Here is a 122,506-nt window from a genome sequence, read left to right as displayed (position 1 = left end):
GAAAGCTAAACGATCGTGTATGAGGTTGTAGACACCTATATCTATGGTATGAGATGATTTAAAATCGAACGGAACCAAACTGCATATGCAGTTGAGTTTTGATACGGTTTGACACATATGAGCGGTTCGGTTCATATGAAGTTTTTTTTTTTTTTTTTTTTTGCATTTTGCGGTACAGTGCAGTTTCAGCTTCAAATCGAACCGTGAACACTCCTAATTTAAACACAAAAAACGGAGTTGTTTGGTGACTCATGATAGGATAGGAATATAATATAACTAAATATCTCCATTTGACCGTGTAGAGACCTTCGAGGCGGTTGATTCTCACGGAATGGGGATGGAGTGAGGTATAGTTTTCTATTGACAATTTAGGACAAAAAAAAACATGAGGAGAGAATATTTTCTCGTGGGGAACCAATCCCTGCAAAACCCCCACCCCATTCATTGTGAGTAAATTTGTGAGTATGAGGAATGAGATAGGGGTGAGCCCCAACCTTGCCATGTCCCATGAACGTGTAACGAATATTTAAATCGAACATTTTGAATTTGATTATATAAAATTTACTCATGTTCCAATTTCTGTTTAACAAATTTACAGCCAACTTCTGTTTTTATGCTTAAAACTAATAATCCTATTTAAATTTTACCTCTTCAAACATCCTTAGAAGCACGCAGAATCTGTAAATAAATACTCTAGTTTCGTTATACTTCTATATATGATTTATTGACAATATATTAGTGATAAAATCTATTGTTGACAAAATCTCTATTAATAATATATGATCCATTATTAATTGGCTACGAGGAATAGTCTAAATTTTATAAAATTTTTCGTGTTTTTGTTAAATTTGTCGATACATAAAATATCTCATCATTATAAATATATTTCCTTAAAAATAAAAAAATTGTCAAAATATTTACTAAAATTTTGTTGTCGTTATTTTTTCTATATTTTAGAAAACATCTTTTAAAAATGGTTTTAAATTAGTGTCTAACTTTTAATACGCTCATTGCGGCTGGGTTCGATTGATGGGCTCGGTTTAATGAGAACTTTTTGGTGAGCATACTATGGCAATGGTGATACTTAATCAATGGCAGTGCAAAAGGAGCTGGCGGATGGCATGGCAGTAAAGTGTAGAAAAATAAAATAGTATAGAAATGGAGGCGCTGCCATTGCTAGGGCTTGCTACATCTCTTATCATTCAACGACGAAGAAGATAACAATGTCGTCGAAGCATTTTTCGGATTTGGATTCTTCAGCTTTGCCCAATCCGATCCCCACGGATGTTACTCCGGCTCCTTTCGATCATCTACCCTCCACCACCACCTCCTCCACCCTCTCTGAATCTGAAGAAATTCCCTGCACATCATCTTCACCGTCCTCCACTCCACCTCCGATTCACTTACCTCTCTCTTGGCCTCCCGATGCCACCCTTTCCCTCCAGTGGATACATCATCTCATCGCCGCCTTCGACTGGTCTTCCAAAAATTTACCTCCATCCCACTTTCCTTCCGTCCTTCCCGTCTCTGTTTTCGACACTCTAATCCTCACCGCTTCTAAAATCCTCCACAAAGAACCCAATTGCCTCAAAATCCTCCAAGATTCACCCCCCAGCAGCGACTCCACTGTAGTCGTCGTCGGAGACATCCATGGTCAATTTCACGATCTCCTCTTTCTTCTGCAGGATGCTGGTTTTCCTTCTGAAAACCGTTTCTTTGTCTTCAATGGGGATTACGTCGACAGAGGGGCCTGGGGTCTTGAAACTTTTTTGCTCTTATTGGCTTGGAAGGTATTTGCGAATATCAGTTTTACTTTTATTCATTCATGTAACCATGTTCCCTGCATCTTCGGGATCTTTTGTTATGCGTACAGTAGCATGTGGCCTGCTGCTCAATCTTCTCTATCTAGTCTCTGTTCAATCTCTATCATCTCAGTCTAGTAGTAATTGCCCTTCTATAAAAGAAATCATGACATCACTTTTATTCTTGCTACTTTCTAGTCTTTCTTTGCCTTGATCAGGGGTTTTTCATTTGATTAAATTCTGCTCCATAATGTCTAAAGGTGTTTATGCCACATCGTGTATTTCTTCTTCGTGGAAACCACGAGTCCAAGTACTGCACATCCGTTTATGGTTTTGAGAAGGAGGTGCTAACTAAGTATGGAGACAGAGGTAAGCATGTCTATCGGAAGTGTTTGGGGTGTTTCGAAGGGCTGCCTTTAGCCTCCATTATTGCTGGATGTGTATATACGGCTCATGGAGGACTTTTCCGCAGTGTATCAGTTCCTTCGTCTAAAAGATCGAAAGGAAAGAAAAATCGTAGGATAATCTTAAATCCGGAAGCCAAGGGGTTATCTCTTGGTTCTTTGGAGGAGCTATCCAAAGCCAGAAGATCGGTTCTTGATCCCCCATGGGAAGGCTTGAATTTAATTCCGGGTGATGTGTTGTGGTCTGATCCTTCTATGAATCCTGGTCTCTCCCCAAATAGAGAGAGGGGCATTGGCCTCTTGTGGGGTCCTGATTGCACTGAAGAATTCTTGAAAAAATTCGATCTGAAGGTAACTTTAACAAACACTTCGTTAGTTTATTTTAGATGTTAAAACGTGCGTGTGTGTTTGAACTACGATATCCATATTGTTTTTTTGAAAGATATATTTTAAGACAACCCTCCCTTGGTTTGGGGCTCGAGTTTCTACCTCCTTTTTGGTAATTTCTTGTCATCTATAAGAGTGTTTCTTATCAGAGGTATATTTTTCATGCAATTCTTAGCTAATGAAGTAAGTTTTACTGGTGGCAGTTGGTGGGTCAAAAACTCGTTTGAAATATTAAATAAAAATATAGAATCAATCAACTAACTAATTTTTGTTACTTGGACTCGCTCAGGTTTATTTTAGCGACCTTTATTTGCATAAAAGCATGAATTTTGTCTGATCCAAGCTGATTATATGTGACATCAACTACTAAACCATCTGTATTAGTATGGATTATGAGCTACTTTGTGGGCCTTCGGGGAAAGAGAAACATCAAAATCTTTAAAGGACATGGGTTCTTATTTTGATGTTCGAACCCTTATTAGATTCTTTGTTTTTCACCCTTGTTTCTAGACGGTTTTATAACAGTTCTCTTGTTCTTATTTCCATCAATCTTTCCTAGTTACATTGGGAAGAAACACATACCCAATTTCTTCCTCTGTTCCTCCTCCCTCAAGCAAAAGACACTCCGAGATGGACCAAGATTGAACCTTCATCTTCTTTATTGGAACCTTTAGGCATGTTAAGACTTCTGCGGCGAATAATTCAAGTAAAACATTTCGCCTTTTCTGGTTGCCTTTCCGTATTACATTTACTATTTTCCTTTTGGGGTTCAAAATTAATCTTGTGTTTGTTAATCCAAAGAAGTATCTCATGAGAATGTGCATGAGCTTGTTAGATGGAATATCGAATACCGACTAACTTCTACCTTCTCTTCCATGGAGATTGGAATTAGTCCAGCTCATTATTGGTAAGATTTGTTCTTTTAATAATATTCCATCTGGCATTCCATCCCTCCTATATTTCAATTGTTGGAACCTCCTTGACTTGTGATATCCTAAACCATTTGGGAAATGCTGCCTTCCGGAAGAGGAGATTGATAAGTGAGCCAACCTATTGAGCATCCTTCTCCCTCCCCAAAGACAAACTCTGGAGACCGTTGGCAATGGACCCTTGATACAAAGGCTCCTCCATGATAGTGTAGGGAGGCATTTGAAGAGCTTTCCTTCATCTGCCCTTCCGTGATAAAGGGTTTGCTTTGTGGCAGTTAGGTGAAACAATAGAATATTTAACGGGCTCAATAGTTCTTTTGATGATGTTTGGTCTCTTGTTAGATTCTATGTTTATCTTTGGCCCTTTGTTTCTAGGCTTTTTTGTAATTATTCACTTGGACTTATTTCTCTTGCTTAGAGCCCTTCTTGTATAGGCCCGATAGTTTTTTAATGCTCGTGTATTCTTTTATTGTTTCTTAACAAAAAAGTCAAGTTCTCCCCCCATTTCTATACATCTTTTAAGATAAGAATTATGTTTTTCTTTCTTCTCCTTTTAACTGTTCTTATAGATATAGAAGCTTAACGTATAGATCAAGCCTCATGATATGGTTCTTCTAGTCTTCTAGGTGGTTGCTGGCTGGTTTCCTTCTCCATCGTTCCAAAAGTAGCCTCTCCATTTCCAAAATCTGTCTGTATTTTGTCTTCTTAATCTCTTCCGCAGCTGACTTTACTCTATCCTCGTAGATTGCCCTTTCATGTTCCGTCTCTTTGACATGGTGATGTTGATGCTTTAATTCTAAATTCCACAGAAATAGAGAAAAAAAAGGAATGATACAGGTCATGTTGTACACGGTACACCCGAACTTACTAACTAACAAGTAAAAAACTGCCCAACTTCCTAACTCCATCTGTCAACTAACGTAGCATATACTGTTGGATGCTCCAACATTATTCTAGACGTATTATATAACATAAAGAAAACTGTCTAGAACAATCAGTTTGTAATCTTTTCCTTTTGGTTGTCTAGCTAATTATCAGATCCCATGAAGGTCCTGATGCTAGAGAAAAGAGACCCGGTCTTGCAGGAATGGATCAGGGTTACACGATAGATCATGTTGTAGATTCAGGGAAACTGATTACTTTGTTTAGTGCTCCAGACTATCCGCAATTTCAGGTATTGACTGAATCTTTATCTCTTTATAGAGCGGATGGCATTGATTGTTTTTAATTTTTGTATTTCTTTTGAGTTCTTTCCTTTTGTCTATTTAAACTCAGCTTGAAGGGATAAGTTTTCTATCCATCGGCTTGGCAGTAAAACATCAGTGTCAGCCTTGGTGTTTTGCCTCTAGAAATCTGGGTTACGACTTGCTTTCAAAAGCCCAGTCAACCACTTATTCTGACTTCCCCCTTACCTACCTGTGCTTCTGCCTGTCCTTCACCTGCATAATCTAACCTCGTCAACTCTGAATTATTCAGTTACTTACTTTTTCTTGTTTTAAAGCTCTTCTCCTTCAGTTAAAGGAATAAAACTTCTCCTTCGGAGTCCTTTTCCTCTAAGAAAAAGCCTGCCTCCTACGCCTTGGGAACTCTTTCATTTTTGTCCTTTTGTTGGGAGTGCTAATTGGCTTATTTTCCTTGTAAATTAAACAACCACTTGCTGAATTTTGTTAATGTCTTTCTTCTCCGTGTTTGTGCTTCATAGCCACCTAGAGCCATCTCTCTTGGTGTACTCAATGTGGAGAGAAATCTACTTGCATTTCATATTAGAGATATGTATGTATGTATTACAAAAAGAGAGAGACATATAGGCACACGAGAGATCTCTGTTGTATTCAATATTGAGAGAAATCTCATTTCATTTCATATTAGGGAGAATCAGAGATATATAGGTACACAAGAGAGCCCTAAGTAAAAAAACGTGCAATTACAATAGAGGGAAAGTATAAAAGAAAATAGATTATAACACTCTGTCCCAAGCAGGAGAAAATATATCAATCATGACCAACTCGTTGCAACAATAATTTATTATTGCTTTGGTAATGACATCTTCCAATTTTTCTCCTGCTCCACATATCTTGTGGAGACCAACCTTTGATGTATTTTCTTTTGTATGAAATGACTCTTTCAATTAGTTCACTCACGAAATGCTAGATTAGATGTTGTGTGAAGTGCAACTAGATTGTCATTGTCACACCACCATTAGCTTGGCATTGTAATGTGTCCACACTATTTTACATATGCACTGGCATAGCTTTATTGAGTTTGAAGGTAGGTTGTAGTATTTTAGAAAACTGGATATCTTTGTGTCCATTTGTAAAACCTTTGTCAAAAAACACCACCAAAATTCATTTTTTGATTCCTTCACTAGTCATTGTTCTCGGTCACTTGGATATCTTTCTTTTCCTTCATTTTATGTAGACTATTTCATCGATGAAATTTACAAAAAGTTAAAAGATAAACTCCAAGGACATTACAAAAGGGCTTCCAAATTTGTTAGTAAGGAGTAACTATAGTAATTAAAGACGGGAGACAATTTACACCAAGATATTGCATAGTAAATGACATGATGAAAAAACATCTCATAGTGCGTTTCTTATAAGAAAAAGAAAAATCTTTGATTTCTTTCCATCCAAAGCACCCAAAAGAATGCCTCAAAGTTTGAATCCACATCAACTCTTTCTCATGTAGGAACCATAATAGGTTGGTGTAGTGGTAAAGAATGGGATATAGCCTCAACAAATGACTTAGAGATCATGAGTTTAGTCCATGGTAAGCACGTACTTAGGCATTAATTTCCTACAAATTTCCTTGACACTCAAATGTTATAGAGTTAGTGGGTGATCTTGTGAGATTAGTTGAGGTGTGCGTAAGTTGACCTGGATACTCACGGATATTAAAAAAAGACATTTTTAAGTAGGAGACAATTTATGCTAAAATGTTGCAGCACCAAGGCATTTTATTTTCTTGATAAATGAGTAAACTTGATATTACCTTTTATTTCACTTGAAATTAGAACTAGTTTTCTTTCTGTTTTTCCCTTGTAGGCCACTGAGGAAAGATACAAAAACAAAGGTGCATATATTGTTCTAGAACCTCCAAATTTTGATGTTCCAATCATTCATAGTTTTGAAGCCATTACTCCACGACCGAAGGTAGCTAGCTATTGCCTTGTTTGGAAAACTATTCTCAAGTTGGTAGATATTTCCTACTTTGATATAAAACTATATGTTAATTATTTCCTTTTTCGTACTATATTTTGTTGTATTAGTTGTATTATATTTGCCAATTTTTCCCTTCTTTGTAGATGGGTTGTTCTTCTATTTAAGAAAACCCTTCTCTCTTTGTGAAATATACAAAAAATTACATTCTTTGGCATGGTATCAGAGTAGATTTTTGAAACCCTAAAACTCTTATAGCCATCTTCCTGTGCCAGTGCCAGCCACGTGTTCCACCCCCTTGAGGTTTGTCGTTGCCAATAGTTCTACTCTGAATTATCGCCTCGCTGACCAAAACTTGTTGGACGTTGCCGGCACCTGCATTTTCTTGCGATTTTTGGTTGTTAGTTGGTGGGTTTTTTTTGTCTTTGTTGTTGTTTGTAGTGTCCTCGCCAGTCTCCCCTTTTGGAGTCATCCGCTGCCAATGACGAGATTGGTTTGTGTTTTCAGATCCGTTCTCTCCGTTTTTTGACCTTTGTTGCTTCAACCATGTCAAATACTAAGTTACCCATGGATAAAGTCGACAATTGTATCCATTACAATAGCCCCACTATTCAAATCACCACAATCCGACTTAATGGAGACAACTTTCTTCATTGGTCACAAGGTGTTATAGATTGTATATTCATGGACAAGGGAAAACCGGCTACATTATCAGAGAGAAAACAGCCCAAAACCAGACGACCCTTTTGCGGCATGGGATGTCGAAAACTCCGTGGTTATGACTTGGCTTGTAAACTCCATGGTTGAAAACATCAGCTGTAATTACATGTGCTACTCTATGACCAAGGAATTGTGGGATAGTGTGACACAAATGTACTCTTATTTAGGCAATCAATCATAGGTTTTTGAGTTGAATCTCAAATTAGGAGATATACACTAAAGAAGCAACTCAGTGACACAATACTTTCGCTCCCTCAAAAAGATTTGGTAAGGTCTAGATCTCTTTGATTCATACGAGTAGAAATCTTAAATTAGGAGATATACACCAAAGTAGCGTCTGTTCTCCTTGCGTTAAAAACTATAATGCCCTGGTGTCATAGATTAGGACATCCTAATTTCTTTTACTTAAAGTATTTGTTTCCAAATTTATTTAAAGATCTTGGATTGTTTATTTTTTCAATATGAAAGTGGCATTTTTGCCAAACATCATCGATCCACTTATTTGCCTAAACCTTACAAGGTAGGCTTCTTCACCTTTTTCCTTAACTCACATTGATGTTTGGGGTCTGTCTAAAGTTTTAACTCATTGGTAAGTGTTGGTTCATTACCTTTATAGATGATCATATTGGTAAGCGTTGGTTTGTTACTTTTGTTACCTTTAACAAGTTGAAGGTAAAAGGCGTTTTTGTTAGATTTTACAATATGTCTGAGACTCGGTTCCAAACTAATATCTGCATCCTTCGCATTAAAATGGCACTAAATGTTTCAAGGAACAATTAATTTCTTACACGAAAAGGGTATTTTTCATCAAGCTACATGTCGTTATACTCCTCAGCAAAATGGAATTGTTGAGCGAAAGAATAGAAATTTACTTCAAGTTGCTCGGGCTCTTATGTTCTCTATGAATGTCCCAAAATATTTGTGGGGCGATGTAGTCCTTACAACTACATACATGAGCAATTGAATGACAACTAATGTTTTGAATTTTAAAACTTATCTGAATCACTTAAAAAATTCTTCTCTTACTGTTTGGTTGTTCTCTTACCAATTAAAGTATTTGGTTGCACTACTTATGTTTATCATCCAAACCTTACTTGCATTAAACTTGACCCTCGAGCTACTGTATGCATTTTTGTAGGCTACACCTCCTATAAGAAGGCTTACAAATGCTTTACCTCCGACCAAAAAGTACTTTTAGAGTATGGATGTTTCTTTTTTGGAAAATTACAATTTTTGGCCAAATCATTTTAGGGAGAGACGCCTAAGGTTGAAGAATTTTTCTGTAACACTTCACATATTCTGAACATCATCGATTATGAAATTATGAGTTCTAATTCTTTGAGCCAAGTGTAGAGAGTTCTTCTTGAGGGAGAGAAATACTACAGATTGACTTGACAAGTCAAAAACTTGTACTATGGGTTTACACTAAAAGAAATTTGACTCAAAGGAATTGAGAACAGATAGTTGATTTGTCACAAAATCAATAGATAGTTGATCTATCACAAAATCAATCTAATACCTTGATAAATGATTCTAAAGATCCAAGTAACATACATTCTCTCAGTTCTTCTAATAATTCCTTTCTTGATGGCCCTGATCTTGATATTCCCAATTGCCCATAGGAAAGGTACCCGTAATTGTGTCCAATATCCCATTGCAACTATCTTTCTTATCATAGATTGTATGGCAGTCATAAAGCCTTCACATCCAAAATAATCAACCTATTTGTTCCTAGGAATATACATGAGGCCCTAAATGATTTGAATTGGAAATTAGCAGTGATGGAGAGATGAATGCTCTGAAACAACATTGCACATGGGACATGGTTGGACTACAAAAAATTAAGAAAACAGTTGGATGCAAGTGGGTGTTCATGGCGAAATGTAAAGCTGTTGGTAGTGTTGAAAGGTGCAAGGCTAGATTGGTTGCTAAGGTGTTTACTTAGACCTAGGGAGTTGATTATCAAGAAACATTCGCTTCGGTTGCTAAAGTTAATTCTATTAAAATTTTGTTGTTCGTTGTAGTTAACTTTGACTGACTTCTTTATCAATTGGAGGTAAAAATGCCTTTTTCAATTGGGAACTTGAAGAAGAGGTATGTATGGATTTTCCACTTGGGTTTGAGATAGGTCTCAGAATTAACAAAGTGTGCAAGTTAGAGATCATTATACGGTCTCGAACCATCTCTTAGAGCCTAGTTTGAACGCTTTGAAAAAGCAAGCACCAGCTATGGATTCAGTCAAAGTCAAATTGATCCTATGATGTTCTATAAACATACAAGAAATTGATAAGATTATGGTTTTGATAGTTTATGTTGATGAGATCATTCTACCGTCAATGATGAGACAAGACTGCCTTGCATGAAGAAGAAGTTAGATCAAAAGACCTAGGAACTTTAAGGTACTTCTTAGGCATGGAGTTTGTTAGGTCCAAAAGTGGCATTCTTGTCCACCAAAGGAAATATTCTTGATTAGCTAGAAGAGATAGGTTTACTTGATTTTAAGGTGGTATAAACTACGATCGAGCACAATTTGAAATTGGAAGCTGCAACAAAAAATGAGATAAAAGAAAGAGAAAAGTACCAGACTTGTGGGGAGACTCGTCTATCTTACACACGTCCTGACATCGCTTTTGCGGTATGGTAAGTCAGTTCGTGCATGCTCCTGACCAACGAATCCTAAGATGTTTGAAAGGTACTCTAGAAAAAGGAATGGCCATCTCAATGGTGAAGTTTACATCAATGCTGATTAGGCAGGTAGCACGATGGATAGAAGATCCACTTCTGGTTACTGCTTCGTTGTTGGAGGAAATTTTGTTACTTGGCGAAGTGAAAAACATAGTGTGTTCCAGTGTTTTGAAAGGCGCACTGAGGCGCGCGCCTAGGCGCAAGGCGCACCCCCAGCGCTTCTCTGTGGGTAGGCGAGGCGCCGATGGAAAGGCGCGCTGAGGCGCGCGCCTTCCTCAAGGCGCCGTAGGCGCAAAAAGCCCACAGGCGCGGGCTTTATAACGTGGGCTGGGCTTAATTAAAAAAAAACAAATATTTACCTATTTTAAACCTATTTAACTTTTACTTAATATATTTACTTAAAAGAACCAACCTTCTATTCTAGAGCTAGGGCCTCAGGAGCGACTAATGTTTCATGTTCATCCTCGTCTACCACACAACCCACACCCAAACAAATAAATTTGGATGACTCTGATCAGGAAGAAGAAGATACCAATGGCTATAAGTCCAACGAAGGAGTGAATGAAGATGAGGATCAATTTAGTGATGATGAGTTTGATCTTTAGGAATGAACTTCTATTGTGTTTTGTTTTTTGGGTAGAAAACTAATATTATAATATTTTATACATTAGAGTTAAATCTCATTTCTATATTGGTTATTTACTTATATTTTATACATTGTTGTTCCTTTCAATTTTGTATGTATATATATATATATATATATATATATATATATATATATATATATATTCTTTTTTTTTTTTATATAGTGCGCCTCATGAAAAAAGCCCGCGCCTTTTTGTGCGCCTTGCGCCTAGGCCCCAGAGGACCATTGCGCCTTAGTGCGCCTTGAGCCTTTAAAAACACTGGTGTGTTCGCAAGAAGTAGTGCGGAAGCAAAATTTAGAGCTTTAGCCCATGGTATTTGTGAGGCTATATGGATAAGAAGACTGTTGGAAGAATTGAGATTCACTTAGACAATGCCCATGCACATTTACTATGATAACAAGTGAGCAATTTCCATTGCCCACACTCCAATCCTTCACGACAAGGAAAAACATATTGAAGTTGATAGACTCTTTATAGAAAAGATTGATGCAAGAGTAATATGCATACTCTACCTTTCGACGACATAATAAATTGCAGATGTGTTAACAAAAGGCATCTCAAGCTGGCAATTCAATAAATTGATTGATAAGCTGGCAATGACTAATATCTTCAAATTAGCTTGAGAGGGACTGTTGATTATTTCTTTTTTTATTTTATATTATATTGTATTCGTTGTATTATATTTGTGTTTTTTCCCCTTTGTAATAGTTTGTTTTTTTATTCAAGGAAACCCTCCTCTCTTTGCGAAATATACAAAAGATTGCATTCTTTGACACCATATTTTAAAGCCATTCAGATGCTTGCATCATATCCTATGACTTGTGGCCCCACAGAATTGTCGAATAGCTTAAAATTGTATCAGAAAATAAACTTTTCAACGTTTCTATAATAATTGTAATAGGCTAAATTATAACCTAGACTTTACACTAAAAAAAATGCCCTTGAAATTTAAAAAGTTTAAAAAATACTCTTAAACTTTCAAAATGAGTTAAAAAATACCCTTACCATTAGTTTCGGATGGAAAACGTTAGTGTTTTGGATAAAAATATCCTTGAACTTATAAAGAAACAAACTTAAGAAATACCCTTACTTTTTTTTTTATTGACTAGTGTTTGTATGAGTAATGGCAAGGAGATTGAGGAGGAGATTTTGAGATCTTTTTCCGGCGTCTATATCCCAGAAATTAAGGAGAAATCGTTTGATTGGAGTCCTATTTCGATTAGGGAGAATGAGGAACTTGCAATCCTGTTCTCTTTGGAGGAGATTAGAAAGGTTGTCTTTAGTTGTGATAGGAATAAATCTCTTGGCTCTGATGGTTTTTCTATGACCTTTCAGAATAATTAGAATCTCATTAAAAGCAAGTTTGGAGGGTTTTCTTAAAGAGTTCTATGACAGGCATTTTGAATGACTCTTGGGTGGAAACCCTTGTGTCTAATCCCTAACAAGGAAAACGCCAGTAGGGTGAAAGATTTTCGTCCTATTAACCTCATCACCAGTGTTTATAGAAACCTTGCTAAGGTTCTTGCTAATTGGTTAAGGAAGGTAATTGTCCACCATTTCTGAGGTGCAAGGAGCTTTTTTGGTTGGAAGGCAGATTTTGGACCAAGCCCTAATTGCCAATGAAGCCTTAGTGGATTACCGGTTGAAGAAGAAGGAGGGGGTTGTGCTAAAGTTCGATTTTGAGAAGGCTTATGATCATGTTGATTGGGGTTTTCTGGATAAGATGTTGATGAAAAAAGGCTTTGCTATAAGGGGAGGATGTGGATGTGGGGTTGTGTTAGGAATAAGAAATATTCTATTCTTGTAATGGCTACCCTAAATGGTTGATTCAAGCTTCTAGAGGCTTAAGACAAGGGACCCTTCAATTTAAGTACACCCAATTATTGAAGAACCTACGTGGATCTTGTAGGTTCTTTCATAAAATCAAGCATGAGTGACTTGATGTTGGAATTCTTCTTTGGAATCACTTGACGTTGAAATTCTTCCTTGATTATAAATAGTCCCTTCTTGCAAAATTTTGAAAAGAAAATCTTCAATTTCTTCTTTCTTTTCTAGAACTTAAAGGGTTTTCCCAAATTAGCCGTGTGTTGTTCAATAATGAGCATGACTCATGAAGCTCTCTCCTACTATCGTTGTTGCCAATAGTTTCTCGGTCTTCCACTGATGGTGTTGACCTAGGCGGTTGCTTTGATTTAAAATTGATGGAACCTAAAAGATAAATGTAGAAATTTCTCCTAGAGTTGAATCAAATTCTTTTTTGTCAATTAATAAGTGATGAACACAATCAACAATCTTTTGGTTCATAGAGAATTAGAAAGAAACTAGTTCTAACCGTCCTTTCGGTTTATTTGGAAGGAAAGAAACGACAAAATCTTCATCTTTACATCTAAATCAATCAACAACCTTTTGGATCATATTCAGATTTTGAGGGTGTCCTTTTGGATTTGTTGGTGTAGATTTTGTTCTCCTTTGAACCAAGTGTAAAGCTATTTGGACTGAATCGATTCTGAAAGATCAACGGCTGTGTTGGAAGTTAAGCTAAAATGACTGAAAGAGTGCTACCTTGTTTCAAAACTCTTTCATAGAATGTTTGCCGACACTTATAGTGCTTAAAATATAAAAGAAATATTGAAACACCAACTGGCCTGAAAACTTTTTTTGGGAAAAAGAAAAGGTAATGTGAATAGGTAGGTAGACCATGACATCTCAACTAGAATGCGACATTCATAGATATATTCAACCATATGCAAGGGATATTAGACACGTAAAAGCATTTAGATTGAGACATTAGAAGTCCTAAAAAACTTAAATGATTAATATAGATATATTAATTTGATCCCGCAATGTACAAGATTAAAATAGTTACTGTGGGAGTACTAGAAATTATCTCACTCGAGTTTTCTTTGGTGGTCAATTTGCTGCAGAGAGAAATGACACAACCAACTTTGCAACATTTATGAGTATCAGCCAAATGGTTGGTATCCAAAGGGGAATCCTTAAATGTAGCTGTGAATCCTCCACCAAATAAGATAAGAATAATCAAACAAATTGCAACTGATTTCATTTCTTTTCACAATTTCATTGTTTTTTCAAAATTATATATTTTTTAAAATGGAGACAAACTTCTTTATTAATAATAAGAACTCAATGTACAAGAGAATTATACAAAGAGCGAAATAAAGAAGTCTAAACAATCGAAAGAAGAACTAGGAGATCAGAAGGAGCACCCGAACATCTCAACTAGGTTGACACCCCCTTAACACCAAAACATCATATCCCAAATAAGACTAGCCTATTACAACAATGAGAACAATATCCAACCTAGTACGATGAGAGTGGAATCCAACCTGTTATAGCAAATCTAAAAACTCCCCGAAAACTAGAAAAGAAAATAGGGCAGAAACAGAATGTAAGACAGGACAGTGGCTGAGCCTTCTTAGTTCAAAATTATATATAGTTAAACACTTTTTTTTATAGAAAATAAGATTGAAACGACTCTAAATATATATAAAAAAATAAGCACTTTTAATTCAAACCACTGCCCTGCAGATTGGATTCAGGTTGAAATGGTATTCATGATGATACTACTAGAAAACGAACGATTTACAACGACACACGGTTACGCTTACCTTCCCTTACGTTTTTGGACAAACTTAATTTCCTCTTGTGGCTTAAAACACCTTTCACATTAAAACCCTACGAATGTGGAAGATCCATTTGTAGTTTACAAAATTACCATTACACAAATTTACTAACATATCCTTAAATCATCCTTTCCCCCCTTTTGTTATTTTGTTCATCCAACAGTTGTTTTTTTGGACGATGAAATAAATGGATGCCTTTCCAATTATTATACTATAAATGGAAGACTTAGAGGTAATTTTAAGGGCAACTAGACAAGGAGATCCCCTCCCTCCTTTTAACTAAATATTAGTCATCACCTTTCTCCACAAAGCAGAAAATTCATGACTAAACCTCCATTCCCATTCTGCTTTTAGTACCAAGCTTCTTTTTCAAGCCTCCGATAGCAAGCCAGCCAGCTTCAAGCGATTGAGAAACCAAGTCAGAACAAGCCAAATGGCTTAATTTGCCATCTGCATTACCATCCATAAAGAATTTGCTCTGAGCTTTTGGGTGGAAATAGCCTTTTAACCTAGCACTTCAAAGCTAGAAGGTGAGGTGGATATGAATGGTATTGTATAGTATAAAATGTTTGGAATGAATGAAAGTTACCTTCGAGTCCCAAGCCCTCCAAAGATCTCTATAGAAAATTATATTTGGAGTCCAACTAGAGATTTCTGGGCAAGTATTGTTTGTAATTTGACGTATCAATGATGCACTCAACAAAAAGAGAGTGAAAACGGATTGCCTCAGAATGCCTCAGTTGGAGGTAAAGGTGATTTATTATCACATTTCACGTCGCAATTGTAGCCCTTTCTCTTATCTTATAATGATAGAGTAGATGTATCATACTGTTATATTGTACTGGTATGCTTATCGAGGTCTTGTAAATGGAGATGTATCATACAATATTGTACTGTTATGCTTATCGAGGTCTTGTAAATGGAGCTAACCCTTCTTACTTCACATGCAGGTCAAAGCATATTATGATTTTGAGGATGTAATTGATTCTGACGAAGAATTAGACTTGGCTTCAATGGCAACTGAACCATGAATGTGTAAATTGTAATTTTTTAAATGATTAAATTATGAGATTATGAATATTGTTACATCACGTTGCAAGAGTAATATCCTTTTCTGGTTGATTTCTTTTAAAGTGTCGTAAATTCTTTACATTTCTATTTTCAATTTATACATGAACTACAAACCTTAGTTTGATTGAAAATGAAAATTTCACGTCCATGCCTTAATATTGACGCTGATCAATCTGCTGTTTTCAACTTTACCCATTTCATGTTGTCAATCGACAAGTTTTTATCGGTATACTCCCCTTTTCCTAGGGCCAAATTGATGCAATCGTCGACCAATATTTATCAAGAATAAATGAACAGTAGTAACCTTGATACTGTAAATAAGCCGCAAAGGGATTAGCAATTAGTAAGAAGATTTGTAAAACTAGCTATACCTTAGATTAAGTTCATATAAGATACATTAACAGCTTTTCAACGCTAGCTAACCACTATCAAAGATCTTACAAAACAAAATCATGCTTCCTGCCTATCTAAATGGTTTTTTGCCACTGTCAAACCGTATTAACATTATAAAACAGACTAACATGTCAAACTACAAGATTGGTTTGAACATAGAGCTTCAAGTGAGCACGCATTCATTCCAACTGTTCAAATGGAACACGAACAAACAACTGTCCATGTAAGGTGACAACGGCAGAAGTCTGATGTGGATCAATCCTTGACGGTAGGCTGACCACCTGCCACCAAAAATACGCATTGAATATTTTTTTCTAAATTCACAAAATTTTAAGAGATAAGAGAAAACGTAGGAAGTCCTGTAAGTATCAACGATGATGTATATTGTTGAAGGTAATTCTGGTTACTAAAATAAACTGCTTCTTAATCAAGTTAAGGTGGGAAAGGACCTTTTTGAAGGGTGTGACACCCCATGGATTATCAGGATGTTCAGGTTCACCACTAATGACCAAGCGTCCTGCCGGATCAGACTGAACACGCACCTGCAGAAACAGAGGAATTCGAAAAATGTTTACACGCTGCTTGGACAACTATGAAATATATGTACTAATTCAGACCTAAACCAAAAATTTAAAAAAAAAAAGTTCAAAGTAAAGATGCCTTGAGCTCATAGCGCAAGGCCTGCTAGCACAGCAAACAGATAGAAAATGCTCATCTCTCTTAACCATTGCAAGAAAAAAAAAAATCCAAAGCAAATGCGCTGTCAATTGAACTTCTTAAAAGTTTTAATTGATTAAATAAAATATAAAAAAAATGAAAAAAAAAAATGAAAGCCAGTTTCTCCATGACAACAGTACACATTGCAAATTTGCAAATGATGAAATGGAATAAAACAGAAATGAGGTACCTCCTCGCGAAGTAGTCCGGGAACTAATGCATAGACCTCGTAACAATCTTTCTGCCACAAGAATGGAACTATGAAAGTTGGCCCTATGATCGTTATTACAGGTATTTTTCATTAAAGCTTACTTCCGCAACTTACAGTTTTCTGCACATTGACCTTGACCCAGTCGGCTGGTTGTCCAATATCAACTACTGCTACGTCCAACCTAGCCACAGACAGAAAATTTTTTAAATGCTAAATCCCCTTACCAACATTCCATCCAATGTTTCTTACATGCACAACACAAATTGGCCAATTGTGCACAAATAAAAAACCATATAAAGAGAGGTTACTAACTGTGGTTTCGGTGATTTTGTACGTGTTGATTTCATGGCGTGCTCCATGTAAGATGGTTTCTTACGTTTAAGAAGACCTACATCAACCAAAAATTATTAATAATAGTTGTAACCACATGAAGGAAGAATTACAACTACGCAGCCATCCATACTGTGAAGAACACAAAAGAAGCTTACCAATGCTTTTTAGTTGTTTTTCCCTTTTCTGCATTGAGAGTGAGTTCTTGTCCTACAGAGATTATTAAAAATGGCACTCCATTGGAAAAGGATAGTAATGGAATAAATTGAGGATGCACAAGAGGAAACAATCCATGAAACACAGCATTCACCAGACCTTAATAATAGGGTCACTAACTTCACCATTTCCCAGAAGACGTTGTGAGTGCCAACCCTGCATAGCGCGTGCAGCAGCATCTCTTCGTGCTCTACCTGATCCTGGTCCCTGATTAAAGTTGTGTGTGCGAGAGAGAACATAAGCATTTACAAAATTACTGAAGAAATTTGACTGTACACTAATTTATTTGATCATGTACTAGTTTGTCTCATTGGTATTTCCTTGAGGCAAACAATCATTAGCAGGATGGCATTTTCCCAGGGCAATATAATACAAACATGAGCAGGATCAATAACACCAACATTATTAACAAATAACACATTTACTTCCTAAAACTAGCACACACATATGCAACATTTAAGATGGCCTCAGATTGGATGTCTTTCTTATTCCAGATCTTTGGTTAGCTCCTCAAACCCCTCCCCATGATTCAACTTCTTTTTGTTCTTACCTAAGCTATGGCGGTTGAAAAACACACTTTTTGGTTAGCTAGTGGCTATTGGCAGGACTAATACCAATGATTTCATTGAACAATATTTGTCTACTGGAAATATTCTTTGATGGAATATTATACTTTTACGGAATAAGCTTCTAGAGATATCAATCATCTAACAGAGCCTGACACAATTTCCCACCAAAATTTGGGAGAATCTATGACCAATGTCTTAGAAGACTAAAGGATGCCTTTTCCTCATGGAGAGGTAAGGCACAAGCCTCAAGGAAGAATGGGGAGCAAGCCTCTGATAGTGAATTAAAAAACTTTTACAAATCCAAATTAGGTATAACCAAGTATTGCTAAACACATGTCATATAAAAGCGAAAAAAACTAAATAATAGTTGAAACCAGTCACTAGCCCTGAATCTATGAAATGAAATGCTTTATATGTAACTTTCAACTCTCTCTTACCTCATTTTGTGAGCAAAAAACACAATAATAGCTCTTTTATTTATAAAATAAGACAATTAAATTTGCCCAAAAATATTACCTATATGCTGATGTAATACATCTCGGGACAAGCTTGGGGCAATGATTGACATCTCGGGACAAGCTTGGGGTAGTGATGTAATACTTCTTGGGACAAGCTTGGGGTGGGCTGGAGGATGGACTGTTTTACTACTGTTTTACTATTTCTGTTAGGGTATGTTTGGGGTGGGGTTTTAGAGGGAAAAGGATTAGAAAATTGGGCTAAACCGTGTTTGGCCCAAGGATTATGATAAAGGGGGATTAGGGTTATCCTAATCCTTAAATAACTCTATCTTATCCTATTTTTACTTTCTTACAACCCTACATTACCCTACCCAAATAATCCAATCAAAAATTTATTATTGTTTTTTAAATTACTACAATCATAACTCTTCCCCCAAACACATATTATCATAACACTATCTTTTATATTTTTTCTCCCAAACACATATTACCATAACACTACCAATAATAATCTTTTCTCTAAACACATATTATCATAATACTAGGATTATCATAATCCTAGGATTATTGTAATCTTTTTCCTCCATAACTCTTTCCTTCCCTCAAACACACCCTTAAACTTTACTGTTGTTATTACAACCACTTAGTTAACGACTACTTGTATACATTTTCGCCTATAAACATCTCCTTTCATTTGGAGAAGAAGATTTTCATTCAATCAAAAAAATAGTCTTTGGTATTACACCAATCGGTATTAGAGCACCATAAGCTCTTGGGACCAAACCAACTGGCGGTGGCTGAGCAACCTGCTCAAAACCAAGTGGCGGATGAAACACTCGTCCTATCTCCAAGAACCACCTCGAGATGCTTGCTGTCCTTGGAGGCTTCAATGCAGGGATTACAAACACAATGCAAGAAGTTCTGCAAAGGCTAGAAACATTAGCTCATCCTCAAATACATCAAGAATGACAAAAATTCGTCCGAGATTGGGGGCAGCGAGGCATTTGTTGGGCTGGAATAAATAGAGGTGGGCAAATTCATTAAGAAAGGAGGTTTGAAGCTCAAGAACATAGGAGACATAATCAAAAGTAACCAGAAGTTTCCCCAAGATTTTAAGATTTCTTTCAAAATTTTGTAAGAATGGATTACTATCAATCAAAGAAGATGTCTAAGAAAAAAAGCAGTAGACAAGAAAATCAATTTTACTTTCAAAAGAAATGCTGGAGTTCTGATTCAAGTGATACAGAAGAAGAATTTCAACATTCTAATTTTGGCCATGCTCGATTTTCTCAAAGAACCTATCGTTATCAAAATTGGAAATTTGATTCTATTATTTCTAGTGACTCCAATGATGTTTCTAGGGCAGTTTGGGATGGAATAAGAAGGCGACAATATCAAAAAATAGCCCAACGATCCAATCAAACCCATTTTCCAAGAAACCAACGTTCATTGGGGAAAATGACTCCACGTGTAGATCAACTATCAATTCATTTGCAAGAGTACAAGAATGAATTGGTTCCATATACAAAAGAAAAAACAAAAGAATCATGGATGGAAAATGAAAATTATGAAGATAAAATTGAAGAACAAAAATTTGAAAATGTTGATCTGGAAATGGTCACAAGTGCAAGAAAAATCCAACTAAGAAGATGAAAAAGAAGCATCAAACGACAAGCAAAAATCAAACATGAACGACACATTGGTCGCAGAGAAATGAATCTTCAAACCATCAAAGAACTTGAAGCAAATGATAAAGAAAATGTGATTCTTCAACAGCCGATGAAGAGGTTCATCTTTTAGTGGCCATATTTGATTTTTTGTCTTGATTTTATCCCTTCGATTACAATATTTTTGTCCAAAACGTAGCTTCGATCACAAGGTTGGTTTGGTCATACTTTGTTGCTCTTGATAGATTCCAATGTACATAACAGACTCAACTCGGGATGAGTTCGATGCTCGCGGGGGGGGGGGGGGGGGGGTGGAATGATGTAATACATCTCGGGACAAGCTCGGGGTGGGCTGGACAATCTTGGGATGGACTGTTTTACTACTGTTTCGCTATTTCTGTTAGACTTTACTGTTGTTATTAAAACTACTTAGATAGTTAACGACTACTTGTATACATTTTCACCTATAAATAAACATCTCTCATATTGAGAAGAAGATTCTCATTCGATCAAAATAATAGTCTTTGGTATTACACTAGATGCTATTCGTCATGAAGAAATAAAATAATACAAGTTCAGAGATTGAAATTCTGTAATACCTGGTTTTCAATACTCATAGGTTCTGAGTTGGAAGCAATAGGTACACTAAGTTCGCCACCATTGGTTTTATGCCTCTCATAATCAAGGAGAGCCTAAAAAAACCAAGAAGTTACAACCAAAAGTGTTGTGTTAAATAACTTATGCAACTGTATATGTTTCTCTTTCCATGATCTTCTAAGCATAGATAGAGATTGGAGACGCTTGAGTCTTGATACAAAGCTAAGGTTAAAAAAAGTGCAACAAAACTCAGATAATAAATTGAAATAATACTTGCTATAGTAAGAAAGAATACATGGAGATTTAAAACTTCATCCATTTGAAATAAGTGGAATGGATTATATTTATAAGCTTCATCACAAAACTTCGAATAACCCACAAGTAGAGTTAATAATCCCATAACCTTTTGTTTATAAGAAACCTGTGACTATGAAATCCCATAGGACGCGCATACAAAATATAGATATAAATACATCAATGGAAATACACAAATATTCAGAGAAAATATCTTTTCGTCATCACCTTCTCATAAAATCCTCGAAATGTCCATGAAACTGTAGTGCATGTCCTGCAGAACCAAAAAAAAAAAAAAAAGCTTATCGTATATAGGCTGAAAGATGAGGCAATATAAAAGAAAAAAAAAATTCCTCTAAAATGGAGATGTTACAACTCAAATACCATGAAACCATCTATTCTTCAAACTACCTGAAGAATTCGTCGACAATGATTTAGTATAAATGTAAACCAGAATTAGGTTAGGCATTAAACTAGGCTTTTCAATGATTTCAGGCATTAAAACTAATTTTACTCTTAATAAACAATAAGAAAGACAGGTGAAAGAACCTAAACTAAATTAACAATTCGAAAAATTATTGGGAAAAGCAGCAACTTGTCTCCCACAGTGTCACACGTAGGAAGATTTTGATATTAGACTACCAATTGTGTCCTTACTTTGGAGGCTTGAAAGACTCTCCTACTTGACGCCACAACTTGCATGAAGTCACCTGTCCGAAAAGGATGCCAGTGATGGATGCGTCAAAAATAAGGTTTCAGAGCCAAAAAAAAAAAAACAATTGAATCAAATGATACAAGAAATATCATGAGAAGAAAGCATAATAAAAAAATAAATCGTACACCCGGAATTTTCTCCACCAACTACCTATGCCCTGAGGTTGATTAAGGGGAGCAATTAAAACACTTTGCACAAAGTTATAAAAACCACGTTCATTTTCTCGACCATTAAATTTAGGCATTGTACCTATCAAATACATTTTATAGCCTCATTGTGTACGAGGCTGCTTAAGCCCTAAACAAAAAATCACATGGGAACTAGAACCATCTTTGAAATATTTACATTAGATTTTGCATGATCCAAACATGTCTGTCATTGATGCAAGAAGCATTGTGGTCATTAAAAAAAGAGCAACAAAAAATACCTTGTCATAGCCTCCCAATCTAGTCACGGCCCTCCACAACCTTATAATAAAAAGTTCAAAATGTGAGCTGAGAACTCCATTACCTATTGGATGATATAAATCATGCTACAGTAAAGAAGAATAAAATTTTACTTGAGGCAATTCAGACCCTCGCCATAGAACTTAGGAGGTTTGAATTCCAAGCTTCTTTCTCTGAAGAAGTTCTCAAGCTCCTTCATGAAAGCAGATTGCTCTTCTTCTGTTCCTGATTCACTACCTTCAGCAATATGGTTTTCATCCAAAATAAACGAGTGATTCATGTTTGAATCCCCATTATGAGGTGTAGTAACAATGTCTTCATTGACCTTCAATTCTATGGCATTTTCTGTTTCAGCTTTTACACAAGATGACACTGGATGGGGAGTTACAGGTTCATCGTGACTTGCTGCTGAAGCATCATCGAGAGAACAGTTTTTAATTTCAGGCATCTCAAAGGTCTCAGATTTCGCATCCATGGAGGACTGAACAGTTTCTAGGGGAGAGCTGGAAACAGCAGCATCTAGATCCCTTGGGGGTAACTCAATAGGGCCAGACTTGACATCAGAAGCAGGTTCTGCAACAGGCTTATCCAACTCTTGGTCATAATTCATGGGAAGTGAATGCCCAGAAATTTGAGGTACAATTTCCTGTACACGAGTTTCAGGTGAATCAATCTCTTTTTCACAAGAGTTTGGAGTTGCCTCAGCTGGCACAGAGAGAGAATCATGTAGCTCATCTTCTTTTGCATTAACATGGTTTCCTTCACTTAAAACAGCTGATACATCTTGTACAAATTCCTGTTTCTCCTTCGCGTCACTCATCTTCAGTTCCAACGGAAGAATCAGAATCTACAACTAAATACTAATGGAAGTTAGTTTCCAGAAGAAAGTTAAAGAAATGAAGGAAATAATGCAACTCGTGAAATTTTGGTTTTCAGAAGACAGATAAGGGGAAAAAATGCTGCACTTAATAAAAGAAAAACCCAACTCAGAAATCCAGAAAAAGGAGTTGGGCGTCTATGAGAAATAAGACATGGAAGTAGCAATAGTCGGTAGGTGAGAGCAACTTCCTATACAAAACGCTCAACCCATGATCCTCATCTTAACTTTTATGGAAAAACCTAACCCTAAGATTCGCTTCTCATGCCCTCCCCCCATCAATCGAATCAAATAAACGAAATAGCATACACATTTGCCTAAAATGCGTAAGACATCAAGGCTTCAAAGACGAAAAAGAGAGAAAAGGTAGTTTGTACGATATGCATTTTGAGGGGGAGCAGACGGGGAAACAGTATGAGATACAGATGCTCATGGGTTAATCTGGAAAAGAGAAGGAGCGGCATGCTTGTGGATTCAAACCTGAAATTGCTGATTTGATGTTTGGTGGTAATTTTACGAACATGCAACCCAGAAAGAAACCCTAAGAATCACGCCTATATGATACCGTTTCCAATCCGATTGTCCGTTTCAATAACGTGATTCTTCAGAAATTAGAATTGGACGTTATCTATTTCTAGTTTCTCTCGCGCGGGAGGTGCACGCCTTGAAGGAGAACGATCGCCATCAGAACTTGGACCTCCACAAGTGGTTGCGAAACATCGATGGCCTCAATATTACGGCATACCATTCTTCTGTTAAAATGCAATGGTTCTATTATTAAATCCGAGTTAGATGGTTTTCTAAAACCCCATAAATTCATTAAAAAAAAGAAAAAGTAAATAATGTCAATCTAGATTCTACATCTATGCCAATGTATCAAACTTTTTATTTGTAAATAAGTTAGGCTATTTCACTATTAAAAAAGAAAAAAGATATCCCTAAATAAAATCTCACGTAAAAATGGTTTTGAATTATTATGTTTGCTTTGAGTACTTCGAAATTATTAAATATGTGTTTGAGTGTGATTTTAAGTGGGTGAATATTGAAAACACTTTTCCTTCGGATAATGGTTTTTGACGCAAAACTAATTTTAAATTTTTTTTAAATCATTCTAAATTGATTTTAGAAAAATTGGACAATAACTTTTCTGGATGATTTTGTTCCAAATTTATTATTTAATTTTATTTTTATGTAAAATATTACTAGTTAGCTATTTATAATTTTTTTAAAAAAAATTCAAACAACACAAAAGATGACCTACAGGTAATAAAACAAACAATTATGTATATTTCGAATTTTATTTGAATATCTATCTATCTATATATATATATATATATATAAACATATAGCAACCATTATATAAGAATTCTAAATTAAAATAAATAAGAATACATCTTTACTATAATTATTTAATTAAATAACTGTTTCTCAAATAAAAAAATACAATTGCTAATTAGACAACACAATGCTTAAAAAATTATTTCTAAATATATGAAAATCAATTTAAAAAGTTTGTTGTTTAAAATTCAATTGAAGCTAAATCTAGAAATAACTCTTAAACAATCGAATTTATATTCAATAACAAATTCTTAAAATTTATTTTTAATTTGATGCCAAAAGTGATCTTAAAACAATCATACTAAGAGATACTTTATATTTAGAAGTTTATTTCCTTAAAAAAAATTATAATGAATATCCAATTTTATTGATTAATTTATTTTAGTGTTAGATTAGTACATGCAGGTTGATATGTGATGTAAAAATGCACATATCGAAAATAAAAGAAAATTCAAACATATGTTTCACCCAGTCTAGAAATGTTTGTACCATTACAAAATACTTAAACCATAGATATTATCTATTTAAACACGATCTGTATAACAGAATATTAAATAAAAGGAAAATGTGATGATATGTGAAATAATCAAGGCATCATAAAATGGATTAGAGAGTGAAAAAGATTTTATAAAATAAGGAGATGACTCTCAAGTAATCACATTTCCAGAAACAATGTTTCTAAAATCACTTCTATTAAGCTGTACAAAAAAATGACTTGAAGATTCATTTTTCTACCATACTCCTCAAGGGAGGTTCTAATTTGATGGACTAAACTATGTTTTCTTTTAAATAAAATTTAACCTCCGGAGAGCACCCATGCTTTCTTCCGTCCTTCATTGACCCATTTTAAAGAGCTTTCTTTTTGGATAAGTTTTTCGAGCATTGTTCGAGAGTTAAACCCATTCTAGCATCCAAATCCCTATGAACTTTACCTTTGTCCTGAAGAAATTTCCAAAATGAGTTAAAAATTTAAAAATAACCATCATTAGCTTTGAAGAGCTCAAATACCCCTGAATTTTCAAATTGTTTCTAAAAATACTCATAAAATGTCGATAAAGTTGTCATAAAGTGTACTGTAAAACAACAAAAAAAAAAAAAAAATTGTAATCCTTTTAACAAGAGTCCAAGATTTGATTTTCTAATTTGAAAGATCAGATTAGTATTAATTTGAATCACAAATCGTGGATTGGTTCGGGAAATCACAATACGATCTAACCATGTCTATGATCATTTTTAATTCGACAAGGGTTGGTTTATCCTATATTTCATAACTGAATTCCATTAGGTGTATTTTCCTCAAAGATTTAAAACCCTGGTTTTCCATTCTGCTGGACCCCACATCATTTGCCAAAAGATCCCAAATGCGAGTAAATAGTAATGGGCACTCCGATCATTGCTACAGATATTCTCGAATACAAGAGATGAGTACAGGATTGAAGTTGGACCAAATAAATCCCTCAACCTTTAATCAAAGGACATTTAATTGCAGATTATCATAGCCAAGCTGTCCTTTGTACCTTTCAAATATATTTTCGAGTGCTTCAACAAACCGACCATGTAAATCAAGCACCTGAAAAACAACCATGTTATTGATATGGGACTTACCATGATAGTTGTAAGAATAATGAGATACAGGACTTGGTAAATGATCCCTCCAAGCAGATAATTCTAAGGAACTTACTCAAACAATCGGTTTGAATCCTACTTATAATTGTAAAAAGTAAGGCAACTAGTTTTGACCCCTCAGCTCCCCCACCACCTCTCTTTCTCAGCACTCATCTTGCCAAACAAAGTTCGGCGGCTAGAGTTCCATAGAGGACCAAAAAGAGAGATTCTTTGACGTCAATATTAAGTATGCTTTAACATTAGTAAAGAATTGCAATCATTCTAGCATAGATGTTAAATTGTTAATCGTATGAAATGGACCTTTGAGACACGTACCTCATCACTCGTGGGATTTGGATTTTTCTTCACCTCAATGGGTCTTCCCACCACCACATGCATCTGCCGCCTATAAGGGAGAGGCGATCTGAAAACACAACAATAGTCAATGATAGCCAGGCGATGATAGATTAACTTACAAACATAACCAAAGATCATCGACAACACACTTGATCCCAATGTTATAACATACTATTGAACTTTTTCATGGATCATCTTGTTCCTCCTCTTGAGGCAAATTTCTCAAAATAAACTGCATGTATACAACATTTTTACCAAACTAAAGCCTAAGGATGGTGCGAAGTTAGTTTTGCCTGGTCCAAGTTCACAAAAAATAACTAAATATATAATTCGATATTGACTGTGCAATGTCAACACTGACATCCTGAACAGTTTAGCAATTACAAGGTCGTTAATGACACCTGTTAATTTTATATTTATCGAATATAATAATTCAAAGTACACAATGACCTTTTAGGTAGAAAAATATATAGATCTCAAAGAAACCTAAAAGGAAAATACATAAAAGGAAAATAATAAAAATAATCATAAATCCTAAACACTTGAGCAATTACATGGTCGTTAATGACACCCAAACTCAGCTTGCCTCAAGTTGCAGTCTATGCAACTCCTCGTAGGTTCAACAAAAGCCTACAATAGGCATCCCTAATTGCAGGAGAGTATCCCTAAGAAGTGAAGGGCAAGAATGCGCAAGAATTACAAGGACATGAGACACTGGCCGCGATTATACCAAACGACATGGACATGTTAGGTATTCACTTTATTGTTATTAGTATTTTTAAGTATATATATAAATATAACATACAATGCTAAATGCACTCTACTAAAAAATATGCTTAGAAGATGATACAATATTAAATTTGTCTTCACGAATCAACTTAAGTTTTTGAGTAAATCAGTAATCTAAGAATGTATTAGAGTATGTGGTCTAGAAGGTCTTGTCTTCAATCCAATGTTGTTTCCTTCCAATCAATATTGATTTCCACTTGTCTTCTACAAATTTCAAATCCACAAGTGAGAGAGAGTGCTAGATGACATAATATTAAATTTGTCTTCCCTCATCAGCTTAAACTTTTGGGTCAATGGATGATGTAAGAATGAAGTTAATTAACAATTATAAGAGATGAAACATTGAAACCTAAGGTTTCTAACTTCAGTATATGTTAGTGCTTTTTTAAGAAAATTTGGTTTTAAGAAGGGGCTTCCCCTTCCCCATATTTTCGACATATAATTGATTTGGGCTTTAAATTTGAGTGCACCATGAAATGTTGGGCTATTTTGTATTTATTCTTCAAAAGAATTGTTTCGACGTGTCCAGGAAGTGTCCCAAACGTGACCCACATGTTCAAAATTGAGAACGACAAATAAGAATAGGACACGTAAATTTGCAAGTCAGACACGTGTTTGTCTGTGTCCGATACTAGACACTCTAACTAAAACGGAGTGTTCATGTTTCATAGAGCACATAATAGAGCTTCGACTTCCAAGCTAAAAGTTCAGTGCACAATTGATGATATGACTAAAAATACATATATTAAAGCAAAAATGTTTCTCTTAAAAGCAATAATCTAGATACAATCATACAACAATGCTACCAGGCAACCATTTAACAAGAAGTGCCTTTCTTTTTTAGAAAGATGGGCAAGAACAGCATGGTAAGATAAGAGAAGAGCAGGATATTTGTAAAGACTCGCGGGAAATATACACATACCCAAAAACTCCCCAGAAGAAAATTGGTGTGAACTTGATTGCTCTTGAAAATTGGAGGAAAAACTTACCACCAGGTTTCCACCATTGATAGACACTCGACTACATGAATTTGGAGGAAACTGATCAAAATCAAATTCTAAAATACAAATTAAAAATCAGGATGATGATATAGCACAAGAAATATAACACTACGTAAACATTGGAAAAATACCTGACCAAAGCAGAAAACTGGGACCAGTGGTGTACCCATCTCCATCGCTATACGAACAAATCCTCGTCTTGTCTTCAGGAAGACAGTCTACAAAGTGAATTTCAGAAATGTCAATCCTGCCAAGCTTCTCAAGGAATGAGAATGATTATTGCAACCCAACATTGCAGAAAAGCAAGAAGTTCTACTAATTATGTTTCCTTTTCCTCTCCCTGAATGTTAACCATAAGCCTTGAGCAAGAGGGCTTTGAGGTGCCTCAAGGTGCCTCAACCAAACAAAAGGAGGCTTACGGCTCTGATGGAAGGTGTAAGCCTCGTGACTGTTGTTGTTGTTATTTTATTTTATATTATTATTACTATTATTTTCCTACGTTGGGGTGTTTGTGTGTGGGTGGGGGGGTGGTTTGCCCGTTGTAAACCTCTATAAATGGGATTAGGGTACAAAAAGACAAAAGGCATTGCTTAGGACATTTAAACGATCTGACAAATTATTCTGAAGCTAAAACCTCAGAATTTGACAAGTTTACGATTAAAAAGCAAGAAGTGACACACTAGAACAAACTTAATTTTATCATCAATTGGACAAGAGAATAACTGACCTGACTGGTAGCTGCAGGCTTTCTCCTCTTTTGTTTCCTAATTTTGTGGTGGTAAGAGAAATTCGGACCTCAACATTTTTTGTTTCCTCTTACTTTCTCTTTTCTTTTGTTTTCCTTCTTTTTTGAAGAAAAAGATCATTTCTATTTTAGTGTTGCGACCACCTCAACATTTTTTCTCGTAACAGTATGTCAATAGATATTGTTCTTATAATGAAAAGATTTTTTTAAAAGGAAACAAACACTTTCATAAAAGCATTCCAATTAAGACAAATATCCCAAATAGAGTAGTTTGCAAAGCTTTTAGAGAGAGAACACCATAGGAGGCTTTCAGACAAGCTGAACCAAAACGGTTATTCTAAGGAAGAGACTTGAACTCTCTAGTTGCACTATGTCACCCATTAGACCACATTAGACCACAAAAGTTTGGACACTGACGCCACCTCTGAGACAACTAATAAAGGAAGGATATTGCAATGCGGGAAGAGTTTCCACCAACATTGCCTTCAATAAATACAATCAAAAAATAAATGTTGCAAGGTGTCCCTATCCTTCATGCAAAGAGAGCAAATAAAAGGTGATAGGCAATGCAAAGGAAGATTTCTTTGAAGAAAGCTCAAAAAAATTCTGTGATCCATAACTCATTACCCAAATAAGAATGTTGATTCTTTCGAGAGTCCAGACTCCCAAATTATCGATCACTTTTTTACCTGTAAACATCCGAGAGACAAGAATCTCATCTTTGAGTATCTTTGAAAGATAATGTTCCATGAACGGAAATAACCATCTCAATTATCATAAACCAAACCACGGAGAGAGAATCTATGTTGAATAGAAAAGGAAAATCAAATTTTAGAGAAGAATCAACAATCCAAGTGTCTAACCAAAAATGTATTCGTTTGCCACCATACTTTATAATTATTAATCTTCAAACTTCTGATTCCAGACGTGCTAATGGTTTAGGGCCATTTTCATGAATGTCGTGAAGCACCTAGCACCAAAAGGAGTTAGAATTAGACATATTTGGTTTTTATTTATGGACCACCAATGCCGACTTGCAGTAGTGGCTCAAAATCTTGAATTTCAACTTCTTTCAACAGTCTTCTGAAGAAAACTACTCATGATAAAGTTTCACCATCCCAATGGTCAAATACATACCCATCGGGCAATAATGCTATCCTGAAAAGACGAGGAAGTCATGAACATAAGACTAATTGTCAATCCTAGGATTTTTATGAAAGGATATTCTTTTGCTGTAGCATTGTTGCCTCACCATCAATGGCCTTGGTCGCCTCACCTCTCGCCTTAGGAGTGCACCTTTGGTTGCCTCGAAAACACTGACTCTTACTACTACTATGGCTTTATTGATAAAAAATGTTTACAAGTCCATCCTATTAATAATAGTAGTGATGTAGATTTTTTGTTTAGTATGGGAATTTATGATATTTTCTTCGTTTTTAATTTTTATATAACTATTATGTTTAACAATACTTGTCCATACCAATTGAGGATTTGTAAAATGTTATTAATTTAATTTGAGGCTTATACGCTCCCTCGTAGGCACCATTATTTTTTTGAAAAGGAAAGAGTCTCTTTCATTAATATATTAATAAGGAGACAAAAGCTCAAAGTACAAGAGGAATATACAATGAGCAAAGGAACCAAGGATTAGGAGATGTACCCAGACATCTCAACTAGATTAACACCCCCAAAAAATTACAAAAACAAACTCATCTGGCACTAATCACAAAGGAAAAGTAACTACAGAATACTTCAAGTAGCAAAATCCACCAGTTATGTCTACCTTTTGATACTAGAAAATAGGAGAATGAAGAAAAAAGAGAGAATCGAGCATTGCTCTGGCTAAGTTCAAAATAGACAAACAAGAAGGGACAAGAGTTTTATCTATCTTGGCTTCAGTATTCAAGTGCATAAGCCTTAACCTTCTAATAAGGTGGAGGAAAGTGTAAATAAATCAAATAAAGATAGAAGAATCAATGTCAAAATTTACAGGTAAAGAAAAGATGGATAGAGACCTCCGAATTATGCTCCATATGAAATGTCTCTTGTACTCCACCAGGCACAATGATGCAACTATAGCCAGCTGCCAAGAGGGAGATAAAATTTTTCCTTGTTGCTGGCGTTAGGCCCATCCATGTCCATATGTGCCTCAAAAACGGAGTATAAAACACCTGGTAGAATACCCCGCACATGATGAAACGATTACAAGTTACAAAGAAAGCTAGTAAATGCCTATAATAAAAAGAAAGAAGTCTTACAGCAGAACTAGCAAGGACTTTCAATTTTTTGAGAGGCATGAAACCAGTAAGGTCGGCCAACGCAACAACACCAATAGGTAAAACTGAATGTGGCTCATAACCAAAAACTACAACATTGGAAAATAAAATCGCTCAAAAAAATGTATTTTCTAAATATGAAATCTGAAAATAAAGAATTTCTTAAATAGAAGAAATACCCATTAAAATAGAAGGAAAAAAAATAAAGAAATGCACAATCCCCCAAGGAAGAAAGTGAAGGATTTCTCCTTTGGATTCAGTTGATTCCTCCATCAAACAAGGACAATGATAGGAGACTACTGTATTGTCGTTTCCTACTATTGTAATTTATTACCAACTTATTTGTTTTTTTTTTTTTAAATTTTATTTGGGAAACAAAACTTTAGTTGATACAAAATAAAGAAAGAACAAAGGCTTTTGATCACCTAAACCAAAATGGAAGCAGAAAACATAAAGGAGACCACCAAACGCAACTACACAATGATTATCCATGTTTTGAAAGGCTTCAAGACAGCCTTGAGGCATAAGCCCCAGAGACGTTATGAGGAGTACACTTCTTTTTCTGCTTTTAGAAACAATTGCTTTCCTTGACAAATAATGAAAGAACACGGTAACACTTGAAAAAAAAGGGGGAGTAAGTAAGATGTTGTATAAAATCCAAAGCACTTGCTCAAGCCCTTCCACAACTTAGAAACGACTCAAAGGAGTGTTGGTTCATGCTCAACCCCAATAATCCGACCGACACAACTATTTGGCAAGTGTAGCCTCATTCAGTAATCTTAGAGGCAGTAAAAACCAAAATGCACCCAATAGGATATCATGTATGTTTGCTCATTATAACCTTGTGCCATAAACAAGGTATTAAGACAAGATAGGAGGAGCCGAGTTTCCTATAACCAAACATCTCGTTCCTCATATTCTTCTATGGTTTTTTTTTAAATAAATAAATAATTTCTTCTACGATGGTGAGAGAGAGAGACCGAACAATTGTAGAAGGGGATGAAAAAAATAAAGAAATAAATAAAAACAGAGGTCACTAACCATAAGCACGATTGGTATCAAAGGCATGTATATCCTCAACATGTAGAGTAACAGGAAAATAACTGCAAGCATTTTGACATATATATCTGAAAGCAAACAGCAGATTATAAGCAGGGGGGGGGGGGGGGGGGGGCGGGGAACAGCAGATTGATGAAAGAAGAAGAAGGAGAGGAGGGCAAAGGAAAAAGGGTGCAAATCATACCTAGCCAATACGCGCCCATATTTGCTTTTATCGTCGACAGGAATGAACACTAATATCAAAAGTAAAGCGAAAACCCTTGAGAGAAAGAGAGAGAGATTAGAAAGAGACGCACCAAAAGAAAAAGGTCAAAAAGGGATGAGAGAATAGGAGAAAAACAAAACTCACAAGAGGGCTTTGGACAGGGAGAGGTAGAAGAGGGAGATGAGGCCTAGAGCAAAATTGAGATGAATACCGCCAAGCCAAATTCCCAGGGCTACTATTATGTGCATCATCCGCCATTTGGTCGCCGACCCACCGCCTCCCTTGAAAACTGTGACGGAAGGTTCTGAGATTTTATCCATCTCATCCCTCGCCATCCCCATCCCCATCCCCATCCTGCTACTCCGTTTCCTCCAGAAATGGAGAAGTTATAGCAATTCGCAATATATCCAGAAAGAACCGAGCACAACAGCCGTGTCCAGGACTTTCTAGTTCCCAGACCTTTTTACTAATTTGCCGAAGCCGTGGAAGCTTGAGTGAAAGTCACGTCGTACATGTTACTTCCAATTTTCACTACCATTTCAGTGACGTTTTGTTTTTACGCCCATGCTTTATTTTTTTTCTTCTTTTTCTTCAAATTGTAAGGTATGGTGGGAGTTGTAATGGGCACTTACTTTCTTCATAGATCTCAACCTTTTTTTAGGTCCGATGTTAAATGTACTCAAATAAGGGAGATAATGATCACTAGGGAAGTATTTTCTTTTCATTGAATAAATGATCTAGACTAGTCTATGGAGGAGAGGATAAACCTAACCTTGTAATAACAATGCACAAATCCCCATCGACGAAAAATCCTAAAATCATAGATAATATTGGTTTGGGATCTTTTAAAAAATATAAAAAAAATAAAGTAAATACTGAATAAAATAATTCCAAAAATGAAAAAAACCAAAGTTTAATTGGGTTATCGTTTAGATTTGGCTACACGATCGTGCCAAATCTAAACCATTTTTTTTCAAAATTTGGTATACGATCATTTAGATTTGTCTAGAAGGTTTGTCTACAAAATTTGCTATAAGATCGATTTGGCTACAGATAGTTTAGATTTGGAACCGATTTTTTTCCTTTCAAAATTTGGTATAAAACGATTTTTGAATATTCTTTATACACAATCTTCTTTTAGTTTAACCAATTTTTTTAAAGATTCTTATACTATACCATCAGATTTGGTTACCTGATCTAAACCTAAAAAAGATGATACAATGTGCAGTAAATGAAAAAAAGGAAGAAGAAAAAAATAAGAAAAAGATGGAAGAGCAAATCTAGAATATTTAAAAAATGACTAATATTAATGGCTTTGTGTAAATATTTGTTTTTTATATTTTTCATACAAAAATTGAAAATATTGTGAAAATATCAAATGAACATCGTGGATATTTTGGCTATTTTCAACGGATATATCTAAAATATCTATTTTATCCACTTTTTTAAATACAACATTTTTCACCTCAAATTTCTAATTAAAATTGTGACAGATATTAAACGAGCAGGGCAGAAGAAAGACCGAAAGAGTACTCTAATTGCAATTAATTTACAATAAACCCTAAATCGAAAAATATATTAAATAAAGGGTTTTTAAGAAAAACTTACATTCAAAGCTCCGATCGATGCTTGAACCACCACTAATGTTGACCTACTATCCTCCGGACTCAAAACCGGGCTGTGGGACCCGTTGGATGAAAGAAACCGGGAGAGAGAAAAAAGATGGAAAAAATAATAATGGAAAAGTGTTGGGTTTTCCTTTTTTTTTTATTTAGAAAATATAGCAGCACAATTTTGCTCTTGAAAAAATTGCCAAGCCCTTTTCTTGAAGCCCTAAGAGCCCAATTTATAGAGAATTTACATGCAAGGTTGCATGTGCCTGCAAACACATGAGCCAACAACACATAACCCACTAACCATTAGTAGGCTTAATGTCTTTATAGTTTGTTAACACCTAGCCAAATATAGTTATTGGGTTTATCCAACAAAATGTTGGATTTTTTCACTAACATTGGTCAAAGGATAAAATTGTCATTTGGTCAAAGTCAAACCTTGACTTTTCAACCAAAAAGTCAATATTTTGACTTTTTACAATTTTGTCCATCTTGACATATTTTGACCTTCCGAGCATGAATCCGCATTTATTTTCTCAAGATTCAAATCACATTTGAATATAGTGAAAGTTTGATTTTTCAAAAGTCAAAAAGTCAACATTTTGACTTTTTACAACTTTGACTCTTTCCATCTTTTTCGAGCTTCCGAGTATGAATCCGCATTCATATCTTTAATATTTAAATCTCATTTAAGTATAAAGCTCTATTAGTAATCTAAAATCGACGGTTATATCACACATACCTATCAGTTTCTCTCTCCTCTACTGTTCAAATAATTCTACTCATTCCATCATACTGTTCTAAGTTTATTCCATATGAGCTAGTAGGGGAATCTAATGAACCTATAGATCATGGACTCCAATGATCCGAGATTAACTGGCTAAACTGTTTTATATCGAGCTAATCAACATTTGTTAACTAACAGGTCATTCAACTAAAGTTTTGTAGTTGCACTCCCCTCACTATAGATATATTTGTGTCCATTTGATATAACCATGATCAGTAAGTTAATCCTTCACAAGTTGTTCGTAAGTTTGACTGAGTCGAAAAGTACCGTTTTACCCCCAAGACTACATCTTTCTCCTTAAGTCACATTAATCCACTATTAAACAATTGGTTTTAAGGTACAACCTATAAACCGAATCCCTCTCGGGCCAATGAGAGGGTAGGGTCCCTTTGTTCAAAACTTGGATTCAGTCCTTAAGGGAACAACCTATCTACTAACCATAAAGCGGGTATGAGTGAATTCTGTCTTACACCCTATATTCCCAACTATCCACCCGATCTTACCCCTGAAATGGGAGGTTTATTGGGTCAACGCTAATGAGTTTCCCTCACCTATGCAGATCTAAGGTTAATCTCGTGTGAACAGGAGTTCACAATTAGCTCAAGATTAAGATTAAGTTACCTAGATCATCAATAATCAAGATAGTTAAGTTTTGGACATTAAACGGCTTTATAACTTAAAAGTGACTATTTCATGATTCTGTTTTATGTAAACCCTTTACATAGGATGCCCCCATTTTCATGTCTCTACATTAACGATTTAGGGTTACCTCGTTTGGACTAACTATAAAGCGGGTCGCATCCATAGTATCTCTGAATAAGGTGTCCAACCTTTATCCATATACTATAGACTATTTGGGCTATTTACTCAAACTTAATCCATGTTTATGTCCCTACATAAAGTTCAAGTTTACTCAAAATAGCCTTGGGATCTTAATTTATTGGATTTAAGATTATAGTTGAATTTCTCAATAACGACTTTATTGAATAGAATATGTTTACAAACTACGAGTTTTAGAACATAAATTCCAACAAATTATAGATCAAAATTTTAAAAAAATCAACATTTTCCGATGAGGGTGGCCAAGCTTCCGACAATATGGGAAGAGATCAACAAAATGAAGAACTTATCCCCTTCACTTAAGAATCTCAATTCACACATGCAACACACAACTCTAAACATGACCATAAAGCTGGTGAACCAGGAATTAGAACAATAGGAAAGTAATGCAAACTCACTAGTTTCTAGTATACATGGAGGAGATGAGTTTGGATAGTCATTGGGAGGAGGAAAAGGAGAAGTAAGTTGGAACACCAAATCCCAAAGGAGGAAGGGGAGGAGGAGAGAAAGAAATAATCTAATCCACTTTCAAATGACAATACTGTTTCAGTATACTCAAAGTTTCCAACATAGTTGAAAGTATGTCATCCATGAGTTTCAATATCAACCTCAATGCTATCAATAGGACGATATCTTGGATCAAACCATATTCCAACCCAACGAGAATGCTTTGAAGAATTTAGATAACATAGAGACTTTGAGTATGAATCTTCATCACTTTCAAGAGGAAGTTGTGGTCTCCTTATGTAAATTGATATGTTACAACCGTCAATATAACCATAGGAATCACAATCACTTGAATGACTATAACTACTATGTAAATAACCATAATTGCTATTGTTATAGATATGTTATCCATGTCCGTAGTGACTATCTAAACTCATCCCCTCCATATATACTAGAACTAGTGAGTTTGCATCAATCTGAGGATTGTCAGAACAAGCATTTCTAGGATTTAATGATTCATAAAAGTGGAGTCATCCCAAAAACCATATTTTGATTGAGCCTCAACTATATCAACGGTACTTTACAACGTTTTCCTATTACTTTAATTCCTCGTCCACCAGCTATGTGGTCATGTTCAGAGTCATCTTGCATGCATGAATTGAGATTCTTTAGTGGAGAGGTTAAGTTCTTCATTTTGTTGCTAGTACAGAGAATGTTAATTATAATGACAATGATAGACAATGGATGGCAAAATGATAAGTGATAGTAATTTTTGGTAGCTTTGTTGCTAGTTCCAAAATAGTGATTAAACGATAATCATAGACAACATAAGGCCAATTGATAGACCAAGTGATAGAACACTATCACTATCTATCGTAGATATACATTGATAATTGGCTATTATTGTTATCTGTGATACTATCATCGTCTATCAGTGATAAATAGTGATAGACTAGTATCAATGGTCTATGAATAGATAATGATTTGTTCCTTATTTTATTGACATTGACTATACGCTAGGCATTGTTATTAAATTGAAATTTTTGTTACTTTTACATAGTTGTAATAGACGTTGCTATCAGTATCTATCAATGATAGACAATGGTATGTCTATCATTAGTCTATTACTGTCTATTAGTAATAGACTACTATCAATTGTCTATCAATAGATAATCACTTGGTTGTTGCTAGTTGTTGATAATTTTTTATTCCTTAATTTAGATAGTTCATGATACATAAACTAAACATCGTTATTGAAAATTTTGTCGCTTTTAGAAAGTTATGATAAAACATATTTTTTTTCAATGTTTACCCAAGATAAACGCTGATAGAAGTCGTGATAGAAACTTATATAAATCTATCATTGGTTGAGATTGATACAAGTCTATCACAAATAAAGATTGATGAAGTCTATCGGTGATAGAAACTAATACAAGTATACCACTAATTATATCACTAATAAGAGTCTATCATGGATAGATGTTTGAAAATTGGCCAATGTTATAACCTACAAAAGATAACCCAATTTGGGCCAATTTCAAAATGTGCTTAAAATTTACATCCAACTAGTAATTGGTATTGAATCCTTTTTTTTAAGAAAAAAATATATCAGTCAAACCCCCAAACTCAATTTTTATTTTGGAGTCCAAACTAGTCTTTCTACGGGTTCTTTTATTTGTTTTGGTCATGCATTTCTTTAGTTTAGGAATTCTAGGCTGACAAGTGTGAGATCGGATAGTTGATATTTTTAATGGCACAAAAATTAGAGCTATGGGTCGCGATTTGTGCTATTTTGTGGGTTGACTAAGGTGACACTCGAAATGTAGGAAAATTGACCATTGTAACCTACAAAAAATGACCCATTTTTGGCCTGTATAAAAAAGGCTCAATATTCCCATCCAATTTTTTTTGGTTATGCAACTCTTTAGTTTAGGGATTCTAGGCTTGTAAGTTTGGGATTGTATCTTTGGCATATTCTATGTGGTAGGAAAATGAGTTGGGGGTCGAGAATAGTGCTCCTTATTAGTGGACTAAGTGGGCACCCAAAATGTTTGAAAAATGGACAATGTTATAACCTACGAAAAACGACCTAACTTTTGTTAGTTTCGAGCAATGCTATAAAAATTCATGTCTAATAGGTAATTGGTCTTGATTAGAAGAATGTTGAAGTTTTTTACCCAAAAAATGATCGATGATGCCCTATGTTTAATTTTCATTTTGGAGTCCAAACTAGTCTTTCAACAGTATCTTTTATTTGTTTTGATCGATGTCTAGAGATGAAAACTAATACAAGTTTATCATTGATAGAGAGGAGACTAATAAAAGTCTATTAGTAATAGAACTTGATATAAATCGATACATGTTATATATATATATATATATATATATATAGCAGTAGATGGAAGATTGTCTAGTAGAATTAAAAATTTTACTTAAATATCCACTACTACCAATCGCAATGGCAATGCAATTTTTTCAAATACATAAGACAATTTGTTCATGATGATATATGGATTGAAAATTTATTGCAAGGGCGTGTTAACTGGATGAAATTGAAAGTTCATTTAAACAAAAACAAAAGTACCCGGAGGGCTGAAGTATTCATTAATTACAGAAGTAGCGTATAGATAAGATAACAACAAATTTGTCCATATATACAATACAAAACTACTCAAACTATACAATGCAAGACATCCTAAAAAGCTAAGCTAGTTACAGTCCAAATTCCCAATGGCAATATAAGAATCAGACATAAGAATGGTAACAAATGGCATTTGGTCGATTCACTTCTCATCGTCCAACCCTACCTACCAAGTTATATACTTGATAATTGCAACGTACTAAAGGTTCTACATGGAATATCTAACGTCTCCTTTTTCTTTAGTATGTCGTTCGTTTTGAATTTCTTCCAACTCCTCATCCTCTCCCCTCCTACCTGCTTGTTCTTTCCAATAAGCAACCATTTTTTTCAGTCGAGCAACCTCCTTAGATGATACATTTTTGCTTGGATCATTAACAATTGATCGAACTCTTGATGCATACCTGAAATACAAAACAAATTCATAAAAAGAAGCTTCAATGTAAAGATACAATTTTTCTACAAGTCTGCATTTTCCATCCATATTTGATGGTAACGAACTTCTTTCCATTCGTTTAAAATTAACATAGATAAGAGGCAAGAAATACTTTTAAATATAGTATGCTCATCGTTTTTCTTGCAGGCTAAAATGATAGATAACATAAGAATATGAAACATAACCCAAAAGTTTGAGCCTGAAAAGCTAAAATGAGTACGTAAATAAAGTTTATATTTAATGAATAGTTGATGAGTCTAGAAATACTCACGGCCACATTTACCAACTTCTAGATAAATTTGCAAGTCAAAAACATACTTCATGACAATCTCAAATATACATAAATCATAGAAGATATTTTAACAAAACCTCCCAAATGGTTTAGAAAATAATATATAATTTAGTAAATTCTTTAAAGTGAATATGGTAAAGAAAAGGATACCATACATGAGTGAATTGTACGTCTCATCCAGGTTGGATTCGGCTGGAGAGACATTGACAAACATAAGCGTTTTGGCATTGCCACCGAGTGAATCACTCATCAGCATAGTGAGCTTATGATTTCTGTAAGGTATGTGTTGACCCCCTGAAGACAAAGCACTGATGACATCTCCAAGAGCCGAAAGTGATTTATTTATGCTTTGAGCTTCCTTAAGTTGGCTACCAGAAGAGCCTGATTTCTTCACTCTCTCTGATCCCGCAAGGTCAACAAAACTAAGCTGCATGAAAGATAATCAAGTTGTTACATGCTAAGAGACAACATTCATTTGTTTTTATTCCATGAAAAGCTCACTAAATTTTTAACTCATATCTACCATTTGTAAAGTAATTGTTTCTTATGAATGAAGAAAATGCATACATACCAGAAGTAATAGTGTATTTTCATATTTAAATTATACGGCCTCTCAGACATCCTTCACTATAAATAAAAATATTGAAACTACTACTGCCATACCTTCCCTTTAGAAACAGATTGTGTCTGAAGGTTGGTACTTTCAATAATAATTGAAAGTATCAAATGTGATCTTGAACTTTCTTCATTCATTTGAGTCTCCGAAGTATGCCGTTGCTCCAATCCTCTATAAATAATATTTTTCAATTCTTCAAATGTTGAGATAGAAGCTATTGTAACGTTTTCAATGGATACCATTCCCTAACCTCAGCAAATACACTAAAGTTAGAAACATAATAACTCAAATAAATTGAAATCCAGGTAAATTGCAAAAATCACAAACGATCGAACGTTAAAATATTCACCTTTGCATCCTTTTTTATCTCTAATCTCAATCGTTTTGCATTCCTTGGCAGAAGAAGATCTACCAACGTATCTTGATATAATTCTACCATGTAAGCCTAATCAAAGTAGAGTACGAGTGAGAAAGACAGAATCCATTTATGCATTTTAACAATCTTCAAATAAGCATTGTAATCAAATTTATACACACGTAGAGAAAACTAGAGCCAACGAGGCATTTTGTATGAAAGCCAATGTATAAAACATTGTATGCGTTATGACCATTGAACTTTAGAGAGTACCGAGCCATCTATTTCAGTGAAATATAATTTATACACAGTATACAGTGATCTACAAACTCAAGAAAGGTACTGAGTAAAACATAACTTAATATTGGAGAATGTAAATCATTACCTTCAAAGAAAATGAGAACTTGTTACTATCCCTCTTCAAAATCCTAAAAAGTTCTCCAATTGCACGAGGTGTTAATCCAGGGTGGTCCTCAGATCCATATATTGTAAATGTCTTCCCAGAACCAGTTTGACCATAAGCAAAGATGCATACATTATAACCATCTACAGCAGACTGGACAAGATACTGCATTACGATTGTACAAAAGAGTATCAATTAATGTTTTCTATTTTCAGTGACAGCTAAAAGAACAACAAAGTTCTATTTATCAAAATAAATAAATAAAGTTCTTGGGTTCTATTGAACTTGCCCGTGTATCTTCAAAAACATCTTCCTGGGAGGCAGTGCCATCAAATACATGATCGTACATATGTTGCTTCAGCTTATCATCCTTCCATAGATGTTCAACTGTGAACTCATCTAGACTAGTAAGCACATTTTTCTCTTTTTCCATAATTTCTTTATCATTAAGAGGTCGAAGTCGACAATAAACTCTAATCTTTCCTTTCATATCTGCAATGAAATCGAATGCAAATTTAATAGAACATTTCATAACTTTTTTTAAAAGAATCAATTTGTAGTCATTATATAATATGTGTATTATTTTATTCTTTTTAATGTACACTTATGAAATTTCATTGATTTGATGAAAATTAGAAAAGAAAGCAGAATAGAACCCTACTCAAGTCGAAGCATACAACTCCAAGAAATATAAGTCACACTAAACAACTAATTTAAAAAGGTTTAGTTAGAGAATACAACATAGAAACGAAGCATGTTGTCACCCATAACTCCTCCCTTTCTTTTTTATTTAATAAATAACTCGACAACCCTATTCAAGATGGTACCTCTTTTGGGTTCATCATATTGGAGACCAAATACCCGTTTGGGCTTTATGGACTCTGATATAATGTTGAATAGTATAAGGTTCCATCTTAAAAATAATAATTTTTCTCTTCCTTTCCTTCCTTTTCCACAATAGTTCTATAATTTCGCTCAAACCGTCGAACCACAACTCACGTAGACCATACAGTTTTCTGCCTCAACTCAAGTCTATTAATAAAAATGATATCAGTACATATATTCACCTTCCGAGTTTAGTTTGCTAATTTGGTTGCAACAATTTTAGTTTTTTTTTCTTTGAAAAGGAAACAATTTTTTTCATTGATGAAATAAAAAGAGGTTACTGCTCGAAATTCAATGAGACATAAAAAGTAAAAGAAACAAAAGGAACTTTCATGTTTTGGAACATCTCACTAGTATAATAATTAAATAACATAATTTCATAAATTCAATGCACAAGGTTTCTACTCTCTTTCTCTCTCTCTCTTGAAAGAAACTAGAACCACTACCAACCAACTCCTCAAAATTCATAGAGGAGACCCACAAGGAGTTTCAACATTCACAGGCCCATTAACTACTTCAGAGATAGAAGAAGGAATTTATTAGATAACGAAACCAATCAAAAATGAAAGACGTAATCCATCTATTTTATAAAGAACACGAGGTCCATTGATTTTCCCTATGTGAGATCCTCGACATGCTGTTAAATACTTAGAGTAGTATAGGGTTAGGGGTATAAAGGTAATTAGATAAGATAGGAAGTTACTAATAGTTATTGTGTAAGTGTGGGACTAGGGTGGTTACAACTTGTTATAAATAGAGGGAGGGTAAGTGAGAGGAGGGCGATCAGTTATTCTGTGAGTGGTTTCTGCAAGTTTCCTTGAGAGAGAGGAAAGGCAGAAAAGGTAGTTTTTACTTTTGGTTCATAGTTTTCTGTACTTTTCAATTCAGAATTGATAATTTATCAATTTTCTTTTTGTAATCTTTGAAGTTCTTTTTTTCTTTTTCTTTTTTGAGACTGAAGGCCCATTTAGGCTCCATGGACTTTGATACCATCTTGAGTCGAATAAAATAAGATATTTATATCCAATAATTTTAATGTAAGATACATGAAGAAATACATGATACATAAAAGGAAATAATCATAAAATAAAACCATTAATGGTTTTATAGCAAATTAACATATTTACAACCAACAGAATCCTAATAAAAAGAACCAACAAAACAACCATGTTTCACACAAGGCTTTTAATTCAATTATTTTTTTAAAAAATAAAAACCATGATGACATATTTATGTAATAAATATACTAGTAATTAAATTAAGAAAATAGGCATCTTTAGATAAGGTTAGAGAGGCACTAAGGATTATTTTATTTTATTTTATTACATATCATGAGTGTTTGAGCCAGTTTACATGATCTAGCGTGCTTCTTGAGTAGTTTTATATTTCTTGATATTTCCTAAGTTGTACCCATCCTTGGTTGTTCTTTAATGTTAGATAAATGTTGTTTTTACCTAGGTAAGTTTCAGGTTTTTTTTACCTTGGGCTTATTGTTTCAGCCAATCAATCAATCTTCTCCTCTTTGGAGGCTGCTGCCCCGCCTACACATACTTGTATCTACGAGCTGTTAGGGCTAATTTGACGGTTTGAATAAAAGTTCTTCTAGATTTACATTATTACGTAAACCTCAAATTTTGGTTATCAAAAAACTCATGAAAATAAAAAAATAAAAAAAATCCTATGTGGATGGCCAGCATTGGATTTAAAGTACGTTATTTGAAGAGGATCTTGTTGCTTTTCCAATTTTCAGTAGAACAAGGTAAGTATTCTCTCTCTCCTCTCGACTCTCTACTCACTCCTTCTACCGCCGTCTTCTCCATTGATCCTCTGCACCTTCTCCAGTGATTTCTCCGGCATACTCGCTTTCTACTTTAAGTCTCCGACATCACCTTCAGACTTTTCCGGTGATTTCTTCGGCTTATTCCTAGTGCAATGGAAGTAACAAGTAGTGAGGAAGTGAAGCATATTGATAAGTCAGCCGAGCTTTAGAGGCAGAGACATTTTGAGCCATTAGAGACAGATCTTAATACCCTGTTTCAATGCGAGGAAGAACCAAAAGTTGAAAAACTGCCCTCTGCTACTCACTCTCATCCCCAGTCTTGCAAAATCCCAGATCATCTAAAGTCAATAGCCGTCGATTGTTGATTTATTCTAGTTTGATTCGTCAGCCACTGAATGCAGTTTCCCCAGCTGTTGGAACAACTTTTGTCTTTCTATGGTCTTTCTTCACATGGCTGAGCGAGTAAAGCCTCAATGATTGTTGTTGCTAGCTTAATAATGGTTTTTATGTTGGTCCTCGATTTCTTGCTTGCCAATGGAGAACAACTGCTGGGGATACCTTTTTGGGAACAGGCAATTAATTTTAGCTGTTATTGGGTCCTATTTCTTCACTGAACCATTGATGCCAAAGCATCATTGCGAATCTGTGGGTTGGAAGATATCTTCAAGTTCTTCTGGGCATTGGAAAGATAGTTTTGAAGCAGCTGGTTGCATCTTCTTGGTTTTCTTTTTCTTTTTTCATCTTGAAGACTTGCGTGTGGAAAAAATTAGATTTGAGTGGCCTCTTTTTGAGAAGCGTTTAAGTTTTACTTAGTATTGTCTTTTAGTTGCTTTGATTAGCTCATGTTTTTCTGTTTGCATTCGTTTTTAGGTTGACGTCGTATTTATGTTTCCGAAGTATAGACTTTGTTTCAATTTTAGACTGTATTTTTTCTTAGTTCTTTTTGTTCTTAGTATAATACCCTTGTACTTTGAGCTCTAGTCTCATCTATAACCATTAATAAAGAAGTTCATTTCCATTTAAGAAAAAGTAATGAACTCGTAGGACATTAATTCCTAAGTAGGTGGCCATCATAGATTGAACTCGTAACCTCTTAGTTAGTTATCGAGACTATATCTCCTTTTTACCACATAATGGTTGAGGTTTGTTTCCATTATTAAAAAAAAAAAAAGGAAGAAGAAGAAGAAGACAGATTTAATTTGTAAGTTGGTATTAATGAACCATACATAAAAGTGAGCTTCCATGTAAAGTTGGTATCACCAATTTTGTTCTCCTTCAATTAGAACTTTATTTATCTATTGGATTTCACTCTCATTTTCCAATGTTCATTTTCTCTTTGTTTAATAAACATAAACATTTCTATTATTGCTTCCACAACGTAAATTTTTTTTTATCAAATTCATTTTCTCCACAGTTATTCCCCCAAAAGTCTTTTAATTTTTTCTTTTACCTCACATGTCGTATCAATCACTAAGCCAACCCGTGGTATTTTAACATTAAGAGAAATTCACAGAAGTTTCTATATGGATACAAAAGAACTCATTCTATATGAACGTGTTATGGTAAACAAACCTTCTATCATGTTGAAATAGCGTTTCCTCAGAACTTGCTCTTCCTTGTAAAGCGCTTCCATCTCAGCTAGCTGAGCCCCTTGCATCTTCAAAATGTTGGCTGTTTGCTCATTCTTTCGGTCAATATCCTAAAAAAAAAAAAAAAAAAGAATGATCACAAAAAGCGCAAAAGAAAAGTAAAAAATAAAGAACGAAAGAATACACCAGGTGTTAAATAGATGTAAGAGATACTGTAGCTCGATCAGTTTCTGCAAAACGAAACAGAAGAAATCAGACTAGAACCTCTTTCATCTCTCTTAGTTCCTCTAGTTCCTTCAAATTATTTTGCAGGGCAGCCAAATCAGAGTTCCTGGTCGTGAGAGTTGACTCCATGACAGCTAGTTCTTGAGTTATTTCTTCAAGCTTTTTTTCAAGTTCTGCCACTTTCAGCTTCAAGACTTTGCGTTCATGTTCAAAGCTTATCTGGAGATGTTCCATCTGCAAGTAAAAAACTTCATACATATTACTCTGTTAAGAATTATCAAAGATGATACCATATTAAGAACCTATATAATGTACCTCATTGCTAGTCTTCTTCTCAAGTCCAAAAATTCTTTGTTCCAAGAACAGCTTTTCATTTACCAGTTTCTTTCTAATTTCTTCAGACGCTTGCAACTCATCATTTCGAAGCCTCAACTCATCTTGAAGTTTTTGTAGAAGCTATAAAGAAGAACATTCAACTTAATGTAATTTGCAATATATTTTATATTAAATAGTTATATCAATCATAATGTTTAATTACAAAAAGTATTACCAAAAATTGTTTTTGGAAAGTTGGGATTTTGCTTTGAAGAGTAGTTTTCTGCTTATTGGAACAAAAATCCAGTAAAAGTTAATATGCTTCAATTATCTTTTCAAAGTTTCCCTCTTTTTTTTTCAAGTTTGCTTTCTCAGACAGCTTGAAATTAGCTTTTCCTTTGAAATTAATGGACTTGTTTAAGACAGGTTTTGGAAATAGAACAAGTTGTTTGAATCATTATTGAACATTTGGAAGCAATTCAGACAATAAAAAACTCCGGCTCATCGACTTCACAAAACAGAAGCAGATGGGAAGAACAAAACAGAAAAAATGTAGGGTGATAGCTAAAGACGCTCTTAAATTACCAATTCAACCCAAAAGCTTAAGCTTGTGAGTAAAGGTAAATTTAATATAATATCTAACACCTCCCCACTTGTGGGCTTGAATTATGAAAAAGACCCAACAAGTGGAAATTAATATTAAATGGGGTCGACAAGGGCTTAAACACAAGACCTCCTTGGACCACCTGCTCTGATACCATCTTAAATTATCAATTCAACCAAAAAGTTTAAGCTTGTGGGTGAGTAAATTTAATATAATATCTAACCGAAGCTCTAGTAGCCATATTCATGGTTGACAAGTTCAGAAGAGAACTCAAGACCTATTTCTTCATCACCTTCTCATAAACCCCTTTCCGAACCTCAAAACCCTCTCCATTTTCAAGACCTCAAAACCCGCTTTTCGCCGTCCGTCTCCGTCTCCGTCCCGTCTTCGCCAGCCACTGTCGAACAGCAGTCGACAAGTCGCTCGTCGTAGTCCGTCGCGCCAGCCGTCTTTCGCGAACGGTTCCAATCGTCTCGACCCGTGCCTCTCTCCGCAAAACTGAACCCGACCCGCGCCTCCAGCCGTCCGTGCGCTCGCGTGACGCCGAGCCACCGCTGCCAGCCGCACGCGCGTCCCTGCAAGCTGCACACGAGGAAGCCGAGTCGCCCCCTAGCCGAGCATGTGCTCGAGCCGTGCGTGTTCCCCCGAGTCGTGCGCGTCTGCCCAAGCCGAATTCTCTACTCCCAACCGAGCCGCCAAGCCTATTTTTGGTTCTTTCCCACCTATTCTTGGTAAGTTGATTGGGTTTTTGGCATTCCCAGCAAAGACGTAATTTTTGAACCTAAATAATTTAATTTGGATTAAATTAAATTATTTCCCTTAAGGAACATCTTGGACTAATTGATTTTAGGAGCGTGGTATTTCTTCAATTAAGGGCTCAAGCGTTGCAACCTCGACCTAGGGTAAGTTATTTCAACTGAATTTTTGGGTCTTTAGTCCTTAGGTGATTAAGTTATGAAAATTGGTGTTTTTTAAACATTTAGGACCTCGCTGCTTGGACAGCGTGACTTTGCGGTTAGAACTCGTTGAGCTAATCTCCAGGTAAGAGATTCTACTACTAGACCTACGAGTAGAATTAAGAGATCGCATACATTCTTAGTTATGCACATTGATGACTAGACTGCATAACAGCATGGCAATTAATGAGGGTATGATATGACATGATGATATGATTTGACATGAGGATATGATGTGACATGATGACGTGATGATGCTAAGTTACGTGTATGCTATGGTTAGGGTGCATGTTAGCTTATCCTATTAGAGTTGTATCTGCATGGGTGTCCTTCAGGATCACCACCTATTTAGGACTGCGTGGACTGTGTAGTCCGACGGGACCGCCAGTCTGACATTGATATAAACATGATTCAAGTGATTCGACGGGATCGCTCACAACCCGATCGTCTTAGTGTTTCCTCCGGGTACGCTACAGACCAGTTTGTCCTAGGTGTTCCTTAGGGTCACCGAAGACCAGATTTTGTTCCTACGGGATCACATGTTGCACGTGTTCGGGAACGTGCCAGTTCTTGGGTACTATTTTCAGGACTCTAATAGGAAGTTAACAGGCACCTAGCGGGACTAGTAGTGGGTCCCTTACTGAGTATTTTATACTCACTCTTTCCATTTCATTTTTCAGGCAGGGGCAGAGGTAAGGGCAAGGACAAGCTGGCGAGAGACTAGAAGTGATCGTGGCGAGCCATAAGGATCTCTTGCTTCCGCTTTATATCCGAGTTCAGACCTTAAATGTTTGCATTTTAGTTTATTCCTTATTTCCTATTTTATTTCTTTAAAATTAGATAGGACTCGAGTTAGGATTTTATTTTTATACATATCTCAAATTACTTTTGATTAGGCTTTTAAATAAAAATTTTGAGGTTTTGTTTCATTTTATCCAAACTTTACAAATTTTATTTGTCTTTTAAAATTAGTAATGGCTTCGACTTAGTATAAGGAGTTGGGTCGTTACAAGTTTGCTTTTTTGGGTCTTATTGCTCACCCCTACTTCAAAATATGACCCCCTCACCCCAAAAAAATAATAAATAATTAATAAATAAAAATGACGCCCTCAAGTACCCCAACTTTTTTCCCCTCATCATTCATCTCCTCATTCCTTCATCGAACTTGTAAATTGTAGTCCCAAGTCAATTCCCCTTTCCATACCCATTTCTATCTCTTTTATCTTTTCAAGTTATAAATCACAGTTTTAAAATTTGGAGCTATAGTTCTTAAAATAATTTCCAAACAAAAACACAAAGTCGTTTTCCATTAAACAAATAGCTTGAAGTCATACCTGTTCATCAATTCCAACCGTATCTTTTTTCCCGTTATTTTCCAACATCATAGTGCTCAATTTTGCAATTTTTGCTTCCAAACCCCTTCTTTCGATTAACATGATCTGAAAATAGAATAGACCAAATAAATAGAAATAAAGGCTCAAAATAAGTTTGATGCAAAGATATAGCTGTACTGACCTGATGTTCATTGTCTTTTTCATCATACTGCGATCTCAACCTCTCAAGACTCTGTGTTGCCTCAGCTAAGTTTTGCTTTTCAAATTTCAAGGATTCTTTTAGAGTTTCCAATTCTTCTTGCATTACCACTTCTTGCTTATTCTTTTCATGCAATTCCTTTAGCAACTACATTAAGAACGGTTTCCATTATCGAAATGAAAATGCTTTAAATACGATAGATGTGGTGAAATATATGAAAATCCTATAAAAAGCAATTGCAAAAAAAACACTTCCACTAGTAATGCCAGTAAACAAGCTAAAATTAATGGGTGTCGTGAAGTAGCACATATTCATCTGTGTTTTCACATTAAACATTTCAAGGCAAAGAATAATCCCTTTCTTTTTTCTTTTTCCTTCTTTTTTTTTCTTTTGTGGGATCAGAATCATAACTTCTATTTCACAAAGAGCGATACAAAAGGAAGAATAAGCTCTTTCAAGGTTTACTTGTTCAGCATTTCTCTTAGACTCTTCAATGCCCTTACTCAAATCTTGAACTCGTTTCTCATATGCTTCCACACTTTGAGTCTTTAAGTTGCAGGAGGAGTCTCCAAGCATGGAGCCAACAGCAGCAGATCGAGCTTTAGAGTAACGACGCAACATGACGTCATTTATGTGTGTCTGGAGAGCAATGCAAATTTCTTCTCCCTAAAAAGTTAGAATACCTAGTCAAAAAACCACCGTGACAGAGAACATGAAGGATTGAAATACACAAATCAATTATGGATGTACGGAGAAGAAAAGCAACGATGGTAACCTGCTTGGTCTCAAACTGGAAAATGTGCAGGACACCAGCAACTCTCATCTTAAAAAAGACTGCAGTGTTACTGCTACCGAATTGCATTATATCTCTTAATTCAGCAGAATGTAAATACTCCTTTGGAACTGGACGGAAGAAATGAACCTATAGAAAGTTGAGCAATTAAACCAACTGCAACCAGCCAGAATGCCCATCTAGAAAAATTTAAATCACCAGATAGGTATCTCATTATATTTGACACATGAATGCCAATATGCAAGCATTTGAATATGAAACCATAATAAGTAGTTGGGTAGATGAGGAAGTGAGTGATTCTTTGAATTCTAACTTTTGAAGGAAGAATGGCTTTGAAACATATGAAAGCTGGCAAAATTTCTGTGTTTTGTGTATATTAATATTTGAATTGGAAATCTCTTTATCTCCAAAAAAAAAAAAAAGAAAAAAGAAAAATAAAGTAGCTGTGCACGTTAGAAACCTATATTACCCCTCTCTTGTTGATACCCAAAATGATTCGTCCAGGTAGAAGTCCAATGGGATCATCAATCTTCCGGACGCCAAAGAAAACTGAATTCCCATAAGGAAGTGTTCTCAATATTCGAAGAAACTGTTGTCTTGCATCATCCTTTGTTAGATGTTCCTGGGAAATTAGTAAGAAAAAAGTCAGCAAACTGTTTGTTCTTGGTCAAGATTGACTTGGTGACTTTTCTTTGGGGGATAAGAAATGGTGATGTATATTTCACAAAAAGGCAGGAAAGAGCAACCTAGGGGCCATGGAGAAGACAGAGGCATATATGCCTACGAAAAAATGGCCTGGAAAACTGAGCATAAACTTTGATAATATTTTTCACTAATTCGTAAGAACTAGGTACATCAATCAAAAAAAAAGCCCAACTCAAACAAAAAGAGACGCTCAAGATTTCAATGTGTGCTCCAAGGAATATATATACAACCACTCACATATACATCATGTTGAATACCATATCTCTAGAAACAACAATGCTTATCAGTGCTATGAAAATATTCATAAAATTGAGAGTAAAATTGCCTCAATAATCAATTGAAAAGAACATTTCCTAATCTAAATAGACTCTTCAAGATAGTAATTGTCTGCAACAGAATGCTCCAAATACCAAATCTTACCATTGAACGAAAACGCGAGAGAATATCCAACTCCCACTCTCGCTTTGGTCTTGTTATGGCAATTTGTCTTGGTACAAATCTTTCTAGAAGCGAATTCCAATCACTAGTACCCATCAAGCAGTTAAAGTACAATTAAAATGGAGTATACAAAACTATACTAAAAAAGGTAACATTTTTTCCTACATAATTGAGGATGAAGAAGATACTTGTTGTAGAAAATAAAGGAAATGAAAGTTTAACATACTATTTTAAAATGTGAAAACAAAGCAAAATGATAAATTACTGCAAATTTGCAAGAGAGCAATAAAAACACCTACGTGCAAGATTCTGGACTGGTAATAAATCCAATTTCAACAAGGATTTGTAATGCTGAAAGCTGTGCAGCATCGTCCCTTCCAACAGGATAATTTCCCAACAGATAGTCATGTTGCAGCTGTAAATATAGACCGGCTCTCACATAAATGTTCAATATAAAAGTTAAAGCCCCGTTGGTAACCATTTCATATTTTGTTGTGGGTTTGGTTGAAGTAATATTTGCAAGTTTAACTTTTATAAACAGAATGGTTATCAAATTAGGCCGAAATTATAATTTAAAACAATCAGTAGGTTTGAACTTCAAAAAGTATCTAATGGATTCATAATCTTTCAATGTTATATCCATTCAATCCCTGACCTACTAGATATATATTAAAGTCCACTAACTTATTAGATACAAAATTGATAGTTCGAAGATTGGGGTGGGAACCTACTCGACACAAAATGACAAAAGTAAAAATTAGGAGCACTCTTCAAAGTTCATAAATCTATTAGACACAACATTTGAAGTTCTAAAATCCAACATGTAATGTAACCAAGATAAAACACTCCTACCTGAACATATGATAGTTGTATAAACATTGGGTCCACTACAGCTTCATCAGACTCCCGAAACAGCTTCTTTTTAAAAGTCAACTTGAAGTGCAGAATTTCTCCTTTGCTTCGATCTTTTGTTGCCTTGAATTCTGCTAGCAGATCTCCAATATATTTATTATCATCAAGCCCAACATACTCCTCTGTTGAGAAGAATTCCGTGTAAGATTAAGATGTACATTCGTTCGTTCAAATTAAAACCAAAATATAATAAGTTAAACTGTACCATTCCCTAGATCAAGTGCTTTAGCTCCACTAACGAACTTACGGCATTCAAAAAGACTGAAGCTAGAGTGTGCTGACAGTTTTATAACACCTGAAAGTTCCTGAACAAAAATATGAAATGTTCCGAGGGTATGATGAGTTTTGACATTAAATCTCCACTAATTAATCACATTAATGAGTGTGGTGGCCACGGGGAAACATTCACTTGAGTAGACTAAAATTCATGCATTTATAACAAAAACAAAACTATGTATTCTCTTTCTTTCCTTGATAATAAACACATATGTATGTCAAAAAGAAGCAAAAAGGAAAAACTGAGGGCAAGGGATTGAGGATACCCCGCAACAAAATTAGCGAAGAAAAGTATACCAACTGTTAATAATCATCAGGAGGTCGTAATTATAAAATTCCTTTGTATGATTTGCACACCACCATCAAGAAACATCGTGTCGCACCAAAAGCCAAAAGGACACAAAAGAAGAGGCCTTATCTTCAAACATACGGTTGTTCTTTTCCTTCCAAAGGCCCAAAACGAGAAAGTGAACAATGCCAAAGGACACTCTTCCGCTACCACCAATGAAACTACTATATCTTCTCCAACTCTAATAAAACATTAAATGAATTTTTATCATGTAATCCAGCTCCTTGTTTATTTCAAATTCCAACTATCAAAACCAAGATACTTCAGTTTTTACAACTTTTTTTTTTGTTTGAGAGGCTTCGGGAGTTCAAGCCTCTTCAACTTCTGTACACATCGTCGTTTTGAAGGTTTTGGTTGCTGTTAGACCTCCAATAATATTTCAGTACAGCAGGAGAAATAAAAAGAAGTCACACGTGTGAAGTGACACGTGTATGTGGGTTATATTGTAATAGACTATATTTGTTAGTTAGTGGTTAAAGTTTGAGTAGTACAGTAGGTTGGTGGGGTCTGTATAAATAGGGAATGGGAATTGATAGGCAGGAAAGGGAGTTATGTTTTGGGAAGAATTTAGTTGGCTTGTTAAGAAGAGAGAGAAGAACAAGAGTGCCCTGGCCACTGAATTGAGTTTTACTCAATTCAATTACATTGTACTTATTCTATATTCATCAATAAAATGTGAATTCATATTCTACAAGTTCGGGATCTATCAGTTGCCATCTTTGAAATTGTAGTGTTGTGTTGCTTACTGTTTGTCATTGCCATTTTGTCCAATCCTAGTTTATTTGTTTCTCCCTTTGGGGACAGAGGCTCATAAACACCTACAACCCACCCCACCTTCAAGCCTTCCTCGAGATAAAATGTATATTGTTTAAAAGGTACAACCATATATAGATTTAAGTGTTGAGGATCCTACATCGAAAAATAAAGAACCTTGCACTCTTCATAGATAGATGACTATACATAACAGTATATAAATACATATTATAACACTCCCCTCAAGTTGGAGCAAATATGTCAATCATGTCCAACTTGTTGCACAAATAGCTTATTCTTGCTCTGTTTACAATTTTGGTAAGGAGATCTCTCGATTGTTCTCCGGTCTTCACATTTCTTGTCAATATCAACCCTTGAATTTTCTCGCAAATAAAATGACAACCCTCTACAATATGTTTAGTTCGTTCATGAAATACTAGGATGGATGCAATGTGAAGAGCAGCTTGATCACACGCCATAGTTTAGTTAGCACATAAACACAAAAGCCCGTATTAAATAAAAGTTGGTGTATCCACACTCTTTCACACACAAATTGTATAATAGCTCTATATTATGACTCAGCACTTGACGTAAAAATAAATTTTGTTTCTTACTTTTCCACGAAATTAAGTTTCCTACAAAAACACAATATCCAAAGCTCGATCTCCTATCTTCTCGAGATCCAGTCCAATCAACATCTGAAAAACATTCAACTCTTGTATGACCATGATCTTTATATCAGATCCTACATCCAAGCACAACCTTTAGATAACATAGGATTTGTTGTATTGCAGCCCAATGATCCACAGTAGGGGAAGACATAAACTGACTCACAGAATGAACAATGTCAGGTCGTGTCACTAATAAATAGTTCAATTTTCGAAATAATCTTCTATATCTCCAGCATGTTGCAAATTTGTTACCATTAGGGTAATACAGGGTTTGGCTCCTAGTTGACCTTTGTTTCAGATAACAAATCAAGTACATATTTCTATTGTGACAAATAAATACCTTTCTTGTTTCTCATTACTTCAAGACCCAAGAAATACTGCAATTGCCCCAAATCTTGGGTATGAATTGACCATAAGAGAAAGTCTTGAAAGAAGATATACCTAATACATCATGTCCAGTAATAACGATATCTTCAACATATACAACAAACAAAGTAATACCATCGTCATATCGTAATACAGAATGGTCAGATGTACTTTTCTTCATACCAAATATTCTAGTGCTTGACTAAACTAATCAAACCATGCACAAGGAATCTATTACAATCCATACAAAGATTTTCGAAAGCGACACACCTTATCACCCTTCCCCAGAGCAACAAACCCAGGTGCTTGCTCCATATAGACTTCCTCCTAAAGATCACCACGAAGAAAAGCATTCTTAATGTTGAGTTTAATTGTGAGTACCAACCATGGAAAGAAATAAGTGGATCGAAGTTAATTTGGCAATAAAAGAAAATGTCTTAGAATAATTAGTCTCATAGGTTTAGGCATAACCTTTGGCAACAAGATGAGCTTTCAACCAAGCAATTGTTCCATCAAAAAGGCCTCTATAGCAAACACATTAACACCCAATAGTCTCTTTTTTGCTGTTCCATATCTTAAGTACCATTATCATCCAAAGCAATCATCATCTCAATCATTGCACTACACCACCCAGGATGAGATAAAGCTTCGTGAATAGAGTTAGGAATAGAAGAGGAATCAAGAGATGCAATAAAGGCTTATGTGGGTGAAAACAATCAAATATACGAAAAAAACGAAGAAATAGGATAAGTACAAGTTCATTTACCTTTTCAAAGGGCAATGGAAAGATTGTTGCTTGGTCTCGGATCAAATATCGAACAAGTTAGTGGTGGAGATTATGGGTTAGAAGGTTGCTGTGGAGGATGCCTAGAGTAGACTAAAGTAACAAATAGGGCAAAAGGAAGAGGCATAAAAGAAGGAGTAGGAGTAGGAGACGATGAAGGAGAGGTAGAAAAGAAGATGACATCTTCTGTTAGGAACCAAGGTAGTATGAGATGTCTTTGTCCCACACTGGTTAGAATAAAATGATCAATGTAGTACTTAAGTGACTTGGCTCTTCCACCCCAATAGCTGGCTTTTAGGATGTGGTTCACCAAGGTTCTTAAGCACCTAACAATGGTATTAGAGTCGATTATAGACGTTTTGAAGTGGAACTAGTAGAGGGTTCTAATTAGGTGTAGCAAAGTGAAGTGCCGTTGGAGTAGCCGTTGGAGTAGTCGTTGGGACGTCGACTTCTCGGAGATGAGGTATTGTAGATGAGGTATTGTTAGAAACCAAGGTAGTATGAGATGTCTTTGTTCCACGTTGGTTAGAATGGGATGACCAATGTGGTACTTAAGTGGCTTGGCTCTCCCACCCCAATAGTTGGCTTTTGGGGTGTGGTTCTCCAAAATGCTTAAGTACTTAACATGTCACACCCCCTCCCAGAACACCTCCTCTCTCGATCTGAGAGACGACGTGAGACCAATAAATACCATTCTCCATTCAACAATACCTGTTGATCCTAGCCTCTAATACCTTTACTTGAATAACTCGCGGAAACAAAACACAACTCTAACGAAGTATTGGAACAACTAAATGTGCAACCCGTATTATAACAAACATTAAGATAGTCTTACACAGACCATAGTTTTTCTAGTTACAAAAAGCCAACTCTCTCTACTCACAACTTAAAGCTAACTACATTCTAGACATATTCACAAGACTATATATACACATGAGTACAAAATGACTGAACAACATACTGAAGAAAAGTCAAGACCCTCTAGCAGAATGACAACAAAGTATCAAACTCCAGGAACACTATCTCTACCTGGATAATGGAAAAACAATTTATAAATAGGGAGCTAAAAAGCCCAGTGAGTGACTAAATTTTAAAACGAGCGTTTTATAAAACGTTTTAAGCCATAAACTCAACAAATATCTTAATAATTCAATTCAACAAATATTTAATTAAAAAAAACAGTTCCTCAAGCATTAGTTTTTCTCCATCTATAACTCAAGAATCAAATCCTCAAGAGATGGCAGAGCTAAATCAATACCAAATCCAAACCTCAACCATGATAACAGAGTAAGATGAATACTATCGAACTAACCTTAGAGATGGCCATTCCCAACTCAATCTCAAAGACAGGCATCCTCACCTCAAATCTTCACAAATAGGCGTTCCTACCTCAAAATTCCTCTGCGCATAATGTCCTACCCTATAAGGCTATAGAGATAACTTGGTATAGATTAAAACATGCTTAAAATCTCAAACTTTTATTAAGAAATCCGTTGAACTTAGCAAATCTCAAAACCATAAATCATGTTTATCAAATACATTAATAAACTCAAATGCTCATAAATCAATGTTATTTCCTCTTGCTAGCCAAACATACATCTCAGCAAATTGAAGCTTATCAAATACATTTAAAATACCTCAAATGCTTTAGAAATAACTCGTAAATCAGATTAATCTCAAAGCATGTTAAAACTTAAGGCTAGCAAATAAATATAGATATCTTTATTTGAAATTCATTTTATCACTCACAGATATGTGCCAAGTCCTTGGCCTATAAATTCCCCTAATTCCCTCTTAACCTAAAATAATGATAATTACATCCAAATTAATCCCTTACCTTCAGAAAATATCCAAACGTTGCTTAAAAATGTCAAAAATGCCCCAAAAATGGCATTTTGGCACGGCGGTGCATAGGCATGGGCAGCAAGCTTGGCACGCCCGTGCAGAGCCCAGGGGCCTAGCCAAGTGCTAACCTTGTGCGTCCCTTGGCCGCTTGCATACCGCATCGCGTGCCTTGAGGGCTCATGGCTGGCTACATGCCTCTAGCCTATTCTCACTGAACGCCCAACTAACCTCTTTACTTTTTTTTTGCGTGCAATACTGCCCCTTGCGTCCTAATGCTTGGCTCACACTCAAACTTGCCAGATGGCCTGCTTCCCGTCCAAAACCTAACCCCAACTTTGGAGGTTAATAACTAAAAATCCATAACTCCAATGAGAAAACTTCCTTCAACAAAGTTGTTTATAAATGTCTTAACTAGCTTACATCAAAATTTCAGCCAAAAAGTCCATGTATTGTGTTTTGTAGCTTCAAAACACTCAACATGTCCAAATTTCCTTTGGAAATGACCTTTTACTCTTTCCTCAATCGGTTGGATATCTTTCTTGCAACTCCTTAAACCGTCAGCCCTACCAACTCAAAATGGAAACTTTTGGGACTAGTTTAAGAGAAAACGCACAAGTAAAATGGAAGCTATGTCCATTAAAAAACGACCTATTTATAGGAACCTTTGCATGGCTTTGAAATGCCACCTCCAGCTTGCATGGTTGCCTCTCCACACCACCTGCTTGCTAAAATTTAAGTGTTTCCATGTCATGACACCTAGAAACCACTCAACCCACAACGCTCTAAACGTCTAAGACACTCCTTCGTCCACCTAACCTCCAAACCATCTTGCATAGCCCATACCTAGCTAGCATGGGTTACTAGGTCACATGCCTCAATGCATAGAGGTTCTCTGGACACCTCTTGCCGCCTAACTTATGCTCAAAACACCTAATATGACTCTCCTCGCCTAGCCAAGTTTGCCAACCCTTGGTCGCGTGCTTGGCTGCGTAGCCTTATCTTAGAGGTTCTTGGCATGGTTGGCCACCTAGCAAAGCTTTCCTCACTTAGAGTGTGTCTTTGTCGCCCAACCTCTTGTCCTTAGAGGTTTTCTTGACATGGTTGGCCGTCTAACCATGCTCAATGCTAACACTAGTGACCACCTACTTCATGTCCTTGGAGGTTATTTTGACAACTTTGGCCACCTATGCTAACCTCAAAACGCCTAACATCATGCAAAACTTCTCACCCTTGCTTTGGCCGTCTACTTGACACTTTAGCCAATTTTTCCAAACTTTCCTTCTTCCAACAACCATGACACTCTTATAATGGCACACCAATAATGACACACCAACTATGACACTTAGGCCACTACCACAACTTAGTAAACTTCTTCTTAACCCTTCTTTGAACTACTTATTCAACTTAATCCTAGTTTTCAACTAATCTCAAATCCAACTTATCCACTTGCTTCATTGGAAGGCTTAGAAATGCTATAGTTTAGGGTCCACATAACAAATCCCTCCCCTGAAAATCACTAGATGGTGAGGGACTAAAAGGTATATCATCAAAGAAAGTAACATCGGGAGATACAAGATACTTGTTCAAAGTAGAACAATAACAACGATACCCCTTTTGAAAAAGCGAATGGCCTATTAGTCATCCCTGAAGCAACACGAGAGTTATTAATGTTGCTTATAAGAGCGATGCTAGCTTGAGAGATAGGTAAACTAGATTGAGAACTCTCAATATGAAGAACACAAGTGAAGGCCTCCTCTAATGATGAAATTTCATAATCAGAAAGAATGTGAGCCATTCCAAATTTAGGTAAAAGCTCATTAAAAAACATAGCCATCTTTCTGCGTCGAGCTTGTTGAACTTTGACACTGGGGCTAAAAGGTAAGTAAAGCAAGTTCAGCAACTATCTTCTTAGTCTCATAAAACAGCTTGTAATAGATTATGCCTTCTGTTCGGTTCGAAAGAATGGAATACAGACATCAAACATTTGATGGACGTGTTCTTTTCCATAGAAATTCTAAGAACCCTAAGAGTTCCTTCACAGAATCACAGTCATCTATCCAACCAACAATCTCATTTTCAGTGGAATTCTTAATCTATAAATAGAGTCAAGCATCTTCGCGAAGCCAAGCCTTTTCCTTATCATCTTTTGGTGGCTCCTTAATCACATGACCATCGATATCAGTACTAAGAAAATAAAATTGAATCTTGCGACGCCAATCATAATAATTAGATCCATTTAACTTGTTCAATTGTCTTCGATGCTAGGGGAATTATATTAGATAGTACCATATGCTTAACCTCATCCATTATGAGCTAACACAATTCTTAGATCTCACAAGCGAAAAGAGATCAAATTATAATCGAAATCAAAGGTGAACCAAAGAGCAAAGCAGCCCCAAATTATAACAAATAATCACAAACCTTAAGAACAAAAGGGTATTTTCCAAATAACCTCACACCCGAGTAGATTTTGACGAAATCAACATACAAATGAATTGGAAATCAAGATCTGAGACGAACCCAACTAATGACAGTTCAAACGAACATTCCACGTGTTCCCACGCGTCAGCGCGTGGCGACGAAGACAGTACCATCCATCGGCATGTGAACCTCATGTATGGCATTTTCCGGTGACAAAGAAGACAGACCTAGGCGGAATACGATGGTGCTCCTCCTAGGTTGGGCGGCGTCAACAAGCGGTCACTCAAATTCGATGACCCAAATGCAAAACCTAAAGTTTGTGAGAAGTGCAAACCCTAATGTAACCATCAAACAAATATTCTAAACCCTAGACGACTCTAATATCATGTACTCGATACTTTTGGGAAATAATCTCTTATTATTTAATCAGTCTAAAAATACATATTTATATAGGCGACCAAGAAACCCTAATCTAGGGAATATAAAACTACAATAGAGGAAGAGTATACAAAACAATATATAAATACATATTATAACAATTACTTGAAGAATTACAACTTTTTTATAAGATACCTAAATATGTTTACTGCCAGAACTATGCGACATTCCTGTAGCCCATAGACAGGCCAGCATGATAGGTCAAAGTATATTGAAGTCAACATATACATATCATAAAGGAAAAGTTCTACACTGGTTCAGTTTCTATTGTTTATCTCCCAACAACAGAATATGTCACTGACGTGTTAATTAAAGGACTATCAAAAGTACAAATTTTGTTTCGGGAAACAAAATTTTCAATGAAATAAAGTTGGTAGCATGATTTGACAAATCGGCAAGTAAATACTAACTAAAATATCTAAATTAGTTAATAGCTTAAATTTAATTCTGATTCCGATTCCACATTTCTATCTTATATGATCCTTTCTCCTATATATGAGGGATATAACTTTTACCCTTTAAATCATTGAAATACAAAAATATATTATTCCATCAAAATTATCATTACCTCAACAGAATCAGCCACCGTTGTTGTCATATCATATGTAATTTCTTCAAAAGTTTCATCCAAAAAGAAGACAATAGTTGTAAGTTTTCGGCCTGTCAAAAGAGCTTCGATTTCCTCACGACCAGGTATTATATGCCTGGGACCAGCCTTCATGCAACGCTTTAAAGCATTCAGTGTATTTAATGCAAGAACTCGAACCTCCGGATCAGTACTTACACCTTGAGCAACATTGTGAACATACTCTGATAAATATCCACCAATATCTTTGCTAGGAGGCATAGCAGATGCACATAAATACATCAGCTCCCATGCTTTGATTAAATACTGCCTGTAATATTCATATTCATATGCATAGAGAGATCAGTCCAGAAAATATGGTATTGCATTATGTTAAAATATCAGCAATTCATACTAGAATTTAATCACCAATGTCAGATCAACAAGGTAAATAATAGTTTAGAGCATACCTATCAGGAGAATTTCTGGTTTGCTTAGAGATTTGGATAAAAAGTTCATCTCGTAGCTCTGAACGTTTCAAAGTGTGCTTGTACAGTTTTCCAACAAGTTCAATTCGTTCATCTAAGCTTGTTGCATTGACTCTATCAGAAGAGTCAACACCCATGTACTTCAAGATTATTTGGAATAGTTTTGTGGCTCGGCTCACCAGGTCAGAGTTAATTTTAAGCAACGAAGTTGGTATAGGATCCTGTACAAATTTACAACTTACACTTGTAAGAGTTTGGCGAGTACTTAAATTTCATGACAAACAAGATGTTTTCACCTTTTGGAAACATAACATATCTTCAAATGTGAATTTTTCTCGAACTTGAGGACCTACAGATCTTTTGGAAAAGAATCCACGCTTTCCAGAAGAATGGATTTGTTTGTGCATCATCCTTAAGAATCCTTCAACCTTGGAAAATAATACCATTACTTCTCAGGGATTATAATGAAAATTAAGATTGTCATACATCAGAAACAACACACAATCCCTTTCACACTTGCAGGCATCCCAAATATTATCCCACCTGGAATCTATCAATCAAAGGTATGACACCAGCAAGTTCTGCAGGAATTGCTGTGGATATGGTTGTAGGAGTACTACAGAAACAACGAAGGAGAAAGTCAATTTTGAGGGCCAGAAAATTTTACTCAAGAAAACATCAAACTATAATATGAGCTCAGGAGCCACTGGAAGAGCATATAAGAAGTCAGCGAGTTTGCACATGTTAGTATTATCACTTTTACACCCAAAAAGAAAAACAGGCAAAAAAAAAAGGAACAAGAAGGAATTGTAAGTACTATTATTATTGGTTATTTTTCTGGATGAGAAACCAAGCTTTCAAGCTTGAGAAAAATGCTAGGATAAAATCGCCAATAATTAATTTTTTATTGATAGAAGTAAGACTAACGATTTTTTTAATGCACATTCGGATTGAAGTCCTCGAAGAAGGAGTTCATAAGGCCCAGTAAAACAACTACAAGTGAATTCCTTTTCATGACACTAGTTGTAATCCGTTAGTTGCATGCATACAATAGTTCCTCTTCTTACAATGCTTTCTGATCTTCGTTGCTTCACTAAATATCTGAATATTAGACCAATTAGACTAATAATTTGACGCTAGCTTCTCAATTTATAAACTATGTTTAATCACGGGAATGGTGTAGCTGGCAAGCCTGACAATGACCTAATGACTTCAGTATAATCTTTTTTCTGAAGACTGAAACCAATAACGTACAATATTACAATTACATTGCTTCAAGGGAGAAAGGAAACATGCATTCATGAAATTCAATATGTAGTAAATAAAGTTTTAGAGAAAATATGCATTCATGAAATTCAACATGTAAATCAAGTTAAGAGCTTAGTTGCTACAGGTATCCGGTTTACACTCACGGGGGTGCAAAATTGGAGCCATCACTGTCATAATCATCCCCATTTGGAGCAGCAGCAAAGCTTTGAAGGAGAGTATCATCATTGCCACTGCTGGAGTTAAAGGAAGATCCGATTGTCCTAGCACTCTGAGCCATGTCAAAGGTCATTTGACAGTGGCAGAAATGGATTTAACTTCTGGGGATCCCTGTAATTAAAAACTGCAAAAAGGGTGTGTGATTGAAAAGGTTAATTTCTATACTATACGATTAGCATCCAAGCAAACGTAAAATTAATTATAAATACTACTAGATACTGATAATAATAAATAGACTGATAAGTGCAAGGGAGACAAAAAAATAAGTAATGAAATTTTGAGCTAGTCCAGAATGGAATATGTTCTCGAACAATAAAACCATTATCAATGGCCACCGCTAGATAGTGAGACATTGAAACGCGCTAGCAATTACTTAAAAGTGTAAAAGATATATGTATAAAACCCATATGAGCTACAAGAAAGAAAATAGATCCACGGAAATTAGAAAGCAATGTAAGAAAGCCAGCCCTTCACTTCATAACAGAAAGGGGCAAAAAAAAAAAAAAAAAAAAAAAGTTGAATGCATAGAAGCAGAATTGGCCGAGCTTGAAGAATGAATGGATTAATTGGAGGTTGAAGCAAAATGAGTGGGGATGTTGTAAAGGAGTTACCTTTCGGAAGCAAAAGAGAGGAGGCGGAGAGATCTGAGGTTGAAGCAAAGTCAGCCAGGCATTGAGTCGCTGGTTGGTAGAGATTATAGAAAGAGAGGAGCAAGGAGAGAGAGAGAGAGAGAGAGAGAGAGAGAGAGAGAGAGAGAGAGCGGAGCAGCAGTGGTGGGAGTCACGAGAGTGTTTTAAATGGCAAGCAAGCAAAAGACCAAGCCAACAAAAAAAAAAAGAAAAATTGGTAGCTAGTCGACTTGAGTTGCCGGCCTGACAATATCTTCGACAATCTGGCATTTACATTATCATTGCTGCAAATCTACTACTCCTTCAAACCGAGGAGGGGGAAATTTACAAAATCCCGCGACTTTAAATTTCATCCTCATATTTTCCCATACCATTTTCCAATAAAACCTACAACTTTATAAGGTTGGCCGAAACAGACCTTATACTATTATATTCTATTTGGTGTAGAATATTTTTTTAAATCTACATCTCTATACTCTTGTCTATTTATGTTTTCATAAACCAATCATTATGTTCACATCATCTAATAACACGTTGCTAACAATCTCTTCTTCTTTTCTCTCTTTTTTTTTGTTCACATCATCTAATAAAACGTTGCTGACAATTTTTTTTTTTTCAATCGGAGTGCCATAACGCTTGGCAAAAACCTCTCATTTCTACCCAAAAATATAGGCAGAAAAACAATTGAGAAAGTAGGAAAATTAATAATAAAAAAAATTACTGAAATTTACATAAAAAACTCTCTAACTTGAAAAAAGAAAAAACCAAAACAAGAAAGAAATCCATCGGTTAAAAGTTTGATACAATCACAAATAACACTTCTATCTCTTTCTACTCAAATTACAAAAACACTTTTTCAAAACTTTTGGTCGTTCACACTTCTTTCTCCTCATCTAACTAAATAATATAAAATAAGTATTTAATAAGAGTTAGCATACTAAACTTAAAAGTTTTTCTAACCGAAACAATTAAAAACAAAAGTTAGGTTTTTTTTATAGCTATGACTTTTCTAAACTTTTTTTAATATAAAAAAACTCGCGTCTTTCTTACCCTCTTAGTTAAATGAACTCTTGATTTTTCAAAAAAACCGAACAATATATAACAAGTCACGTATCAAATAGAGATATTAACGGTAAGATCATTTCTTCTTAAATTTGACGGTATAGTGAATATTTCTTTACGTGTTTGCTCCAATATTTTTTTATGTCGTTTTCTTCAAATATCCAAATTTTTTCAATGTGCTACCATTTCAATTTCTAATTTTTTTCAATTTTCAATCCAACACATTCCTTTAGGCACGGACAACATATCATAATTAAATGGATTATTAATTAGTAAATATCTATAACAATTAGTAAATAGAGATATTAATGGTAAATATTTATTTCCTTTCTCCTTTTTTAAAATTAGGCTCGTAAACACTAATTTTATCTCTAAAATTTGTTATTTGAAATCTATTGTAGATTGTGTATGAAATGACCGTGTTTCTTTATGACTTTCCAAGGGCCCTTTGCTGTTCCAAGCAAAGATGCTGCCAGGTTTACTGTTGAAATGGGTAGTTTCATATTTTGCATCAATAACCTTCATCCATAACTTGTTGGTTTTCAGTTCTGTCTTACATTCTTAACCTTAAAAACAGTATACCTTGAAAATAATGTTATCCATAAGGAAATATTCGAATTTCTTAAAGAGAAAGAAATTAGTTATTAAACTTAAAGTACAAATTAAGTTATGAAATGAATAAAAATTTCATTTGATAAGAATTAGTATTTAATCTAAGAAATACAGTGAACTTATTGTAAATAATGAACAGGCAAATATAAATCTTCAGCTTCTCTTCTGTAACGACAGTGCACGTAGTTTCTCCATAACACCTCGAATTTGATCTGAGATATGACCGTACAAGAATCTCTGTGCAGGCTCATCCAGCCTAGTTGGTTCTCCAGTAGCAGGCCATCCTAGTAGAGGAGAGGCCCAATTACGCGACATGGAAATTGCCATCTGCTTCATGCTAGGTAGGTCAAACTCAATCGGCTCACCCACAATAACCTCAATCTTCTTACAGCACAAGGGAACCAGAGGCCTCCTACCAAAGAGAGAGTTTTCAGGCATTATCTGAGAATCCACATAGGTAATCATCGTAAAGTGAGACGGGTGAAAAGATAAATATTGGGTTTCTATTACAAGAAACAAACAAGTACTCGTAGATTCAAGCCCAAGGTGAAATTTTTAAGAGAACTATTTACATCTGGAAGAGGAGACAAGAAAATCTTAAAAATAACTGGTCATTAAATGATGATACTAAACCTTGTGGAGAAAATTAAAACAACAAACAAAAATTCATCAAGCAAATCACATGACATGACTTCGACAGATGCATCAAATATTCGAAGGACACTTGATCCACCATTAAGTAATGCCTTTGGGCTTTGTTGTATCATATCTCTTAAAATATACAGACATTAACAGACGAGTGCTTAAACAGTGCCCTTCTGTTTAAGTTAGAAACTCGTAATTTTTTTTATTGTATTTTGCACATTTAGACCCTTTAGATTATGTCAATGAAAGGACTTGTTTACTTTTCAAAAAAAGATTTAAATAATAATAATGACGACAATAATAATCACATTCCACAAGTGGTCGATGGCAATGGAAACTGATTCGCATTGAGGGGAAAATGGAAATAATGGGAAGGGGGTGTCGAGGAACCCAACACATCGTCAAATACATACCTAGCTATAAAAACCGGAGAACCTAGATGTCAATTCCATGGCCGAGATGAACTCTATCCAAACAAATGCCCCAGAAGAAGCTAAATTTTACCCTCTATCAAGGACATGCAATTTTATTTTCAGTCCTGAAGAAATTCAATCCTTCACATCTATCCATCTAAATTAAATTTTATCGGTGCACCTTTTCTATAACTAATGCTTTAGACAGCTGGTCTCTATGACTGACCCCTCATAGTTTAGCAGCATGGTTTCATCTAGACAGAAATATTAGCAGGATTAGTAGAATTGTTGCTATAATTTTGCAAAAAGAGAACTACCTCATCAAATCCGCGATGGACAATCGGCAGAACTATTGGTGTTACAGGAGAACGAACGATAAGACTAGCTGTTCCCCACTTTAATCGTCGGATGGGCACATCATCTTGAGTCACTTTACCTTCTGGAAATGTATGGAGCTGGCAGATGTTCACGAGCAAAACATAAAAGAAAAAAATGATCATTCAGAGGTGGTTGCAATCCGATGACTAAGTTTTTTCTGTAAACCTTGTATTGGTGGCAATTGAACATTTGAGCTGTACTTTCTTTTAGGAATTATGTTTGAGATGTGGTATTTGTGTCAAGTTTACCCCTTTTTTTCTAATGTCTTTTAGGCTAGAAAAGGAAGGTTCATAGTGACAAATGGTAAAGATTATGAATCCTTATTTTTGGTGTGAAAGAATTTATTTACAGATATCAAGACATAATTATGGATAAGTACCCATTCTCCATTCCTTAAATGCTCAAGTGCTTCATCCATATATTCTTGATGAATTCCAGCACCCCTAGTAATAGGTATACATTTTCCTGCATAGTTTTATGTGTAAAACAGAATTAAACATTTTGAAATTGTAGTTCACATAACACACTAGACAGTTCACAATAGTTATGCATACAAGCATACAAATTACAATGCAATAATGAATATGTTTCTGCATTCATGCATGGTAGAATAGGACTTTAGGGAGATACTAATACATGCCTTATTTTTTCTTATAGGAAAGAAACGGAACTTTTTGATGAGAACTTTTCTTTTTTTTAAAGGTCTTTTTAAGTACAACTTGGAGGTGGGGGTTTGAACCCAAGACCTCTTGTCCTCGGGTCGGAAACATACAGATGTCAGTGTTAGCATTTCGATAAGAACTTTAGGCAGATACTGATAGGAACTTTAGCGATTATTTATAAGGACACTTCAAATTGGAGATTACAGTCTGCCCTAGATGCTTCTTGAATTAATTTTCTAGACAAGTAATCACTCTCTCTTCCTATTCTTCCCATAACTACAAAAGCATCTGGTGGGAGATACAAAACTATTATTTCTCATAACTGCAAATAACTTGCACAAAGTGCTAAATCCCATGACTATCCACTACAAATAGCTTCCCGTGAGAGTTTGTTAAGGACATTAGTGGAAAAACGTTGGAGATATTGGGGCATAGTTGTCATTAGTGGGAGTTGGGGTATGATCATGAGAAAAGAAATATCAAAGTATCACTGAAATAGTATTATGATATAAAGACAAAATGAAACTAAAACATTTTAATTTATTAAGGATGCCATGTTGGAAAAATCAAGGGATGTCATAATTGTTAAGAAAAATCAAGGGATGTCATAGAGTACATGTCTCTTACCTAGTCGGAATAAATAAGATAGCACAACGTTCTTAAAGCAAATATCCTCCGCTGCCAACACCCACCTACCTAATGTTGCATCAGAGGTCGGAAAACCTTTGAAGCCCCACATGACTGGATCATCTATCCTGTTATATCCACAAAAGCAACATCGACTTAGAAATACAGCAAAGATATAGAGAGTGAAACCCAGCCAAGTTAATGTGGGAGGGGGAGATGAACATCATTGCGAAAAACTGAGAAGCTTAGAAGCTAATGAAAACCACGCCAAAAAACAAGGGAAAGACACAAACGTGGACATGTGATTGCTAACAGTGACGAGGGGCACTCCCGGAGGCCGGTGTTGGACTAGTCGGATGAGAGTATCAGCGTTGTGGACGGTAGTGGTGTTTAGAAGATTTGCCACAGCCTTGGCAAAAGCACCCACTGCTACAAACATCATTTTCCTTGGGATTCCCCACATGTATCCCATTCGCCCTGCCCACTCCATATGTCGGCCCATGCCGTAGGGCTCTGTGGACAAGCCTGCCTGTGTTTGACTTTGGCATCAGCAAGAGAATGATGTACAATACAGAACCACATAATGCATGACTGCAAGGACCCGACTATTCAAAACTGTTAACAAGGGTCATGACTCATGCATGCAACCAATACGACAGCACTGGACAAAACTAGAAGACTCACCGAAATTTTATTCAAATAAAAACATGAACGATGTGTTAAGTTCATTATCCATTCCATAACAACGTTCAGTTTGGGATCCCAAAGTTAAGAAAACAAATAACAAAAACTTAAAGTAAAAATATAACATAAGTTTTCAAGGAGTGACACAAATAAGTTAACTAAAATGTAGAAACCCATGGACCTTCCAGTCACCCTCTTCTTACCTAAAATATTTCTCTGGAAGGGAGAGTACTAAAAAATACTCAGTATGAAACCCCACAACTAGGGTCAAAAAATGCAAACACGTGCAACGAGACTATGCTTAAGTGACTGTTGAGGGAACTAAGCTTTCTTTCTATGGTTTCCACTCCTTCCCTTTAATAAGTTGGGTTGTTCACCACTCTTGTACACAGTCTGTATACATCACTTTCACACACATAACCCACTGCACATTGAGCGTGGTGTGTATCACTTTCATATACTCCAAGCCTCCTATGAAGCACAAACATGGATATAGCATACGAATACTATAGGATATGGTGAAACGCCAAGCCCTAAAAAACTAGGATAAGAATGTCTGTGTGTGTGTGTGTAAACATGTAAATTTAACATAAAAATACTAGATTTAATCTGCTAAATATATATATATATATATATATATATAAAGTCAAATTAATGACAAATTACAATCTACAGTACAATAATATTGTTAAGTTAATGGCAATAGTACAATCTATAATACTCTAGGTAACATCTCTCTTAGTTTGAATATGCTTCTTTAGAGGGGATGTTTTATGGACTCTTTTTCTCTTTTCTTTTATTTTATGCCCTTGAATGCTTTCGTTTTCTTTTCTCAATGAAAGTTGTTGATTCTATCCAAAAGAAAATACAATACGAACACTGGAATTCAATGCAAAAAGCAACATAAAAAATATTGAAATACAATAGTCAATAAAATACAAAAGGTTGGTGGTGCACCAGAGTCTGGACTGATCAGAGGATAAACGAGGGACTTTTTCGTTGAATTGTTGAAGATATTCAATGGGTTATTTTATGCTTGTCTTTGTGGGGACCCAGACATGAAGATGAAAATGAGATGATTCTGGTTTTTTTATTTTTTTATTTTTTCGTTGGGGCAGTGAGTTTTTTAAATAGACTACTTAGTTTCAGATTGGGAAAAATTAAATGAGCTTTTTTTTTATATATTTTTTGGTAAGGTCCAGCGTGTCCGTTTCACGTATCTAGAAGGAGACATGAGTATCCTATATTTAAAAAGAATAAACAGATATGCTACATCATGTATCAAATACGTGGTATCTGGAAGTATCACTTATCAGTATCTAATACTTATACAACACCAATTCTCTACCTCATGTGAAGTATTTGTGCTTTATAGCAAGCCTCGTTAGGTATGTATCACATCCATGCATATCGACTCTAGAACATCATTTTCATGCATCGGAGCCCTTGGACACGCACCTTCCATGCAGTTAAATCATTCAATAAAAGGGAGGGAAACCATTGAACGTTTTCACGACTTTGATAAGCATTCACAAAACCACACATGCATGAGGTCCTGTGCAATATAACAAATCTTGCAGCCATATACATCGAACTTCACATACATGACGTACATAACATACATTCACGACCTTCACATATTATACTATTCACATTTCATGGCTTAATCAATTATGGATAAATTTCAGAAATGACACCCATAAGTCATAAAACATTGCATCGAAATTCATGACATTTAAAAAACATGACTTTCATGATTTAAGACTGGCACAAGAATTCACGTAAGATATACAGTCGGTGGTAACACCCAAACTTGCCCGTAAGGCATTCCAAGGGTAAGGTCCCTTACCTCAAATCCAATCCCAATATCCACCAACACAACTCTCTTCTGCTTGCGGAACCTCGATCAACGTTCTAACCAAAACTCGATTTAGTACCAATTCAAGCCATAAAAGTATTTCCAAGAGAAGATCGGAGCGTAAATACCCACCGAAATGTCCCCCAAAAATCTTAATCTCTTGCTGGATAGTACACTGAACTCCTGCAAACTCAAGAATCTCAGATCAAAACAACGTGGGTAAGTTAAACTTAAGCCAAATGGGTTATGGTTTATCAAGAACAACCAAAGAACTCACATTAAACTCACCAAAACTCCTAGAACTGCTCCGAACCGGTAGAGAGAGTAAGAAAACCCTGAATCAGAGAGAGAGCTTACTGGCGACGAAGGCACGAGCGGCGGCGTTGGTCGAGGCTGCTGGTCTAGATTGATGTTCAGATGATTTGAACACCCATAACTTAGATGGGAAATTGCCAAAACTAGGATACATCGACGAGGGTTAAAGATTTGCTGGGATTAATTTGTATGGAAGATTTTGGAAAATTAAGGCTCTTTTGGTGAGGGATAAAGATTAAAATTGTTTTTAAGAAAGGTGTTTTGAGACCATGCGGGGTATGATAAACATCGTTTATCTTCGTTTTCCCTCAAGAAAGTAAAAAAAGGCTTTCCCTTTCTCATCTTTCTCTAAAGTGTCTCTCTCGCATCATTTTTTAGAACTTTTAGTCCCTTATGAACAAGCTCTTCTGCCATTTGGAAGTGTTTATATCCTATTATAGATAATTTGGTTTTCTTAGTCTTTGATTTGACGTTGAGTTAAGTAATTTTTGTTTTCATTTCACCAAAATGTTTAAATCTACAATTCAAAATCAATTTTATAATTGTTTTAAGGTTGTCTGACACATATTTTCTATAAGTTATTTTTTTTACCTTTTTTTTTTTCATCGGGTAGCTTTCAAATAATCTCAAATTAATTATATACTTGTGATCTAGAGTACTTCCACACATGTTTTAGGAATTTTTTAGCTATTGTTTGTATCTTGCACATATATTTCAAATATCTATCAATGTTAAAAGTTGAAATACTCGACTCCAAATCAATTCTATACTTGTGTTTAGGTGATTGTACAACATGTTTCATGAAGTTTTTAGCTATGTTTTTAATCTTGCACACATCTCAAAATGTCCAAATTTAAAATACCCAAACTTCAAATCAACTATATACATGTGTTTATGTGATTTTACAACATAAGACTGAACCACTAAATATAACTCTGTTGACTAGTTAGTTTTCATTTCAATAAGAAGACCTAGGCAATTTAGTCTTAATTATGATTGTATTATGTACTTATGTTCAAGGGTGACTCTCATCATTTGATTTGTATGGGTGAGATTAACTAGTTTATTGGCTCAATAAGCCTACCATTTTGAGAACAAAACTAGGTGAGGAGTTGGAAACATAATAATAAAACATGGAATTCGCTTCTTTACAACTTTAATTAGGGTAAATAGAGTGTTCCATTAAATAACAACTTCGGGACAAACAAATGGTCTTACCCTCTCACTAGCTCGAAGAGGGTTTTTATGTTTAATGGTTGGACCATAAAACATGTTGTTCATTGGATGAGCTACTTAATGATTTAGAATTAATATAAGAGTAAAACTATAATTTAACCTAGTTGATGTTATGAACACCTGAATGACAAATTTGTCATTATTGGTATGGATTCGTTAACGCATAAATATATATGCAATGAGAAGAGTGCAACTATGAGTATTTAGTGAAGTATGCACACAATTAACGAGTATTGATTAAGGTGGTTAATGAGTTTTAGCCGATTAATCTCATATCGTTGAAGTTTGTGATCTATAGGTTCATTACATCTCCTTCGTAGCTCGTAGAAGCTATTGAGGCTGTTATGTCTTTGGAATTTAAAGTGTTCAAATTTACTTAGCAAAATATATTATGGTAATACACATTACAATATAAAGTTTATATTTTAATTAAAATTTAGAGAATTAAATATTTGAAGGAGTTCAAATATTAATTTAATATAAATTGAATTCATATATACTATGAGAGAAATATGATTGAATATGATTTAGATATAGGTTAAATTAAACGTATGATATTTAATTTGACAATTAATTAATTATTTGATATAATATAATATAATTTAATTTGATTTAATTAAATTAGTTGAATTAAAAGTAGGTTCTGCAGAAGATGCGTTCATTTAAATATGATATAAATGAAGTTGTTAATTGAATTATATTTAATTAATTATTTATCTATTTGCACTTTATGACAAAATCAACGTCAACCATGTCCAGCACAATTAAAATCTAGTGGCATCCCTCGATGTTGTAAGGAATATACATGTAGTCGACGTCCATCCATGCCTTGTCATAGTCCGGTAACTCGTTCATCACATATTTCAAGACGATAACATTGTTAACCCAAGTGTATTCAACGTCAATCGGACGAGTGCATCTCTTAATTTCCTCATGAAACCTGGGCTATGTCTTAAGAAATTTTGCAATGTATGGTCAAGTAGAGCACACAATGCTAATAAGTTGCACTAAATATGATTTATATGAAATTGTTAATTGAATTAGATTTAATTAATTATTTATCTATTTGCACTTTATGACAAAAATGAAGTGTAACGAGTGTTCGTGGTTTTTTTCTTTCCATAAAGTAGATAATTTGTATTTTTTATTATGAATGAAAAATCCTAAATTAAATAAATAATAAATAATTGTTTATTAATAATTTAGTTGTGAAATTAAATTTTAAGAAACTCCCTGACTTGGGAATTACTTGTACATAATCTTCTCCTCATGTTACTTGCTATTCCTAATATGCCTTAAACCCAAAAATTAAGCTTGGTTCTCACAAACCAATACCTCACATACTCAAAGGATAGAGAGGTTGTTTTTTGGTGTGTTCGTAATCCCAAGAAAATTGTGAGATTCAGAGACTTTAACAAAGGTAAGTTTCATCTACTAAATTTTCTATTTTAGTTTTGAAAAAATGTTTAGCCTAATTTTACAGTAGATTGATTCTAGAAATCATATTGGTTTTATAATTTTCTTTGTCGATGTATTGGTATCTTGGAAATTATCAATTAATTTGAATTCAGCTGTGTGATACGCTTTCTCTGCAGGAGATTTCAACCATACACATCTTCCAACCTCAAAACTTGAAACTCACGACTCCAAAGCACATTTATACCTATTTGTTTACATGTACCATATTTATGACTTTGGGAGATAGGACATTCCTTGCCACTTGGTCATCGAGAGTCTTCTACTGTGAGGCCTTACTAACTGAAAATATGAGTGATCCTTAAACTATCGAAAACTCCTTTAATTCATGCAAAAAAAAATAAAAAAATTAAAAAAATACACACAAACACAAGTATAAAAATGATTTAGGCTTAACAATTCAAGTTTGAAAGTTGAGAGATATTTGTGACAAAAAAGCAGAACCTAAAAATCCTTTCAAACATATATAAAACCACAACAAATCACCTAAAACAATAGCTTTAGAGTTGGACATTTAAAGTTTGAAATTTATGAGATATATATGTAAGATGTTTGATAGATAAAAAAAAATAATAGCTAAAAAACACTATAAAACATGTATAAAACCATCACAAAAGACCTAAAACAAGTATATAATTTATTTGAGAATTATCATTTGAAGTTTGGAAGTTACGAGATGTTCCCTGGATAAAAAAAATAGCTAAAAAACACCTTCAACCATGTGTAAAATCACCCTAAAACATGTATATATTTCACTAGGGATTGAACATTTGAAGTTTTGAAGTTGTAAGATAATTGCAAGATAAAAAAAAACAGTAAATACAAAAGTTCCCACAACATCTAAAAACCACCTTAAAACACCTAAAATAAGTATATAATTCATTTGAGATTCATAATTTGAAAATGAGAGGTTGTGAGGTGTGAAACCCTCTCTCTGGTTACTTTTTTACGTGGAGTATCAAGGAAATTTACAAGTTAAGAATGTGTTCGAGATGTAAGTTTAAGTTTAGAACTTCTAATTGAAAGATAATCGAAAGGTAAAATCGGTTCAACGATGAATTCATTGAAAGGAGTAAACGAAGACCCGAGATAATTTAGGGGTAACGTACTTAGTAAAACTCGTAAAAGGCACTCATGCATGAATTGTGGATGCTGAGGTCAAAGTCCAAGGCCAAGGTCAAAGTCAAAGCCAAAAGAAAGTCAACGTTTTGAAACCAAGTGAAATTTGGGGAAATTGATACTTCTTAGAGCAAGTAGGAGGTGTAGGAAAGTTTGTATAGTGATGCTTGAGCTAAATATTTGAGCAAGAAGGAGGTGTAAAACTAAGAAAAGAAGAGAAATAAAGGAAACTTTGTGGGTTTTTGTCAAAGTTGGGTGTCCTCAAATTCATCTCGTTGGAGTTTTTGGAGGAGGTGTGTTGGTTTGCATAGAATGTGGATGAACTCAAGTAGGAGCCGGAGGATGGAGAATTAATCTTGAACACGATGGGTTTTATGGGATAATTCAAGTGTTTGGGTGGCTAAAAGTTGGGCAGGGTTTGTCGAAATACTCGGTTTTTTAAAGATTTACGGAGCTACAGGATAATCAAAGCTTCAAACTCGGGTTCTTTATGCAGTGCATGCTTGATGCTTGGTTTTTTTTTTTTTTTTTGACAGAGGACCACTTTTCCATTAAGTGCCTCTTTCAAACTAGCAATAGTCTTGAACCATTACCAACTCACCCCAGTCATAGCTGATGAAGTCCTTCCAATCGTCAATCAAACCTAAGATTCTCCAATTTATATGTTGCGTCCTCTCCTTTTCCATCATCGCAAGCTCAATGAAGTATAATATGAACATCTTCACACTGCATCCTCGGCGCTCTCAAACTGAAGGATTGGGTAATCCTTGTTTAACTCAGACCTTTGTTCTATCCCCCAAATATAACCTTCTTAATCGAAGGGTCTTGTCCTGTTCAAACTGAACCTCACGTCTGAGCCTATGCCTCAACTTCGTTATGATGTCAAAATCCTCCCATTCAAAGGAGACCTGCTCACCCAGTAACTTAAAATTAATTGTGTTATCTCGTCTCTCCTCGACCTCTCTTAACAAAATGTAATGGCACATAGGTCCATTGAACACCAACTTTACATCCAAAGAATTGTCCAAAGACGGTTTTACTAAACATATGAAGTTGCCTGGGTGTTAACTTATTTTTTATACTTGACATGGTCTTCAATAGATGCAAACAACAAGTCAAGTTGGCAAGGAAGAAGTTCTTGGAGTTGTTTTTGGTGACAAGAGGCATCTACAAAACAGAAAAAACACATAACAGAAAAAGAATAAGTATTATGTGTTAAAGCTTGGGGTGATCTTAGGACAATCTCGGCCGAAAACCACATTAAATATCAATTGAACTCAGGCAACATTGCCCCGCAAGATGGCATGAGATAGGGGTTTTACATGTATTCTGTGGGGTAATCTCGCCCAAATCTCGAGCGAAATCGTCCCTAAGATTACTCTATAAAATACATGTGAAACACAACGATCTCGGGACTCCTTTTACGAATCTCAGGGCAATTTTATAGATCTCGACTGAGATTCTTCTTCTACACGGGACCAAATTGATGAAATCGTCAAGATTCATCGAAGGAGACCACATGCATTGACTTAAAATAATGTTCTACATCTAACTACATCAGACCACCAACTACAAAGTTTCCCATCTGCCTCAGATTTCAAACTAAAAACTAATACTTAAAACATAAACTAAAGTTAAACTAAACTATAAACTACGAAATCGTTAAAAGTACTTCACCTTGAGAGACTTAAGTTCGATGATGAGTTCTTTAAGTTTCGCATAGGAAAAGTCAGTAAAAGTCGTTCAAATTTGGGAGTGAACTCGTTCACTTCTCGACTGAAATGAGCACACTATTTGGTGTTTAGCGTTTTGTAAGAATATGTAACGTTCGAGCTTCCAAGGGTATTTTGGTCATTTAATAAATCAATTTATTTTCAAATAAAAAAATGCACAATCTCAATGCCTAACTTGGTCGAGAGGGACCGAGAAATTACGTTTAAAGAGTTTTTTAAAAATTGCAAATAATCTCAGTGTCGAGCTCGATCGAGATTGACAGAGAAAAATAAAACTACTAGTTTTCTAAAGGATCGTTTGCAAAAATAGCAAAAATAAAATGATAATAGAGCCTATGTCACTATATTTTCTAAATTGCAAAATTAGCAAATTTAAAGACGGATAACCCTTTGATAACTCTCTGATAGTCATCCGATAACTGTCTGATATCGTTATTTACTTGTCATATTCGTCATGTTTGCAATATGAAAAAAAGAGATGCTACGAACCTTTTCTAAATTTTTTTGTCATATGATGCAATTTCCCTTTCCCAAAAGTATGCTACCTTTGAAATGTAAAACTAGAAGTGCGTTATTTCTCAAAATTTTCTGAACTAATAACTATTAAAATTTCACTGGATATTACCTCTCCAATGTAAATTTTAGTTTCATGATTATACAATAAACCTTAACATTGTATATAACGATAAATGCCAAGATCTTTGAACTAGATAACTTTACAAATTAAATTAGTTAAAGAACAACATACCTTGATCCATGAATAATCTTCTTGAGGAATTGTGTTTAATTGTGTTTCTCTCACTTGCCTTCTTTTTAGACTTAATTTAAGTTTCTTGATGGGAAGAATAAACCGGTTAATGAGGCAGTGGGAGGACCAATCCCTAAGGTTCTATTGATAAACAGTGTTAAATTAGGGTATTATCTTTTAACCTAAGCCTAATAAAATAATAAGCCTAAAAAGAATAAATAATAAATAATGCAATTGGACCACATTAATGATAATATTATATTTAAGAATATATCTAACATCCAAATCTAATTTTTTAAACCAATATTCATGTTGATGATTTTAACAAATGATAGACACAATAATGAAAGATGAACAAAGTTGCTGCATAATGAGATCAACATGGAAGTATATATTAAAGACCACGAAGGGAGAAAGAAAAACCACAACATATAATAGATGAAAGACGCAGATGAAGAGCAATATGACAATACAACAAACATCAAACAATAATACGATGTGAAAAGAGGGACAGAAAACAATGGACAATTACGACCAAAAGCACTAGAATAACATAGTACAAATGAAGATCAAAGTGAAGAGATAAACGGACAAAAGCATATGGCAAGTGCACCACGGTGCACACAGAGAACTGAAGACTTGAGGGGAATTTAGGGGGTTTCTTAAAAATATTTTTAATTACAACACCAAAAATATCTGGAAAGGATCTTTCTGGGTCCACCAAATTGTATCATCTAAACTACGGCAAGGGATTTTTTTTGAATGTTTTAATTCATTTTTATGTATATTTTGAAAGTGAGATATATAGGAGGGAGCATCAATGCACCACATATTGTTGATTTACTAATTAGCTCCCAGTCCTGCAGTGTATTTGACACCCGTGGACGGTAGCCACATGTTTCCTTCAATGAATTGAGCCACGGTGAAGTTAGTGGCTTCACTGGTTTGATTCAGTCGGTGGTAACCGGGCCAATTGACACGCTTGGCCAATCCCGCCCCCGGCCCGTAATTCATAAACTCAGCGTAGAATAGTGTATTCAATGCAAAATTGCCGTTCCACTCAAGCCAACCTTCTGGCCTAATGGCGTCGCTGATGTATGACTGCATGATAATGGTTCTGGAATATTCCTTCCATGGTCTTCCAAGGTACGTAGCAGTAGTGTTAACCGAGGGTTTAAGGTCTGAATCCGCAGATATGTTGCAGAATTGAATGGAGAAGCCGGTGGGTTGGTTCGGGTCTTTCCGGCCCTGAGCAGTGATGGTGTTTTTCTGGTTGGGAAGACCCTTCTTCGCCAGGATGCTGCAGTTTTGAAAAACGACGGTGGCATCGCCGAAAAGAAAATCAACGGTCCCACTGATTTGGCACTCGCGGTAAAATTGGCGCATGGTGTGCGTATACAGCGTGTCTTGGTAGCCTCTAATTCGGCATCTAAAAAATACTGACAGATCGGAGTCCGATCTAAGTGCCACTGCTTGATGTTTCTCTGCTCCTGCAGTATTCTCGAATGTTATGTCTCGCGCTATGAATCCTCTTCCACTTACAGCTGCAAATCATTTGCAAATTAATTAATAACCATTTCTTCTTCATTTCTCTGTTTTGTTTTGTTCTCAGAAATTATTAAAATGAAAGGGAAAATTACCGAAGGTCGCTGACCGGAATGTTGTCCAACCGTCAATAAAACTCCGATTACCCGATATGATCGTGGCATCTATTCCATCCCCAATCATCATGAGATTCCACTTCTTCTTCTTGATCTCCACGTTCTCCAAGTATACACCCTTCTTTATGTATATGACATAACGTCGTGTGCTTTTGTCAGGGGCTGCTAGCACCGCATCCATCACATTGGTGAAATCCCCAGTCCCATCGGCGGCCACTGTGGCATCGGCGGCCAAGTCATTTAGTTGCAGCAAGTTCCGGTCCTCAGATTTCAGCCATGAAGGAAACTCGCTCGGTTGATTGGGGATTGATTTCACCATGGAAAGAAGGTCATAGAGCTGTGAAGTTAACTGGTTGATGCCTCCAGATACTAGACCTTTGATAATGCTATTGGTGCCCTCAAACCCATCCATGCATGTTTCCGGATTAACCACTGCAGCGCTCAGCCATGTCTTCAGATCAGAACTCAGATCTCCTGTGCTGTGGTCTTTAGCTGTAATGTAAGCAGGAGGGTGTTCAATTTGTAAGTATATTGAATTTCTAGTGTAGTTGCATTTGCATGCGCAATTTATAAAAATAACTAGTAGGTCCAGCGGCAGCAAAACCGACAATATCCCCGTGAACTAACCAAACCAACAATATATAATAAAGCAAAGTTTAAAAGCGCAATATATAAATGAATAGGCTTAGGGGGTAGAGAGTTAATATGCAAATTTATAAGAATGCGGTGGGGGTGGGGTAATGTAAATAATGGTGTACCCTTGGGATTTTGGGTGGCGGAGAGGGACCAGCTCAACTGGTCAGCAGAAGAGTCGAGCAGATCGAGACAGTCGGAAATGGCGGTGGAAAGCCGGAAGTCTCCCAGTAATTTACTGAATGGAGAGAAAATGGCCATAACCTGTCGTACAACATCGATGGTGGAGAGGAGTGAGTTGGAGAACTGGGACGAGGGTACGCTCAAGCACTCTGTCTGCACAAGATCCGCTGGAGAGCTGGCCGGAAGCAGCATCGGAAACAAAAGGATAAAGATGCAGCAAAACTGAAGGATTTGTGTAGTTAATTTGGCCATTAAGATAGGAATTATTGAGCTGCCTTTGCCCTGGCCAGTATGTATGGGATGATGAAGCAAAATTAAAACAAAATCGGTGAAATAAATGAAGAGTCCAGTTGGAAGGTGAGGGAAAGGAACTTTAAAGGCAGGAGGTTGGGGAGATAGCGCGTTGATTTGAATGCTACATTCACGTTTTGTGGGGAAGGGTTTGTCTGAAAAATCCATGTGTCGGCGCTCGTAAAAAGCTTCTCTTCTTACGCGGATCTCGGGGCATTTCACTCACAGTCGCTGGAAAGCATTTACGACAACTTTAGTAGATTCGAACATCTCCCTTTGATCTCTTTGGATGTCAGTGTCATCATCCACACCCATACTCGTGTCTCCTAATTATCTCTTATTTTGAACCAATGCCCGTATCACTCTCTGCTCTCCTAACTACAAATGCTATTAATGATAGAAGTTGACTACCATTCTCACCCCTACTTTCGCTCCGACTTCACTCATCCATTCCCCCTCACTCATATATTCTATTTCTTTATTTTCATTTCAATTGTATTTGGACAAAACCAACCTTCTAAACAGTAAAATTTTAAATGTTTAAAATAAAATAAATGCTTTCTATTATTTAATCAGTTAGTTCTTAAAAGTTACTATACATTTAGTGCACAAAGTTGGGTTGATTTAGAAATAATTATTGATATATTTAAAAAAACCTACATGCATGATCGGGTCGTTAAGTTGAGTAGAATAAACTTGTGTTTAAAATGTTAAATTGAATTGACTTCTTTTTGTGATGAGTATGTGATGAAATTTTTTGTAACTTAAATAAGTTTGTTTTTTATTGCATGTTTTTGTTTGTTTAACTTTTTCGAACTATTTAATTGCACATTTTTTCTATTGCTCGATACTCATTGAGATATTAACTTTAAAACTTCGCATATTACATATATGAAATCAACAAATTTACAACAGATTTTATGCAATCTAACTGAAATAATATGCATAAAATAAACAGTAGGTTGTAGAACCCACTTTTTAGCTTCAAGTATTGATTTTGGAGTGTCTCTCTTGGAAGAGAATTTAGAACAAGGTAGAAATAAAAAAAACTTGGAAAATTGAATTTGGTAAAGGTCATTTTGTTTTAAAAGAAAAAGAAAAGGGGAAAGCTTAATACATGCTTTGGAAAAACGTTAAAGAAAAGGACAGCTTGCAAATATAGCTTTTAAGTCGTAAATAATTAAGATATGGCAAAAATTGACTACGACCCTGATTAAAAGACAAAAATGCCCCTACACGAAGTCCACCAACCCAAGATTAGATACACTTTACACTTCCAAAAAATACTTCATCTTCCTATTTCAAAATTTATTCCTTCCTTCGCTCTTCCTTTCTTTCCGTAATTTCTTTCGTTTCTGTTGGTCTTTCGGTGTTCATTTCATCATTTTTATTGTTTATGATTTCTCCATTTCATCGTAGCTTCTTTGTTTTTTGTGATAATCGTAAGTTATTTGTATCACTGATAGATTATTAGTGTTTATTTGTTGGGTTGATGCGTTATCTTGTTTTTTGTTTCCTCGTAATCCATTGAAATTTATTTCTTCATTTTCTGTTTAAAATAGTGTTCTTTGTCATGCTTTGTTTTAAATTTGCGTGTTATTACTTAGGGTTAGATTCTACAAGTGATATGTTTCTATTACAGATAGATTGTTAATGTCTAGTTTGTTGGGTTGATGTATTATCTTTGTTTCTCATTTGGTCATAATTAATCCCATTGAAATCAGTTTCTTTCTTTTTGTTTGAAAAGGTGTTTTCCATCGTGCTCTATTTTAAGTTTGTGTCTTATTACTTAGAGTTAGGGTCTATCAATAACATGTTTCTATCACTGATGATACTGATAGACTGTTAGTGTTCAGTTTGTTGGGTTGGGGAAAAGTGTAGATTCATTGTTGTTTAATTGATAGAATATTGCTATTATGCTTTTTGACTTCAACTGAAATCTATCGATGATAAGGTCTATCATTGATAGACTTGGAGGATATTTAGTTTGTTTGCATTAGATTGTTAGGAGATACTTTAGTTTAAATTGTATTTTTTATGTGTTGTTGCTTAGAGTATGTTAGTATTATGTTTCTTAATTATAGACTTGGAGGATATTTAGCTTGTTTGCATTGGAATGTTAGTAGATGCTTTAATTTAATGTGTATTTTTTATGTGATGTTGCTTACGGTCTATTAGTGATAGATTTCTGTCACTAATGAATTTATATGACATTTAGCTTGTTTGCGTTGAGGTGTTAGTAGCTGTTTTTGTTTAATGTGCATTTTTATATCACGTTGTTTAGGGTTTATTAGTAATATGTTTTTATCACTGATAGACCTATTACTGATAGACCTAGAAAATGTTTAGCTTATTTGAAATAAAATGTTAGTATATTCTTTGGTTTAATGTGAATTTTTTATGTGTTAGGACTGAGAGTCTACCGATGGTAGATTTCTATCATTGATAGACTTAATGATGTTTAGCTTATCTGCATTATGATATATATTTATAAACTTCAATTAAATATTATTACTTAGGTTGTTCAAGAAAGGTAAAATGTTAAGCTGAAAAGACTACTTAAACCATCAATGAAAATATTGGAAAATGCAAAAGACCAGTATATTGCGAGAGGCCAAAAGAGAATGCAATAAATCAGAAAAGTGTTTCTCCAAATCAACAAAACATTCTTCTAAAATAAAGGATTTTGTCCTTAGTTTTGATTTGCAACTCTCTCAATGAGTAAATGGATACTTTAGTATATTAGTTATGTGGATATTTGTGATAGAAAAGATCAATGATAGACATCATATTGCCATTACTTCACATTTACTTAATTGTTTTCTATTAATATAGAAAAGTGTTGGATCAAAGGTTGAATATTAAATATTGAGAATTATGCCTCTCTATGTTTATATTATTAAATAGTTGAGAATCTTTAGTAGATGTTGTTGTCTATCAATGATAGACCATATCGATGATAGAGACTTCATAGTGACATTGCTCCTTCATATATAGTTGATTTTATCATATTAGTACAGAGAAATGTTGGATCGCAAGCTGAGTAATTGCAAATTAGTTATCAACAGATGCATTTTATCAATAAAGAGTTCTGTTAATATACATGTTGAAGTATATGCTGATAAAAAATTTTAGTAAAATTTATCATTAATAAAAGCTATCATAGATAGATTTCACAGTAAAGTCTATCAATTATAGAAACTTTCGATGTCGACTTAGTCTATCATAGATAGAAACTCTTGGCGCCGACTTCACAGCGACATTACTTCGTATTACTATTTTACTATAAAGTCACTTTTATAGGATTGAAAATATATTGAAAAAAATGTGGTTTGTTATCAAAGATTTGAGTCAAACAAACAAAAACAGTAACCATCCCACTTATCACTTGAGAATTGGAGGTAGTGTCACACTTATTTATTAATCATGAGTACAAATTACTGCATATATATATATATATAGATAGAAAGAGAGAGTTATCTTTCTATTGTTACACTCATGTAATTGATAGAGGACAAATAAAGTAATAAATATCACACTACTAATATCAATCTATCGGTGACTGAAATAAACCAAGGATTCTATCACTGGTTTTTTTTTTTCTTTTTTAAATTAGATTCTTTTAACCTAAAAAAAATCAACAGAAAATTCATAACATGCTCAATTTCTAAACAGTCTCAAATGACGAAGTCAATAAAATCAATACAATTTTTCTAAGAATACTAGTAAAATCATCAAATTGAAATGAATAAAATCAACAAGTTTCAATTAAATAGAATTTAAGCTTACAAACAGAGATGAAACATAGATGAAATTAAATCCTATTGCGAAAATAAGACAAAAGTCGAATGGAACTTTTGTGAAAATAAGTTCAAAATGAGATGATGAACAAAACTGAATTAGAAAACTGAAGGAACAAATTTAAAAAAAAACTTCAATGAAATTTGATCACATACCACAAAATTTAAGAATATAATTGATAGCAAGACCGTAACCCTAACCGAGCAAAGGAGAATCAAACAAAAAATCAATGGAAAATCGATCGATTGGAGACTATGGCGACCGTACTACTTGGAGACGGACAAAATCGCGAACATAAAATCAATTGGTTGAGCCAGAAAAAATTGTGAACGGAAAATAGAGAAGACGGTTGAGAGAATCGTGAAAGAGAGATAATAATCACTTCTAGGATATTTTAGGAATAGACAAAAAGAAATAAAAAATTTGCTATGTTTACAAATTGTCTTAAAAGTTGCTGTATTCTTACTATTCTATGCTAAAGGGTTACTCATTATAAAAACTCTTTAAAAGAAAATTTAGTGACTTGGTTGGCATGCCCTCCAAATAGTGGGCTTCCACTATAAAAGAAGCCCTCATATTTTCGAACCGGAAAAAAACAAGGAGAAAAATCTGGAAAAACCGGAGAGAGAAAGAAGAAAAAGGAGAAAAGGAGAAAAGGAGAAAAATAGAAAAATAGAAAAGAATGGGACGTGAAAGAGAAATAGAAGGTGGGAGGAATAGAAATACGGAGTGGAAATGAGAACTCGAACAAACATTAAAGAAACAATCAGATAAATGTCGAGAAGCCACATTTTCTTAATTTTAACAAAATTTTCATAGGTTCTTTAATTTGGGTTGCCTTGGATGGGGTGAAACACCATTTAGGTTTTAACGAGGCATTGTAATTGATCTGTATAACAATTCACATTTGCTAAATACAAAACAATGTTTCAAATCTACAACGACAACCGAACAAATCAAAGTTGTTCATCTATAAATAATGTAGAAGCCAAATTATACAAGTAAACGTACGTCCTGGAGCACTTCCTGAAACTAATTATTAAATCTTATAAACATGGGACTGGGTACACATGTTAATGAAAGGTGGTATTTTACAGTAAAGGAAAAATTATCGATGAGAACTAAGAAACAATGTTAGGGCCGGGGTCGATGACGAAGACGGCAGCTGCTCTACTCGAGTCTCACTTGGCTTTTCTATTGGGGAAAGTTCAAGTGGTAGATACATAGAATAAAAGAATTGTTCCCTAAAGCTGAATATTTAACCAAGATGTTGAGTGTATAGTTCTCTACCGCTTCCATCTGTGTTGTCTGTCACCCACTGCCTGATTTCCACCCTCCCAGCAGTGCTCTTTCAAGAATGGCTTCAAATCTTTTTTCAACCTCGCATCCTCAATAATATTAATGTAAACCTACAAACTGGTTACCCCGTATTGTTCAGTTCTGCAGCTCTCTGTCTCATCATTTCCATCACAGCTGCTCTTCTCCGTGAGTCAGACTGCTGCTGCAGCCGCCTCAAGTGCTCTTTGAGATCTCTGGAGTACATTAAAAATTCAACCTCTCTAATCTCAGTTACTACACACAGATGATACATATATATGCAACACAAACGGATATATTATACACAGAGTATAAATACGTTCACGAATGCATAAACCCAAAAGATGAAAAAGAAAATGATGTAGACATTACCTGCAACGGGGCACGTGGCATTGAGATTCTTTGCAAGCTCGGGCATGTAGTTGAAGAAGGTACCACATTTTCTTGCAGAGAACACAACCACCAGATGCACGTGTTTTGCATTGTATCCCATGTCGAAAAAGCCCCTTCACCTTCCGACAATTTGGATATTGACAAAGTGAAGAACGACATTGAGATGCATGCACCAGAAGATCCAGCATTTTCCTAAGCTGCGACATCAAACTAACAAAAGTAAGGCATACATAATGAAACAAGAAATGCATGATGCAAGACCTCATGGGAAAAAGAAAAAAGGAAAGTAATATTTCAACGGTCAAGGTGATTGCCAAAATCGAGATTAGAGGAATGATGAGTATCCACTGCCTGTTAATTAGAGCAAAACGAACTTTAAAAACAAGCCATAGTATTGTGAAAGAAAGGATCAAACTGCAGTTAAATGCTTAGTTGTTCACTTCTTGATCAAATCATCTAATTAAATGAACATTTAGTTAATCACAAAATACCACTAAAAATAAAGCACTGCATGAAGCAGAACATTTTCCTTGTTCTACATTTAACTTCTAGACGTTGGGAAAAGATTGGGACACCTAAATGCATGCATAGATGTTATTTTCACGACATCAAGAAAACCTGAAGTGGCACATAGTTGAAAAGCCAACAAGAAGTATGTTGCATACCATAAAGCATGCAGGTTAGTTTAAAATCAAAAAAGAAATTTACATTAAATGCAGGGCCAAGAATGCATCTAGATGAGGATATCATATAACGTCAAGAGCTAATGCAATAACAAGAAGATGTCAACAAAACCTGCAAGACACGTAGTTGCCGAGCTTCTTTATTTTGTGCATCTCGATCAACCACGGAAGGATGATTAGTCAACTTGTGAGGATGGTCAATACCTCCATCTTTTTGGTAACAGGAATTACATACATCATAATCAGGGCAAACTTCACAACGCCAACCTTGACCAGTTTCTATATCTAGTTGACATAGATTGCAAGTTGTGACAAATGCCGGAGCAGTAGGATTATGAAGATGATAAAGGACCATCATTGATGAATGCTTAGCTCGCCGAAGAGTATCATACTGATAATGATTTCCTTGACACAAACTCAAAAATGCTTGCCTTGTGTCAAAAAATTCACTCTCAAGAATCTCGTCTTTATCTTTGGTATCAACAGGCACGCCATTGATTTCATCCTGGAGAGTTCAGTTCAGCAAACTCATCAATTCTAAAGTAAAAATAAATAAACAGATGATTGGAAGTATTAATGCTTTAAAACATTTTCAGGCCTTGGTTGGACAGAATGTTATGTTTGCAGGTAACGTTTACATCAACAAACATACAAAAATGGAGAACATATTTCCATGCATTTAAAACATACAGGATAGAGGGCATGCTTCTCTCTTTGATTTATAGGATGTTTTTCTCTTTCTTCACGTTTTTGTTCTGCCTCATAGCACCTGTGACCAAATCATCACGTCAGGGAAAGAAAAATAAAACGTAAGTCTTCGGAAAAGAAACACCATTTTCAGATTTTCCAGATCCACCATTATCATAATCAACAACCAAGTGAAGAACCACACAAATTTAACTAAACAAATGAAATAGATGTGAACCGGTATTAATAAAGAGGCTCGCTCCATTTATGAAAATATAAATGTGGACCAGTATGGTTGGTGCTCAAACTTCACTTTTCTACTTTTAGTGCCTAGACTTTTAGAATGAACTATTTCCTTGCTTCTTACATTGTAAAAGTGTAAATAAAAAATTCCCTCATCTGTGTTGTCATCAATCGAAAGAAATCGGTGCATATTTAAAGATACTTCAGTCACATTTTGAGTCCTTTGACTCAGCTCGCTAAACATCTTCTTCATGGTTCTCATTATAAAAATGCTACAAGAGTTACTCCATCCAAGACCTAAACAAGAACTGGAAGAGCTTCATTGTTTCTTTTTAGTTGCCATCTCTTTCTTTGTATTTTTTGGTTATTCTATTTTCTTTTTCTAGAGGAAGCAGAACTTTTAAAAAACAAATTGAAAGAAGGAGATAGCAACTAAAAAAAGAAACAATGAAACTCTCCCATTCGTGTTTGATTATTCTATTTTTAGAATAGTCTTTTCCTTGGTTTCTTTATATTTTAGACATCAGTATCTTTTCATTCTCTTAATGAAAAGCTTAGTGTTTTTTTTTCTTTAAAAAAATGATGAAAAAAAAACTGGACGTTATCCCATCGCTTTAATGAACACAAAACTCCCAAAACAAATACATTCCCTAGTCTCCTTCAATACTAGACACTATTTCCAATTCCTATCGACATAAACATATATAAATATCTAAAAGCCACTATCAGCCACCAAGTTAATTACAAAACTATAAGAATCATACAATAAAAATAACAATGAATTGCAAAACTGCAGCAAAAAGCTGGCAATGGACAAAGAAAACATCACCTTCCAGCATTCACCTGTTGGTTTTGAATGTAAGAAGTAAAAGAACAATTAAAAGTTCTTAAAATCAGGTTAAACAATATAAAGAAAACAAATTATAACTTCGCCCAATTACTTGCATAGAAACAATACGTTCGCAAACCTCAAGTCACCAATATCTAGACATATTCCAGCTCATTTTAATAAAACATACAGAAATATCCAGATAAGCCTATCAACTCTATACATAAAAATGCAACACAGAACTATCCAGATAAGCCTATCAACTCTATATATGAAAATGGAAACACAGTAGCTAGCCAATAGCTGGTGCATGGACAACGCAGCCATCCCCTTCGAGCACTCACCAATTAATTTTGAACACAAGGTAAAAAGACTATGCTTGCAAGCCACACTACATATAGATGATTGCAACTTTTTTCGCTTCAGAATTTTTTTTCCCTCCTTTTGTAACATATTTTTTTTTGTATGACATTCTTCTTTTGTAATATCATCTCATTCTCATCATAAAAAGTATTATAATCATTATATAGCCTGTGGAAGTCCGGTAGAGAAATTCCATGAAAAACCAATACTCATTTTACAAAACAAAAAAATAATAACAAGAGAAGTCACATGTATTTCCAGATAAACCATCAAATGAAGAATATTTTAAGTTCTTCAATTGATGGCTCCAAAAATAATTGTCAAATGATAAAATCTTGATTTTCGATTCAATAAATGAGAGATAATTTGAGACTCTTACTTATCACAAAGCTGAAAGTTTTTGCATTGGTTGCAAACCCAGCGATTTCCAGATACCATCAGAATACAACAGTGACTGCAAGCGTGCTGTAAATGAACCATGATAAAATCCTCCTTCATGGGAGAAATAGTTTCACCGAGCTGGAGAAATAACATATAAAAATTTGAGATAATAGGTTTGATACCTCCTCACTGGAGCATCACAACTAAAATTTCACCCAAATAAAGAATATATTGCAGGACAGAGTATGCTACTTCAATTTATCTAAAACAGACAAAACTTTCTGATATATACACATGCACATAAAGTAAGCACGACCCACTGCCAATAAATTGATTGCTTTATCTCCTACAAAAATGTTATTTATATACATAATTTTACAACTAGGAAAACCTAACACTCTGCCATGATAACATCTAATCATAAGAATCTGTTCTTACTTATAACTTAACAGATATACAAAAAATATGCTAAGAAAAAATGAAAATGGCATGATGTTACAAAGTCTGGAAGAGCAAAATAATTGTGGCCTAATGAAACACAGCCAAATGACCAAGGCTGCCCAAATATCGGTAACATTTTGGACAATTGCACCCATAAACTTTCGATCATAAAAATTAAACCCTCAAACTTTTCGATATAAAAATCAACTCTAAAGGCTAAAACTCTCATAATAAAGTGAAGAAAATCCATATTACTCAATATTTCTCTCATATTTCTTCTTGTTCTCTCTAATTTTTCTCTCTACCTTCCACCTCTCCCTTCCTTCAGTTATCGTGTTTTCAGATACATGATCCATTAGCATCATTTCAATGGGATACTGTTAATGTAAGGGACTAGCTTAAAATGTGAATTTTGCTATATTTCTTTCAGGTAACATGTCTCATTTATTTATAATATTCTTCAGATAAGCATAAGCCATTGGATTAACAGGTTAGCTTTTGGAGAAGGCTTTCGAGATGACATTAAGCCTCTTGACAGGAAGGCCCTTTTTTTTTTATTTTTTGTTAGTTTAAAGACTTCCCCTGCCTTCAAGTGGAGAGAAAGTGGGCTACTGAAAGAAAGGGAATGACCCAGGGAAGAAGAGGTGGAAGGTAGAGACAAAATATGGAGTAAAATGGATAAAATTGCCATATCTATGAGAGTTTGAGGTTTAATTTTTGTCAATTTGTACTTAAAAGTTTAGAGATACTATTTTTATACTCCAAAAAATTTGAGGTCAATTTTTCCAATTGAAAGTTTAAAAGGTGCAATCATAACCACCCCATACTTTGGAATTGAATTTTGCAATTTCCCCCAACACAAACACATACACACACACACACAGATATTAAGTATGTTTAAAAATACGAAAAAAGAAATTTTTGGAAAAGAGAGATTACTTTATGCATTAGTAGCAGGTCCTTTGACGCATTACCAGAAAGATCAGATTGACCAGATGCTTTTAAAGCTCTCTTGGTTATTGTCTTTTTAGTCATTCCTTTTTTGTTCTGTTTTCTTCCATCCTCTTCTTGGCGAAGTTGATAAATAAAATCCTCCGCAGCACCAGGCCAATAATCACCATCAAAATATGGCAGCCTCGCTGCTGTAACCTTGGCCTTACACTCACCAGTGGAGACAAAGAAATGATCATATAGATTAGTCAGATCAACAACAATTTTCTCCTTGGCAGCTTTTCTCAACATGGATAAATACCTGAAATTGAACAGCATGCCAAATAAGGAGAATAAAATGCTTATATCTCAAACTAGAGAAACTAGTAATGGTATCCACAAATGTTACCACTCCCGAAGTTTATCAGATTTTGGTGTTTTCTGGATTTCTGGATGACAGTATAATATATAATCTTCACCCTTCAATGGAGGACAGGCCCATATATAGCAGCTTGTGAAACCCCGAATTTTGCAATATTCAAGATATCCTATCTGAAAAGATAAAAAGTAGGGCCAAAATACAATAATAAAGAACACGGCTAAAACCACTCACATGTATATGAAATAATACTTGTTCAGATAAGAGTTTGAAAGAAAAAAACTGACCAGAATTTCATGGTAAACAAAAGTTCGGAGAGCCTCTCCAGTGTATGTCTTAATCTCAGGTCTGAAATACTTTACTGAATCAAGGTATGAGAGATAAACACGGCGCTGATTAGGAAACTGGCACTCAGACCCAAATTCTTGGACATACATGCCGAATAGGCACACTTCAACACCTTCGATCTTCTGAAACAATAGAATTGCCTGGAAAAATATTTAAAGAAGATAGCTTCAGATGATACTGACAAGTGACATCTCATTACCTAGCAACTCATGTTACAATAGAAGGTTATATCTATATATCTAGAAATTAAACAACATAACAGTCCTAATAACAGTGCATCATGCTTTTATTTTTTGTACCTTGGATTTGTAAGGGAACTCAAACGGATAATTTTCTTCTTGAAATATTTCGAGAAACCTTTGCTTAACTTCCAACTTTTTGTCAACCGAGGAAACGACTCTAATGACAAGCCCATCTGCTCCAGGAACCTAACAACACCAATAGAACAAATGAATTAAAGAAACTGAATATATGCTGAAGTCAAGTAGCGGTCGAAATAGATCATGTTTCTTGGTGCTTTTCACAAGAAGATAAATCATAAAGTGAAAAAAAAAATATATATATATATATACACACACACACACACACACATATATATACATATATATATATATAAGAATACAAAACAAAACCACCACCCAAAAGAGAAATGTAAAAATATGATTCAGGAATAAAACACTCGAGCACTCCATGACTGTTGTTGAAAAAGAAAATCCAATCACACTGAAGAGGCTTTTATTTCATTTCATTATATCAATGAAGAGGTTTGTTTCCATTTCAAAAAAAAAGGGAGGTTTGGTTGTTCAAAATTACCTCATCATAACTTTTCCCTTGAATCCTTGCCCTTTCAGCTCTTTCCTGTTTCAATCTCTTAACCAACCGCTGCTCTATGTGATCACTAAGAATTGTTCTGGGCAATTCTTTGGCACCAAGAACAGCACTCTGAGGTAATGGTATACGCTCTCCTCTTTCAATTTCTTGAATGTAACAATTTGGACAGGTATACTCTGCTTGACCACCATCATTTCTTCGACCATTGAAAAGAGCACAGATCTGATGTTGCCATGCTTCACATTTATCACATTGAACCCACTGAAAAAAAGCATCAGGGACGTTAAAAAGAACTAAAAGATGAAGCATAAGAAAATCACCTAAAATAAACCATAGCTCACTGCAAATACAACATACCCATTCCTCAGTCTCTTCATCATTTTTCTTCTTCTCTAGCCTTGACTTGGGAATGGTAGTCCCATCAGCAACAATAACATCTCCACGAGCATCATTGTAACATGGAATACAAAAATAATGTCGTGTATCACCAGCAGCTACTGTATGATACATTGCATTTCGTTTTATACGTGCACCACATGGCGTGCAATATATAGGTGGAGGCTCAAAAGTGAGTTTCTCAACTGCACACAGTTGACAGGAATTCTCACTCATTGATTGTTCCATTGCTTGATTCTTCTCAGCCTTGGATTTGCTCTGGAGAAAAAGACAGTAAATAAAGAAGTTTTGAGATAGCTAAGTGCACTGGATCTTGTCATCAAGCACCCATGATACAAACCATTTTTTGAACAAGAAACAAAGCTTAAATGAAGATGGACCATTTCTCAAAAGATACAAACTTACAAGGGATCATTAGAATTCAAAAGAATTTTTTCGACGAAACTAATGTTTTCGCATACATCCATTATAAAATCCAAAAATGAATTACTTTCTGTCTACGCAAAACATATTTATGAAATAAATAATTTTTTTTTTGCATTTTTATAAAAATATATATTCTCCAACGTATCTCTATAAAAACAACACAGGACAAAAGCTTGATAACCAACCTGGCCAACCCACTGTCTGAGACTAATGATATGGTCTCTCACTTGTTCTGGAGTAAACAATTCAGTTAGTGAAACCCCTTTAATTTTTGGCTTCCCAGACTTGGTGGCCGCTGCATGCTCAGTGACATGCACTGAAGGATCTTGCATGCTAGACTCCGTCTCATTCTCAATTTTAACATTCTCTTGCTTTGGTAAACTAGAAAACTCATCATATGTGACAAGGTCACCTTCAGACCTTTGGCTGCAATTATTCTCTGCATTAGCTTCCTTTAAGTCACTATGGCTTTCAAGAGTAGAGCTCTGCAGCACATCCATTTTCACATCTGCGAGCTCATGCTTAACAGCCATACTATCATCACCTTGCTGATAACCTTGGCAATGCACATCCAATGACATGTGTCGTTCACTCATAGCAGAAGTTGAAACTGCCAAACTCTCACTCTTAGGAACAAGAGACTGAGAGGACTGCTCTATCTTCATCCGTTTAAGAGAAGATTGCAGATCCTTTGAAGTTTCAGAAGCCTGAAGAGTTTTCAAAATATATCTAGTGGTGTTATCTGGAGCATCACAGGTCTTAGGGAATCCATTGGTTAACTTTTGCAAACTTGAATCAGACGCATTGTGGGCACGCACGCTCTTTCGGCTCTGGATATAGTCTCGGACAGGAATACAAACAGGACAGTTTAGATCCCTGCATCTCTTGTGATGATGAAGCAATAACTTGGTAGGCTGGCAGCGGGGATATGTGCATTTAGAAGAACTGCATCTATCCAGATGTTGCCACAATTTCTGAGCAGTGACACAGTTCCGTTCTGGACATTTCCCTTCAGGAGCTACACAGCGACGAGCATGTCGCAAGAATAGAAGCCATCTCTGCTGATTTATAAATTGGCGTGCACTATTGTTGTTCTGGCAGGTGGCACCAAGGGGATTAGGAGGCTCAGATTTGGTCCTAGTAACAAAGGAGTGCCCAATTGTTGATCCTTCCGTAGGTAAATTATCACCCTGGACTATATCGTGACTGGATACCTTTTTACGGAAATCATGTTGGACATTTTGCTCATGAACAATGCTCCCTTGCCTGTGATTTCTATCTTGTGATTGAGGATGCCATTGAACCGGCAAAGTTGCATCTGATAGAGCTCCAGCTGGACTGCTAAAACGATTTTGAGAATTTGAATTTAATAGGTGCGGATGCAAAAATTGTTGCATCTGTTGAGAGCTTTGAGAAAGTGGGGAACAAATATCACTCTGGCTAGAAGAAACAGGAAGATATTGAGCATTCCTCACACAGTCTTCACTAGAATTCTGATGGAATTGGTTATGTGCCTCAGTCAGTGGGAAATGTTCGGTAACTTGTGGCTGGAAAGGCCCACTATGATGCTCCCCACCAGGTTCCTGCTTCACATGACTGCCTAGATTGGAGGCTAACTGAACCTGACTAATAGAGTCATTATTTAGTAGATGCTGCTGAGGTTGAATTTGTTGTTTCTGGACATTTGACTGTTGAAGAAATGGTTGCTGTTGTGGTTGAAATTGGTGATGTTGTTGAAACTGCTGCTGTGTATGAGAATCAATGATGTTTTCCCTCGAAGATAGTGGAGGTTGGAAATTCATCTTATCTGACCCATCAATTAGGGGAGAGTGAGTGCCCTGTTGAGTTCCATGAAAATTTGATTGGTTACTGGAGAAAGGTGAACTGGTTTTAGACATAGATGGCAAATTTGTCGGGTTCAAATTGTGAGCAGTCATCATTGATCCAACAGATGTTGCAGGGCCATAGAGGTTTTCCGACCCAAAAGAGTCAGTACTATTCATTCCATATGCATCGCCTGCCAAAAGAAATTGATTCTTATTACAAATCAGGTAACAATGTGATTTTTCATCAAGAACTGCTCGACAAGATAGGCTGGAGCCAATATAGATAGAGAGAAATAATACCTTGCACCAACGATTTTTCATTCTGATCAAAGGATTGTTGTACAGGTTTGGTTAAATTACCATAAGGCGAGACAGTCAAATAGCCCTCCGAGGTGCTAGATTCTTTCAAAAGTTGTACATTGCCACCTATTAATCCTAAGCTACCATTTACAGATCCATTTGTAAAGCCATAAGATTTCTGCTGTAAGCTAGACCTTATTCCACTACCCATTTGGCTACCAAGATTCTGTAATATACGACTGTTCTGACCGCCAATATGCTGCTTTTGCAATTGCACTTGAGACAACCCTGTAGATTCAACACTGGGGAGCCCACTACCATTACTAGAATTGTCCCTGCTTGCATACGATTGGTTGCTGCTTGCATGGTTAATGTTATTACTGAAACCAGGTGTAGGAATCATTTGACTAGTAATTCTGTGTGCACCAGCAGATGATATAACTCCACCAGAACCAACCGAGAAACTAGGAGACTGCTGATATCCACTGGACATGGGACCTGAAAAGGAGGAATTATAACTTTTTTCATAAAAGCAAAACTGTTCACACGGGAACAAAATATTATAGTGGAAGGTACCTTCAGCTCTGTTGAAAGAACCACCATTTATTCCACCAGTTGCCATGATGCTTCCTGTGCTAGCAGTCATAGGTGCTAAGCTAGCACTAGCAGAAATAATAGAATCATCCGAAGATGCAACCATCATTTTGGAATTCCCACTGTGAGCCATACCAGGAGTCGGAATCATCTGACTTAATGCAGATGAAGAACTAACCACTTGCTGATATTGCTGGTTCTGATTATTCATGGGCGAACGCTTGATCAAACTGTGCAGACGACTCTCGAGAGTATCAAGGTTCATATAGTCATCCTGTGTCATATTACCATAACGACAAAGTTCATTCCCAGAGAAAACATATGAACTCCAGAGTTACTTAGAATCACAGTAAGTAAAATGTTAGCATGCTTGTTTATCTAAGACTTATAAAAGATAAACCACATAAGAGGTGGTCTCTCCACTCTTCTGCAATATTCTAGTGGTAATTTGTTTACAATGAGGGTGGGGTGAGAGTGGAGACCTTTGTAAGAGCCGTTTTAAAAAGACCCTCCTCTAAGCGTTTCACAATATCCTTGAACCTCAGCCTCTGTAGGTCATCTATGGGTCGTTGATGCCGCTGTAATAAAATCTCAAAACTGAAAAGCAGAAAAATAAAATATTAATATGCAATAGTAAAATTTTCTCAAACAACAGTCACTGAAAATATTAAATTGTCATATATAAAGTAGAAAAGGCACAAAAGTCCTACAAATCAAAAACTAGAATTTACGGTCAAATAAACTTGAAACCGAATCAAGTAAAAAATTAAAAAGAACAGAATATCAACAAAAAGACAAGTTAAAAATGTTTGCAAGACACAAGGCATAGATAAGTTGATACCAATTCCTATCAAAATTCAGTCTAGATCGGCTATCTGATTGTATCACAAATAAGAAGACACACATGCAAACAAGTGAATAATGATGACAAGGATAACAGGAATAAAAAATATGTTAAGGAAGAAAACAGATAATCAAATTAGATTTACAGTACAATATAGTATCTCCAAAATGCAAGTTACGCTATAGCAGGAAATTCTTAACTATCAAGAAGAAAACAGGTAAATGACCAACTGGCCCAAGAAATAATCGTTTCATGAGTGGTATCAGCTACCCTCCCCCCCCCCCCCCCCCGAAATTCTTAACTATCAAGAAGAAAACAGGTAAATGACCAACTGGCCGAAAGACCTACAAGAGAAGCCCTCTGTGGACGAAGGACTCCGCACATGAAAACCTTTTCTCCCAAGCCTAAAGTCAAAGGCCTCAATCAGGGAAAAAAAAAGAAGAGAAGCCACCTCTGTCATTTCTCTATTGGACAAAGACTTACGAAAACCAAAGGAGAAAGAAACTGAATTCCCTGAACAAACCAAAAAATCTAATACCCAACAGTTTTTTAAGGAGGAAGGATGATATAATCGAGGAAATGAAATGCAGAGGAGAGGGGTCTATCCCCACCCAAAGATCTTTCCAAAAATACGTTTCTTTTCCATCTCCCATCACACAAAAAACAAGATGGGAAAAAGAAGGAAGATGAGAAGAAATATCTCTCCACGGATTTTGGTGTCATTCATCAATGAAGTCATTTCTCATCCAAAATAAATGATTAAGAGATACAACATGAAAATTTAGACCAAGTTACGTAAACATGTAAATCTTAACTCAATAAAAGGAAAATCCAATATTAAGAAACAAAGATGTCAGGATATAATAATAAAACTGAAGATCATCCTGTTAAAAATGCCCAATTACACGATATTTCTTTCTGGTTTCATTTTTAATTAGAACCTCATTAAACAGACTTCATTTGCAGAACTTTCAAAAAGGGAACAAAGAAACTAGCCTTAAAAACAAGAGATAATTCCCAAACATACGATTAAGTACTTAAAAGTTCAAGCGGCTTCATGAATTTTCAGGCCCTCACAAGATGTTATTTGGGTATATAAAAAAAGTTCAAGCATTCATGGCCCTATAACAGTAGGGTATTTATAAACAAGTTAAATATTAGATCTATATGTCATTAGATTTGTGAAAAGCCATGCTAAGTACGGGATGCGTAATTAAGGAACAGAAAGAAGCACAAGAACAAAAGAGAGAGGCCCTGAGGGCCTGAAGTCTTCATCAAAGATAGATATATAATGATAAGCCTTACATTTTTTCTTGAATGAAGACACGTGCTTTATAGAGTTCAGAGTCCATATTGAAGATATCACGTGGAGAGCCACCTCTCCAGACAATTCCACACCAGCTTTAACAGGAACCTGCCCAGATATCTGACAAAAAAAATATGGATATACCTTCATTTTCCTTATCTTAGCATGTTATGAACTTCCTCTAACAACCACAACTCGGACAGGATCGGGGAAATACCACATAATAATCATTCAGAGTCAGCGGAAATGATACATAATTCAAAAACTAAATAAAAAAACTTCTCTTTTAGACGATTAAGATGATATCGCGCTGCTCCTGTTCCAGGTAAAAATAGATGAAATTGAAAGAGACAAATAACAAACCCGAGAACAGAACATATTGCGCGGAGATATATAACACGGAGCGGAGGCGCAACTTGGAAGTGCAAGAGTTTTTTACTTCAGAAGTATGTCAACTGATAAGAAGACATGACTAAGAGCGGAGTAGTATAGATAGAATCACAAAAATAAAGTTTAAAAACAAATGGGGGACGGGAAGTATGGTCCCGAGGAGACTCTATTCATGGGTTTCAGATGACAGAAATGCTCTTATGTTTCCTGCTTACTAAGAGCCGAAGATATATCATAGCAGACGGAAAATTGAAGAGCGCAACAAAAAGGACCTGATAAATTTGTTCGATTGTTCCAAATTTCCTCTTCTCCTGTAGATTGTGCTTTGCTAACTAATGAGTATCACACGCAGATCAGACGAACTGCCCGCTACAATCGAATAATCAATGACACGAGAATGGAGGCTTACCGTCGGACATCTGATTTCTAATCCATTGATGCATCGATCAGCAGCTTCACATAAGATTTGGGAAAACAGAGAGCTTGATTCTCAATTGTAGGGTAACGAATCGATGTTCTTAGCTACACAACTCAATCATAAAATCGATCTGCACTGGAGGAAGAGTTTAGGGTAAAGAGAGATGCAAAAAACCGAGACCTTAAGGCCTTTTCTTTTTCTTTTTCTTTCTTTTTTTTTTTTATTTTTCCGGCTCTCCCTCGAGTAATAGCACAGGACGAGCGAGCGAGCGTGCAGGCAAACTTCGCTCGTGTTTTTGCACGTTTTTCTTTTTTCTTTTTTTTTCTTTTGTTTCGTTTGTTTCTCTCTCTCTTGCGTTCATAAAAATCACCTTAAACTATTTTAAATAACAGAATCCCATAAAATAATTAGAATGCCGCAAAATATCACAATTTCTTTGTAATAGATTGTTATGTGTGCCTATCTATATACAAACACTACTAAATAGATAGATTTTGATATTTTTTGTTATATTTTGTAAAGATTTGGTAGATTTTATATATTTGAAAATAGTTCGTTAATTAACTTATTGATATCTATCTTCGTCTCTATTATATTAAAAGGGTGATGTTCTACACTTTTCATATTGTTCTTCGTCGAGTAGTTGTTATTAGGAGTGTTCAAAAATTAGTTGAAAACTGAATCAATTGACAAATTGAACCGAAATCGAATACATGTGGTTCGATTCGGTTTAAGACATTAAATCGATTCTAAAATCAAATTGAACCGCTTTATATATATATATATATATATATATATATATATATATATATATATATATATATAAGTATATATATATATATATAAGTATAACTTAGGGTAGACGCTTAGATACTAAAAGTCTGAAACTTAAGCGTCACTCGAACTTGAATGACATAGGGAGACGAAGACAACACTCGAACCATGCCTAAACCGAACTCAACGTCATAGGAATTGTTTTGATGGACTTTCAAACTTCAATGTTTGAAACTTCTATGTCATGTACTTAATTACTATACAAATTAATGTAATCTATGTTTGTAACTTTGTAGGATTTTTATTTATATATAATGTTCATAAAATATTTCGATTATAATTTTATGCATAAGCGGTTCAGTTTCAGATGAGATTTTTTTGCATTTTGCTGTTCAGTGTGGTTTTAGCTTCGAACTGAACCGTAAACACCCCTATTTGTTGCATTTTGAATGAAATCTCTGATGACTTAGTGCATCCGATGTTAATTAGACACGACCTTTTGAGATAGAATGCATCTATTCAATATAAAGATGTATTACATTAGTACATTTGATTCATCAATGTGTATGTTAGATGAATGCATAAAAGGAAAACAAAATAAATACATGCATTTATATTCTTAAAAACGATTTAATTCAAATTTAGAGAATAAAAAAACAACATAAAAAACTTAATTGAATGAAAATACCAATTAATAGATGAAACAATGCAATCATGTTAGTTTAAAAAACATTATAATAAAAGCTATTACACTGTATAGATTACCCTTGTGGAATATTAACATATTAATTCAATACTTTAATTACTTGAACACTTTTTCTCTCTTTAAATTAGATAAAAAAGATTAATCTTATCTTTTTAGTGACTAGTTACAGGGTTTATATGGTGTAATTTTAGATTAAAATCATAAAAAATAAAATCTTATGAATGGAAAGAATTGAAATTATTTATAAAACTTAAATGGAGAATTAAATATATTTTTTTTTAAAGATCTCTCCTATCTTTATGCATACACGTTAAAGATATGAAAGATAAGGCTAAATTATAAAAAATGCCTCTCAATTTTGATGTTTGTGTAAAAAGTACCCATTAATTTTTAGAAAACGTTTGGGTGAAAGTACTAACTTATAATAATCTATAGATTATAATAGTCTTAATATTATAATAGCCTAAGTATTATAATAGTCTGCGTTTGAGTGCAAAATATTATAATTTGTGTTGTTATAGTATGTGTTCGATTATGTATTGTGTTATTATAAGATGTGTTCGGGTGGAAATTATTATAATATGAGTTTTTCACTAATTTTTTTTTCTACATCTATATTACATGTGAGATATATATTCTTCTTAAATTAATTTTATTAAGTTAATTATGATATTCATTTAATAAATTTAGCATCAATCTTGAGTTTTCACTACTATTTTTCTCCATGCACATATGTGGTATATCGAATAAAATTTTTTCTTCAAATGACTTTATTTAATATTGTTAATTAGAAGGTTCATTTCATAAGTTTAGCTTCAAACTTGCTTTTTCACTACTCTTCTTATTTTGCATTCATACATCAGATAATTTTTTTTCTTCAAACGTTTTTATTTAATCTTGTTGATTATGATATTAATTTCATAAATTTAGCTTCAATCTTGCTTTTTCACTTTTTTTTTTTGCATGCATATATGTAGTACATCAAATAATTTTTTTTCTTGAAATGCTTTTATTTAATATTGTTAATTACGATATTCATTTCATGAATTTAGCTTCAATCTTGTTTTTACACAATTTTCTTTTGCATGCATATATATGATACATGAAATAAAAAAAATTCTTTAAGTGATTTTATTTAATCTTCTTAATTACGATGTTCATTTCGTAAATTTAGCTTGAATCTTGTTGTTTCACTAACTATTTTTTTCCCTACACATATAATGGAAAACACATAGATCCAAATTGATATTTTTAAATCTCATAATTAGGATCCTCATTTGATTAATTTTGGGTTAATATTCACAAAGCCATTTCCTTATTGCTTTAGGTTATTGTGTTCAATATTAGTTTAAGCATACGTCACATGTTGTTCAATTCACTATTGTATTCTAAGAATTTTCTACTTTCCAGAATTAGTGAAATATTAGATACAAGGATGAATTTAGGAAGGGTGTAGTTTAGCAAGTGCCTCGAGATGAAAAATAGAAGAAAAAGGTTTTAAAACTTGGGGCAACTTTGCCTCGAGTTTAAAAACCTTTTCCTTCTGTTTTTCATCTCGGGAAAATTTTGTCTCGAGTTTGTCCCTTGACATAAATGAAACCAACGATGGACAACAATTAGGGTTTTAAAGGAAGACCTGAAAACGTAGCCTTGAACGAAACAATTCATTAAGAAGGGAATCAAAGGTTAGGGGTTGAAAATGAGTCATTCAACGAAAATAACGACAGAGATATGAGATTTAGAGAGGAAAACGAAAAGAAAAATGATGGAGATGAAAACGAAAAGAAAAAACGACAGAGATCTAAGATTCGAAGAAGGATATGAACAGAGAGATGAGAAAAGAGAAAGAACATGAGAAGGAGGGAGAGGTAACAAAGATTAGATGTAAAAGGATAAGGATTACGCGGAAAACAACGAAGGATTGAGAAGGGGAGGAGAAAGAGTAGGAGAAGGAGTGAGAAGGATTAAGGGAGAGAGTTGGGGATAAGTGGGGAATTATGGAAACCTTAATATCAAGGTTTCGATAATACGGGCCCTAAACAAGGACTCCTTGCAAATATACGGCCCAAACACCCCTTAAAAATTTAAAAACTGCCCTTAAACTTTCAGAAAATGGTTAAAAAATATCCTTAACGTTAATTTTGGATAGAAACTGTTAAAATTTTGTTTCAAAAATACCTTTGAACAATTGAAAAGTTTTAAAAAAATAGTCCAAGCTTAAAAGATACTCTAATTATCCAAAATTTACACTAATTTTCTCATCAACTAAAATCAAAATCAAAATTTGAAGTTAAAACCACTGTTTTAAATTTATTTGACTATTAACACACAATGATAAATCACAAACACAACCAATCTCAATAGTTATTTTTGTAATCAACATACAAAATATATTTGATTATTAACACACAATAATAGTTTGATAGATCTATTAGTGTAAGATTTTTTTGTTTGACTAGTTATTGTTTTAGTATATTTTAAGGATAATTTTTTTTGAAACCTTGTGAGTTTTTGTATAATTTTATGTTTTAACCGAGGTTTAAAATATAGTTGGTTGATATATTAAAGTCTTAATTTTAAGAAATTTTAATTTTGATGGATATTTCTGGAAAAATTATAAAAAAACAAATTTTAAAAATAATTTTAAATTAATAAATAAAATATTTATTATTTTCAAATAAGTAAACAGGCTATTATTTATATTAGCGTCATCTTTTATGTTTATTTCTTGTGATTTATGAATTTTTCAACAATGTAATAAAATATCAATTCGTCCATTCTGTTGATATCGAACACATGAAAGTTTGAAAAATATCGATAGAAATATCTACACATTGATAAAAATTTAAAACTATAGTTTTAATTTAAAATTTTGGCATTTATTTTGAGAACTAAGAAATTTTATGTTTTGATTTTTTTTTTAAACTTAAGGACATTTATGAAACTTTTCAATAATTCACGAATATTTCTAAAATAAAACTTTAATAATATCTGTTGAACAGGAAATTTTGGCCAATTAAATTCCGCCATGTCATCACAATAAATATTGTGATAATCATAATTTGATTGGGTTTGGATAATTAAGCTTTCTTGTACCTGATCTAATTAAGCCCTAAATATAAATTAGGGCAAGAAATAATGGACCAAGCCCGTCAAACAATTGGGCCCGGACATGAATCCAACAAGCAAATGGGCCCAAGCCTAGAGTGTCATGTGGGCTCAAGCCCAAGCCCAATAAGCAAATGGGCCAAGCCTAAGTCCAACAGACAGATAGGCCCAAGCCTAACAAACAAACAGGCCCAAGCTCACTTAAAGCCCATAAAATTTCTCTATAAATAGAGATATCTACCATTCATTTGGGAGGACCTTTGGCAACCAAAGAAGAATCGAAGCTCTGAAGAATTGAAGACAAAAACTTCTAAAAACTCTCAAGACGTGCAAGTTATCATCAACCTCGAAATCATCATTTTGAAAGATCGAAGACTTGGAAGATCAAACTTTCCTTGAATTCCAGAAGATTGAAGCTCGAATTGACTTGTAATTACAATATCTTGAAGATCGAAGACCACGAAGTTCTAAATTTTATTTTTTTTGTATTCGAGAGAAAGAATCAAAGGAGTAAATATTAGAGATTGTATCCACAATACATAAATCAATACAAAGTTCGATTCCACGAATTAAATTTCGCCCGAAATCTCGTGGAACAATATCCATCCAATACTAACGGTAAAAATATTTTTGAAGTGCAAGAGCATTTGGAAGTCTATTGGGTAGTTGTAACACAAACATCTAGAAAAGTTTTTTATAATTTAGCTAAAAGATAATTTTAAAATATCGATAAAAAAAGTCTTTCTATCGTTCTACATACACTTTAAAGGAACGGAAGATAATTTTTTTTTCCTTTTATAAAAAATTTACATTTTTATCTCTAAAATCTCAAATTCACATTAAATTAACGAAAACAAAATCACATCTTATCTACAAAACATTAAATTCACGCTAAAATAGGGGATACAATAATAATTTTAAATTATATTTAATTGATTTGAAATCTAAATTTCTCTCTCTAAAATTCAACATCTCATTTTTAGTCACCTTCTCTCTCTTTTTAATTTTTGTTAACCTTTTTTTTTAACCCGCTCTCTCCAGCTTTTTTGCTTTCATTTCTTTTAGATATTTTGTTAGCACTCATGTTCATACATTTTTTTAAAAAGTACTGTTTGCAGTGACATCTTTTCTAATGTTTCTTTCCTTCATCTTCAAGGAAAGTTAATTCTTCATCTTTTTAAGAAAAAAAAAAAAAGCCAATTGAAGGAATCAAAACTCAAATCGTGTTTTTAAGAAGAAAACAAAACAACGATGAAAAAAGAGATATAAAAGTACCAGTGAAGAAAATGGAAATTCAATGAGAAGAAGACGATGATTAAGACGCCAGTGAAAAAATAAAAGCTACAATGAGAATGGGAAGGAAGATAGCAAAACCCTGTGTGAAAAAAATATATCAGAATGAGGGAGAAAAAGAATATCAAAACCTTAGCTCATCTGAGACGTGAAATTGTAGCGTGTTGAGGAAAAAGACAACGTGGGAGAAATATCTTGCTAAACTTTCGACGGTGAAATAGGAATACAGCAAAAGTTGAGGGTAAACTGAAAATATGAAAAATAATGAAATTCAAATCTGAAAGTTTTGCTATACCTGCAAAATCTAAAAACTCCCTACATTTGTCATCCATTACAATTTCCCTTAATTTAATGTGAGGAATAAATTTAATATTTACAAGCCAATAATAGTTTACAGAAAAAAAACACAACAAAATTAAAAATTAAAAAGAACAACAACAACAATAACAATAAGAAGCTGGTTTGAAAAATCTCCCAGGCAAGCTCTAAATTTTCCTCTTTCCACGTCTCCCCGAGTCTATATCCATAAGCTTCAACGATGAAGTTGAAACCGACGCACCAATGGATCCTGGTATATCAAGATCAACTCCAAGGGAGATGCTACCTGCACGCTTGATGTCAACCCCCTTTAGTTGCTGAATCTCAAGCCGTACTTTGTCAATCTAAATGCACGAGGGGTAAACAAAAAGCAAATAAAAACGTAAGTGCATATGATAGCAGATATTTGTTCGAACACACTAACTTTTCATCAAAACATCAGAGTAACATGAATGCCTTACTAATTCGATGTGATGAATGGAGGAATGCGCATCAACCAGTCTCCTTTGCAGATCATCGGCCTTTTTACATTGATATTCCGCGTTTTCCATCTCATTCCCCTTTTCACCCAACTCTTGGTATAAAGCTATAAATATATACAAAATGAAAAATTAATTTGTATGTGCATTAATATAATAAATATATCACCGGATCAAAAGTGTAACAAAATATTTATGGGGATCAATAATTCTATCGCACAATATATATTTGTACGAAGTCTAAACCACTTTATTTGAACATGTGAAAAAAAAATGGTTCCAAGACAGTTGCTCCCAGCGCGTGTTCTTCATTCTAAGTGCCTTGTGAAAATCTCATTGCACTAAAATGTTAATAGTAACTAGAAATAATATATATCACAGGCATACTTGTTAAAACTGATAGTACCCAGATCTGAGTTGGGATGTCATAGAGTTTCTTTGCCAATGTTAAAGATGATCTCAATATCTCTCTGGCCTGCACAGTGTCATGTAGAGCAAGTGCTAAACTTCCAAGGATTGTCAAATACTGTGCGACGAGTTGAAGATTCCCCAAATGATTGTGGGTCAATTGTAGCCCTTTCGCCAATCGATTTCTGAATAAGAGGGAAAACACCCTTAGCTGACGGTGGCCATGTTTCTTTCCCAACATCAATGATATAACAAATACCATACACTATCATTTAAGGCCTCGAATAGATATATTATTTTAGGGGTTGATTCTTGTGAGTGCAGTGGAAATTACGGATTCTGGAAATATGGAGGTGAGACTGGTTTTATATTTAAGATATTGACAGACTATTTTTGAGCCACTTTTTGTTTCTAAGGTTCCAATTATCAAAAGGTACACTTTTAATCCGTAAATTTGAAAATGATTCTAAATGGTCCCTAAACTCAAATTGGCTTCTAGTTGCAAATGACTATCATGCTATTAGTAATAGTCCATCCGAGTTAGAGACCATTTTGACTAAAAGGTGCACCTTTTAAAATCTCATACATAAAAAAGATATCAACCCTGAATCTTGTTGACCAAAAGTGAAATTTACCCAAAAAAAAAAAAAAAAAAAAACTATGCAGCAAAGTATAGCTTTGCCACATCCATTAACTAGAACCTAATACATTGATAAGAAAATATAAGATACAAATATGAATACTATTTACAACTTAAGAGACAAGCTTAGAAAACATACAAGGAATTGTTACAGGAAGGCTCAAAGTAAGAAGCCATAATTCAGCTGCTGATGGACACAAAGCTGAAAACTACAGATATACAGATCATTAATCACTTGATCCTTTTTTTCTAAAGGAAATGAATCTCATTTATTATAAAAATGAGGCAGAGCTCAAAGTGCAAGACAGTTATACAATGAGCAATTAAAGAACTAGAGATCAGTAGACGCACCCGGACATCTCAACTAAGTTAACACCCCCTTAGCGTCCTCATCATATCCGAAAAATAGAGTTGTGAAACGACATAGAGTTAGTAAAAGTGGTCCAAAAAATAAGACCTGCCTATCATTAACAAAAGACTAAAAGACAAATCTAAACCGGGCAAAAACAGGGTCCTTGCTTGACTCTCCTTAGCTGGACTCAGAATGACTAAAATAAAAGCTTCCTAGTTGAGATGAATGTCCTGTGTGGAGTAATCCTGGAATCCTTATGACGAAGCATTTAGACGGGAATACTCAAATCGATTGGACCATATTAAAGCCGTGTTGGGGAAAATGTGTTGATTTCTTTGAAACCATATTTCTACTAATAAGGCCTTGATTGCAATGCACCATAATATTTGACGAGATTTTCTTAAATCCGGTCCAGAGAATTTGCAGCACATTACCACTAAAGCTGCCATCGAAAACCCATCTGAAATTAAAAATTTGCAGCAGCCTACACCAACAATTCACGGCATAAGAACACTCGAAAAATAGATGCCGAAGGTCTTCTTGATTCATACAACATAGATGGCACATTTGAAGCATAATCCACATGTTATGTTGACTCTTTTAGGGCTCTTAGTTTCCAAAGCCCCCTGTATAAAGAAACATCAATGGGAGAAGCAGGTGATAGATGAGTAACCAAGGATTTAAGCGAAGTAGCCACTTGGTTCTAGGGAGTCCGGGATAGAATTTACCATTTTCCCATGAAAGAAATCATCCATGATTGAAAGTCAACAACCTCCTCCTCTATTGATAATCTTCTAAAGTAAACCACCTAAGAACTAGTTAGGCTAACCCAGTGCTCAGAAATTGTCCTTTTAAGGCAAGAGGGCAATATGAGATAATCTAGGGAACTTGCTGTTTAGGGGTACTGAAAGCAATTAACACCAACACGAGGCTTACGTGGAAACCCGAGAACCGGGAGAAAAACCACGATATTTTAGTTTTTATTATTTTTCTTATGAATAAATACAATAGGTACAAAGGGAAAGAATAAATAGAACGCAATAGGAGTAAGAGAGAAAAAGATATAGGAAATAAAATCTTCCATATTATTCTTTCCAAAAATACTCTAAGGACAAAGCCCTACTAATTCTAACAAGGAGAATATTATCCAGCCATGGATAAGTCCAAAAAAACACTATGCAGCCATTACCAATTTTGAAAGTGGCCAGTACTTCAATCTTGCGCCATTCTCTTGAAATACTAACCTAAGGGCTTCTCAAACTCAAGTTGTCCTTCCTGTTAGTGTGCCAAAGGAAGGGGTGGATACCGTGAATATTTTTAACTAATTTGCACCACAAGGCCTTTTGTTTTGATATGAATCTCTAGACCCATTTTGATAAAAGAGCCATATTTCTTATTCTCAAATCACTTAGGTCGAGGGCCCCGTCTCTTTGGCTTTTGATGATTTTAAACCATTTAGCCAAGAGGTTCAACTTTCCCCTATTACAACCTTCCCAGAATTTTTTTTCATGATTTTCTCCAAAGTATTAGAAACTGAAATTGGCATGATGAAAGTTGATACGTAGTAAGAACGGAAATTGGAAAGGATTGATTTACATAGTGTGATTTGTCCACCACGAGATAAGTTGTACCTCCACTTGCTTAGTTTATCTTAAATTTTATCTATAATGAGCTGCTAGAATAAGGAGCTTTTTGAGTAGCCTCCAAGCGGTAAACCAAGGTACATTAAGGGAAGTTTTTCTATCTTACATCTTAGTCTTGAGGCTGTACCATTACTCTTTCTAGAAAGTCCCAATTGACCCTATCAGAGGCTTTTTCAAGGTCCAACATAATCAGCCACCCTTTCTTCTTTTTCAGTCTGTATTCTTCCACCACTTCGTTGGCAATGAGAATGGGGTCGAGGATTTTCCTTCCTCCTAAAAAGGTACTTTGAGGAGGATCAATAATGCTTGGCATATATTCTTAAGTCTTTCCGCCAATACTTTTGCCACTGGCTTGTAAGTCAAAGTAGTGAGATTTATTGGCCGGGAATCTTTCACCTTGGAAGCATCCTCTTTTTTCTTGATTACATAAATGAAAATTTCCATTACGAAAGCATTGAGCTTCCCGTTAGCATAGAATTCCTTAAAAAGGGAATGAAATCGTTCTTCAATTTATCCTAGAATTTGATTAAAAATTCTGCCGTGAATACATCTGGCCCCAACGCTTTACTTCTTGCCAACATTTTCTGTGCTGATTTTATTTCTTCAACTGAAAAATTTCGAGGTCAATCTTTTATCCCGATCATTGGAAACTACTGCCCAGTTTAGGGGAAGGAAAGTGGCCAGCATGTGGAGCTTTTGTGTAGAATGACCTGCTGTAGAAGTCAAGAATTAATCCTTCAATCTCCACATACGAGGAGGTTGGAACTCCTTGGTCGTTTACTAATTCGGAAATCAGATTTCTTCTTTTTTTGGCAGCTAGAAACCGATGGAAAAACTTGGTGTTCTCTGTCCCCTAATTTCATCCAATTTAATTTACTTTTCTGAATAAGATCTCTTTCCTCCCTTCTATATAGTTCCAGAAGGTCAGCTTCCAGGATCCATTTTAAGGTACTACTCTCTGTTGCCAAATCCAGCTGCGCCTACTTATATTCTTCATTTGCCAAAGCTTTCAGCAAGTTCTCTTCATTATGTTTCCTGGCTTTTTCACTGTCAATGTTCCATTTCTTCAGCTGAATTTTTAAGGATCGAAGTTTGGAAGATATAACGAAAGCTGACCATCCTTGGTGACTTCCTAAATCCAAGGAGTTCTCAATGAGTCTGCTGCACTGTTTGGCTAACGGTCAACTATTACAGAACCGGAAAGGGGATGACCCCCAACTAAAAGCCCCTGCCTCTAATAATATGGGGAAGTAATCAATTGATCCTTACAGCCATTTTTATAGCCAAAAGTCCTAAATCAGCATATTAAATTTCATTTTCCTACCCAACTTCTTAATTTGAAATCTGGCTGGTAGGGGTGGTCACTGAAACCACAACACTGAAGCATTTATAAAATTTGAACTGAATCTAACCAAAAACTTACTGAAACCGAAAAATGCGGTTTGATTCGGTTTAAAGAAATTCTAAAACTGAATTTCGGTTAAGCTTCATTTTTTCAAACCGATTTTCAAACTGAACCGAACTGCATTTATAAATAAACAATTATATACATATACATATATTTTAAATTTAGGGTTGCCTTGCCTAACGCCTTGCCTAGTGCCTTGCCCCTCCCTGCCCACTATCAGTCTCTCAACTCTCCGCAGTTCGCAGCTCACTTACCACTGCCCGCAGTCAACTTTTCCAATCTTCTCAGCCACTTACTCTCTCTCAGTATCTTGGTTCTCCTCACGTGTCCACCATCTCATCTCTCAAACTCTCCTCACATCTCCCTCACCCCCTGTCTTCATCTCCATCTGGACCATCTCCAATTCTTTCTCATTTCCATCTTTGGCCGGCCATCTTCATCTCTCCGTTCGACCTTCGTCTCCAAGTCTTCCGCTTTATTAGTAAAATTAATCTTTGGCAGTCTTCGGGTTAAATTTCCAACATACTCCATCTCTCACCTTCTTGCCAATCAATATCTCCTTCAATTTCTTTCTAGAAAAAGGGCAAAACTAAAAATCGAACCGAACCAAATCGCATATATGCTGTCCAGTCTGAACAGACAAAGCAGGGTGATTTGGTTTTGCCAATAAAATTTTTTAAATTTGCAATTCAGTTCGGTTTGCCACAAAACCAAACCAAACCAAACCATTTCCACCCCTACTTGGGTTTTTTTAAAAGGAAACAAGTCTCAAATCTTATTAATAAAATCAAGACTAATGCTCAAAGTACAAGAGAATTATACACGAAACACACGCAAAAAAAGGAGAGTCTGAAGATCACCCCTACTTTGGTTCGTAGGAAGGTTAACAAAACCTCTAAAATAAGGGCCAAAAAAATGCAAATCAACACATCACTTGGCAAGGGTCAAACTCACTACAAGGCAGTGGTAGTTGGCCACTTAAAACCTTGCAGGGGAAGGTTAAGACCTCAAATATTTGCTGTATTCTCCTATCTAAATGGAAAAAGATACCTTGCTTCTTGTAAATCATGTTGCTTCATCAGTAAGAGGCCATATGCAAAAAGAACACTTGTTTTCTCTCGAACACCAACAAAAGAATCCATCATGCTGTAAACTGGTCCAATCAAGTCAAGTGCCTGTAATGCTATTTCAATCAACCAAACTAAAGCTTGTATATTTCATCTTGTATATAAATTCTAAGCAGGAGAAAATGTTACAAGAGTAGATGATTCAGCATCGCCAATACAGATATAAGATACAGCCGCATAAACTTGGCACATTGCTTGAATTGATTTGCTCTCTGTAAGCTACACAATCAGACAGGAGAATCAACAAAATTTGTCACAAACAACAAACCATAAGCACAGGGTGAGACTTCAAGCAGTATCAGAAGCATGGAAACTAAAATTGCAAGACCTTTGCAGCTTCGATATAATGGAAAGTTGCTTCATGGTAACAACCAACGTAGTGAGCATACTGGCCTCTAAGCATCTCAATCATACTCTCACATGCCTGTAAGATTGTAGGAAAGCGCAAAAACCAATTCTTCATCTGCACTAAGGCCTACATAATACAATTCAGGTATTTAGACAAAGGATGCGCCTACCAACTGAGAGGCAAACACTCCACTTTATTTTTTTGGATATTGTCACATATTTTTTAACAGGAAACAAATTTCTAATGAAAAGAAGCAAAGATGTTCAAAGAATATACACTCCAATGAAGAATAAGAAGACAAAACCTGAAACATCCAAAGAATGGAATACTAAGATGTAGATTTGTGTACGGTCATTTATATCTTACAATTATTTTTAGATGTCCTTTTCTTTTACAATTAATTCCTTACCTGGGATTCGTCTTGTGTTATAATCATTTTTTTTAAAAAAGGAAACACACTTTTCATTGATTAATGAAAAGAAACATAGTCTCAATATAAAAGATACAAGAGGATCAATAGGTGCACCCGGACATCTCAACTAGGTTGACAACCCTTAGCGCCCTTATCATATCCAAACAAGGAGAATAATCAAAATAAGAAATAAGAAACACATCCAAAACTCAATGTCCAAAGAAAAGAATATAGGAACATTAAGACCAAGAACTTAAGAAAAATAACAAGCAGCGATGCAAATACAAAATGACTCCTATGACAGAAAAATAAGTACACAAAAAGACTTCTGCTACCTAGGAGGGAGAATGAAAGCCTGCCAATTCAGATTGAGCTCCTGAATTGAAAAGTCTTCAAAAACCTTTGGAAGTGTGCACCATGAAGAAGCGTATAAACAAGGAAGCTCAAAGAGGTCCAGCCAAAGGGAAATTTTATCGTGGAAGACTCGTCGGTTTCTTTCAAACCATAATTCAGATAGTAAGGCTTTTACCGCGTTGCTCCAAATGAAAAAAGGCCTTTTCTTGAGGGCTGGACCCACCAAAGTATGTTGGAAATTACTCCTAAAATCATTTCCAAAAACCCAAGATAGACTAAAGGTTTGAAGCAATCTGAACCAGCATCTTGTAGCGTAGTCACAATCAAAGGGATGGTGATGTAAATCCGCCAGATCATTTAAACAAAAGGGGCAGATATGAGGCAATAGGCAGTGAGAGGGAAGTTCCCTTTGCTTTTTGAAAAGGAGACAACCGCTTTATTAATAATCAAACTTAAAGTACAAGAGCTATATACTAATAGTACCAAAAGAGAGATCTAGAGATTAGGGGACGCACTCGAACATCTTAACTAGGTTGACACTTCTTTAACGTCCTCACCTTGTCTACGTAGCTTAAACTCTTGCTCTTTGATGGAAGATTAGACATGGGCCTTGTATTTGCCAACCATCTTGTATAGTCTACCTTAGACAGGAAACTCTTCAATATGGAAATCTAACCACCCCTGCATAATGTCCCCTCTGAACACACTCGAATGTTGGAGTGACCACATTCAACTTTGGACCAAAAATCACAGCATAGTATCCATCCAACTTTGGACCTGATTTTGACACTTCCATTCTTCCTCGATCCAACTCCCCAAAATTATGAAAGAAACCATCTTCCGTACCTCCCATAAGGGCCGCTATAGATTCCACGAACCAGTTCAGCTGTGCCTTTGAAACTGACAGCCGTCTTTTTGCTTCCACATCTTCTACTTGGAAATTTCCATCTTCCAACCAGATACAATAGTGTGCTCGGAGGACTCGACATCTTATCACTTCCATCGTTTCAAAACTTCTGACTGAATGCTGAAGAAACACTAGGGAGGCGGACGGAAAGGAAAAAATTGAGTCGCCGATATTGACCACTGGAGACTGGAGTAGTGGAAAGAGAAGGGGAAGGATGGGAGAGGCGAAGGATAGTAGATGGGAAGGAGAGAGGAGATAAAAGAGAGAAACTTACCTTTGACTGGGTTTTGGAGGGGGCTAAAGGACCGAGAGGAGTTTCCTTTGCATAACGGCAGCACAATTCAAATTCCCAAAAAGCATAATCCAAAGAGTAATATTCACTCTTCGCGAGCTGTTTGATTTCCAGAGGCAAATTTCCGGTGAATTTTCAAGGGGTGAAGCAGCAGAAAGGTGATTAACAAGGGATTTAACAGAGAAGGAACCACTTGTTTCCAAAGACCACATTCTTTTATCTGGCGCACTCAGCAATTTTTTTCCTGCCAACAAAGGTAAAAGAGCCTGAAAATCATTAATTTCTTCTTCTTTCTGCAATCTTCCGAAGGTTACAGACCAAGAAGTACAGAAATCCCAATGGTCAGCGGTAGATCCTTCCGAAATGCGTGTGATTCTGAACAAACGTGGGAATGAGAATTTTAGAGAGATTTTACTAGCCACAGATCTGACCAGAAGGCTGTTCTCCTGCCATTTCCTACTTTAAAAACCGCCAAAGCTTCAATTTTACACCATTGTCTTGAAATATTGATCCACACCCACAGGTTTCCAAAATGCGCGTGATTCTGAACAAACGTGGGAATGAGAATTTTAGAGAAATTTTACCAGCCACGGATCTGACCAGAAGGCTATTCTCCTGCCATTTCCTATTTAAACACCGCCAAAGCTTCAATTTTACGCCATTGTCTTGAAATATTGATCCACGCCCACAGGATTCTAAGATTGCACAATTCCGTACCACTGGTATGCCAATTAAAGAGGCTGCTCCCATGAATGCTTTGAATAACCTAGAACCAAAGGGAATCTGATTCAAGCATGAAATGCCAACCCCAGTTGGAGAGAAGAGCTAAGTTTTTAAGCTTCATACTACACCAACCTAGACCCCATCCTTTTGAGATTTTATCACAAGCACCCACTTCACTAAATGGTTTACCTTGCCACCCTTGTTCAAAGTTAATTTTCCACCCCTTGAACTTTTGAAATTTGTCAATAACCGGCTGCCAACAAGCGACCTTTCTTGGATATTCTCTCTTCGGTTTACACCAAATTGATTGTTATTTTGTCTGGGAAAAACATGATAAGATTTGGTGTCCACAGGATATGTGAAGACTAAAGAACAATTAGGAGATATTTTCACAAAAGCTTCAAATGGATCTCGAATAGAGTACCCTTAAATCACCAATTCAACAATGTAGGGGCTTGAACACAAAACCTCCATGGACAACCTACACTAATACCATCTTAAATCAGCAATTTAACCAAAAGCTTAAGTTCGTGGTTGAAGGCAAATTTAATTATATATCACTAACAAGTACCTATCTAACAACTTGGGAATGATTAACAACATGTGCTTCAACTTGAGGGGAGTGTTAATATGTAACTATAGAAGTTTATTAGTCTTTTGTCCTTTATCGTAATTTACTATTCTTAGTTTCGGACTTCCATGTATGTTTCTATATATATTTTTTTGAAACGGAAACAAACCTCTTTATTAATGATAAAAAAAGAGACTAATGCTCAAAATACAAGAGAGGTATACCAAGAGCAAAAAGGATTAAAAGAACAAATAAATACAACATAAACCGAGACAAGGGAGAGCATAAAGAAATTACAATGAGCAAGGCATGACTCTAAATCCCATAACAAAAACTAAAAACAAGGCAAAATGAAACAACTTTCAAGAAGGAGCCCCTAGACAACTGAAATCTAGATCACAAGTTGCTTTAAAAAAAATTGATGGGAAGGAAGGCACCAAGAATAGGTAACCAGCCGTGCTGCTTCAAACTTGAATAAAAATGCAATCCTGAGCCCTGGAAGACTTGCTGAAACCTTTCATATCATCAATAAAAACTGCAGATGTACTGCTGAGAAACCCATCAAAGCTACACTTGAAATTCTAAAAATGAGAAAGAAGAGGCAGAAATATAAAGAAAAATGCCAAAAAAATCTCTCCCTTAACAAAGATCTTTAACTTGTTTCAACATCCCTACGAATACACCTTGAGAGTCGCCATATTCCATACAATTTTAAGAATATATGCCTGAAAAACCAGAAAGCCTGTCTACTTTCAGTGCTCAGCCCAAGACTATCCAACATTTCTCAACAAAGGACTTCAATTGATTTGAAATACCACATTATTGAGCTTGTGAGGGAATATTAGAGGTCTGTTTTTCTCAGTCTGAAACAAAGAATTTGGATCAGTTTCTAAGGGGTCCTTCAACAAATGATCTTCCTTCGGATCTAATCTTGTCAAATGACCAGGATTCTTTATTGATGAGGGAAACGGAGATAAGCTCTTTGAATTAGGAAAAGAAAAGTATTTAAAATGTGGATTGAACTTGTTCAGAATAACAGATCTGTTTGAAGTAGAGGGGGCTTGAAGGTGGGCACAAATCATCATCAATGAAGAAGTCCTCTATCAAGCCCAGGTCTAAACTTATGAGAGCATTTTTGTCAAACAGAGGGTTGATGATGATTTTTGCTTGAAAATAGATTTTCAACATTTTCTGAATCTCTCTCCAATTATCGAATGCAAAGAGTCTTGTGACAATCCTAAGATGCTCAAGCTTTGCTCGAATAACTTCAGTATTTTTATTCACCCATTGACTCTGTTTTTCTGTCTTCAAAACAGAGGAAGTACAAGAACTTCCTTCTTCTAAACTGAAGCTGGTCTGGTAGTCTACTTTGAGGGCATCCTCATCTCCTGTCTTTTTACCAAAGTCTTCGGTGGCTTTAGATCTGACCTTGTCTGCAAAACTTGAGTTGTTGGCATGTGATGAAGTAGTAACCTTGGGATGATTACTCAAAAATCATTTAACATATTCCAGCTTAGATAAGAAGTTTCCAGCAAGTCGTGAAAGGACCTCCATCCCTGTTTATCTTCCCCTGAACACATCCGTATAAGTTGAGCGACCTCCTCACTTAGGCCAAAAGTTGCAACTTAACATCCATCCATCGTTGTCATGTATGTTTCTATATATTGAATTCTAATGTATAGAATGATGATGAATTCTCTCATATTTTGCTCTAACGTTATAACAAATTATATTTGCCTAGTGCAGAAAAGAGAGAATGCTGTCTCTTGTTAAGGATTTTTGCCCAATCAGTCTTACTACTTTAACATATAAGGTAGTTGCGAAACAAGTCATGGATGCAATCATAAGCCCTTTCCAAAGTGTGTTTATTGAAGGAAGACAGATTCTTGACCTGGTTTTGATTGCTGACGGGGCAGTTGAAGATTATAGGGCTAAACGGAGAAAGGGCTGGACTTTGAAGCTTGATCTTGAAAAAGCTTTTGGCCTAGTGCTGTAGCTTGGTGTTATTTAAATAAGGAATTTAAGAATTACCCCATTCAAGACATATGCCTCAACTGGGATGTTTCTCTCTCTCAACCAGCATTATGATTGGTGATTTCAACTGCAGGATATTCAGATTGAAAGATTCTTACAGCAGGCTCTTTCTAAGCCTTGAAGTCTTGGTGGATAGCTTCATTTTTTTGCTTACTTTAGCCATAGAATTTTCATGTATATCTTGTTTTGGCCTTCACAGGTGTTGATGTTTTCTCTGGTTTGTATTGTTTTTCTTTTTTTTTTGTGATAGCTTCTGTTGTCTGGGCCCTATTGTATTAAGCTGGACATCGAATAATTTTAGTTTGGTTTTGTTTCGTTTCTTTGGGATATGATGGTTAGCGCTAAGGGGATGTTAGAACACCAAGTAGAGTGTTCTATATATTCATAAAACAACCGAACTTTAACAAAATTAAAGCCTTCAAGAGTCTTAAAAACACAGCACAACACAAGATCTAAATTTATTATAATGAACTATAAGAAAATACAAGATAAACCCAAGTATAAGGTAATTGGAACCTCCCTCTTGAGTGCTCTCACCCAAGCCCTAAATCACTCGACAGAATTATCTCCCTCTCTCACTTGCCTTCCCTCCATTGATAACAAGATGTAACCACCCTAGTAACTACACTCACATAATAACTACTAGTAACTACACTTACACAATAACTATTAATATCTTCCTAAGTATCTAATTACCTTTATACCCCTAACCCTATACTAACCTAGATATCTAACATTACCCGGCTCTTCAAAAACACCTTGTCCTCAAGGTGTGCTTACAAATATGATCACAAAACCGACCCTCTTCTTCTTCTTCTTCTTCTTCTTCTTCTTCTTTTTTTCTTTTTTACCAACAATTTTCAGTAAACTGCCCTTCAAGTTTTTTTTTAAAAAAAGTAAGTTCCTCCATCAGCTTCAAAAAATTCCTTGCATATCCCCAAAATGGCCCCCCTTTTTTTATTATTACTGCAACGATTAATTTCTCATAATCGGTCAGTTTGTATTTTTGGAAATTCCGTTCGGTCCAAAAAATACATGAATCGAAGTCCTTACCGCTAAACACCGGTAACTCTACCTTCTTGAATTTGTTTTGATCACTCATATCTTCTTTGACTCCTATCTTCATTCGTTCTTTGTTCCTGGTTTCTTTTGTCGGTGTATTTCCTCCTTCGACTGTGCTCTCCATCCTCGTCATTTGACTTGCCGATGCTGTGCTTCCTTCACTCATTGCAATTTTTTTCTTCGCGAAGCTTTCAATGCACTGTATCTGTTGTTGTTTCTCAGGTTGATCCTTTAACCACTTGCTCATCTTCGATTCCTCAATTATTTCAATGGTCGCTTCACCTTGCTCTACCTTATTCTCACTTGTCTTTATTTGGTTGAATGAATCTTCTGTTTCTCTCGTTGTCGTAGATTTCTCAGAAGGCAAATCATGCCTTCAATATATTTTATTAGCGAATCTTCTGCCTTCAATATATTTTATTAGCGAATCTTCTGTTTCTCTCATTGTCATAGATTTCTCACGAGTCATACCTTCAATATATTCCATTAGTACTTCTTGTTGCTGCTGTTGTTTTTCCATTTGTAAACGGATCTTCTCAATAGTTCTTGTCATGGAAGATAACTTTCCCTCAATCACCAGCAATTTTTGAAGTTCCTCTCGTATATCAGATAGCCTCCGATCAATGGATTCAAACCTCTCTTCCACCTTCTTTGCCATTATCCTCCGTTTTCCCATGTTTTGATGCTCTAATACCAATTTGTTAGAACACTCTTGTTAGAACACCAAGTAGAGTGTTCTATATTCATAAAACAACTGAACTTTAACAAAATTACAGCCTTCAAGACAGTCTTAAAAACATAGTACAATACAAGATCTTAATTTATTATAATGAACTATAAGAAAATACAAGATAAACCCAAGTATAAGGTACTTGGAACCTCCCTCTTGAGCACTCTCACTCGAGCCCTAAATCACTCAACAGAATAACCTCCCTCTCTCACTTACCTTCCCTCCATTGATAACAAGATGTAACCACCCTAGTAACCACACTTACACAATAACTACTAATACCTTCCTAAGTATCTAATTACCTCTATACCCCTAACCCTATACTAACCTAGGTACGTAGCAGGGGACAAACTCCTTAGTTATTTATTTTGGTAATATATATATATACCCTAGTTATGAAGTTCTGAAGCTACGGGACAAACTCCACCAAAACAACCTAACGAATATCAGCTTGCATCATTTGGAGATACTTCTTGAAAAAGAAGTTAAAAGTGTGTGCTAAATATCACGAAAACTTCAGAACACCACAAGGAAAAGGCAAAGACTAAGTCAACAAGACACAAATGGAGGGTGAGAGAGGGATCACAATTGAAAAAATGTACACTTACAGATAAATAAACTTTTCTAGTCCTTACCTCTTGAGCCTCAACAAATTCAGAACGTGTCAGCTCAATGGCTACTTTGTTTTCAAGAAGTTGCATAATGAGCATTAAATAAACGCCAGCCATCCATATGGCAGAGTGCTGCAAACTGACTTCTGCTAAAAACAAAGTTCCATAGAGTTAATTAATTAGAGTTTTTTAGTTTGTTACAACATGAAATTGTGCGGTGTATATAACTGTAGATTTATCCCTTAATTAGTGTTATTGTAATTGCTGAAATTAGAATGTGAATCGCAATATAACTTTTTCCTTTTATATTTTAGGCCTTTCTTCTATTTAAGTGAGACTTGTGATGCCGTAAAGGAAAAATATATTATTCAATAAAATACCATTTTTGATATGATATCAAAGTCCAAGTCACCCAAATGGTCATTGGAACCAAAAAAACAGAATTGGAATCTGATCCAAGAATGGTAAATCCAAAAAGACACCATCTTGACGGGGCATGCTGAGGATCCCCAATTAGAAAAACTAAGGGACCTCATAATCCAAATAGGATAGATTGGCTACTCCTCTTCTCATTGTCAATTGGTTTTAAACCCTAATAATAAACAAAAGGAATTCTAGAACTTGTTACCTAAACGATGAAATAAGGATGTGCTCAGTATTGGCAAAATAAACACTTGGATGTATTTTAGTTTAGAAAGTCACACACACCCAGATATATATAGGCTTTCAAGAGAATCCTAAACTAAGGAATGTACAATTACAATAAAGAACAACTACCATAATAACATATAGTATAATTATGGAATCATGTGGTAGTTGAGAAATATAGTATAGCATTTTGTTCCAAAACTATTAAGATAATCAACTCAGCTATAAACTAAATGTGCCAGATATTGTTCTCCCAATTCTTTTTATTTTATATTTTATTTTTATTTTTAAAACGGAAACAATACTTCTTTTTAAAAGGAAACTGGTCTCTTAATTGATAATAATAAAGCTCAAAGTACAAAAGGTTTATACAAAGAGCGAGGCAACTGCAGACCAAAAAGATCAGGGGGTGCAGCCGGAAACAAGACTATTCATTGATATTGATACGATGAAAGAGTCTAATGTTCAAAGTACATGAGAGGAAACAAAAAAAAAAAAACTTCAAACATGCCAATACAAGGCAAGAACCAAATTACATCATAGACTAAAACTCTGGAGAAAAAATAAAACAATCCAATTAAACACAGAGAAACCCAAATTCCAAAAGACTTAAACTTGAACAAGCATGAAACAAAAGGAAGAAAGGCTTCTAATACAATATCTTGGACATGTTGAGCTTGAGATTAACAAAGAGCCCATTAAGTATGATTGACGAAAAATTAAAGCCAAAGAAGAAGGAAAAAAACAGTTGCTGCAACAAACCAAATGTTGATGAAGGAAGAGCCCCGAACTTTCAGTTTGATAGAACAAGAAACTGATGCCGAGGAGCCAAAAAATACAACTTGTTTTTCCATTGTATTGACAGGCCTTTATTCTCCTTCCAAGTTGATGCTTTGTCCCAAAGATCCATGGCCAGCTCCTTCAGTTAGTTATTGGGTTTTATCCCCCTTGTTTTTTGTAATGGCTTCCATTGTATTATTCTGATTTATTGATCCTTGTAAGAACATGTACCTTCATTATTCTCTATTGTGCTCCTTTAGTTAGTTATTGGGTACTAGGGAGTGTTAACCTAATTGAGATGCCCACTCAAGAGGGATAAGGCAAGGGGAACCTCTCTCCCCCTTCCTTTTCCTTCTTGTTGGCGAAGTGCTTAGTTTTTCTTGAAAAGGAAACGAATCTCATTTATTGAAAAATGAGGTAGAGCTCAAAGTACAAAAAGGTTATACAATAAGCAGTTAAAGAACTAGGGATCGGTAGAGGCACTCAGACATTTCAACTAAAGAAGTGAAATGATGTAAAGCTAATAAAAGTGGTTGAGAACATAAGACCTTTACATCAGCAACCTATCATGAACAAAAGACTAAAAGACAAATCTAAACCGAGCAAAAACAGGGCCCTTGCCTAACTCTCCTTAGCTGGACTCAAAATACTAAACAATAAAAGCTTGCCAGCTGAGATGAATGTCCTGTGTGGAGTAATCCTAGAATCCTCCGACCACGGAGCACCATGATGAAGCATTTAAACTGGCATACTCAAATCGATCGAACAATACTGTAGCTGTATTGTGGAAAATGCGTTGATTTCTTTCAAATCATATTTCTACTAATAAAGCCTTGACATCCAGTTTAATTTACTTTTCTGAATAAGGCCTCTTTCCTCCCTTCTGTATAGTTCCACAAGGTCAGCTTTCAGCATCCATTTTAGGGTACTACTCTCTATTGTCAAATCCAGCTGCTCATCCTTATCTTCTTCATTTGCCAAAGCTTTCTGCAAGCTCTCTTCATTATGTTTCCTGGCTTTTTTACTGTCATTGTTCCGTTTTTTCAGCTGATTTTTTGTCTTTTTTATAAGAAACATGTATATTCATGCAACAAAAGAGAACAACCAAAGGGCAAGAGACAGGAGGGCCCTCCCCAACAGAAACTAAAGTACTATGGCCTTCCAATTGTTGAAAATTATAGAAAGGCTGTAATTACAAAAGTGTTTGATGTAATTTGTATTCCACCAAGAAGCTGTGTGTTGCAACACAATCCAAAAAGAATCAAAAGAATTATAGTTGTCTTAAAAATTTTTACTATTGCTCTATTTCCAAATGCACCACAAAAGGGACCGGGTAGCATATCTCCACAAGATGTTTCCTTTCAGACTAGAACCTCTAATGTTGAGCCCTTCCGGTATCCAACTACCAATCTTACTAGGAAGACAAAGCTCCTAATCAAAGATTCTAAACAAGGTGTTTCGAAAGACAAAGCTCCAAATCAAAGAATTTTCGGTTGAATTTTTAAGGATCGAAGTTTGGAAGATATAACAAAACCTGACCATCCTTGGTGACTTCCAGAATCCAAAGAGTTCTCAATGAGTCTGCAACATTGTTTGTCTAACAACCAACTATTACAGAATCGAAAAGGGAATGGCTCCCAACTAAAAGCCCCTACCTCTAATAATATAGGGAAGTGATCCGAGCATAATCGAGCTTGCTGTGTAACTCTGGTGTTTATAGACAATTCATCCCATTCGGAGTTAATTAAGAATCTGTCTAGCAAGGATCTGGAAATTGTGTTGCCTTCTTTTGGACCAAGTGAATTTCCCATTTAAGAGTGGAATTTAAAAAAAATTTGATTCTTCTATAAACTTGTCGAATTTTCTCATGCCCCTGGTTTGTCTCCCAATGGGAAATCTCTCCTGAATTATTCTTGAAATCATTGTTTTTTTCTAGAAAACGAGACAAGCTTCTATATTATTAATAATAAACTCAAAGTACAAGAGAGATATACAATGAGAATAATAGAGAAGCCTAGAAAAGGGGGAGAGAGAGAGAGGATCAATAGGTGCACTCGGACATCTCAACTAGATTAAAACCCCTATAGCATCCTCATGATCTCTAAAAAACTTTTGAAACATTGTTAGCGAAGTGCATAGTAGTCTCCAGTGTTTTGAAAGGCGCGTGCCTAGGTGAAAAGCGCAACATGGGCACCTCACCTTGGATAGGCAAGGTGCATTGAGGAAGGCGCGCTTAAGTGTGCCTACTCCCACTTGTGTGCCAATGGAAGGAATGGCTCCCATAAATGCTTTTACTACTTTACACCATAGGGCATTCTGTTCTGACATAACCATTTTGATAAGGGAGCCATATTCCTTATTTTCATATTGCATAAACCGAGACCTCCATCTCTTTCTGTTTTGGTGAGTTTGTTCCATTTAACCAAATGATTCAGCTTCTCCCCGCAGTTACCTTCCCGAAAGAACTTTCTCATAATTTTTTCCAAAGTATTACAAATAAAAGCTGGCATGAAGAAAGTGGATATGTAATATGTGGGTAGGATAGAAAGGCCTGTTCAAGAAAAGATTCAGCATGGAAATATGCTTAATTGCAAAACGAGCAAAATGTTAATACCTTAGTGTGGATTTTGTTTAAAAACAACTAAAGCTTCATGTTCATGCTCATGTTCATCTTCCACACAACTACCACCCCAGCCCACCCTCACAACAATTAATTTGGATGACTCTGAGAAGGACAAAGAAGATATAGATGGTTATAAGTCGAATGATGGAGAGAATGAAGATAGACCTATTTAGTGAAGATGACTTCGATCTTTATAATTTTAGAGTTGTATTTGTGATTGTTCTTGGGTCATTTCACTTAACTTTGTGTTGAATGACTAATATTTAACTCTTATACATCTTTTATTTTTTTGTACAAGTCTCATTTCTATCCATCCATGTTTTGGTTTTGTAAATAAAGATGTATATAGTACATAAATATATATTTTTAACTTTTTAATTAGTGCACCTCACAAAAAAAAAAAAAAGCTCATGCCTCTCTGTGCACTTGGCACCTAGGCTCCAGAGGGCCATTGCGCCTTAGTCACCTTGGGCATTTTAAGACACTGGTAGTCTCATAACGAATCTAGACATGAAGGGTTGTATGAAGAATTCAAAGTTGGAAAAAATAATGTTCATGATCCCATTCTCCAATTTGCAGATGACATCTTTTGCAAGTTGTATGAAGGTATGCTTAGAAATTAAAAAAAGACACTCAAAATTTTTGAGTGGAGTTTCGGGCAAAAGATCAATTGGGAGAAGTCAGCCATTTGCGGTATTAATATTGAGGACAACAAGATCCCCTCAGCGGCATCCATGCTGTATTGCAAAATAGAAAAACTTCCTTTGATGTACCTAGGTCTTCCTTTGGGAGGATACCTAAAAAGTGCTCACTTTTGGCAGCTTGTCTTGGATAAAGTACTGAAGAACTAGATAAATGGAAGCGATTCAATCTTCCAAGTGGAGGAAGACTTTTCCTTTGGTGCCACCGTGTACCACTCGTTTGTCGGCTCCAGAGGACCAATTAGTAATGCGTCTTTGGGAATCGGTTTGTGGAGCGAATTTTGGATAAATACACGATGAACTGAGTAATAGTAGCTTCTCAACGCCATAGCAGTAGGCTGAATTGATGACATTAGTTTGGATTTGAAGGTTAATGGCAATGAAATCCGCTGGATAGGTGTTGTTGGCGTGAATTCCACTGATTTTTGCAGCAACAAGGATAATATA

At 35.3% G+C, this 122,506-nt stretch overlaps 8 protein-coding genes and 1 long non-coding RNA gene across 32 annotated transcripts in view; 1 reads left to right on the top strand and 8 right to left on the bottom strand.

Moving 5' to 3' along the window:
* Positions 1-1,005: 1,005 nt before the first annotated feature.
* On the top strand, positions 1,006-15,502 carry LOC103490636 (serine/threonine-protein phosphatase 7). Of its 3 annotated transcripts, XM_008450217.3 has the most exons (5): positions 1,006-1,790; positions 2,063-2,557; positions 4,550-4,696; positions 6,567-6,674; positions 15,327-15,502. In XM_008450217.3, the coding sequence occupies exons 1-5, from the start codon at positions 1,224-1,226 to the stop codon at positions 15,405-15,407; spliced, it is 1,398 nt and encodes a 465-aa protein (XP_008448439.2). In that variant the 5' UTR covers positions 1,006-1,223; the 3' UTR covers positions 15,408-15,502. The 3 variants fall into 3 exon arrangements, with proteins under 3 accessions (XP_008448439.2, XP_016900612.2, XP_008448440.2); XM_017045123.2 differs by lacking the exon at positions 4,550-4,696; XM_008450218.3 differs by lacking the exon at positions 6,567-6,674 and having other exon boundaries at positions 1,007-1,790.
* Positions 15,503-15,799: 297 nt separating this feature from the next.
* LOC103490637 (AT-rich interactive domain-containing protein 3-like) lies at positions 15,800-23,759 on the bottom strand. Of its 2 annotated transcripts, none has more exons than XM_008450220.3 (13): positions 23,418-23,759; positions 22,174-22,913; positions 22,042-22,081; positions 21,557-21,609; positions 21,128-21,173; positions 20,608-20,700; positions 17,414-17,521; positions 17,257-17,308; positions 17,081-17,156; positions 16,883-16,949; positions 16,748-16,798; positions 16,290-16,382; positions 15,800-16,121 (listed from the first exon to the last, which is right to left on the bottom strand). In XM_008450220.3, exons 2-13 carry the CDS (start codon positions 22,878-22,880, stop codon positions 16,020-16,022), a joined length of 1,488 nt encoding a protein of 495 aa, XP_008448442.2. In that variant the 5' UTR covers positions 22,881-22,913; positions 23,418-23,759; the 3' UTR covers positions 15,800-16,019. The 2 variants fall into 2 exon arrangements, with proteins under 2 accessions (XP_008448442.2, XP_050942295.1); XM_051086338.1 differs by having other exon boundaries at positions 22,174-22,907; positions 23,418-23,708.
* Positions 23,760-24,881: 1,122 nt separating this feature from the next.
* On the bottom strand, positions 24,882-33,027 carry LOC103490635 (diacylglycerol O-acyltransferase 2D). 5 transcript variants are annotated; one of them, XR_007821801.1, is made up of 10 exons: positions 32,457-33,027; positions 32,292-32,366; positions 32,090-32,175; positions 31,031-31,137; positions 30,788-30,943; positions 28,159-28,245; positions 27,949-28,066; positions 26,217-26,304; positions 25,793-25,845; positions 24,882-25,214 (listed from the first exon to the last, which is right to left on the bottom strand). XR_007821801.1 is itself a non-coding variant. In XM_017045147.2 (10 exons), exons 1-10 carry the CDS (start codon positions 32,663-32,665, stop codon positions 25,169-25,171), a joined length of 1,005 nt encoding a protein of 334 aa, XP_016900636.2. In that variant the 5' UTR covers positions 32,666-33,027; the 3' UTR covers positions 24,882-25,168. The 5 variants fall into 5 exon arrangements, 4 of the variants coding, with proteins under 4 accessions (XP_016900636.2, XP_008448438.2, XP_050942292.1 ...); XM_017045147.2 differs by having other exon boundaries at positions 27,949-28,046; XM_008450216.3 differs by lacking the exon at positions 24,882-25,214 and having other exon boundaries at positions 25,405-25,845; positions 27,949-28,046.
* Positions 33,028-38,537: 5,510 nt separating this feature from the next.
* On the bottom strand, positions 38,538-62,923 carry LOC103490634 (kinesin-like protein KIN-14E). 3 transcript variants are annotated; one of them, XM_051086832.1, is made up of 25 exons: positions 62,527-62,923; positions 61,843-62,039; positions 60,974-61,046; positions 60,727-60,858; positions 60,413-60,651; positions 59,946-60,273; positions 54,160-54,216; positions 51,680-51,779; positions 51,415-51,596; positions 50,862-50,977; positions 50,545-50,647; positions 49,889-50,041; positions 49,402-49,548; positions 49,092-49,292; positions 48,609-48,773; positions 48,428-48,532; positions 45,534-45,674; positions 45,258-45,452; positions 44,977-45,103; positions 41,029-41,231; positions 40,722-40,904; positions 40,331-40,426; positions 40,029-40,226; positions 39,521-39,792; positions 38,538-39,041 (listed from the first exon to the last, which is right to left on the bottom strand). In XM_051086832.1, exons 2-25 carry the CDS (start codon positions 61,986-61,988, stop codon positions 38,849-38,851), a joined length of 3,855 nt encoding a protein of 1,284 aa, XP_050942789.1. In that variant the 5' UTR covers positions 61,989-62,039; positions 62,527-62,923; the 3' UTR covers positions 38,538-38,848. The 3 variants fall into 3 exon arrangements, with proteins under 3 accessions (XP_050942789.1, XP_008448437.2, XP_050942790.1); XM_008450215.3 differs by lacking the exon at positions 54,160-54,216; XM_051086833.1 differs by lacking the exons at positions 61,843-62,039; positions 62,527-62,923 and having other exon boundaries at positions 60,727-60,851; positions 60,974-61,023.
* Positions 41,688-44,970, bottom strand: LOC127150070 (uncharacterized). The gene is made up of 2 exons (XR_007822014.1): positions 43,655-44,970; positions 41,688-43,548 (listed from the first exon to the last, which is right to left on the bottom strand). It is a non-coding gene; the product is annotated as an uncharacterized LOC127150070 (long non-coding RNA).
* A 1,350-nt stretch (positions 62,924-64,273) lies between the features above and the next one.
* LOC103490632 (N-acylphosphatidylethanolamine synthase) lies at positions 64,274-70,194 on the bottom strand. Of its 6 annotated transcripts, XM_051085669.1 has the most exons (9): positions 69,774-70,194; positions 69,618-69,668; positions 69,477-69,541; positions 68,976-69,085; positions 67,237-67,472; positions 66,944-67,071; positions 66,034-66,119; positions 65,594-65,731; positions 64,274-64,659 (listed from the first exon to the last, which is right to left on the bottom strand). In XM_051085669.1, the coding sequence occupies exons 5-9, from the start codon at positions 67,443-67,445 to the stop codon at positions 64,372-64,374; spliced, it is 849 nt and encodes a 282-aa protein (XP_050941626.1). In that variant the 5' UTR covers positions 67,446-67,472; positions 68,976-69,085; positions 69,477-69,541; positions 69,618-69,668; positions 69,774-70,194; the 3' UTR covers positions 64,274-64,371. The 6 variants fall into 6 exon arrangements, with proteins under 6 accessions (XP_050941626.1, XP_008448432.2, XP_008448433.2 ...); XM_008450210.3 differs by lacking the exon at positions 68,976-69,085 and having other exon boundaries at positions 69,763-70,194; XM_008450211.3 differs by lacking the exon at positions 68,976-69,085 and having other exon boundaries at positions 69,618-69,684.
* A 6,446-nt stretch (positions 70,195-76,640) lies between these two features.
* Positions 76,641-79,425, bottom strand: LOC103490630 (pectinesterase/pectinesterase inhibitor PPE8B-like). The gene is made up of 3 exons (XM_008450205.3): positions 78,532-79,425; positions 77,753-78,265; positions 76,641-77,656 (listed from the first exon to the last, which is right to left on the bottom strand). Exons 1-3 carry the CDS (start codon positions 79,046-79,048, stop codon positions 76,956-76,958), a joined length of 1,731 nt encoding a protein of 576 aa, XP_008448427.1. The 5' UTR covers positions 79,049-79,425; the 3' UTR covers positions 76,641-76,955.
* Positions 79,426-83,634: 4,209 nt separating this feature from the next.
* On the bottom strand, positions 83,635-97,258 carry LOC103490629 (histone acetyltransferase HAC1). 3 transcript variants are annotated; one of them, XM_008450203.3, is made up of 18 exons: positions 96,998-97,255; positions 96,861-96,920; positions 96,198-96,318; positions 94,531-94,645; positions 94,031-94,322; positions 93,455-93,952; positions 91,514-93,345; positions 90,864-91,160; positions 90,489-90,767; positions 89,975-90,103; positions 89,615-89,815; positions 89,358-89,500; positions 88,958-89,270; positions 87,576-87,715; positions 85,765-85,843; positions 85,187-85,579; positions 84,371-84,588; positions 83,635-84,213 (listed from the first exon to the last, which is right to left on the bottom strand). In XM_008450203.3, exons 3-18 carry the CDS (start codon positions 96,242-96,244, stop codon positions 84,102-84,104), a joined length of 5,088 nt encoding a protein of 1,695 aa, XP_008448425.2. In that variant the 5' UTR covers positions 96,245-96,318; positions 96,861-96,920; positions 96,998-97,255; the 3' UTR covers positions 83,635-84,101. The 3 variants fall into 3 exon arrangements, with proteins under 3 accessions (XP_008448425.2, XP_008448424.2, XP_050942232.1); XM_008450202.3 differs by lacking the exon at positions 96,861-96,920; XM_051086275.1 differs by lacking the exons at positions 83,635-84,213; positions 84,371-84,588; positions 85,187-85,579; positions 85,765-85,843; positions 96,861-96,920 and having other exon boundaries at positions 88,993-89,270; positions 96,998-97,258.
* Positions 97,259-103,152: 5,894 nt separating this feature from the next.
* LOC103490628 (sister chromatid cohesion protein SCC4) overlaps positions 103,153-122,506 on the bottom strand; it is a 43,817-nt gene continuing 24,463 nt past the window's right edge. For 5 of the 8 annotated variants that reach the window (XM_008450201.3, XM_051086605.1, XM_051086607.1 and 2 more), the window contains 7 exons: positions 117,332-117,453; positions 109,591-109,737; positions 109,392-109,481; positions 109,186-109,310; positions 104,072-104,277; positions 103,667-103,791; positions 103,153-103,549 (listed from right to left, as the gene is read on the bottom strand). In XM_008450201.3, coding sequence (XP_008448423.1) covers positions 103,373-103,549; positions 103,667-103,791; positions 104,072-104,277; positions 109,186-109,310; positions 109,392-109,481; positions 109,591-109,737; positions 117,332-117,453 — 992 coding nt within the window. In that variant the 3' untranslated portion in view covers positions 103,153-103,372. The remainder of the gene's footprint in view (positions 103,550-103,666; positions 103,792-104,071; positions 104,278-109,185; positions 109,311-109,391; positions 109,482-109,590; positions 109,738-117,331; positions 117,454-122,506) is intronic. The other 3 variants (XM_051086602.1, XM_051086604.1, XM_051086606.1) reach the window with 2 other exon arrangements.

The sequence above is a fragment of the Cucumis melo genome, chromosome 6 (genome assembly GCF_025177605.1).
Source record: "Cucumis melo cultivar AY chromosome 6, USDA_Cmelo_AY_1.0, whole genome shotgun sequence".
Classification (NCBI taxonomy): Eukaryota; Viridiplantae; Streptophyta; class Magnoliopsida; order Cucurbitales; family Cucurbitaceae; genus Cucumis; species Cucumis melo.
The sequence above is the reverse complement of the archived record's forward strand: the minus strand, read 5'-3'. Positions and strand labels throughout refer to the sequence as shown.

Excerpts from the sequence above, each read along its gene's own strand:
- LOC103490636 (XM_008450217.3), top strand. The coding sequence starts at position 1,224 with ATGTCGTCGAAGCATTTTTCGGATTTGGATTCTTCAGCTTTGCCCAAT. Across the intron at positions 2,558-4,549 it reads TGAAAAAATTCGATCTGAAG|CTAATTATCAGATCCCATGA; the intron begins GTAACTTTAACA and ends TTGGTTGTCTAG. Across the intron at positions 4,697-6,566 it reads CAGACTATCCGCAATTTCAG|GCCACTGAGGAAAGATACAA; the intron begins GTATTGACTGAA and ends TTTCCCTTGTAG.
- LOC103490637 (XM_008450220.3), bottom strand. The coding sequence starts at position 22,880 with ATGAGTGACGCGAAGGAGAAACAGGAATTTGTACAAGATGTATCAGCT. Across the intron at positions 17,157-17,256 it reads AAAACAACTAAAAAGCATTG|GTCTTCTTAAACGTAAGAAA; the intron begins GTAAGCTTCTTT and ends TGGTTGATGTAG. Across the intron at positions 16,122-16,289 it reads GTGTCACACCCTTCAAAAAG|GTGGTCAGCCTACCGTCAAG; the intron begins GTCCTTTCCCAC and ends TTTTGGTGGCAG.
- LOC103490635 (XM_008450216.3), bottom strand. The coding sequence starts at position 32,665 with ATGGGGATGGGGATGGGGATGGCGAGGGATGAGATGGATAAAATCTCA. Across the intron at positions 30,944-31,030 it reads AAGTCCTTGCTAGTTCTGCT|GTGTTTTATACTCCGTTTTT; the intron begins GTAAGACTTCTT and ends GTATTCTACCAG. Across the intron at positions 26,305-27,948 it reads TTCTTCTGGGGAGTTTTTGG|ATCGCCTCTCCCTTATAGGC; the intron begins GTATGTGTATAT and ends TTGTGTTTTCAG.
- LOC103490634 (XM_051086832.1), bottom strand. The coding sequence starts at position 61,988 with ATGACCTTTGACATGGCTCAGAGTGCTAGGACAATCGGATCTTCCTTT. Across the intron at positions 61,047-61,842 it reads GGCTCCAATTTTGCACCCCC|TACTCCTACAACCATATCCA; the intron begins GTGAGTGTAAAC and ends TTGTTTCTGTAG. Across the intron at positions 50,648-50,861 it reads ACCAGTCCAGAATCTTGCAC|TGATTGGAATTCGCTTCTAG; the intron begins GTAGGTGTTTTT and ends GATGGGTACTAG.
- LOC103490632 (XM_008450210.3), bottom strand. The coding sequence starts at position 67,445 with ATGGGCCGACATATGGAGTGGGCAGGGCGAATGGGATACATGTGGGGA. Across the intron at positions 67,072-67,236 it reads GTTAGCAATCACATGTCCAC|GATAGATGATCCAGTCATGT; the intron begins GTTTGTGTCTTT and ends TGGATATAACAG. Across the intron at positions 64,660-65,593 it reads TCCATCGCGGATTTGATGAG|ATAATGCCTGAAAACTCTCT; the intron begins GTAGTTCTCTTT and ends GTGGATTCTCAG.
- LOC103490630 (XM_008450205.3), bottom strand. The coding sequence starts at position 79,048 with ATGGATTTTTCAGACAAACCCTTCCCCACAAAACGTGAATGTAGCATT. Across the intron at positions 78,266-78,531 it reads CGCCACCCAAAATCCCAAGG|CTAAAGACCACAGCACAGGA; the intron begins GTACACCATTAT and ends CTTACATTACAG. Across the intron at positions 77,657-77,752 it reads ATTCCGGTCAGCGACCTTCG|CTGTAAGTGGAAGAGGATTC; the intron begins GTAATTTTCCCT and ends AATGATTTGCAG.
- LOC103490629 (XM_008450203.3), bottom strand. The coding sequence starts at position 96,244 with ATGGACTCTGAACTCTATAAAGCACGTGTCTTCATTCAAGAAAAAAT. Across the intron at positions 94,646-96,197 it reads GTCTTCATTCAAGAAAAAAT|TTTTGAGATTTTATTACAGC; the intron begins GTAAGGCTTATC and ends TCTGCTTTTCAG. Across the intron at positions 89,501-89,614 it reads TTGTTTACCATGAAATTCTG|ATAGGATATCTTGAATATTG; the intron begins GTCAGTTTTTTT and ends TTATCTTTTCAG.